Raw genomic sequence first — 134498 nt, 5'->3', positions numbered from 1 at the left:
GTGTTACACAGGTACAGCAGGACACACGGGAGGTACAATGTCACAGCAGTGTTACACAGGTACAGCAGGACACACGGGAGGTACAATGTCACAGCAGTGTTACACAGGAACAACAGGACACACGGAGGTACAATGTCACAGCAGTGTTACACAGGTACAGCAGGACACACGGAGGTACAATGTCACAGCAGTGTTACACAGGTACAGCAGGACACACGGGAGGTACATAACAGCAGTGTTACACAGGTACAGCAGGACACACGGGAGGTACAATGTCACAGCAGTGTTACACAGGTACAGCAGGACACACGGGAGGTACATCACAGCAGTGTTACACAGGTACAGCAGGACACACGGGAGGTACATCACAGCAGTGTTACACAGGTACAGCAGGACACACGGAGGTACAATGTCACAGCAGTGTTACACAGGTACAGCAGGACACACGGGAGGTACATCACAGCAGTGTTACACAGGTACAGCAGGACACACGGGAGGTACATCACAGCAGTGTTACACAGGTACAGCAGGACACACGGGAGGTACATCACAGCAGTGTTACACAGGTACAGCAGGACACACGGGAGGTACAATGTCACAGCAGTGTTACACAGGTACAGCAGGACACACGGGAGGTACATCACAGCAGTGTTACACAGGTACAGTAGGACACACGGGAGGTACAATGTCACAGCAGTGTTACACAGGTACAGCAGGACACACGGAGGTACATCACAGCAGTGTTACACAGGTACAGCAGGACACACGGGAGGTACATCACAGCAGTGTTACACAGGTACAGCAGGACACACGGGAGGTACATCACAGCAGTGTTACTTAGTGTACAACAGGACACACGGGAGGTACAATGTCACAGCAGTGTTACACAGGTACAGCAGGACACACGGGAGGTACATCACAGCAGTGTTACACAGGTACAGCAGGACACACGGGAGGTACATCACAGCAGTGTTACACAGGTACAGCAGGACACACGGGAGGTACATCACAGCAGTGTTACACTGGTACAGCAGGACACACGGGAGGTACATCACAGCAGTGTTACACAGGTACAGCAGGACACACGGAGGTACAATGTCACAGCAGTGTTACACAGGTACAGCAGGACACACGGAGGTACAATGTCACAGCAGTGTTACACAGGTACAGCAGGACACACGGAGGTACATCACAGCAGTGTTACTTAGTGTACAACAGGACACACGGGAGGTACAATGTCACAGCAGTGTTACACAGGTACAGCAGGACACACGGGAGGTACATCACAGCAGTGTTACACAGGTACAGCAGGACACACGGGAGGTATAATGTCACAGCAGTGTTACACAGGTACAGCAGGACACACAGGAGGTACAATGTCACAGCAGTGTTACACAGGTACAGCAGGACACACGGGAGGTACAATGTCACAGCAGTGTTACACAGGTACAACAGGACACACGGAGGTACATCACAGCAGTGTTACACAGGTACAGCAGGACACACGGAGGTACAATGTCACAGCAGTGTTACACAGGTACAACAGGACACACGGAGGTACATCACAGCAGTGTTACACAGGTACAGCAGGACACACGGGAGGTACAATGTCACAGCAGTGTTACACAGGTACAGCAGGACACACGGGAGGTACATCACAGCAGTGTTACACAGGTACAGCAGGACACACGGGAGGTACAATGTCACAGCAGTGTTACACAGGTACAGCAGGACACACGGAGGTACATCACAGCAGTGTTACACAGGTACAGCAGGACACACGGGAGGTACATCACAGCAGTGTTACACAGGTACAGCAGGACACACGGGAGGTACATCACAGCAGTGTTACTTAGTGTACAACAGGACACACGGGAGGTACAATGTCACAGCAGTGTTACACAGGTACAGCAGGACACACGGGAGGTACATCACAGCAGTGTTACACAGGTACAGCAGGACACACGGAGGTACAATGTCACAGCAGTGTTACACAGGTACAGCAGGACACACGGGAGGTACATCACAGCAGTGTTACACAGGTACAGCAGGACACACGGGAGGTACATCACAGCAGTGTTACTTAGTGTACAACAGGACACACGGGAGGTACAATGTCACAGCAGTGTTACACAGGTACAGCAGGACACACGGGAGGTACATCACAGCAGTGTTACACAGGTACAGCAGGACACACGGGAGGTATAATGTCACAGCAGTGTTACACAGGTACAGCAGGACACACAGGAGGTACAATGTCACAGCAGTGTTACACAGGTACAGCAGGACACACAGGAGGTACAATGTCACAGCAGTGTTACACAGGTACAGCAGGACACACGGGAGGTACAATGTCACAGCAGTGTTACACAGGTACAACAGGACACACGGAGGTACATCACAGCAGTGTTACACAGGTACAGCAGGACACACGGAGGTACAATGTCACAGCAGTGTTACACAGGTACAACAGGACACACGGAGGTACATCACAGCAGTGTTACACAGGTACAGCAGGACACACGGAGGTACAATGTCACAGCAGTGTTACACAGGTACAGCAGGACACACGGAGGTACAATGTCACAGCAGTGTTACACAGGTACAGCAGGACACACGGGAGGTACATCACAGCAGTGTTACACAGGTACAGCAGGACACACGGGAGGTACATCACAGCAGTGTTACACAGGTACAGCAGGACACACGGGAGGTACAATGTCACAGCAGTGTTACACAGGTACAGCAGGACACACGGGAGGTACATCACAGCAGTGTTACACAGGTACAGCAGGACACACGGGAGGTACATCACAGCAGTGTTACACAGGTACAGCAGGACACACGGGAGGTACATCACAGCAGTGTTACACAGGTACAGCAGGACACACGGGAGGTACAATGTCACAGCAGTGTTACACAGGTACAGCAGGACACACGGGAGGTACATCACAGCAGTGTTACACAGGTACAGCAGGATACACGGGAGGTACAATGTCACAGCAGTGTTACACAGGTACAGCAGGACACACGGGAGGTACATCACAGCAGTGTTACACAGGTACAGCAGGACACACGGGAGGTACAATGTCACAGCAGTGTTACACAGGTACAGCAGGACACACGGGAGGTACATCACAGCAGTGTTACACAGGTACAGCAGGACACACGGGAGGTACAATGTCACAGCAGTGTTACACAGGTACAGCAGGACACACGGGAGGTACATCACAGCAGTGTTACTTAGTGTACAACAGGACACACGGGAGGTACATCACAGCAGTGTTACACAGGTACAGCAGGACACACGGGAGGTACAATGTCACAGCAGTGTTACACAGGTACAGCAGGACAAACGGGAGGTACATCACAGCAGTGTTACACAGCTACAGCAGGACACACGGGAGGTACAATGTCACAGCAGTGTTACACAGGTACAGCAGGACACATGGGAGGTACATCACAGCAGTGTTACACAGGTACAGCAGGACACACGGGAGGTACAATGTCACAGCAGTGTTACACAGGTACAGCAGGACACACGGGAGGTACAATGTCACAGCAGTGTTACACAGGTACAGCAGGACACACGGGAGGTACAATGTCACAGCAGTGTTACACAGGTATAGCAGGACACACGGGAGGTACAATGTCACAGCAGTGTTACACAGGTACAACAGGACACACGGAGGTACAATGTCACAGCAGTGTTACACAGGTACAGCAGGACACACAGGAGGTACAATGTCACAGCAGTGTTACACAGGTACAGCAGGACACACGGGAGGTACAATGTCACAGCAGTGTTACACAGGTACAGCAGGACACACGGGAGGTACATCACAGCAGTGTTACACAGGTACAGCAGGACACACGGGAGGTACAATGTCACAGCAGTGTTACACAGGTACAGCAGGACACATGGGAGGTACAATGTCACAGCAGTGTTACACAGGTACAGCAGGACACACGGGAGGTACAATGTCACAGCAGTGTTACACAGGTACAGCAGGACACACGGGAGGTACAATGTCACAGCAGTGTTACACAGGTACAGCAGGACACACGGGAGGTACAATGTCACAGCAGTGTTACACAGGTATAGCAGGACACACGGGAGGTACAATGTCACAGCAGTGTTACACAGGTACAACAGGACACACGGAGGTACAATGTCACAGCAGTGTTACACAGGTACAGCAGGACACACGGAGGTACAATGTCACAGCAGTGTTACACAGGTACAGCAGGACACACGGGAGGTACATAACAGCAGTGTTACACAGGTACAGCAGGACACACGGGAGGTACAATGTCACAGCAGTGTTACACAGGTACAGCAGGACACACGGGAGGTACATCACAGCAGTGTTACACAGGTACAGCAGGACACACGGGAGGTACATCACAGCAGTGTTACTTAGTGTACAACAGGACACACGGGAGGTACAATGTCACAGCAGTGTTACACAGGTACAGCAGGACACACGGGAGGTACATCACAGCAGTGTTACACAGGTACAGCAGGACACACGGGAGGTACATCACAGCAGTGTTACACAGGTACAGCAGGACACACGGGAGGTACATCACAGCAGTGTTACACTGGTACAGCAGGACACACGGGAGGTACATCACAGCAGTGTTACACAGGTACAGCAGGACACACGGGAGGTACATCACAGCAGTGTTACACAGGTACAGCAGGACACACGGGAGGTACAATGTCACAGCAGTGTTACACAGGTACAGCAGGACACACGGGAGGTACATCACAGCAGTGTTACACAGGTACAGCAGGACACACGGGAGGTACAATGTCACAGCAGTGTTACACAGGTACAGCAGGACACACGGAGGTACATCACAGCAGTGTTACACAGGTACAGCAGGACACACGGGAGGTACATCACAGCAGTGTTACACAGGTACAGCAGGACACACGGGAGGTACATCACAGCAGTGTTACTTAGTGTACAACAGGACACACGGGAGGTACAATGTCACAGCAGTGTTACACAGGTACAGCAGGACACACGGGAGGTACATCACAGCAGTGTTACACAGGTACAGCAGGACACACGGAGGTACAATGTCACAGCAGTGTTACACAGGTACAGCAGGACACACGGGAGGTACATCACAGCAGTGTTACTTAGTGTACAACAGGACACACGGGAGGTACAATGTCACAGCAGTGTTACACAGGTACAGCAGGACACACGGGAGGTACATCACAGCAGTGTTACACAGGTACAGCAGGACACACGGGAGGTATAATGTCACAGCAGTGTTACACAGGTACAGCAGGACACACGGGAGGTACAATGTCACAGCAGTGTTACACAGGTACAGCAGGACACACGGGAGGTACAATGTCACAGCAGTGTTACACAGGTACAGCAGGACACACGGGAGGTACAATGTCACAGCAGTGTTACACAGGTATAGCAGGACACACGGGAGGTACAATGTCACAGCAGTGTTACACAGGTACAACAGGACACACGGAGGTACAATGTCACAGCAGTGTTACACAGGTACAGCAGGACACACGGAGGTACAATGTCACAGCAGTGTTACACAGGTACAGCAGGACACACGGGAGGTACATAACAGCAGTGTTACACAGGTACAGCAGGACACACGGGAGGTACAATGTCACAGCAGTGTTACACAGGTACAGCAGGACACACGGGAGGTACATCACAGCAGTGTTACACAGGTACAGCAGGACACACGGGAGGTACATCACAGCAGTGTTACTTAGTGTACAACAGGACACACGGGAGGTACAATGTCACAGCAGTGTTACACAGGTACAGCAGGACACACGGGAGGTACATCACAGCAGTGTTACACAGGTACAGCAGGACACACGGGAGGTACATCACAGCAGTGTTACACAGGTACAGCAGGACACACGGGAGGTACATCACAGCAGTGTTACACTGGTACAGCAGGACACACGGGAGGTACATCACAGCAGTGTTACACAGGTACAGCAGGACACACGGGAGGTACATCACAGCAGTGTTACACAGGTACAGCAGGACACACGGGAGGTACAATGTCACAGCAGTGTTACACAGGTACAGCAGGACACACGGGAGGTACATCACAGCAGTGTTACACAGGTACAGCAGGACACACGGGAGGTACAATGTCACAGCAGTGTTACACAGGTACAGCAGGACACACGGAGGTACATCACAGCAGTGTTACACAGGTACAGCAGGACACACGGGAGGTACATCACAGCAGTGTTACACAGGTACAGCAGGACACACGGGAGGTACAATGTCACAGCAGTGTTACACAGGTACAGCAGGACACACGGGAGGTACATCACAGCAGTGTTACACAGGTACAGCAGGACACACGGGAGGTACAATGTCACAGCAGTGTTACACAGGTACAGCAGGACACACGGAGGTACATCACAGCAGTGTTACACAGGTACAGCAGGACACACGGGAGGTACATCACAGCAGTGTTACACAGGTACAGCAGGACACACGGGAGGTACATCACAGCAGTGTTACTTAGTGTACAACAGGACACACGGGAGGTACAATGTCACAGCAGTGTTACACAGGTACAGCAGGACACACGGGAGGTACATCACAGCAGTGTTACACAGGTACAGCAGGACACACGGAGGTACAATGTCACAGCAGTGTTACACAGGTACAGCAGGACACACGGGAGGTACATCACAGCAGTGTTACTTAGTGTACAACAGGACACACGGGAGGTACAATGTCACAGCAGTGTTACACAGGTACAGCAGGACACACGGGAGGTACATCACAGCAGTGTTACACAGGTACAGCAGGACACACGGGAGGTATAATGTCACAGCAGTGTTACACAGGTACAGCAGGACACACAGGAGGTACAATGTCACAGCAGTGTTACACAGGTACAGCAGGACACACGGGAGGTATATCACAGCAGTGTTACACAGGTACAGCAGGACACACGGGAGGTACATCACAGCAGTGTTACACAGGTACAGCAGGACACACGGAGGTACATCACAGCAGTGTTACACAGGTACAGCAGGACACACGGGAGGTACATCACAGCAGTGTTACACAGGTACAGCAGGACACACGGGAGGTACATCACAGCAGTGTTACACAGGTACAGCAGGACACACGGAGGTACAATGTCACAGCAGTGTTACACAGGTACAGCAGGACACACGGAGGTACATCACAGCAGTGTTACACAGGTACAGCAGGACACACGGGAGGTACATCACAGCAGTGTTACACAGGTACAGCAGGACACACGGAGGTACATCACAGCAGTGTTACACAGGTACAGCAGGACACACGGGAGGTACATCACAGCAGTGTTACACAGGTACAGCAGGACACACGGGAGGTACATCACAGCAGTGTTACACAGGTACAGCAGGACACACGGGAGGTACAATGTCACAGCAGTGTTACACAGGTACAGCAGGACACACGGGAGGTACAATGTCACAGCAGTGTTACACAGGTACAGCAGGACACACGGGAGGTACATCACAGCAGTGTTACACAGGTACAGCAGGACACACGGGAGGTACAATGTCACAGCAGTGTTACACAGGTACAGCAGGACACACGGGAGATACATCACAGCAGTGTTACACAGGTACAGCAGGACACACGGGAGGTACATCACAGCAGTGTTACACAGGTACAGCAGGACACACGGAGGTACATCACAGCAGTGTTACACAGGTACAGCAGGACACACGGGAGGTACATCACAGCAGTGTTACACAGGTACAGCAGGACACACGGGAGGTACATCACAGCAGTGTTACACAGGTACAGCAGGACACACGGAGGTACATCACAGCAGTGTTACACAGGTACAGCAGGACACACGGAGGTACATCACAGCAGTGTTACACAGGTACAGCAGGACACACGGGAGGTACATCACAGCAGTGTTACACAGGTACAGCAGGACACACGGAGGTACATCACAGCAGTGTTACACAGGTACAGCAGGACACACGGGAGGTACATCACAGCAGTGTTACACAGGTACAGCAGGACACACGGGAGGTACATCACAGCAGTGTTACACAGGTACAGCAGGACACACGGGAGGTACAATGTCACAGCAGTGTTACACAGGTACAGCAGGACACACGGGAGGTACAATGTCACAGCAGTGTTACACAGGTACAGCAGGACACACGGGAGGTACATCACAGCAGTGTTACACAGGTACAGCAGGACACACGGGAGGTACATCACAGCAGTGTTACACAGGTACAGCAGGACACACGGGAGGTACAATGTCACAGCAGTGTTACGTGGTGTACAGCAGGACACAGGGGAGGTACAACGTGCCAGCACCGTTACACAATACACACCGAGACGCTTGCGCACAGGTCAGGTGTGGGAAGCGTGCATGGGAGGAGGCCTCCAGCCCCTGAAGGCGTCAGCTCCTGGGGACCGGGGGAGAGCGGTGCTTGGCAGCGTGGACAAGGAGCAGCCTGTGCGTCTCCCGCCGCGGATCTCTGAAGCAATGCCCGGTGTGGGGGACCCCCGTGGGGGGGTGTACGTGCAACCTGGACAGTTCCTTCTCTGTGTGGCTAACGGCAGCGGTAACGGCAGTGCCCCGTGGGCCGGAGAGAGGGAAGCTCCCTGTGTGTGGAGTTTTAAACTCTCAGGAGCTCCAGTAATCCGTGTAAAGCCCAGGCCCCAAGCTCCGCCTCCCTGGGCCTGCGCCAGAGGAGAGCCCTGGCTGGAAAGCAGAGGTGCGAGGCCCTGTCAGCAACCCACAGAACCTTCGACTGAAGTCGACAACCTGCCCCCAGCCCTGTGAGCTTCCTGCTCAGGGCCCCCGGAGACACAGCCGGCACCGCCCCTCCGCTTCCATTTTACTTCTCATTCACAAACAAGGTTTTGAAATCCCGAGTGGGTCTCTGGCTCCATGAGCATTCACACTATTGTATAGCTATTACACTTTTCCTGGCTTTCCCCGTGCCTCAGTGTCTCCCTGCGCGGACTCAGTTTCCCCAAGAATACAGCTACCGCCTGGCCCCGGCCTGTCCCAGCACCGGCCCAAACACCAGGCCCTGAGCCACCTGCGGAAGCTCCCCTGCCACGCTGCTCCTCCCCTTCAGCAGTCCCAGGTTCAAGGCCACAGGGGGCAGGGGTCACACCTGCGCCCTATGCCCTATGCCCCGCACGACAATGGCTCAGGTCCTCCTGTGTCACCTGTGCTGGCTTTGCTGACTCCTCTGAAGGAAAAGTCCTGTTTAGCAACTGGGGGGGGGGGGGGGAGGAGGGGGAGAGGGGGGAGGGGGAGAGGGAGGGGAGGGGGAGGGGAGACTGAGCCAGCTCACAAGGCTCCTCCTCTGGTAGTGCTCACTCCTCCCTCAGGGCCTGGATGGTTTCGTTCCCAGGGCTGGAAGTAAGCCCGGCTGTGGAATCGGGATGCCCTGGAACACAGTGCAGGAGCAGAAGGGAGCCGTGTCCTTCTGCAGGGCACAACCCAGCGTCCGCGGCGTGTGCCTCATTCCTCGACCCCTCTCCAACGCCTGTCCTGGTCTCCCATGTCAGTGAGCAGCAGAAAGGCCCACCCCTGACCTGGCCTGGGCCGCGGCACCTGCTTCCCAGTGCCCCAGCCAGGCTGCACCCGGCCACACCACTGTCCAGTGACGGGCATCCTCCACGTGACCCCAGCTCTCCCACCACCAGGTGGGGCCATGGATGGTCCAGCTTCCATCCTCCCGGGCAGTGTGCTCCTCCCTCCCTGGCCCTCAGGCCCCACCATCAGAGGGAGGGCGTGGCACGGTACATTCCACCGAAGTCACTTTCCGAGAAGCAGTGCGAGCCGGGGGACTCCGGGACCTGCAGCCTCTCTCCCCCTTCTCCCCCTGTTTATGTGGCTGGCATTCCCAGCCCCTCGGGGCCCGCCCCACCCCCAGGCCGTGGATGGAGCGCGTGGCTGTCACTGTGGCTTCACACTAACTCCTGGCGTGGGCCACTGCCGCAGGACCTCCGATCCCACAAGGGCCTGGCCCAGGAGGCTCCTGCGCAAGTCCAGTCCGGGCAGCCGTGTGGAGTGACGGCCTTCCTTCTCAGGCCTGCCAGGGTTTCCCTCGCAGGGTGCCGTGGCTGGTCCTCCCCTGGTTCCACGCCCGTCTCTTGTCTCATTCTGCCCACGCCACGGCCGCATTCCGCTCTGGGTGAGGCACCTGCTTGGGGATCGCCGTGGAGAACTTCTGCCGTGCACTGTGGCCGACCTCTGCACACGTTCGTCCCCAGGCTCCCCTGGCGGAGTGGACATCGGCGGGCTCGGGCTCGGCCACGCGCCAGGCCCAAGCCCCCGCTGGGAGGCCAGAGAAAGAAGGAGCAGGAGCCGCATCTTGGAGGGAGCGGAGACGGCCCTCGGCTGTGGGTTTGACAGATATTTGTCGGGTGCCCGTTCTGTGTGCGGCACTGCACAGCCGTGGCTGAATCTGCAAGCTGCCAGCCTGGCAGCCGGGGTTACTTCCAGCCCTGGTCACAGACGGCCTGGAGGCCCTGAGGGAGGAGTGAGCGCCACCAGAGGAGGAGCCTTGTGAGCTGGCTCAGTCTCCCCTCCCCCTCCCCTCCCCCTCCCTCCTCTCCCCTCCTCCCCTCCCCCCCCCCCCCATTGCTAAACAGGACTTTTCCTTCAGAGGAGTCAGCAAAGCCAGCACAGGTGACACAGGAGGACCTGAGCCATTGTCGTGCGGGGCATAGGGCATAGGGCGCAGGTGTGACCCCTGCCCCCTGTGGCCTTGAACCTGGGACTGCTGAAGGGGAGGAGCAGCGTGGCAGGGGAGCTTCCGCAGGTGGCTCAGGGCCTGGTGTTTGGGCCGGTGCTGGGACAGGCCGGGGCCAGGCGGTAGCTGCATTCTTGGGGAAACTGAGTCCGCGCAGGGAGACACTGAGGCACGGGGAAAGCCAGGAAAAGTGTAATAGCTATACAATAGTGTGAATGCTCATGGAGCCAGAGACCCACTCGGGATTTCACAAGCTTGTTTGTGAATGAGAAGTAAAATGGAAGGGGAGGGGCGGTGCCGGCTGTGTCTCCGGGGGGGAGGGGAGAGGCACAGCTCCCCCGGGCAGCGCTGTGAGTGGTCACTTGAGCACCCAGGAAAGTGGCCAGAACGAAAGAACTGAATGCATAATCGGGGAGGGCATTTTGATCCCTAAATACATTCCCTTTCTCCACCCAAATCCTTGTCCTTCCTGTGCTGCGATAATCCGGCTGTAATTGTCGGTTACGGGAGCCGGGACCCAGCTCAGAAGGGGAAGTACATCTCCCTGCCCTGAACCTGTCCGTCCAGTCCTGCGGCTCTCACACCCCGGGGTGTCCAAAGGCTCCTGGCTCTGCCGAGTGCCTGGCTGTGGTCCCGGCAGGTTTGTGCTCAGGGGTCTCCGTGTGGACGCGACGGCCTCCGTCCCTTCACACCCCTCACGGCGCCTTGCTGCCACGCAGTGCAGTGCCACAACCAACTCTTTGCCAGCTTGGGCCCTGTGCTCTGGGGTCCTGAGGCGGCCGGGTGGGGCTGGAGAGGTCCAGGTCCCCCTCTTCTGGCTCCCCGGAGCTTAAGGACACTCTGCTGATTTCACAGGGGAACAAACAAACTCCCGTTCCACCGCTGGGACGGGCGTGCTCCTGCGTCCTCCCAGCCAGTTCCAGTGGGCGGAGAGGAGCAGCTAAGGGCCAGGCGCAAGGCCACTTGGGGCCTGTGCCTGGGCCCAGGGACCCCCGGGAGCACTCCCAAGACACGCAGGCAGGGTTCCTCCCGGAGGCGCGCACTCTCCTTGTCCGAGTTGGGGGAGTGGCGCCCGGGGCCAGGCCAGGGTCTGCGGGGTGGCAGGTGGGCAGCACCCGGCTCTTGCCTTACATGGATTTGTGCAATGGCTACGAAGCGCCCTGGGGCTGCCTGTCCCTGCCCATTGCTGTTCTCCAGCTGCTTCCAGCCCAGCGTCTGCCACAGTGAGCCTGCACGCTGCTGACTCCTACTCCCCGCCGTCAGGCTCTGCTGAGCCTGGGGAAACTGAGGGCTCTCGGAGCCCCCCCCCCCCCAACCAGGCCATCAGCCTGTGCTCTGTCCCGCGGGCTCTCGGAGCCCCCCCCCGCCAGGCCATCAGCCTGTGCTCTGTCCCGCTGGCTCTCAGAGCCACGCACCCTTCCAGGTGGAGTCCAGCACACTGGACAGTCTCAGGGGTCAGCTCCCCGGGCTGGCACTGCCCCTCTGCTGTGGCGCCTGCTCACTCTCACAGAGGCTTCCTGGGCTATGGGAAAGTCTGACGGAGTGAGCGTTAGCCCGGGCGTCAGGCCAGGTGGGGGCTGGGTGCCGGTCAGTCTACCTATTGTGCCAGTGGTGGGCAGTCCTGCCTCCTCCTGGGGGGGTGGGCAAGCTCCAGACTCCAGCCTCTTTGGGGGCCAAGCAGGTGCACTCCTCCCAGAGCCAGGCTTCCTCCCAGGAACGGCCCTCAGGGCCTGGACTCCACAAACCTCCCCGGACTGGCGGCCATGAGGGATGGCCACAGGGCACCGGGCCCTGGCAAAGCACCAGGCCCACAGGTGCGCTTGGCTCCTCCCTCAGCCTGCAGGTACAGCCCAAGGTCAAGAACACTGCAGGGCGGCCTGGGAAAAGGCCCCGGGCGGGGAACTCAGCACTCGGTTCCAGGGCTTCTGCGTCTCCTGCAGACCCCAGCCCCTGGCTCAGAAGGGCAGAGCCCGGAGGGTGTTCAGGGAGGACCTGCCCTGAGGAAGCCCCGGCCCTCTGCCCTGAAGCTGGCAAGTGCCGAGGGACCCCACCAAGACGGCGCTGGGCGCGAGGCCGAGCCAAGACAGAGCGCGAGACACAGACACTGAGTTCCAGCAGAGGCTCCTAACCACGCCCTGCGCTGGAAGAACCCAAGACAGAGAGCCCATGCCACAGGGCCCACCTGTGCCACAACCCCCCGTGCACGCACGCCCGGCGCCCGCCTTCAGCACCTCGCACGCAGCTGGCGGGAGGGGAGCTAGGAAAACCGCGCACAATTCAGTGATTAAAAATAGAACTGGGGCCGGCACTGCGGCACACGGGTTAAAGCCCCGGCCTGCTGTACGGCGTCCCACATGGGCACGGGTCCGAGTCCCGACTGCTCCACTTCCGATCCAGCGTCCTACTATGGCGTGAGAAAGCAGAGTGGAAGACCCCTCTGTCTCTCCCTCTCTAACTCTGCCTGTCAAGTACATAAATGAATCTCTAACAGACACATACATAAGACCGATGCTTCGCTGGTGCGCCAGGCAGGAGTGGCTCTCAGGACCGGGTGTCTGCGGCCACACCTTAGCCCAGCAAGGGCAGCAGCCCAGGGAAGGAAGGAAACCCAGTGCCGCATTTCTCCACGATAAAGAGGAAGTGAGATCCTTCAGGCGAGGCTTTGCTGAACTTGGCATTTCTAAAAGATTTATTTATGGGGGCCGGCACTGCGGGCGTAGCGGGTAAAACTGCCACCTGCAGTGCCGGCATCCCATATGGTCACCGGTTCAAGTCCCGGCTGCTCCGCTTCCCATGTAGCTCTCTGCTATGGCCTGGGAAAGCAGTGGAAGATGGCCCAGGTGCTTGGACCCCTGCACCTGCGTGGGAAACCCAGAGGAAGCTCCTGGCTTTGGATCAGTGCAGCTCTGGCCATTGCAGCCATCTAGGAAGTGAAGCAGCAGATGGAAGGCCTCTCTCTCTCTCTCTCTCTGTAACTCTGCCTTTCAAATACATAAATAAATATTTATTTTTTACGTATTTGAAAGGCAGAGGGACAGACACAGAAAGACAGAGTGAGAGATCTTCCATCTGCTGGTTCACTCCCCAGATGGCCAAAGCCAGGAGCCAGGAGCCAGGAGCCAGGAGCTTCCTCCGGTCTCCCAGGTGGGTACAGGGGCCCAAGCACCGGGGCCATCCTCGGCTGCCTCCCCAGGAGCATCAGCAGGGAGCTGGAAGGGAAGTGGAGCAGCGGGGACTGGAGCCGTCCGTGTGGGATGCCGGTGCTGTAAGCAGAGGCCCAACCTGCTGCACCCACAGTGGCCCCTGAACGTGGCGTTCACAGCTCTGCCCGCAGTAGCAGCGCTGGCCGGAGCGGCAGGGTGGAGTCTGATTCCCAGTGTCTCAAACAAGCCTGACACGTGGGGGCCCAGCCCTTTGCTGAGGGCAGAAGCGAGTCCGTGCAGGTCCTGCTGGTCCGGGGTCACTGCTGGCACAAATCCTATAGAACCGACGACGGCGAGGGGCACAGCCTTCTGGGGCTGGGTGTCTGGACTGCAGACACATGCGCAAGTCCCCCGTCTGTCACTGGTCAAGCAACACCCACTGGACAGGGCGAAGGAGCGCACAGGCAGGCGGGGCGGGGGCGCTCTGGGCCCAGGGCTGCGGGAATGCAGCCCGCACACCTGGGAGTTGTGCAGTTCTAGGGTGTATGTGTGAGCACACCCGCTCCAGGGCGCTTTCCTAACTTTCTAAAAACTGCACTGGGTCCTTCTTCCAGTTTAAGAAAGGTGTCCATGTGGGCTGGCTGGGGCCAGGGATTCAGGCACCTCCTGCGTCCCACGCGGGGCCAGGTCTGAGTCCCAGGCGCTCCGCTTCCAACCCAGCTCCCTGCTAATGCGCCTGGGAGAGCAGCAGCAGGTGGCCCAAGTCCTCGGGTCCCCACTACCCCCACGGAGACCCAGATGGAGCTCCTGGTTCCTGGCTTTGGCCTGGCCCAGCCCTGGCCACTGAGACCATTTGGGGAGTGAACCACCGAATGGACGACCGCTCTCTCTAACTCTGCCCTTCAAATAAATAAACAAATCCTTAAAAAATAGTTGTCCATGGGTCAGGAAAATTGTCTAGGGAGGCGTCCAGCAGGGAGGTGGACTCGGGGGGGCACTGGCACCTGCTGCTGAGGCGCCTGGGTGTGAGCCCCGCCCACCACACCCTGCAAACCACAGCTCTCTGCCTCCTGCGGCTCCGCGGCGCCCTGTGTGCAAGCTGGCCTTATCAGCCCGAGAGGTTTACACAGGTTCAGAACCGGCCGCGAGCAAAGTCCAGTCCCTGGTCCCTGTGCGTCCCTCCTGCACGAGCCCCACCCCACGCCGGCTCCCTCCCCTGAAGCCGGCCCGGAGCAGCTCTGCACGAGGTGACCTTGCCGCTGGCGGGCTTGCAGGCCGCTCCCGGGGGCTGGGAGCTGGAGCTTCCCCCGCTTTCAGGGCGGTCTCTGGGGGGGGTCTGGATGGCAGCCCACTGTCCCCAGTCTCCTCGCAGCTCCCAGACAAGGCAGCAGGAGCGCCCAGTGGGCCAGGGCCCCCTCTCCTCGCTGGGCGTGGCTCATGCCCGAGCACTATTTCCCCACCGCACACAGCAGGGGCTGTGGTGAGGACGGGGAACACAGCGTGTGGAGCTGTAAGCTACCAGCAGGCAGCAGCCAGCAGCAGCGGTGTGCGTGAGTGCAGGCGTGTGTGCACGTGTGTGCGTGTTCACGTGCCCACAGACAGAGAGAGAGGCAGCCACAGGGCACCAGCAGGGTGGGTCGGCAGCCTGGAGACTCGGAGGAGCCCGGCTGCGGGCCAGGCGAGGTCCTGACCTGAGTCCCTTCCCGCGGCAGCGGGGAGGGCGGTGCCCTTCCCTTCCTGCAAGCTCCGGCCGATGGGTGAGGCCGAGCCCGTGCAGAGGTCGACCCACCTCACGCAGGGGCCACCAAGTGAAGTGCTGATGTCACGGAAACCCCCAGAACAAAGTACCTGGGGCCACGGCCCAGCCACGGCCACCCAGATGAACCGTCACGGTGAGCTGTGCACGTCCCATTTCACAGGAGAGAAGGCTGAGGCGGCCGGAGCTCAGCGCCCAGGCTTCACGGCCAGGGACAGCGGCGGCCGGCACAGAGCCCGCCCCCGGAGGCAGGCACGGCGTGGGCAGAAGCGCGGGGTTCCTTCCACGGGGCCGGGGCCGCAGGGGCCTGGGAGCCAGGAAGGACGCCACCTGCTCACCCACGAGCTGGAGCCGGGGCCGAGACCCTGCAGGCCCCATTGCTCCGCAGAGACCCTGGGGGCCAGGGGCTGCCTGGGATCCAGAATCAGGCCCTTCCCAAACGGTGGCCTAAACGGCTCTTAGAGCAAAACCCAGGGCAGCAGCAGGAAGCCCTGCCCCACAGCGAGAAGCCGCTAGGTGCCTGGCAGGGTGGCCCCGGGTCTGCCGAGTCCCTCCATCCCCTGCCAGGGACCGTGGGAGCACCGGCATGGGTGCAGGGATGGGGGAGGGGCCATGTCTGGGCAGGACTGCAGCTAGGCCCGTGACTGTCCACACCGCAAATCGCCTGCCACCGGCGTGTATGCCCTGGGGGGGGGGCACCCAAGACCAGCTTGTTGGAAGAGAAACAGGGGTGCCTGGGGGCTCGCTGGGTCGGCGCAGGGTCCTGCCTCTGTGAGGGGCTCCGGGACGCAGCCCCGCAAACCCAGGGCTGCTAAGGAGCAAGCACCCCGGTGCAAACCTAGAACCGCACTGAGACCAACGGCCAAGTTCTTCACAACCAGCCCGCGGCCACGGGCAGGGCGGGAGGGGCTCCTGCGCCCCGCTAAGGCCGACGGCCAGGTCACAGAGGGCAGGGAGGATGGTGGGGCTGGGTCGGAGCTGCCTCCCGTGGTGGTCTCGCGAGCACAGCCCCCGGAAGCCCCGAGGGCCGTCATGGGTGAGGCTTGCGAGTGGGGGCAGCCAAGCCACAGGGAGAGGGAGCCGCTTTCCCCTCCCGACCCTGACCCTGACCCTGACCTGACCTGGGAGAGGCCCTGAGCTGCCAGAGGGGCTGCTCTCGGGGACCTCAGCTCCTGAGGCTTGGCCAGGGTCAGGACCCCCACCAGCATCAGGTCTCCCTCTCTGGGAGGCCGAGTGGGAGGGCTTCCCTGGAAACTGCACCTCTGCTCTTTGCTCCGGGGGGGGGGGGGCGCCTGTCTCTAGGGACAGGGAGGGGCGTGCAGGACTAGCCCTGGGCTCCCTCACGGGGCTGCCCCTGCAGCCGCTGCCCCAGAGGCCATCTGACCTGACCTTCGCCATCAGGGAATGGCTTCTCGCTCCTCACCGTGCGGGAGGGAGCGGACAGGTCCAGAGGCGTCCCTCGACGCCCAGCTGAGCACGCCCAGTCCTGGGAGGTGGGGCCACCAGCGCGGCTGGGATCCTCACAGTCTGAGTCCTGGGCAGAGACAGCACTGCCTTGTCTCAGGGTTGCAAAGAACCAGCCAAATGAGGCAGGACAGGCGGCTGAGAAGGGGGCAGGAGGCCTCCTCCTGACAGGCGGCCCCGAGTCCTGCGGGGAGACTCGGCACCTGTCACTCAACCCAGAGCCCGGGAGGAAGTGCAGGGCGACCCGGCACCTGTCACTCACACCCAGAGCCCGGGAGGAAATGCAGGGGGACCCGGCACCTGTCACTCACACCCAGAGCCCGGGAGGAAATGCAGGGGGACCCGGCACCTGTCACTCACACCCAGAGCCCGGGAGGAAGTGCAGGGGGACCCGGCACCTGTCACTCACACCCAGAGGTGTGACAGCGGCGAGGGGTGACAGCAGGGAGGGGTGACAGCGGGAAGGGGTGACAGTGGGGAGGGGCGATAATGGGGAGGGGTGACAGCGGGGAGGGGTGACAGCAGGGAGGGGTGATAATGGGGAGGGGTGACAGCGGGGAGGGGTGACAGTGGGGGGTGGTGCCCTGCGGGCCAAGCCTTGGTGAGGGGCAGCAAACACGCCGAGCCCAACTTCCGTGTCCCGCGGAAGCTGGCGCAGAGAATGGCCAGACCAAGCACCGTAGCGCAGCCAGGGAAAGAGGCCACGCCGACTGCTGTGGGAGAAGCCCGGCTGGGGCCTGGGGGCGACCCCGGAGACAGCGTGTCACCCACGCCTGTGCCGAGGGTGGTGGGAAAGCAGCAGGGTCCCCGCGGGCTGGGGGCTGGCAGCAGGCAAGGAGCCGCTGGGACACTCCCACAGCCCCAGCAGCTCCTGGACCGCCTGGCGTGCTGGGGCTGGGGACCCCTCCTCCCTGTGTCCCTGCCACAAGACTCGCCTGCTGGCTATGTCCTGTCAGGCTCTCTGGACGCCCTGTGCCCTCCGACACTCAGCACTGGGGGAAACACTGAAAATGAGCTCATGCCTCGATTTCTAACTAAACATGATTCTCTGCCATTTACGGAAACTGGCTTCCATTTCCTGGCCAAAATGACTGCCGGGGCTCCTGCCCTCTCACACACATTCCAGGCAGCTGACAGTGACGCACGGTGACTTCTGTGCCAGAGGAGGCTGCCCTTTGTTGGCCTCTCCTGAAGCTGAGAGGAGACAGGGGCCTGGTGTCCCGGGATCGGGGCTGCCTTCCCGAGCCCAGAACCACCCGCCCCGGCCTCCTCGTCCACACTGCAGGCTCCCGGGACCAGGGCCTCGTGGGCTGCGCTGTGGTGGGTGAGTCGGGACCTGGCTGAGGAGGAAAAGGCAGGTCTGGCTGACCGCACCACTGACCACACCGTGGCAGGCCTGGGGTCCACGCTGCCCACACCCACGGGTGACGCTCCGTGTGTGCTTACACCACAGAGAGGGGCCTGCAGGGACACTGGACACCCCTGGGCGCTCCACGTCCTGGTGGGTGCAGCTGTGGCATCGTTCATGGGTCTATGATTTTCTCATGTTACTGGGTTATCCTGTCAGATTTTCAAAGAATTTTCTATTTGAGAGGGTGAAGGGAGGGCGGTGGGGAGAGAGAGAGAGAGAGAGATTAGCTCCATCTACTGTTCACACCCAAATTCCTGCCACAGCTGGGCTGGGGGCCTAGGACCTCCTGGGCTCCCACGCGGGCGCCTGGGACCCCGGACGCGCGCCACCACGGCTGCCTCCCCGCTGTGCCCGCGCGGGAAGCCGGAGCAGGCGACAGGCGCTGCAGGCCAGCAGTGGACCTGGGCGGCCGCACGCCCGCCTCTCGTCTTCTCTAACTGGAGGCCTCGCCACCCACCGAGCGCGGTCCCCTGCTGCTCCTGGGCCAGCGCTGCCCCCAGGGACCTGAGCTGTGTGTGAGGGGCTGGAGGGCAGGACCGGAGGAGGGAAGCCTGCGGGCAGCCCCAGGGCTCACACAGCAAAGCCCTGCCCTGCCCTGCCCCGGCCGCCGGGGCCATTCCCCAGGTGTGGGAGGAATGCCCCATTCTAGCCCTGAGAGCCCTCTGCCCCCACCCCCGCTTCTCAGAAGGGAGAGGGGGAGGGGAGACGGGGGTGCCTTCCCTAAGAAACCCCTCCACAGGCCAATCTGGGCAACTGATATGCAAATGAGATACCCGCCCACCCTCCCGGGATGAGCAGTGTCTGTCACAGCTGCTCCGTGTGCCCGTGTGACACCTGCCATGCAGGGGACGAGCAGTGTCTGATACAGAGGTGTCCCCGTGACTGCTGACAGGTGACAGAGACGTCCCCATGCACTGCTGACAGGTGACAGAGGCGTCCCCATGACTGCTAACAGGTGACAGAGACGTCCCCGTGCACTGCTGACAGGTGACAGAGGCGTCCCCGTGACTGTTGACAGGTGACAGAGGCATCCCCGTGACTGTTGACAGGTGACAGAGGCGTCCCCGTGACTGCTAACAGGTGACAGAGGTGTCCCCGTGCCCTGCTCTGACAGGTGACAGAGGTGTCCCCGTGACTGCTGACAGGTGACAGAGGCGTCCCCGTGACTGCTAACAGGTGACAGAGGTGTCCCTGTGCACTGCTCTGACAGGTGACAGAAAGGTCCCTGTGCACTGCTCTGACAGGTGACAGAGGTGTCCCCGTGCCCTGCTCTGACAGGTGACAGAGGGGTCCCCGTGACTGCTGACAGGTGACAGAGGCGTCCCCGTGACTGCTAACAGGTGACAGAGACGTCCCCGTGACTGCTGACAGGTGACAGAGGCGTCCCTGTGCACTGCTGACAGGTGACAGAGGCGTCCCCGTGACTGTTGACAGGTGACAGAGGCATCCCTGTGCACTGCTGACAGGTGACAGAGGCATCCCTGTGCACTGCTCTGACAGGTGACAGAGGCATCCCTGTGCACTGCTGACAGGTGACAGAGGTGTCCCCGTGCCCTGCTCTGACAGGTGACAGAGGCGTCCCCGTGCACTGCTGACAGGTGACAGACATGTCCCCGTGCCCTGCTGACAGGTGACAGAGGCATCCCCGTGCACTGCTCTGACAGGTGACAGAGGGGTCCCCATGCCCTGCTGACAGGTGACAGAGGTGTCCCCGTGACTGCTGACAGGTGACAGCGGTGGCCTTACGCAAGGGCTGCAGACCCAGCCTCACCAGGGAGCACCACCTGCCTCGTCCTGTTTGTTCCGGGGAATCACACTTCCAAGCTTTTTCCAAGTCATTTAGTTCCTCTAGGAATGAAATCCCACCACTCGCAGCATCATGGACACAACTGGAGAACATCGCATTGAGTGAAACAGCCAGACACCCAAAGACAGGTACTGCGTGTTCTCCCTTGTTTGTGGGAGCTAAAATTTAAGAACAAAGAAAAAAAGAAGCAAACGAAAGAAGTGCCAGTGTGGACCAGTAGCGCTGCACAGTTCCGTCAGACTGCGCTTCACACGCTGTCCTAGCAGGAAGAGCGTCCCACTGCGGGGCAGGCACGTGGCAGAGCAGGTAAAGCCACTGCCGGGGATGCCGGCACCCGCTGTGGGCGCCGGTTCAAGTCCTGGCTGCCCCACTTCCAGCTCAGCTCCTTGCTAATGGCCCTGGGAAAGAAGTTGGAGGACGGCTCAAGTGCTTGAGCCCCTGAACCCATATGGGAGACCGGAATGGAGTTCCTGGGTCCTGGCTTTGGTGTGGCCCAGCTCTGGCCATTGTGGCCATTTGGGGAGTGAACCAGCAGATGGAAGATCGCTCTCTCTCTGCCTTCTCGAACTCAGCCTTTGAAATAATTAATCTTTAGAAACCTGTTATCCTGCGACAGTTTCATGGGTCCGCGATGATCGCAAAGCCTCCTGTATGCGGGTGGGACGGGCATCTTCACGGCTGACTGCTGCCGGCAGCCCCAGCTACGTTCCGGCCACACTAGGGCCGTCTTACATTTACCTGTACAACTATGAATTTAATGGAGCGTTAAGCCCTTGGCTGTACTGTAAATTTAAAATGTCTCAAAGACTAAAAAAAAAAAAAAAAGAAAGAAAGAAAGAAATGAAGGGAAGAAGGAAGACGAGGAGAGGGAGGGAGCTGGCAGGCAGGAAGGGGCACCGTCATATTCTGAGAATTCTACCTGTGAACCACCCTGAGTCTCTTCTGGTTGTGTTAATCTCACCTTAACATGACAACGATAAAGGATGACAGTAAAAATGGTTTAAGTGATTAAGTCAGCAATGTGTCTTCTACTTATGGGAGAGGAAATGTGTGTGGGAAAGAGCAGGGCACCTCCCCCAGGGGCTGGTCCACTGCCTCCCTGAACCCGGCCAGGTCTGCACGTTGGGGTGCGGCCGAAGACTTGAGCTCTCACTGCTGCCCCCTGGTGTGCACTGGCAGAACCTGCGCCTGGGAGCAGAGCTGGGACCCAGCCCAGGCCTTGGATGGGGGGGGGGGGTCTCCAGTGGTGTCCCAGCCTCTGTGCAAAGCACCCCATTCTTCTCTGGCCATCTGGACAGAAATGTGCTTGTCTTGGGGGTCATCGCACTCACGGGGCACTTGCCACGTGCCGGCTCTGCGTGTCCGCGTCAACCCAGCAATGGGGGTGCAGACCCTCAGCCCACTCAGCCCTGACACGGGCAGGGGGCGCACCCGGCACCAAGGCCACAGGTCCATGCCCTTGACCATCACCCTGTGCTGTGCACAGGACCAGGGACACCGAGGCTCAGGTTTATCCCTTCTGGTTTCAGTGGTCACTCGTGGCCTCCGTGGGTGGGGACCCAGGGGCGGAGTTATTTAAAAGACTTGGAAGAAACCTGAACCCACACTATTAAGCGTTAGATGCTTGTCTGAAGCGCTGCACGCTAGGACCCCAACCCTAGGGCGCCCGGAAATGCAAAGCTGTAGGGGTGCACCACGGGGGTGGGGCGGGGCACATGTGGGGATCCCCGAACCTCCTGCTCAGCTGTGCTGTGAACCTAAAACTTCTCCAAAAACAACTCTTGCAAACCTGACAGGGCTGCATAAGGGACCAGGAGGCGGGCGCAGCGCCGAGTCCCTGCGGCCCGAGGCACTCCCAGCCTCCCGGAACTCTCTGACGGGCACAGCTGCCCCCTCCCCCACCGAGGCTGAGCCCTGTGGAAGCCCCACCCGCTGCCCCCTACAGCAATGGTCTGCGCTCCCACGGGGCCGTGGAGGTGGCGCCGCAGCCCAGCCCCAGCCCGGCTGCCCTCTGCCATGGCTCTCCCCAGGGTCGATCCAGACGGCAGCCACGCGAGCCGGGCCGGAGCGCTCCCCTCGGCGCATTTCTGGAAGCCTGGCCTTCGAGGCAGCAAGCGGGAGAGGCGGGCAGGAGCAAGGCCACACATGGGCCCAGTGACGGCCTCGGCTCGTGCCACGAGGGCTGCGTGCCCCCACGCGGAAGGCGTGCCCTGGGCAGGGAACGAGTACGCGTGCGTCTCTCGGGAGCCTGCTGCGAGGCGGAAACACAGTCACGTCAGTTCAGCGCTGGCCACGGCCGCGCAGCGGACACTAGGGACCTGCCAGGAGCTCACCCTCTCCGCTGGGTCTGCAGGGCTGGACCACTGGGTGTCTGGGACGGGCAGCTGCTAACCCAGGCGGGGTTCCGAGGCCCACGGCGGGCGCTGGGCAGTTGCGCGGGGCCGGCCGTGGGTGGGGCGGGAGGGCGCTGGACTGGGCGTGCGGAGCGCAAATCAGAGGCCCGGGAGAGCACGCGCCCTGCTCAGGGCTGTAAGCGAGGCGTCCGAGGCGCCCCCAGGCCCCGCCAGGCCCGCCTCCAAGTGCGGTAATCGGGTTGTTTCTGCCCTCGCTGCCGTCAACGTGGGACCCTGGGGTTTCTGTGCGTGCCTGGCTGGGGCGGGACTGCTCGGGAGCCGGGCGCAGGCAGGGCAGACGCAGAATCACGCTCTCGGCTCGCTGCGGCGCGGGGCAGGACGGCCGGCAATGCTGCGAGTCAGAGCAGCAGGGCCGCGCCAAGTCACAGCACAGACGCTTAGTGACATGAACTGCGCGAAGCCTCGGAGCGTGTCACCTCCTGTTTTGTCCTCGCACCCGCTGCCGTCTGCAGAGGAGACGCTGCCGCCTCGGCACCACTGGGCCCTTCCGCCCGGCTTCACCCTGGGGTGGGCCCGGCAGAGACGGACAGCAAGCGTGCAGGGGCAGCGCCTGCCGCCTCCCCGCGTGCCGCGTGCCCCCGAGGGTGAGGCGGGCGGGCGTGTGGACAGGGGTGCCGGTCCTGCCGCTTCCCGGGACCCCACTCGGGCGACTCACCCCTGCTTCATTCCCCTTGTGAGCACAGAGGCTCCAGGCGGGGCTGCGGGCAGGACACGGGGTGGGGTGGGGGGGCAGGTGTGTGGAAAATGCCGGAAGGCGGCCCCGGCACCCTTGAAGCCCTCCACCGCGTTTGGCCGACACCTGAGGAGGCCGAGGCTTCGCAGGTTCGCCGGCGGCCTCTAGTGGCTGCTCCCTCTCCAGGGCGCCTCTCGTGGCTGTGTGGTGCTCCCTCTCCAGGGCACCACCCACCTGGAGTCCTCCAGGGGAAGCTCGCGAGGGCAGGACCGGCTCTGCCCCCTGGGCTGACGTCGGCCCACCTGCTCTCACTGCCTCCCTGCTGAAGGGAGCCCCCTGGGCGGGGCCGTCCTGCTGGGGTCACTCCCGGGCTGTGGACGGCTGGGTCAGCCTCTAAGTCCCCCGAGCCAGCCCCTCACCTGTGCGAGGAGGCCGAGACTAGACCCCCGTGCTGCGAGTCAGCTGCAATGGATGATTTACCACCACTGATTCCAAGGCAAGCCGCCGGCACCTGAGAAGTTGTAACAGCTCACTTGTAATTAAGCAAGCTAAAGTACCTAAAACATAATTCGTTACAACACCATCAGCAGTCACAGAAACACCTCTGCAAAGCCCGGGTCCCATGGCCACTCGGCGGGCGGTCCCTCCGGCAGGCTGGCCTGGTGGGCCCGGGCTCCAGCCTACGGTGGAAGCGGCCCATCGCCCTGTGCCCGTGGGACCCCTCGCGCTCTCTGGCTGTTTCCTGTGTGGTCCTGCGGCTCGCATGAGGCCACGGTGACTGGGACTGTCTCTTTAACACTTGGGGATGTCTGCTGCTGGGGACGGCCCCGAGACTGAAGTCGCCATTCATGGGTTCCACCCAGGCTCCACATGCGCGGGCCTGCAGGTCACTTCAAGGAACACTGCTGACCACACTGGACACGGAGCTAAGTGCCACACCGTGAGCCTCCGTGCCGGCCCGAGCAGCCCGGTCCTCTGTGGCCGCTGTGTGCTCCACAGCGCCCCTTGTGGTGAACCCAGTGCAGCGTTTGCCTCTCCCCACGGTGTTCTTGGTGCTCCCGGGGAGTTCTGGACACACAGCAGTGGATTTCCAAACGTGAGATGCAAACCAAGCAAGCCCCCGGGCAAGGAGGCTGCTGGGACCCTGGGGGACAAAGGGTTATCTCCCGTGATCCAGAGTGAAACAGAAACGTTCATAACTTTGCTTCCATCGAGTCAGGGCCGCCGGCACATCGGAAGCCAGCACCCTTGTGTCTCTGGCGTCCGCCACACTGCACACGCAAACCTGCACAGCAGGGGAGCACGCTGGGCACAGGCCTCTCGTCCAGCTGAGCAATCTCAGGTTCGTGAACTCGCCCTGGGCCACGCAGCTCAGGTCTGGGGCTCCAGAGTGTGCCCCTGCACCTGGCGTGGTGCTGGCCGTGGCGCTCAGGAGCGCCTGTTTGTGCGTGGCCATGGCCCACCGCCACGTGCCACCCGCTGTGAGCTACTGGTGGCCCCCGCCACAGCTGTGTTCTCCGTCTGCTGGAACAGCCCCGCCAGCCTTTCTCTGCACGCCCAGGCAGCAGGACTCTGGCCACGCGCCATCCACCACGGCTGTGCCTGGGAAAACCTGAGGCCCTGGACTTTCCCCCTGGGGAGCGCCCCTGACCCGAGGGACACAGGCAACGCCTCCTGCAGCAGGGGCAGCAGCCCCCATGGGGCGGGGCTTCCACCTGGGCCCACACTGTGCACGCAGAACCCACGGCCGCCTGGGTCAGGCCCCGCTATGTGCAAGGTCCTGTCTCCCTCCACCCCTCCCCCTCTTCCTGGCCACCACAGGCCACTGTGGAGCTGGGCATCCGAGTGCTGGGGCAAGGCACGGAGCCGGCTGCTCCTGGGGTGTGGGGATGTGGGCAGGTGACTTGGCCGGGCTGCCAGGGTACCACAGGCACAGGCACCTGCCGACAGCTCCCACCCATGCCCCCACCATCCCCACATCCACTCCCATGCCCATCTGAGCACTGCAGGGGCAGGCTCTCAGCCTCCTGGTACTGCAAGGTACTGCAGGGAAGGAGCATTCCCGCGGCCACCGGTTCCCACTGGTTCCCACAGGTTCCGAGAGCTTGCGTGTGCAGCACTCACTAAGCTAAGACACTCTGTCCTCACAAGCCCCAGAGAAAGACCAACTGTCACCGCTTCCGGGCAGCCACCTCGGAAGCCAGCACGGGGAGGCCCAGTTCTCACTTCCTCAACACCCGCAGGGTAGCAGGTGTTAGGATTCTAACTGCGGGAGGGAGGTGCTTCCTCCCGCCCCCGCGGGGTCCCCTCTGAGGGCGGGGCACCCTCCAGCAGGTGCATGGGGAGGGCGTGTGCTTCTGAGAGGCTGGCACCACCAGACGGCAGCATCCACAGCTTGTTCCCTTCCTGACTCCCGAGGCTGGAGGAACTGGCCACCACGGGGAGGGACAGCCAGGCCACGCGCGGGGCACATGGCCGACCCCGCCCATGGGGCGTCTTCATGTGGCTCAAAACCACTGCTGAGGCTGCAGGAACGGCCTCCCCGAGCCGTCGGCCCTGCTGCAGTGTGTGACGCCATGCGGGAGACACACTCGAACGTTCATCTTTCTGCTCCTCCATCGGCAACGACACGAGCAGAGGTGGTGGGGGAGCAGCGCGGGGCGGTTGACCAGTAGGACGCACTGTGCCTCTTCCCTGGTTGCTGTTGTGATTCGTGGGCACCTGGGATCTCTGGGTCCGCGGCCCTCCCCTCTGCCGACACCTCTGCAGCTCTCTCCCAGAGGACCTCCCGGCCCCGCCACAGCCCACCAGTCCTGGGCCCCAGCAGCAGGTGTCTGGGAGGCTCTGAGGGGGTGGGGTGAGCCCCGCCTTCCCCAGGCCCAGCGAGGGGTGGAGCAGCTGACAGCTCTGCTCCCAAGTCAGAAGCCAGGTGCTGCCAGGACGCTGGGCTGCGGGGAGGGGAGACTGACCCGGGCAAGGCAGGCGGCAGGGGCAGCCTCTTGCTTGTGGCCGTCTGAGGGGCAGAGGGTGCACATCCCCCAAGAGGGGCGTGGGGATTCTGAGCACCGCTCCTTGAGTCTTTTTTTATTTTTTTTTATTTTTTATTTTGTGACAGGCAGAGTGGACAGTGAGAGAGAGAGACAGAGAGAAAGGTCTTCCTTTGCCGTTGGTTCACCCTCTAATGGCCGCCGCGGCCGGCGCGCTGATCCGATGGCAGGAGCCAGGAGCCAGGTGCTTTTCCTGGTCTCCCATGGGGTGCAGGGCCCAAGCACCTGGGCCATCCTCCACTGCACTCCCGGGCCACAGCAGAGAGCTGGCCTGGAAGAGGGGCAACCGGGACAGAATCCGGCGCCCCAACCGGGACTAGAACCGGGTGTGCCGGCGCCGCTAGGCAGAGGATTAGCCTAGTGAGCCGCGGCGCCGGCCCGCTCCTTGAGTCTTAAAGTCACCTTCACTACCCGAGAGGCAGAGCCACACGCACACACACAGACACCTCCCATCTGCTGGCTCACCCCCACACGCCCACGACAGCTGGGGCTGAGCCTGGCCGGACTCAGAAGCCCAGCCCTCCACCTGGGTCCAAGTCCTCGGGCCACAGTCTGCTGCCTCCAGGTGTGTCCTGGCAGGGAGCACGACTGGGGAGCGGGGCCAGGAACCCAGCCCAGGCACTCCCACCTGGGGTGTGGGCGTCCTAATCGGTGCCGTAGTCCCTGTGGCAAACCCCTGCTCCACCTCTGTGTGAACGTCACAAGGAAGGAACGGCGCCTTTCCTGGCCCCGATTTTGTGTGAAAATAGGAGTGGCAGTGGCCACCTGTGCCCCCCAGGGAACCACAGTGAGCAAAGGGGGCTGGGTCTCCGGCGCTCGGCCAGCCCCACCCGTGTTAGACGACACCTGGGTCTCGCGTGAAATGCAGGGACAGTGTTCTCGCGGGGACGAGGGCAGGGGTGGTGTGGCCCATGCCTCTGCCTTCAGCAGGGCAGCCACGGGACACGCCCACGCCCGCCTGCTCTCTCCAGACCCCCGCTCCAGGGCAGACACACAAGCGCCTATTCCGTCCCCCACCAGCACTGGAAAACGTGCGTGCAACCAGCCAGCGCAGCAGCCTGGCCCCGGCCCCCCCGCACCCAGGGACCCTGAAGGCTGGGCTGTGCTTGGAAGAGCAGCCACACAGTGATCTCCGTTGGAGTAGAATGGAGCTAAAACCGCTCATTTATTAATCTGACGTACATGGAACATCTCTGCAGCGGATACACGCATGTGTCACCTGGCACACGACTGGACACACTTCCACACGGGAGACACGCACTGCACAGTGGGCTCGGGTGTGCGGGAACTCGCGTGTGGACAGACACTGTGGCAATCGGGAATCAGACACGGAGGGCGTCCTGGGAAGATGAGCTCACAACAGGGCCGGCTGGACACAGGGAGAAAGCCCCAGACGCAGGATGTACTGGGGTTCACACATGCAGCACACGGACACGGGGCACCGGGACACACCAGACAGGAACACTCACAGAGCATCGGAAACGGGAAAACAGAGGAGGACACCCAAACACCAGGGCCAAGGACACGGCCTTCCAAGATCTCGACACCAGGGAGAGCGGCTGAGGTTAGCCTGGGCCCCACGGAAGCTTCCGGAGAAGAGAGGCTCTTCTGGGCCCCGAGTGGCAGCATGCAAACCCCAGCAGACGTGCACGGAGCCAGCGCCCAGTGAGCACCTTCATTCTGAGCTGAGGTCGGACGTGGACACGGGGCCAGCGGCAGCCAAGCTGCAGGGCGAGGAGAGTGGGCGCAAGAAGGGTTTCCCACCTGGGCGTGGGAGGGGAGCCGCTGTGTAGCTCCCAGCACGCCTGCGTGTTCTGCAGGAACGGCTCGCACACAGTGGGGCCCTCGGCCCTCAGGCCAGGCCGACCCCACGCCAGCGCCTGCCCTGCAGCCCGCGTGGACTCCTGGTGCCGGCACGTGCACAGACGCCGCGGCTGCCATGCCCACTGCCAGAGGACCTCAAAGGCTGCGTCACAGCAGAAGGCGGCAAAATCGGTAGCGAGCAGCGTGCTGCATATATATTAGCTTTTTCTCTCAGTACATAAATAAAATCTAAATATAAATTTATACTGAATTTTAACAATGGCTATGATTTTCAACTGGCTCTCAAAATTCCCATCATCACCAACTGATCTGAGGAGCCCCGTGGTGCCTGGTCCAGCCACCACTGGCCTCAGGGGACCCCTGCCCCCCCACCGTCACCGCCAGGCGGCCGGGGACTCGGCACACCTGCACCAGGCGTGCCGCTGGCCTGCTGGAGGCCCCACGTGTGAACAGAGGGCACATGCCACCTCCCTCTGGGTCCTGGGCACTCCCGCTCTGCAGGGAGCATGTGTGTGGCACACGGTTGTGCCTCCAGCACCGGGCAGGGCCCTCTGCAGACCCGGATGGTGGCGTCCTGAATTCTGAATTTGGCTGGGGACTCCTTGGCTACCAGCAGTCAGCTCTGGGCCCCTCAGCTCCCACCCTCACCGTGGGCACCATCTGCAGTTCTCTGGGGTCAAGGGCCCAGTGAGGCTCTGTCTCACTTGTCAGGGGGTGACAAGATCAGGAAGAGAAGGGAGAGCAGTGGCGGTGGACTGCCTGGAGGAGGTGTGTGTGTTGGAGGGGGCAGGAGTGCTCTGCCTTCCCATGGACCCAGAGCCCCATGGGTCCTGGGCTCCTTCCAGACACCCTGTCCGAACCACGCACAGCTCAGCCGAGAGCTGACGGCACCCCTGCCGTGCCCGCCAGGCCCTGTTTTCCAGCTCACTTCTCCTGCAGGGTGGAAGGCCAGCACGGAGCACGGGGCCCGCAAAGGCAGTTTCGCTCCGTCACAAACCCTCAGCGTCAGGAGGGAGCTGGCTGTGCTCCGGAGGGGGCCTCCTGGCTCCGCCTGCTCCCTGGCTCAGCCCCGAGGGGCACCGTGGGGACAGAACACTCCTCAGGACACCACTGCACACCCGCCAAACAGGAGGCACAGACCTGCTGCCTACATCCCACAGAGCACAGGGCAGCTCTGCTCCGAGCTCATCCTCACTGGGGGGCACGCGGCCCCCACCAGAACCCTGAGCGTGCACTCCCCCAGCTGCCTGGCATGTGGCCTCACTGTTCTCGGAGCCGCAGTGCCCGGCCAGGCAGGCACTGGACTAGGAGCAGGAACACTGCCTTCTGTTTTGGCGGCAGAGGGGATCACAAAGGGCCCCGCCCTGCACTCTGGGTGTGACGGCCGGGTTGGGGGGGGGGGCGCACGGCGCTGACCCCTCTCTGCGAACTTCCCAGGGCTTCTCTTCCCGCTCTCCACCGCCCCCATCTCTGCTGACCAGCCACGGAAACGCCCGTGCGAGCCCCAAGTCTGACTCGGTGAGATCTGTGAATGAAGGGATCCTGCCCAGGTGCACGGGGCCACCGAGGACTCGGTTCTGATGGCTGGGGCCTGGGTGATGCTGGATTCAGGAAGATGAGGCCTGAAGCGGTCTCTGTGCCAGGGCCGTGATCGGAACATGGGTGCCTTTCCTAGACAGGCAGGGGGAGCTGTGGAGCCGGTGCCAACATGAGACGGAGCTCAGGTTCCTGGGGAGCTGGCAGCAGACAACGTGGGGACCACCTCCCCAGGAAGTCCCGGGGCTTCTGAGCACTCCCCAGTGCTTTGGTTGCACACCAGCCCCGCGGGGGCTTGTCCGTGAGGGTCTAGCCCCAGTGCCATCAGCAGACACAGCTGCCATCATGGCACTCTGCGGGGGTCCCAGCCTCCCTGTACAGATGGGGAAGCCAAGGACCACAGCCATGCAGCCATTTCCTACTCCCAGTGCATGGGCTGCACCGGGCTCAGGGGTGGAGCTTGGCCCAGAACCCCTCCATCTCGTCTCCCCATCAGGACCCTGGGTGTGAGGTCACCCAGGAAGCAGCACCACAGATAAGCTGGGTGCTGCAGGACCCCGGCTGCCATCTCCCTACCCTGGGGACCTTCAGGGGTCTAGGGAGCACTCTGGTTCTCACCAGCAGCACAGACAAGTGCGTGCGGCTGCCCCCTAGTGGTGCATCTGTGCACAGCCTCTGGTTTCCTCCCATCGCAGGGGTGCTGGGGGGCCAGCCGCTGGCACACGTGGGAACACCTGCTGTCTGACCACACGGCCAAAGCACAATCTCCTGCTAAACCCACAGCGAGCCGGGCACCGTGCGCTCGGAAAACCCCGGGTGCTCGGACAGCCGAGGTGGAGAATGACGCGAGGAGGGCAGCGGAAAGGCGGCCTAGACAAGCTGTGTCGGACTGCCCGGAGCCCCTTCCTGGGCGCCCGGGGCTCGGGCTGGGCAGCAAGGCCAGCCTCGGGAAGCAGGCTTCCGCTGACACGGCCCATCACAAGGACGCAGCTCTGAGCAGCCGTGCCCTGTGGCTCGGGAGACCCCGTGGGAGAAGGCAGGGCTGAGCACCTCCGAAGACGGGGCAGGGGCCCAGGCGCCTATCTGGTTGTCTGCACTCAGCTCAGACGGCAGACCGGGGGCTGACTCTGTCGGCAGTCCTGGGCGGTGGGGGACGGCAACCTCGGCTTCCTGACCTGCCCTTCGCTCTTGGTAGCTCCGTCCCGGCCCGACGGGGGTTCCGGCTTCCTGTTGTCTTCCCTGTTCCTGGTTTCAGTTTCCTGATGCTCTGCCCAGGGAGCCTCCCCCTCCCCCCTCCCCTCCAGGCCTGCACTGGGTGGGGGGGGCTGGGGGAGGAGACTGGTGGCTTCTCAGGGGTCTGGGCACCTGCAGGCCTGGAGGGGGGGCGGGGCCTCTGGGACTGAGCGGAGGCAGAGGCCGGGGCTGTACCGGAGCCACACTACAGCAAGGGTCACCTCCAAAGGCCTGGAGAGGACTCAGGTGTAAACAGGCCCCCTGCCCCCCCCCCCCCCCAGCTGCTGCTCATCCTGGAAGTGGCAGAGGGAGCTTCAAACTCAAAGGTTGATGCAGACCGGCTCGGGCAGCAGCAGGTCACACGGTCCACGCAGACTCCAGAGGTAGGTGGAGCAGCTGGGGGCCGAGCAGATGCTGTCCCTGTCCCTGTGCGCCCCAGGAGGCAGGCCCTATGGCTGCAGAGGGATGGGGCACCAGCCCAGGGGAGCTGGAGGGACAGGATGTGCCTGGGAGGCCACCGGCGACTGTCACCAAAGCAGGGTGGGGCGGGGGCCAGGGCTGCCCCTCTTCCCACACGGCTCTGGTGGGAGCCTCGTCCATCTGCCGCAGCCCCCAGCCCAGAGCTGGCCTGGGGACCCAGGCTTCCGGGAGGGGCACACAGCTCGGTGAAGAGACGCCCTACCCTGACTGCCGTCTGTGGTGAGGGGAAATCGAGGCAGGGCTCTCCGGCTGACCTCATTCCCAGCTGTCTGTACCACAGGTCCCGGCCCTGGACGCCTCACACTTCTCAAACTTCCTGGGACAGGCCACACCCTCTGCGGATGCAGCTCCCGCAGATTCCAGCTGAGGGCACAGCCTGACCTTCCATCACTCGAACCAGCTCGCCCCAAAGAGCCCTGCCCAGCCGCAGCTGCGCCCACGTGCTGTCACAGCGAGAACTGCGGGCTGTCCCCTCAGAAAACAGGAAATGTCCCTCTGCTGGGGACGCCCTCTCAGCACAGACGCGCAGCAAGTGGCTGCCCCGGGCCAGCTCGACCGCGTCTGCAGCTGGACTGGCCAGGGCCCCTCAGCGAGCGGCCCTGGTGTTTGGGAGGAGAGGAGGGCGGGGACACCTGTGTGGTCACACGGAGGGGCAGCAGGAGATGCAGCGAGGCTTCCGGTCGCAGCGGCGTCGCGTCGGACTCCCTCACATCAGGACCTGGGTCCGTGTGTCCGGCAGGCGCAGCCCCACGAGCCCCCCGCACACCAGCACGGTGGAGGCCAGCAGGATGGGGAGGGCCTTGGTGATGCCCACCAGGGAGCCGAAGATCAGGTTCCCCAGCACGGCCGCCGCCTTGCAGAGCGCGTTCAGGAAGCCGAAGCCCGTCGCCCTGCAAGAGACACGGACAAGGCTTAGGGGGCATCGGCACGGCCGCGGCCACTGACCCATGCGTAGTCTTGCTGCACATGCACGGGCTTTCACGACAGCTGCCACTGATGGTTTGGGTCTCCAACATCTTCAGCACCCAGGAAAACCCGTCTTCTGGTTGCATTTTCCATGGCCTTCCTGCTCGGGTGTCAGCACGGCGAACAGCAACAGCTGCCAGGAAAGCCAGGCAGGAGGCCAGGCTGCCGCGCTGCCCTCAGCCTCTGCCCCCCCCCCCCCCGCCCCCGATTTAGGCTCCACGCAAAGCTTCCGGTTTATCACGGCCGGAAAAAGAACGAACTTTTAGGGAGCAAGATCTTGGGGCTGGCACCGTGGCCCAGCGGTTATCTGCCGTCTAGAACACCGGCACCCCAGCTTTGAGTGCCGGCTGCTCCACTGCTGATCCAGCTCCCTGCCAATGCTCCTGGAAGGCAGCAGCGGATGGCCCACGTGCTTGGGCCCCTGCCGTTCACACGGGAGACCCCGCTGTCCATGCACTTTCCGGAGGCCCCTTGTGTGACCGCGTTCTCGCCCTGTGGTGCTCCAGCCTGGCTGTGTCGGCAGCTGGGGGCTTTCCAAAGGGGGCGATGCGGGCAGATGCAGCCTAGGCCCCCGGCCCCAACAGGCTGTGGCTTTGGAGCTGGCCCAGAGGCCCAGAACTGGGGTTCTCAGGAGCTCCGAGGGAGTGCCGGGCCCTGGGACAGAGAAACTGCTGTCTGACCAGGCATCTGACTTCCGCTCTGGTGCTGGTTTGCTCCAGTTTGATTCGGATTTGTTCTGTTGCAAACTGTAGGAGACCAAAGTAGGAAATGCCGCTCCACCCTCTAACAAGGTTTAATTTCTGGATTCTTGGGGCCGTGCTGTGGTGTGGTAGGCTAAGCCCCTGCCTGTAGCTCTGGCATCCCATAGGGGCGCTGGTTCTAGTCCCGGCTGCTCCTCTTCGGATCCAGCTCTCTGCTATGGCCTGGGAAAGCAGTGGAAGATGGCCCTGCACCCACGTGGGAGCCCCAGAAGAAGCTCCTGGCTTCAGATCGGCCCAGCTCCAGCCATTGTGGCCATCTGGGGAGTGAACCAGTGGATGGAAGGCCTCTCTCTCTGTCTCTACCTCTCTTTCTCTGTAACTCCACCTCTCAAATAAATAAATAAATCTTTAAAAATTTTCTGGATTCTCTTTCGTGTTTTCCAATCATGCAAATGCTGATCAGTCAGGGGATATATGGGATTCTGGTTTCTGCTTGTCTTTTTTTTAAGATTTAACCTGCCCTAACCTGCCAAGGCAGCTAAACGCACAGATGGGCCCACTGCTGGGAGGGCCTGTGAGCAGATCGGAGGCCAACGAAGGAGCCATGGCACTGCAGGGTCTGAATCCTGCAGCAGGCAGCCCCTCACCCCGGGGCCCCTGACGCAAGGATGCGATGTGAGCAGGGGAGGAGAAACCCACCAAGAACCCTCAGAGCATCCTCAGACCAAGGGCCCGAGAGGAGCACCACGAGAGTGTGGTGGATGTGCCCAGCACCCCAGGCTGCAGGTGCTTGGCAGGGGATGGGTGCAGGAGCACCTGCAAGCTCTGAGCAACACAGCCAGGGCCTGCTCCCGCCTGCGAAGCACTGCTGTGTCAGCGAGCCAAGGGCGGGGTCTCACTGCCCTGGCCAGGCCCTGGGGTCGCTGCTTCCTCACCCAGCAATGAGGGGCTGCTCACAGTATGGTACGATGCATGTCTCCAGGCTCGGAGCAAGACAGGGCTTCTCTCTCTCTAAGTGACTGGCTCAGGGCTGGGCTCCTCCCCAAGGCCTGCGTCCAGCCTGGTCCTGACACACGGGGCGGTCTGCATCTCCACGTCTAGACCGCAGGGTGGTTTTCTTCCACGCAAGAAGGACGGCTGAGGTTCGTCCCAGAGACCTCCCTGTGCTTGCTTAAGGCAGGGCTCACGTGGGCCCTGCAAACTGGGAGGGAATTCCCCGGCAGCCGTGTGAGCACTAACCTGAGCCCAGAGGGGTTACAACACGTGAACTCCCATTGCACCTAATGTCATGCTCACCCAATCCGTTACACCCCAGACCTTCATTACACCCTAACCTCAGTCACACCCTAACCACAATACACCCCAACCCATTCACACCCTAACCCACATTACACCCCAACCCAGTCAAACCCTGACTCACATTACACCCAACCCATTCACACCCTAACCCACATTATACTCCAACCCAGTCAAACCCTGACCCACATTACACCCCAACCCCAGTCACACGCCAACCAACATTACACTCCAACCCCAGTCATACCTTGACCCCATATTACACTCCAATCCTAGTCACACCCTAACCCACATTACACTCCAACCCAGTCAAACCCTGACCCACATTACACCCCAACCCATTCACACCCTAACCCACATTATACTCCAACCAAGTCAAACCCTGACCCACATTACACCCCAACCCCAGTCACACACTAACCAACATTACACTCCAACCCCAGTCATACCTTGACCCCACATTACACTCCAATCCTAGTCACATCCTAACCCACATTACACTCTAACCTGTCATACCCTTATCCACTTTACACCTCAACCACAGTCACACCTTAATCTACATTATACCCTAACCCGTCATACCCTAACCCACATTACACCCCAACCCAGTCACACCCTGACTCACATTACACTCCAACCCCAGTCACACCCTAACCCATATTACAACCCAACCCCAGTCATACCCTAACTCACATTACACCCCAACCCATCACACCCTCACATTACACCCCAACCCCAGTCACATCCTGACTCACATTACACCCCAACCCCAGTCACATCCTAATCCCCACTAACCCCAATCACATGCTCACCTTCCCCACCTTGCTGTGGCTTCCCAGATTGTCAGCTCACAAACCAAGCCACGGATACAGTGAGCTCCTGAGCTGGTCTCAGTGCCGTGTTCACTCCTCTAGGAACTACGGTCCCCACCCACGTCTTCTCTGTAGACACACGGGTGGCGCTGCGAGTCTCGTGGCACAGAGAACTTTGGGTTTTGCACTCTCTTGGAAGTGGCCATCTGGCAGCAGTCCAGCTTATTTTTGTGATTTTTCAGCAGTCGCCTGGGGCCCTACAACATACCTGCGGTCTGTGGGGTACAGCTCCACAGTGACCACGTCCAGCGAGTTCCAGGCGGAGATGGTCAGCCCATTGTACAGACACAGCATGCCAATCATCATGGACTCGCTGGTGCCGAACCACAGGAAGAAGCAGCTGATGCCCGACAGCACCATGGAGCCACCTGCCAAGGACCAGACGAGGACTGCAGGGCCTGAGCCAGCCGGGCGAGGCAGGGAGGGTGAGGGTCGGGGGGCTTTGTGAAGTGGGCTCCAGAAAGCTCCAGCACAGGGCGGCCAGCTGCAGGGATGGCACGTACGAAACGCACATCACCTGTCGCTCAGCTACTTCAGTGGGAAAGTCACAAACAATCACTTCTGCGTCAGCCCATGGACACCGCTCAAGTGCGATGTGATCAGCCCCCACTCTCCCTGCAGCTCTGTGCTAACAGAGGTCTGAGCCACGTCCCTCCGGGCAGGGGGCAGAGCAGGCAGCAGCAGCTGCCCCGCCCAGGGAGCTGAGCGCTTACCCAGCATCGTCAAGCGCCCGATTCTGTCCATCAGCAGAGCGGAGACGATGTTCCCCGGCAGCACGGCCAGCGTCCCCAGGAAGTTGACAAAGTAGATCCAGTAGGCACTGTAGTCATCGTCGAAGGTGATCTGGCACCCCGTCTTGTTGTGGGAAAAGGAGCAGTTCTGAAACTCGCTGTTGATGAACTTGTATGGCTCAAAGTCTGCAGAAACAGCAGCAGGAACCATCAGCTCCCGAGGGCCGGCAGGCAAACGTCGGCACGAGCCCTCGGCAGGGATCGGGACTGCGAACCCTTGGGGGCTTCATGCCTGGGCTGGCTTCACTTCCCGTGCCTTCTCCTGGCCAAGGCAGAGTCCAGTCCAGGACCTCGCACTACAAGGCAGCCGCATGAAGGGAACTTACGTTGCACAAAGGAGTAAACTAAGCTATAATCAAGCTGGCTCTGATCGCTGTAGTTGGCCGTTGCTGACCATTCCCTTACAGGGTCACTGTCCTGATGACCATGCTATGTAAGGACCGTCACCAGAGAACTAACAGCTTCCACGCTACAGTCACAGACACACCTCGCTTCAAATGTGGGTGAGTCGGCCTCATCACTGCCCTCTGTTGTCTCAGGCTCAGGGAAGGGACAGGGCTTTCTCTGGGTCTCTAAGGGCCAGGGAGGCTGCAGCTGAGGGTCACCAGTGTCGCTCCCCCTCTTCGTGGAGGAGCAACACTGAACCCTGCGCTGTTCTTTTGTCTGCTCGGCCCTCCCCGGGTTTGCTGCTGGTTCTTCCCGGGTTGGCTACTATCCCTTCCACCTCCGTGGAAGGGCAGTTCCCCCTGGCCACATTCCCCACTTCCGCAGGGGAGCGGCACACCGCCGGCCGGCTTTCTCGGGGGCTGCACAGGTGTTCCTTCAGCTAGATGTTCCCCTTAGATGTTCCTGGTGCATGCCGTCTCTCTCCTCCTTTATAGTCCTCCTCCGCCAATCCCAACTCGGCTGCCCACACGCCGAGTACGCTGCTCTCCTCCAATCAGGAGCAAGTCCTACAGTTTATTAGTTGAACTGGAGGCAGCTGTGCGGAAGCTGTTTACTTCTCTCCCAGCGCCATATTGTGGGAGAGCAGATGCATAGAATAAGTCCTAATTCCAGTAACTCAGTCTAGTCCGGTTTGCTCCCCACACACCAGCACTGATGGCTGACTTGTCCTTGAACCTGGCGCTGTCCCAGCACGTCTGCAGGGGTGGCAGGCTCTGCTAGGAGAGATTCAGAGAGCCAGTCTGTGAGAGTGAGATGTCACCTTCCTTCCTGACAGGGTTCTTGCTGAAGCTGGGCAGGGCACCCTGCAGAGTGCTGGCAGCAGATGCTGGCCCTCTGGCCAGGCCAGGTTGCAACTCTGGACTCTTTCCCAGCACCGGGGGGTGGGCTGTGAAGGCCTGGCTCTAACGTCATGTCACCTGTCACCACGTCCACGAGTGTAGCCTCAGCCACCATGAAAACTGAGTGGAACAATGTATGTCTGATGAGCCCAGTAGGCAACAGCACACAGCAGGTGCTCAATGCTTGTCTCCTTTATTTCCTAGAGGAGTTTTCAGATCTAGTTAATGACCAGGCTACACACCAGCGTATGAAGTCAGGGTCACCACAGCAAACCAACCAGAGGCTCGCTCTGCTCCAGAAACAGCCAATAAAGGCCCTTCTTGCTTTGGCTAATTTTGAACTTCAGCAAGTTGTACTGCATTAAATCTGACAAGACAAACAACACAGCTTGTGTCTGTCCCAGCTGATTTAGGGAACTTGGGTCTGCTTCCCACATGCGCTGCCTGTGCTGCCATGTGGTTACCACATTCACCTACCTGTGTGGTCGAACACGGTGTCGATGAAGGTGCAGTTCTTGAAGTAGGTGTTGACAGAAGTCACATCCTCAAAGGTACAGGACTTAAAAACCGAATCTTTAAAGGTCACAGATTTGAACTTGACTCCTAGGAACCTGTTCAACACACACACACACAACCACGTCACGGCCTTTGTCCACCAGAGCTGAAAGCTAAGTCAGACAGATGTAGACTTAACTACAAAGGTCACAGGTCGCAGGTGTTCTAGGTGCTGTCCCTCGCCCCACAAAGCTGTCCTTTGTCATCCAGTAGCCATCGAAATGCTTTCCCACCCGGTGGAGAGATGGTGTGGACAGTAAGGTAGCTTTTGGCAGTATCAGCAGGTCTTGTGGGTGTGCAACAGAAGGTACAGGGTGTGGGGTTACCTGCGGTTACTACTTCCAATCCTACTCGCTTTATGTGAAAATTCTAAGCTTGGGGTTTATAGCTCTCCAGTGCCCCACAAAATTATAATGAAGCCAGTATCCTAAGCCAAGAACCCGAGGCTGCTGCCTGCTCAGACAAAATGTGCACCTACTCCGAGACAGGATCTCAGAACTCCACTGATTTATGCGAGAAGCAGCAGCCTTGCAGGTCATCCTTATTCCAGAAGTACGATCAAAAACGACCAACAGGAGTCCTTCAGCCCCAACACGCACTCAGTCCTCCCACAGTCAGCACTGCTCAGCCCTAACATGCACTCAGTCCTCACTCAGTCAGCACTGCCCTCAGACCTAACACGCACTCAGTCCTCCCTTGGTCAGCACTGCCCTCAGAGCTAACACGCACTCAGTCCTTCCGCAGTCAGCACTGCTCAGCCCTAACACACACTCAGTCCTCCCTCAGTCAGCACTGCCCTCAGACCTAACACACACTCAGTCCTCCCTCGGTCAGCACTGCCCTCAGACCTAACACACACTCAGTCCTCCCTCGGTCAGCACTGCCCTCAGACCTAACACGCACTCAGTCCTCCCTTGGTCAGCACTGCTCAGCCCTAACATGCACTCAGTCCTCCCTCAGTCAGCACTGCTCAGCCCTAACACACACTCAGCCCTCCCTCAGTCAGCACTGCCCTCAGACCTGACCTGCACTCAGTCCTCCCTCAGTCAGCACTGCCCTCAGACACAACACTCACTCAGTCCTCCCTCAGTCAGCACTGCCCTCAGAGCTAACACGCACTCAGTCCTCCCTTGGTCAGCACTGCCCTCAGACCTAACACGCACTCAGTCCTCCCGCAGTCAGCACTGCTCAGCCCTAACACACACTCAGCCCTCCCTCAGTCAGCACTGCCCTCAGACCTAACACACACTCAGTCCTCCCTCGGTCAGCACTGCCCTCAGACATAACACGCACTCAGTCCTCCCTTGGTCAGCACTGCCCTCAGCCCTAACATGCACTCAGTCCTCCCTCAGTCAGCACTGCCCTCAGAGCTAACACGCACTCAGTCCTCCCTCAGTCAGCACTGCCCTCAGAGCTAACACTCACTCAGTCCTCCCGCAGTCAGCACTGCCCTCAGACATAACACTCACTCAGTCCTCCCTCAGTCAGCACTGCCCTCAGAGCTAACACGCACTCAGTCCTCCCTTGGTCAGCACTGCCCTCAGAGCTAACACGCACTCAGTCCTCCTGCAGTCAGCACTGCCCTCAGACCTAACACACACTCAGTCCTCCTGCAGTCAGCACTGCCCTCAGACCTAACACACACTCAGTCCTCCCTTGGTCAGCACTGCCCTCAGCCCTAACATGCACTCAGTCCTCCCTCAGTCAGCACTGCCCTCAGACCTGACCCGCACTCAGTCCTCCCTTGGTCAGCACTGCCCTCAGCCCTAACATGCACTCAGTCCTCCCTCAGTCAGCACTGCCCTCAGAGCTAACACGCACTCAGTCCTCCCTCAGTCAGCACTGCCCTCAGACCTGACCTGCACTCAGTCCTCCCTCAGTCAGCACTGCCCTCAGACACAACACTCACTCAGTCCTCCCTCAGTCAGCACTGCCCTCAGACATAACACTCACTCAGTCCTCCCTCAGTCAGCACTGCCCTCAGACCTAACACGCACTCAGTCCTCCCTTGGTCAGCACTGCCCTCAGCCCTAACACACACTCAGTCCTCCCTCGGTCAGCACCGCCCTCAGACCTAACACGCACTCAGTCCTCCCACAGTCAGCACTGCCCTCAGACATAACACACACTCAGTCCTCCCTCAGTCAGCACTGCCCTCAGACCTAACACGCACTCAGTCCTCCCTTGGTCAGCACTGCCCTCAGACATAACACACACTCAGTCCTCCCTCGGTCAGCACCGCCCTCAGACCTAACACGCACTCAGTCCTCCCACAGTCAGCACTGCCCTCAGACATAACACTCACTCAGTCCTCCCTCAGTCAGCACTGCCCTCAGACCTAACACGCACTCAGTCCTCCCTTGGTCAGCACTGCCCTCAGACATAACACACACTCAGTCCTCCCTCAGTCAGCACTGCCCTCAGACCTAACACGCACTCAGTCCTCCCTCAGTCAGCACTGCCCTCAGACCTAACACACACTCAGTCCTCCCTTGGTCAGCACTGCCCTCAGACCTAACACTCACTCAGTCCTCCCTCGGTCAGCACTGCCCTCAGAGCTAACACTCACTCAGTCCTCCCGCAGTCAGCACTGCCCTCAGACCTGACACACACTCAGTCCTCCCGCAGTCAGCACTGTCCTCAGACCGATGGCAATACAGGAACTCGTGGCCGGCGCCGCAGCTCAGTAGGCTAATCCTCTGCCTTGCGGCACTGGCACACCGGGTTCTAGTCCCGGTCGGGGCGCCGGATTCTGTCCCGGTTGCCCCTCTTCCAGGCCAGCTCTCTGCTGTGGCCAGGGAGTGCAGTGGAGGATGGCCCAAGTGCTTGGGCCCTGCACCCCATGGGAGACCAGGATAAGTACCTGGCTCCTGCCATCAGATTGGCGCAGTGCGCCGGCCGCAGCGTGCTGGCCGCGGTGGCCACTGGAGGGTGAACCAACGGCAAAGGAAGACCTTTCTCTCTGTCTCTCTCTCTCACTGTCCACTCTGCCTGTCAAAAAATAAAAAAAATTAAAAAAAAAATTACAGGAACTCCTGAAGGTTTGGGTCCTGTGGACACATTTGGAAGGACTTCAGTACCTCTGAGGCACATCCCCAGGTGTTGTCATGGATTTACTTGAGGACAACAGTCATGGCCATGAGGACCATGCACAGTGGCCCCCACCTCGAGGGCTCCGTGACACAGTCAGGTGTTCACTGCTGTGTTCTGAGTCCCTAAGAGAAAGGGACGCACACGCAGGGTTACCGAGGAGAACGCCTGCTCCCGGAGTGGGGTGTTCACAACACACCCTCCTAGGGGCACGGAAGGACGCATCGTGCTGGGCGCTCTCAGAGCGCTCTCACCTCCATGCCTGAGTGCTGAGCTCAGCCTGCACGGTGGCCCACACATGAACAGCTCAGCCCCACTGCAGGTGCCCCGTGTGAAGCCACCGGAACCAGGAGGAGAGGCTGACCCGAGCGTGCTTCCCTCGCTCACGGGAAATGGAAATGGATGGTGCGCTTGGGTGGTGTGAAGTTTCTGAAATCCGCCTAGTTTTTTCATAATGTCTATTTCCCCTTCACAAACATGAATTTCAAAATATTTTTTGGCTACAAAACACACTTACCTTTTAATTCCAGTTTTCATAAACTTCCCAAACTACCCCTGTATTGCTAGTTCAAAAACTTTCTAAGTGATAGCTGGATATCCAGCTCAGGTCTCTAACAAGTATCACTAAACATACACTAGAGCTTTCTCACAGAGGAGCGGTACTTCTTTACACAAAGTAGCTGCTCACTCTAGACTCACAATGCGTTTGATGCAAGGTTTCGGTGAGACCGCGTGAGGACTTCATCAGGGAAGTGGCCCTCGTGGGCCTCCTGTTAGAGGGCTGCGCCTCCTCTCCATCCCGGACCACGCACCCATGGAACTCTCCCCTGTCTTTCCAAGTTGGTTTTGTCCTAGAAAACTTCAGTTTACATTTCAAATCGCCGTTGACACAGTATTTCCAAGCCCTCTCACGTTCTCGGACCCTAACTGCTCCTGTCAGCATCTCAGCGGGATTCCCAGTGCAGCCAGTGCAGTGCAGAAGGGACGACGTCTGGCAAGTGCCATCTCCTGCCAGAGGCGCACTGTGTCTCAGGTTTCCCCTCGGAACAAGCCCCTTGCCCGGCTCCTGGTCGCACACTCCTCGCTCTCCCCTTCCCTACCTTCCTTGCTCTTGGGGGACTCCACAATCTTTTCACGGGGTCAGCCCCACTACTTAACAAGCGGGAAGCAGCCCAGTTCTAGAAGCACCTTAAGTGCACTAACGGATGTACGTTCACCCTTCCCTGAAATCCTATTTGCAAGCATTCAAATGCAGCATGAAGTGACCACAACTAAAACTAAACAAAGCGAAGCCAGCTATGCAGCCCCAGTGTGGCAGAGATGACAGATGACCACAGAGCAGGCTCAGTGAGCAGTGACGAGTGAGGGCGCTTCAGGAGTGCAGACCTGCCGTTGTCATACTCCATCCCCGTGTGGACCTGGTTCTCCATGGTGAAGTTGATGCTGAAGTTGGCGTATCTGTCCCTCTGCACGTTCCTGGTGAGCAGTGCGTAGCCATCGGACTGCAGGTGCTTAATGACATCAGGGAACCACACAGACAGCCCGTAGTACCTGCAGAGACACACAGACAGCCCGTAGTACCTGTAGGGACACACAGACAGCCTGCAGTACCTGCAGAGACACACAGACAGCCTGTAGTACCTGTAGGGACACAGACAGCCTGCAGTACCTGTAGGGACACAAACAGCCCATAGTATCTGCAGGGACACATAGACAGAAAGCCTGCAGTACCTGCAGGGACACACAGACAGCCTGTAGTACCTGCAGAGACACACAGACAGCCTGTAGTACCTGCAGAGACACACAGACAGCCCGTAGTACCTGCAGAGACACACAGACAGCCTGTAGTACCTGCAGGGACACACAGACAGCCTGCAGTACCTGCAGAGACACACAGACAGCCTGTAGTACCTGCAGGGACACACAGACAGCCTGCAGTACCTGCAGAGACACAGAGACAGCCTGTAGTACCTGCAGAGACACACAGACAGCCTGCAGTACCTGCAGGGACACACAGACAGCCCGTAGTACCTGCAGAGACACACAGACAGCCTGCAGTACCTGCAGAGACACACAGACAGCCCGTAGTACCTGCAGACACACAGACAGCCCGTAGTACCTGCAGAGACACACAGACAGCCTGCAGTACCTGCAGAGACACACAGACAGCCCGTAGTACCTGCAGAGACACACAGACAGCCTGCAGTACCTGCAGAGACACACAGACAGCCTGCAGTACCTGCAGAGACACACAGACAGCCCGTAGTACCTGCAGAGACACACAGACAGCCTGTAGTACCTGCAGAGACACACAGACAGCCCGTAGTACCTGCAGAGACACACAGACAGCCTGTAGTACCTGCAGACACACAGAGACAGCGTATAGTACCTGCAGAGACACACAGACAGCCTGTAGTACCTGCAGGGACACACAGACAGCCTGCAGTACCTGCAGAGACACACAGACAGCCTGTAGTACCTGCAGGGACACACAGACAGCCTGCAGTACCTGCAGGGACACACAGACAGCCCGTAGTACCTGCAGAGACACACAGACAGCCTGCAGTACCTGCAGAGACACACAGACAGCCCGTAGTACCTGCAGACACACAGACAGCCCGTAGTACCTGCAGAGACACACAGACAGCCTGCAGTACCTGCAGAGACACACAGACAGCCCGTAGTACCTGCAGAGACACACAGACAGCCTGCAGTACCTGCAGAGACACACAGACAGCCTGCAGTACCTGCAGAGACACACAGACAGCCCGTAGTACCTGCAGAGACACACAGACAGCCTGCAGTACCTGCAGAGACACACAGACAGCCTGTAGTACCTGCAGAGACACACAGACAGCCTGCAGTACCTGCAGGGACACACAACCTGTAGTACCTGCAGACACACAGAGACAGCGTATAGTACCTGCAGGGAGACACAAACAGCCTGTAGTATCTGTAGGGACACACAGACAGCCTGTAGTACCTGCAGAGACCACACATACAGCCCGTAGTATCTGCAGGGACACATAGACAGGAAGCCTGTAGTACCTGCAGGCACACACACACACAGCCTGTAGTACCTGCAGGGACACACAGACAGCCTACAGTACCTGCAGGGACACACACACAGCCTGTAGTACCTGCAGGGACACACAGACAGCCTACAGTACCTGCAGGGACACACACAGAGTCTGTAGTACCTGCAGGGACACACACACAGCCTGTAGTACCTGCAGGGACCACACAGACAGCCCATAGTATCTGCAGGGACACATAGACAGGAAGCCTGTAGTACCTGCAGGCACACACACACACAGCCTGTAGTACCTGCAGGGACACACACAGAGCCTGCAGTACCTGCAGGGACACACACACAGCCTGTAGTACCTGCAGGGACCACACAGACAGCCCGTAGTACCTGCAGGGACACATAGACAGGAAGCCTGTAGTACCTGCAGGGACACACACACACAGCCTGTAGTACCTGCAGGGACACACACAGAGCCTGTAGTACCTGCAGGGACAAGGGCACGCTAAGGCCCTGCACACCAGCAGTCACGGTGCCTTTCACGTGTACAGGGCTGCAGCGGTTCCTGGAGCGGTCCCAGGTGCTACTAGCTCCCTACGGCACCAGGGGGTCACCACACCAGGGTCTGGTGCCTGCCCCACCCCAACTGATCTGGTGTGGATTTGGCTGGGGTTACCTGGATAACCCTAGCTGTGTAATTCCTGAGACTTCCGTGGGGAAGAGACAAGCGGAAGAATCCCATGATGAACCTACATGTAGCGCCATGGTTTGAATGCGCCTCCCAAATTCACACACAGGAACCTAAACATACTGTTAGGACTCCCTAAACGCTACTGGTATGCCCACCCTAGCTTTAAGACAAGATCGGGAACATAACTGCTTTATGGAAACCACAGTAGTGAGCAAATCCAAGCTGCACACAGCACCCAGCCAGCAGGTAACCAGCCAGGTAATCCAAGGCGGCCCAGAGGGTGCCGACCACTGCGGCTCTCCCAGAACTCAGGCAAGACTCACCCGAAGGACAGCGTGAACCAGACCACCGTGAGCTTGATGGTGTTCTCTCTGATGGGGTAGTTGAAACACCTCATGAATGTCAGCCAAATCTGAAACGTCAGGGAGTCAGCTTCCTATGCAGCTACCGCACCTGCCCCCGCCCCATTTTTTCTACCAAATTAGAAAAAAGCTGTGATTTTATCCAGATGGATTCATCTCAACACGGGAAAGCCAAGGCCACAGGAGGCAGACGCTGGCACTTGCACTTTTCAACCTCTCGGGCACACACCTGCCCTTGCCAGGTGGCGGCAGGAAGGGCTCACTGCCTATCCGGGGCGGTCTCAGCGTCGGGTGTCCTGTGCACAGGGGCAGAGCCCACACGTGGCAGAGGCCAGGCACCCCCCCATCCATCCTCAGAGCAACCGGCTCACAGGCAGGTTGGTGCGGGGCGCGCTACTTACTCCGTGGAGCTCTGTGCGGATGCGGACGAAACACCTGCGGTACCAGGTCCCCGTGTCGCTCTCGATCTCGATCAGCTCGTCGAGCTGCTTCGGGGTCTTGATTTTGTTCACCTGGAGCCAACAGAGCAGAAAGCGCCGAGTCCTCTCAAGCTGCCAAGATCGGGCTCACGCGAAGGGACCAAAACCTGACACCCGAGAGCAGTGGTGTCCAGCAGTCACTCCACAGAGAGGCCGTAGCTAACGGACCCTGACAGCAGATAGGCATAGAGGGCGAGAGGGAATCCTGTCGGGAACCGGGCTAAGATGGAGCCACACGTCCACCTCGAGCCATGACCACAGCGACACCGTGAGCAGAGAAAACACCCCGATGAGTGAGCTGGGGGTTAGGGACGACTCTGCTTGGGCCAGACGCCGGGAACGCTTCTCTCTGGGACCCGCTGATCGGATGAACTGGGTCCCCAGCCGTCCCCTTTACACCTTCCCACCCAACTCTTTCTCAGACCACCTCGCGGCCTTTCTTCTCCACGGCCCAGCCCCAGGGCTTGTCAGCCATGTCTGCTGGCCCCCAGGGAGGGTCCCGGCACTGTCTTCACGCCTCCATCACACTGCACGGCAAGCTGCAAGTTAACAACCGGAGACAACCAACATCTGTCCTCGCATCAGGAAATCTCCGCTTCCTAAAGGTCTCAGCAGGGCTTGCGTCACAAGTTTCAGAACCTAAACTGATGTTCTTTTCTTTTTAAGACCTGTTCATTTGAAAGGCAGGTTAGAGGGAGGGGGAGGGGGAGGGGGGAGAAGGGGGGAGGGAGGCGGAGGGAGGCAGAGAGAGGCAGAGAGAGAGAGAGGACAGAAAGAAATCTTCCATTCGCTGGTTCACTCTTCAAATGTCCACAATGACTAGGGCTGGCCCAGGCCAACACCAGGAGCCAGGAGCTCCATCCAGGTCTCCCACGAGGATGCAGGGGTCCAAGGACCTGGGTCGTCACCCACTGCCTTCCCAGGAGCATTAGCAGGGAGCAGCCAGGACTCTAACTGGATCTCAGATGGGACGCTGGTGCCACAGGCAGCAGATGCCCTGACACCAACCCCAACAGACGTTGCTTCCAAGCCAGCAAAAAGATCTAACCGAATTCCTTCGAATTGTTTTAGACAAACCATTTTCCATCTAATTGTATGACTGCACACATCCAAGATCTAAAAACATCATTGCTTCCCAAAATTCCACCCCCACTTTGTGAACTCAGACTGGCTCTCCCATCGACAGCCCATGGTGTATGCAGGTCGGGCAGAAGGGGCAGCCTGGGAGCTGAGGACAGAGGGCAGAGAGAGGCACCCAGACTGCTGAGCGACGCAAGCCCCGAGCGTGACCCTGAGCGTGTGCTGAGCGTGTGCCCACAGCGTGCACAGAACACAGCCTTTGCAGAAGCTAAGCTGCTTCCTCAGGCCCTGTGGCCAAGCGGAAGCCACGCCCTGGACGATGCCCCGGCTCCCACACGGCCATCTTCTAACTCTCAGCCTCGGAAACGGCCATGTGCAAAACACCTGTTCACAGGGCAGGGCTGTGCCAGCAGCCTCTGTGGTGCTGTCCAGGGCTCCCTGTGACGCGGCCACGGACTAGGTCCGCAGGAGCCAGAGTGGGACAAGCTGCTGCTGACCTCTGCCCAGGCGGCCAGGGAGCCCAGACGTGACGTCCTGCCCAGCTGCACCCTGGAGGCCTCAGATTAGAAAGGATTCCCTAGGCTGGGGAGGCTGGGGAGGCTGGGCGGCTGGGAGCCAGTCTCAGCCGGGGTGGGCGGGGCCCCAGAGTCGGTTCCTGGTTCCTGGCAGGCTGGAGGCCGCACGCTCGCTGCTGGGGCGGGTGGTGCCCCCTGTTGGTCTCACATGCAACAGGGTGGATTTCTTCCTCTGACACAATCTGGTCATTTCTGTCCTTTAACAGAGTGTTTATACCATTTTCATTTCTTAAAAAAAAAAAAAAAAAAACACAGCATTTCCTTTCTTATCCTAAGATTCCTGTTTAAAAAATCTCCCCTTTACTTTCTCTCTCCTTATAAATGAGCTATACTGTTTTCTGTAGAGTATATAAGGGTTTTTCAGAACGTTCAGGGAAAATTAAAGATCATGTTGAAGGATGAGCTTATTTCGGTGCGAAACGCCGGGCATCCGTGCAGGCTGTTCGTGACGCGTGCTCCCCAAGAACCTTCCGGAAATCCGCGCGCCAGTCCACCCCACCTTCACTGTGCTCTAACGCATGCTCCGGCCTACGTTTCTGTAAGACTCTGCCTGAATACTCTCTTTCCAAGTTTTGTGACTTCAGGTATAAAAAATCTGGAGAGTTGTAGAATGTAAAAAACTGGTAATTTTTAATTTTTTTCCAAAAATTTTTTTGATGCTTCTTTCATATCTGCTATTACCCTGAGAGCAGGTTGGTAGGAAGCCGCACGCTCACTCGGTTCGGTCTCATCTTGAGGTAGATGTGACGAGTTTCACTTTCCAGAAAGTCCCGTGGGGCTGCCTTCCTGGGCTGCTCCAAGAGAGATGAACGTCTGCTTCCTCCCTAGGGGACGGACTGCCCTGGGTTGGGAGCAAGGGCGCCCTCTTGAGGCCTGCCCGGCCCATGCACTCTCACAGCACAAGATGCCTAGGGCCCGGGTTCCTCTCCTACACGTCTCGGGGTAGGCAGGCACTTCTTGGTGAGGCTTGAGCCAGGGCTCCTGGAAGATGGTCCGGCAGCTCAGGGGCAGTGGATGGTCCCCAGGATGCCCCTGGAGTTCAGGAAGCTGGAGGCCGCAGGCCATCGGTCTAGCCTGGAGCACGGCTGCCCTCGGTACCGCACTCACCCCCTGTGCACCTGCACACACCTGTAGACACTCAGGGCTGGGCATGGAACGCTCGCTGTCTATGGAGAACTCAGAACGTACGTCAGGTAAGCTGGGTGTGTGATGTCACTGCCACACGTGACGCTGGTGTAAAGCCACTGTGCCCCGTGTCACCACCTCGCGTGTCGGTCAGCGGCATCCCTGAGGTGTTGCTGTAGCTATGTGCCGTGAGGACCTGGAGCTCAGAGTCCAGAAGTTACCTGCTCAGGTCGCTGAGCCAGTGGCAGAGCCGAGCCAGACACATGTGCTTCCCCTGGGAGACTCGGGGACGTGGACCCCAGGCTGAGTCCTGCGTGCAAAGAAGTTTGCGGGGAGTGGAGGGCAGAGAGGGCTCAACAGAGCCAGAAAGGGCCCCCTGCTGCGTCCTGAGCCCGCCTCAGCCGGTGCTGCCACTTCACAGGTCACAGCCTGGTTCCAGGGAGGCACGGGCGCCGGCAGCTGGGGCAGCTATGGGTACCATTCACTGGAACACAGGCCTCCTTTGCTTACGTGGTGGCTACAGAGGCAGGATGCCACGAGGGCAGAGCCGAGGGTGTGTCAGAGGCCACGGGGCCCACGTAGCCCACAGCATCACGGTCGTGGCAAACTCACCGTGAAGACCTTCTCGGGCTGGCCGCGTGCGCGCATGTTGGTGTCGTGAATTAACTTTAGGATCATCCAGGCCTCGTCATGCTTTCCAACCTAAGAGATGAGAGTGGAGAGTGAGACACTGGGGGTAAAACAGACCCTCTACCCTCCACAGCCCCCAGCCCCAGGCCAGACCTCTATCCCCATGCAGGTGTCTCTAGTGCACAGAGACCCCTGAGCTCACAGCCCCCAGCCTCAGGTCAGACAGCTGTCCCTGTGCAGGTATCTCTAGTGCACAGAGACCCTCACCCTCCACAGCCCCCAGCCTCAGGTCAGACAGCTGTCCCCGTGCAGGTATCTCTAGTGCACAGAGACCCTCACCCTCCACAGCCCCCAGCCTCAGGTCAGACAGCTGTCCCTGTGCAGGTATCTCTAGTGCACAGAGACCCCTGAGCTCACAGCCCCCAGCCTCAGGTCAGACAGCTGTCCCCATGCAGGTGTCTCTAGCGCACAGAGACCCCTGAGCTCACAGCCCCCAGCCTCAGGTCAGACAGCTGTCCCCGTGCAGGTGTCTCTAGCGCACAGAGACCCCTGAGCTCACAGCCCCCAGCCTCAGGCCAGACAGCTGTCCCCGTGCAGGTGTCTCTAGCGCACAGAGACCCTCACCCTCCACAGCCCCCAGCCTCAGGTCAGACAGCTGTCCCCGTGCAGGTATCTCTAGTGCACAGAGACCCCTGAGCTCACAGCCCCCAGCCTCAGGTCAGACAGCTGTCCCCGTGCAGGTATCTCTAGTGCACAGAGACCCCTGAGCTCACAGCCCCCAGCCTCAGGTCAGACAGCTGTCCCTGTGCAGGTGTCTCTAGGTGCAGGCCTCTGGGAATATGTGAGTCTTGACAACACTGAAAACAGCAGCAGTTCACAGCTGCTGGACCTCAAGAGGGGGCCTGTGGGTGCCTGAATCTGTGTAAATATCTGAGCCACACTCTGTTCAAGGAGCAGAGTCAGCCACCAGGCAGATTAGAACTTCTGCTGCGGCAGCTCCCATACACGGGCTGCAGAATGCGTGCGTCCAGGGCCCCCGCGCTCCACAGCGCCAGGATCAGAAGGGAGAATGCGCCAGCCCCACAGGCAGAAAGCAGGCAGCGGTGTGCGGGACCAGTGTTACCTCCAACAGGAAGCGCGGGCTTTCAGGCATGAAGGTGAGTGCCACCACGGAGCACACGCAGGGCAGGGCGCAGACGATGACAAACACGCGCCAGCTGTGGAACTGGTAGGCCGAGCCCATGCTGAAGCTCCACCCTGCAGAAGGGCAGAAAGCAGTGAGGGGAGGGGTCCTCCCGGGGAACGTGGGGGCAGGGAGGTCCTCCCAGGGCACAGGACAGTGAGGTCCTCCCAGAGCACAGGGCACTGAGTCCTCCCAGGGCACAGGACAGTGAGGTCCTCCCAGGGCACAGGGCAGGGAGGTCCTCCCAGGGCACAGGACACTGAGTCCTCCCAGGGCACAGGACAGTGAGGTCCTCCCAGGGCACAGGGCAGGGAGGTCCTCCCAGGGCACAGGACAGTGAGGTCCTCCCAGGGCACAGGGCACTGAGTCCTCCCAGGGCACAGGGCACTGAGGTCCTCCCAGGGCACAGGGCACTGAGTCCTCCCAGGGCACAGGGCAGGGAGGTCCTCCCAGGGCACAGGACAGTGAGTCCTCCCAGGGCACAGGGCACTGAGGCTCTGCTCCCTCCTGCCCTGCTGAGGGCTGAGAGGTGTCCCTTGGGTCAGGCCTCCAGGGGCTCTGTGTCGCTGGCCCCCAACTGGGAGGGAATCAAGGAAGCTGGCCAAGGGGGCAGAGCGGCAGACTGGTCAAGATGCCCCCTCCTTGCCTCCCCTCTCCCGGGGCCTCCTGCTGGCCCTGCTTCTCGCTGAGAGGCCCACAGCCCCTCCCCACACTCCACTCAGCTCCCGGCCAGCACAGCTCTCAGAAACTGTGGTTTGCTTGCTGTGCCCTACAAAGCCACATGCTTCACCACACCACAATAGAAACGAACGCCAGACGCAGGTGCAGCCCCCGCCAGGAGCTGGGAGGCAGCCATTGCTCGCATGAACATGAACTGGCAGAGAGCAAACCTAAACGGGAATTCTCTGGTGCATCAAACACCACCAACGACACAGAGATGCAGGGAGGCACGGAGGAGTGACGGGCGGCCACCCACAGCCCGGCGTCTGCGACTCTTCATGAGCAGTCAGGCCGGCTCCGCGACCCCAGGAGGGCTGGAGGAATTCGAGTCCACCGGGGACGAGCGCGACTGTGCGGGTGACGCGGTTTCCCCAGTGCCACGGCACCCAGGTCCACGCCAGGCCAGGAGACGCAGCCCCGCGTGTGCACACCCACCCTCCCCACCTGGGGCGTGCTGCCTTCGCCTCGGTTTCCTGGGAACTTCGTGTACGGAGCCCATGAGGACCGCCGGGGTGATCACCCACCCGCCTCAGGGCACGTGGCTGCTCCCGCGGTAAGGAAGAGGAAGCTGCAATCTCTCGGGAGTCAGGAACACAGGCGACAGCAGGCCAGGAGCAGGAAGTGCACCCGCAGGCCTCACGCCTGGTCTGCGGGATGCATACGCAGCAGGGCTTTTTAATGGGCCTGGCCCCTACCACTGCCCCACTCAGGAGAAGAGGGCGGAGGGGCTGAGGGGCAGCCGTGCTGACCTCCGCCCCCCACTCCTTCCGTTTATTTGCAAGACGCTTTCGCTCGGTCTCTGAGACCACTCTACCCCCTTTGTCCATTCTTCCCCAAATCGCAGCAGCCAAGCCAACTTCTTGCAATTGATCTTACTCTGCATTTTTAAAGATTTATTGTATTTATATGAAAGAGCTACAGAGACAGGTAGAGACAGAGACACAGACAGAGAGAGAGAGAGAGAGAGAGAGCGCGCGAGCGCGCTTCCATCTGCGTGTTCAGTTCCCAAATGGCCACAACAGCTGGAGCTGAGCTGATCCGAAGCCAGGAACCAGGAGCTTCTTCCACGTCTCCCACGTGGGTGCAGGGCCCAAGGACTTGGGTCATCTTCCACTGCTCTCCCAGGTGCATTAGCAGGGAGCTGGACCAGAAGTGCAGCAGCTGGGACTTGAACCGGCACTCAGGGATGCCGGTGCTGCAGGCAGCCGCTTAGCCCACTGCACCACAGTGCTGGTCTTCACTGCCTGCTACTTTGAACAGACAGAACAACAGGCATACCACTTCCTCAGCCTTGAACCTGTCCACCCTGACACCTGTCTGGTCTGCGTTCCCAGGGCTTAGAACAGACAAGCTGTCTGCGCTGCCCTCTGACCCCCTGCGCGTGGGCTGGCATCCACCCTACTTCTCTCCTGCCCCTGGCCAACCCTCCCAGTGGGTTCTCGCAGAGTGGCGGTGGCGGTGGGGTGGGGTGGGTCTCCTGCATGTGGACCCCCACAGCCCGATACACCTGCCTCTGCAGCCACACGGCCTCCTTCGCCCGCCTCCACACCACGGCGAGGCAGAGGAGCGTCCACAGCAGCCACTCCACACGGCCACCCAAGCAGGCTTCTGTCCCAGAATTCCACAGGAGTGGGGCTGGTCGAGGTCCCCATCGCCTCGCCACCCTCATCTTCCTCAAGCACCAAGCCATGCTGGTGGCTGCTCCTTCCCTGCTATGGAAAACATGCTTCTCTCTTGCCCCACTGGTTTCCCCCGGTTAACCCCAGCCAGCTCCCCTGTTTGTCCCCCAAAAGTGGGCAGACCTCACAGGCCATTAGTTTCCTCCTCTGGCTGCAGGTTCCCCCCAGGTGCCCTCCACGGCCCATGGAAGCAGCCCTTCTTTCCTTCCAGGGCTCTGCATACCTGCGCCAGCCCACGCACATCTCACAGAGGCCCGGTGGCATCCCAAAGCAACTGCCTACAGACATCCGATCCCACACACACTCGCGTCTCTCCTCCCTGTCTCAGCACCACCAACCCCCGGAGATCTGTGCTCCAACCCAACGCAGGACCTCCTGGCTCACAGCCACCATGGTCCCACCACCAGCAACTCCACGCCCACAGCCCTGTGGCAGTGGTACCAGCTGACGTGGGCCCCGAGGGACAGCGTCTCGGCTGCCCTACCCCTCTGGTCCCCGCACTGCACTCCCCAGTCCTCACAGCTCCACATGCACTGGGAAGACACGCGAACACCTGAAGTCCAAGCAAACAAACTCCAGCCACGCCTCCGAGCTTCCTCCCACACGCCCTTGCCCACGCGGCACAGTCCCACGGACCTGAGCTCGATGCTTAACGCGATCTTAGCGACGGAAGCTGCTCCTTGTTTGCTGTACTTGTCAACCCTCCTACAGATGCTGGAGCAAGAGGGGATCTGTCCTCAGTGCCAGCTCCCGAGGGTCTGGCAGGTGGGGCTCCCCCGTCTGCGCTCAGCCCCCTGGCAGGTGGGGCTCCCCCGTCTGAGCTCAGCCCCTGGCAGGTGGGGCTCTGGCAGGTGCGGCTCCCCCGTCTGAGCTCAGCCCCTGGCAGGTGGGGCTCCCCCGTCTGCGCTCAGCCCCCTGGCAGGTGCGGCTCCCCCGTCTGCGCTCAGCCCCCTGGCAGGTGCGGCTCCCCCGTCTGCGCTCAGCCCCCTGGCAGGTGCGGCTCCCCCGTCTGAGCACTCAGCCCCTGGCAGGTGGGGCTCCCCCGTCTGCGCTCAGCCCCCTGGCAGGTGCGGCTCCCCCGTCTGCGCTCAGCCCCCTGGCAGGTGCGGCTCCCCCGTCTGAGCACTCAGCCCCTGGCAGGTGCGGCTCCCCCGTCTGAGCTCAGCCCCCTGGCAGGTGGGGCTCCCCCGTCTGCGCTCAGCCCCCTGGCAGGTGCGGCTCCCCCGTCTGCGCTCAGCCCCCTGGCAGGTGGGGCTCCCCCGACTGAGCTCAGCCCCCTGGCAGGTGGGGCTCCCCCGTCTGCGCTCAGCCCCCTGGCAGGTGGGGCTCCCCCGTCTGAGCTCAGCCCCTGGCAGGTGCGGCTCCCCCGTCTGAGCTCAGCCCCCTGGCAGGTGGGGCTCCCCCGTCTGAGCTCAGCCCCCTGGCAGGTGGGGCTCCCCCGTCTGAGCTCAGCCCCCTGACACGCTGAAGCCCCCGCTTCTGCACCACGGACGCTGTTTTCCATCTCAGCACACCCGTCCTGATCTAACGCTATCATGTCGTATGCCTTCGCTTCTGCCTGTTTACACCCGTGCCGCTCCCTGCTCTCCAACATCTCCCTAGGGCCCGCGGCAAGTGCTGGCCCAGAGGAAGTGCCATTTCTCTCTCCCTCTCCCTCTCCCCCTCCCCCCCACCCTCTCTCTCACACAAACACACAATGAGCACATGCAGAATAAGCACAGGCTACCATGACCAGAGGGACCCACGTCTTCTCTGGAATCCCTTTTCTAAATCTAAACAGCAGAATAACCTTGATTTACTTTTTAAGTTAAACTTCTAACTTACATACTCATAAAAGATTTATTTATTTAACTGTGCAGACACAGAGATCAGCATGGAAAGTCGGCAGGGCTCTCCCTGCACGACCGGAGGCGGAAGTTAAACTCCAGTCTCAGTGCGGCTCTGGGCAGCAGGCTGGCCTTCCCTGCTACTTTCCACCCTGTCACCTGGAAGGCACAGAGCCAGCGACCGACGGCAGGAGGAAGGAAGGCACCTGATGCCCCTGGCTTCCCGAACTGTGACGGACCATGTCTGAATAAGCAAATTTCCTGGCAGCTTCTGAAAGTCATGAATTCACGGCTTTATTTCATGGGCTAGTTATTCTGATATCTCCAGATACGCAAAGTGCAAACGAGGGGACTCTTCCAGAAAGAGAACCTGGGCCAGCACACGAGACTGCCTCAGCTCCGCTAGAGAAACCACGCGCTCCAGGACCTCAAAAGAGCTGGCGTGAGAAACAAGTACGGTGTCACGTGGGCTCTCTCCTCTCCACAGAGGCCCTGTGTCCTCTCCTGTAGACATGGCTGCAGCAATAATGCTACAGTGACACGGGTCAGTCAGAACTTCGTCAAAAATGCTGATGCGAAGCAACCCCACAAGATCCTACAGGATGGCCACATTCTCCCCACGCCATGGCGCTGGCATCGTGGGTGCACGCAGAGCCAGTGTACGTGTGCAGATCCGTGCTATGTGAACTCCTACTTATCTTACAGTACACACGGGCAGTCACTAAGCTCCTTGCTCTACTTTACTCACACACCCACCTCTTTTAGAGGAAATGTAGATTGACATGTCCATATACACTTAGGCACTTCTATCTCAACTTAGATAAGCTGATGTCCATGCATAAATAACAACAAATAATTATCTTCATTTTGTGAATATAATTGTCTTTTTTTTTTGGCAGGCAGAGTTAGACAGTGAGAGAGAGGGTGAGAGGGAGAGAGGGAGAGAGGGAGAGGGGGGGAGAGAGAGAGGGAGGGAGGGAGGGAGGGAGGGAGAAAGGTCTTCCTTTTCTATTGGTTCACCTTCCAATGGCTGCCACGGCCAGCTCACTGCGGTCGGTGTGATGCACCAATCTGAAGCCAGGAGCCAGGTGCTTCCTCCTGGTCTCCCATGTGGGTGCAGGGCCCAAGCACTTGGGCCATCCTCCACTGCACTCCCGGGCCACAGCAGAGAGCTGGCCTGGAGGAGGAGCAACTGGGACAGAATCCAACACCCCAACTGGGACTAGAACCTGGTGTGCCGGTGCCACAGGTGAAGGATTAGCCAAGTGAGCCGCAGCGCCAGCCATATAATTCAGTCTTAAGAGACTGAGAAGCAAACAAAAGTAAATACTAGGAATTTTCACATGAGGTGGAAACTTGGCGAACAGACTTGAAAGCTCCTCTGGGGTTAAGGTTCTTTCTAGTTCTGACCTCAATCCCCAGAGTGGGTCCTAAGAAATCTCTTCTGATTATGGATCTATGACAGGAAACAGAACCATCCAAAAGAAAATACTGACCAGAACAACACCCCTGAAAACAGCAGTTAATTCAGACACAGGTGTACAACATTTGGGAGAGGACTTTGAGCAAATTAACAGCGATGATTCCACAGCTTAGCAACTCAGGCAATCTGCTTTCAAATGAAATACACACACACACACACACACACACACACACACACACACGTGTTCTGGACGGCTCTGCAGGCCTGTTTGCTTCCAGATCAACTTTTGTTTTCGCTGTGTCTATGTGTCCTCTACAAGCCCTCACTGGAGATCTGTCATTCCCAGAAGAGCTTTGTGATTCAGGACAAACACCCCAAACTGGAACCACTGTCAGGTGGGGTTTTCTCCTCTGGAGTGAGCAGCTAGGAGGCTGACACGACGTTCCCCACTGGGGCAGCAGAGGGCAGGAGGGAGCAGCTAGGGGGCTGACACGACATTTCCCACCTTCAGACAGCAGAGGGCAGGAGGGAGCAGCTAGGGGGCTGACACATTTCCCACCTTCAGACAGCAGAGGGCAGGAGCACAGCTAGGGGGCTGACACGACATTTCCCACCTTCAGACAGCAGAGGGCGGCCCAGAGTTACCTCTGCTAACTGTGACCTCTCCAACTTGCTTCTCTTCTGGCCCCACTTCCTGTCCTGCGGTCTCTGACCCAGAACAAATCACTGACCCCTGACCCCTTGACAACTCAAACAGCGGCTCTGCTCATAACTCAGGCCCCAAATGGCCCTTGCAGTTTTGTCACGGATGTCAGAGAAATTCCACAATAACGAGTGGAACACTCATGAGCCATGATGACCTGGGGCTCTCGTCTCTGGTCTCTGCCTCACACAAGGGCATGAGTGCATGGACGGAGAGGGCTGGCCATAGGCCCCAGCAGACCCGGCTCATCCCACCAAGAGAACGTCGCCCAGGCTACCTCAGGTTCCTCAGTTTGGTGCCATTGGTTGTGTCCCCAACACCTGGGCTCCCGCAGTGACCTGACCAGCCCCAGAGCCGTCCAACCAGAGATGTGGAGCCAGCCTCTGCTCTCCCAACCCCACAGCGAGCGTCCAGCCCGCCCCTGTGGACTCAAGTCTCCTTCCTGTACTGCTCCTACACCAGCTCTCTTCGCGCCCTCCGACGGTCACCTGTCAGGGCCGACACACAGTGGGTGTGACCTGTCCGCTGTCCGCTGAAATACTGGAGCATTCACACTGTGCTCACCGCCTGTGTCCTGCGGCCTTGACTGTGCACAGCACAACCCAAGGGCTGACAGCTGGCCCACTGCGGCTTTCCCCTCCGCCGACTGGCGAGCCCTGCTGGTCAAAGACCCTAACACTCCTCACCAGGCGACTCTCGGCTTGCACTCAGCCGGCTCTGTCTTCCGGCGCCTTCAGCTCATCCCACCACGAAAGCCAGCTCAGTGCACTCATGGCTTGAAGCCTTGCAGGGGTCTGCGCTCGTCCTGAGAGCAGAGCCCACGTTTCTTGTGCGGCCACAGGCCCCAGAAGACCAACTTCCTGTCCCCCAACCCATCCCCTGCCTCACCTCTGAAGTCCATCGCTACACCCCTCACTGAATTCCTTTGCAAAGACACTCTGGAGTCTCCCATGGCCAGCAGAGCTCACTATCAACGGCCCCCAAGGAACACTCTGCGTGTCTGTAAATTCCTTGACGAAGTGAAAGAAATTCCCCAGACTGAGCTGTCTTGTTGTCCTGCATTTCCACGGCCCTCACGAGGGCCCAGACACAGAGGAAGCCCACGCCAGAGAGGGACGGATGACTAGTGCGCAAGCTGGTTCTTCAGGCAGGAGCCGTTCTTACTTATCTGCAGGGTACCGTCAGCCAGAGGAGGCCCTCAATAAATGCTGATGGAACCAAGAGCCCACTCGCAGGTGCCCGTAAAATGAGTTTGTCCAGGACACTCGAAGTGCTTAGGAAGGTATCTCTTGTGTCTAATTTTCAAATGCAGGGAGGGTATCGCTAGGGGTGAACCTGATGTACAGCTCTCACTGTGGTAAGACCACGCCCTGGTCTCATCATCTGGCAGGAGAAAAGCTCGCTCACATCCAAACACACACCCGGTCAGTGTGGCCAAGAGAAACGAGTGGCTAGTGCTGTCCTCAGGGTACGAGAGGTGGTCAGGACCAGAGCAGCACACACAGAACAGAGCACGCGGGTGTGGGGGGCCCATGGAGTCACGGCCACCCCGGGGTCCACGTGCACCTGCCTGGAGTCCTCTCAGCCAATTCCCTTTACTCTCAAACAGCAGCGTGGCTGCTTCCCGGCTACGCAAACAGCACACGAGCTCGTGGCACACACAAGCAGAACGAGAGAACTGCAGAGACAGTAAAGCAGCCCAGCGTCAACACGAGAAGACAGCTGGCACTGGACCTTGCACAGTCCCCACAGGAAGCGGTCAGGAGGAAATGCAGCAGGTCCTGGGGTGGGGGGGACAGGAGCTCCGTTCACCAGGAGTCTGGGATCTGAACCCTGGCTCACCGCAAGCTGCCAGCACGCCGCGTCCTTCACCTTGGGCGTCTGCGCACGGCTGCATCTGACTTGCCGCCCCACAGGGAGACCACGGCCCCACAGGGAGACCGCAGCGGAAGCAGGCAGCTAATTCCTGGAAGAGCAGGGTCACCGCAGGCGGTGCAGCCCTGAGGACAAACGTGGCGGTGGAGCAAGGCCTGGGCCAGGGCTCGCTCTGTCCGGCCGCTGGGACAGCTCTCACGGGCATCCCCGAGGCCTGGAGGGGAGGGGGCATGGCAGGCACTGACCAGGAGACCCAAAGACACAGCACACCTCCACCTCCCACCAAGTCTGGTGACAGTGGTGGTTCACGGGACGATCCCACAGCAGTTTCCCTCTTACAGTACGAAGAGGGTGTTTTTCTTGTGATACGTGAGGATAACAGTCTGTAAATTAATTATTAATTACGCCCATAGGCACAGCTGAAAGGACTAACTGGATGATGTTACGAAACTCGGAAACATTTTGTTTCACAAAGAAGCCGGCCTGGAGCAAACGCTGAGCTTTCTGGGATGGGAGATGTGGTGGGGAGGGCACAAGAGTGGCGTCAGGAAGTCTGTGGAAGATGGAACTGAAGATTATTTTTGTGCAAAGAATATTCTGAATCCATGCATTTTTTCATACTACTCATTTTCTGTAAGCTTTCAAAAATATGTGTTTCGTATTTGAAAGACACAGAGACCGATCTTCTACGTGCTGGGCCACTTCCCAAGCGGCTGCTGCCAAGATCCAGGGGCTTCCTCCAGGTCTCCCACACGGGTGCAGGCGCCCACGAACATGGCCATCCCCCGCTGCTTTCCCAGACACTGTACCAGGGAGCTGGACTGCAAGTGCAGCAGCGAGACCCAAACTGCTCCTCAGTGTTTTCCCTCATACTATTTGTGGAACTCTTTCCCCAGTCAACTGTACGGTCATTAAGTAAACTGAAGGCAGATCTTTGTAAAAATTAGGAGTGGGAATGGGAGAGGGAGGAGGAAGAAGGGTTGGAGCATGAGTGGGAGGGAGGGCCGGGTGGGGAGTACCACTACGTTCCTAAATACATATATATGAAATCTGTGAGACTTGTATACCTTAAATACAATTAAAAAGCAAAACTGGTCCGCGTGTGGGACGCCGGCACCACCCTGGAGAACAGCCCTGCCACTCTCCCGGTTCAGGGACAGTGAGTCTCGCACAGACTTCTGGGAAGTCACGCCCCTCTACTACCCCCAAACTGATACTTCCCTCGTGGCTCTGGAAACAGCCATCGCAAAGGCAGACTCCAGCATCCTGTACAACACGCCGTCTTTAAACAACACCACTTCGCACTCCTTAAAACCCTTAAAATGGGGCCACCGAGATTCCCAGCCGGCCGCCCGCCCCTGAAACCACAGCCAAGTACTGGACCCAAGGAGACATCTCACAGCCCCTTTCTCTCCTTGAATCTGAGCTTCCTCTCCCTTTCTCACAGAATTCCGTCTCATGCAGTGTAGACACGAATCACACTTTTGTGATTTTATTATTCTCTCATCTGCAACAAACCCAAGTTCTAAAGTAGGTAAAACAACACGCTGCAACCACAAGCTTTCTAAGCGATGGAGTTATACTGAGCTGCTCATCACTGTCATCACACACTTGAACACCCACAAAACGCACTGTACAGTCAGACATAATTAATTATCACTAATGCGCAATTACTAAACCAAAATAGAGTTTGATGGGTAGCACAGTGCTAAATGACATGCAGGGAGACTCCCCTATTGCCCTGTAGCGCATTTATGCACAGGCCGACGTTAGGTCTGGGATCCACCACCAGACACACTGGTTCCTGCGTCTCCTGGGATCCACCACCAAATGCGCTGGTTCCTACTCCTGGGATCCACCACCAGATGCACTGGTTCCTGCGTCTCCTGGGATCCACCACCAGATGCACTGGTTCCTACTCCTGGGATCCACCACCAGACGCACTGGTTCCTACTCCTGGGATCCACCACCAGACGCACTGGTTCCTGTGTCTCCTGGGATCCACCACCAGACACACTGGTTCCTACTCCTGGGATCTACCACCAGACACACTGGTTCCTACTCCTAGGATCTACCACCAGACGTACTGGTTCCTACTCCTGGGATCCACCACCAGACGCACTGGTTCCTGCGTCTCCTGGGATCCACCACCAGACGCACTGGTTCCTACTCCTGGGATCCACCACCAGATGCACTGGTTCCTGCGTCTCCTGGGATCCACCACCAGACGCACTGGTTCCTACATCTCCTGTGATCCACCACCAGATGCGCTGGTTCCTACTCCTGGGATCCACCACCAGATGCACTGGTTCCTGCGTCTCCTGGGATCCACCACCAGACGCACTGGTTCCTGCGTCTCCTGGTTCCTACGTCTCCTGGGATCCACCACCAGATGCACTGGTTCCTACTCCTGGGATCTACCATCAGATGCACTGGTTCCTACTCCTGGGATCTACCACCAGACGCACTGGTTCCTGTGTCTCCTGGGATCCACCACCAGACGCACTGGTTCCTACTCCTGGGATCCACCACCAGACGCACTGGTTCCTGTGTCTCCTGGGATCCACCACCAGACTCACTGGTTCCTGTGTCTCCTGGGATCCACCACCAGACTCACTGGTTCCTGTGTCTCCTGGGATCCACCACCAGACGCACTGGTTCCTGTGTCTCCTGGGATCCACCACCAGATGCACTGGTTCCTGTGTCTCCTGGGATCCACCACCAGATGCACTGGTTCCTACATCTCCGGGGATCCACCACGAGACTCACTGGTTCCTGTGTCTCCTGGGATCCACCACCAGACGCACTGGTTCCTACTCCTGGGATCCACCACCAGATGCACTGGTTCCTGTGTCTCCTGGGATCCACCACCAGATGCACTGGTTCCTACTCCTGGACACGAACAGGAAAGGAAGGAGCCACACTGAAGCCACACCACTGATTCCGTGAGTGCCGGCTCTCAGCTATCCATCACGGCCTTGGTTAATGGGGTGTGGCCTACATGACCGCAGCCCCCTTCAATATTTTTAGCAGCAGTGCACAGAAGCCATGACACTGCAGGAGGTACCCCCTGCTTGCCAGAGCCCTTCCTTGCTTCTCGCCATGGCATTACAAGAGCTCACCGTGCCTTATCTGAGAGCCTCCCCAGGCAAGTGAGGACCACGGGTGTGCTCAGCACCAGTCTCAGGAGAAGCTGTGGGGCCGCAGCCTCTACAGACAGACGCTGCTGAAACTCAGATGCGAACGTCTCCCCGCATGGTGACTGCATGCCTGTCTCCGGGCTGCAGAGTCGGTGTGGGGCGCGCCCGATGCCACCGCCTCACAGACAGAACGCAGGGGCTCCCTCGGTCTGACCCTCGCTCTCCTCATCCGCAAGGCGGGAGCAAGCGTGACGGCCGTGGTGCTCAACGTGGCTACCTGGACCAGCAGCACGGGTGCCCCAGGAACAATCGGGACCTGCAGTGGCCCACCCCTGCGTCTTCACCACCCCGCAGCTGCACAAGGAGCTGAGACCTAGGCATCAGGTGCTGTTTCCCAGGACGCAGGCATGAGGGCGAGAGGCAGCCTTTACAGTGGTCCATGCCCCGCCCACCTGCCTCGGGACGCCCCGAGGTGGACAGCAGGCCTCGCGTCTGTAGGTGACACGCCTGTCGCCAACAACCACAACAGGCCAGGCAACAGCAGGACCTCAGGGACAGCAGTGGGGTCACCCAAGTGTTTCCAGGGTACCGGAGGGGCACGCCTGGCCCACAGGCCAGTGGCTGCTCTTCTCGAGAGCAAGGCAGGAAGTCTCTTTATACAAAGAGAAACCGAAGAGAGGAAACACCCAGTGAGACTTCAGGGGGCGTAAGCTGTGCCCCCTGCCCACAAGGTCTGGGTCACCCTGGGAGATGGGTGTCCTGCTTCAGTGCTGCACGGAACAGCCATGCAGCCGCCTACACGCCAGGCCTCTCGGACGGCTGCAGTCCAACGAAGGAATCGACTACAGTGCCCAGGACTCTCAGACCCCCTCAACCCAACACAGAGGTCAGTCCAGTGTCTGGGTCTCTCAGACCCCCTCAATCCAACACAGAGGTCAGTCCAGTGCCTGGGTCTCTCAGACCCCCTCAATCCAACACAGAGGTCAGTCCAGTGCCTGGGTCTCTCAGACCCCCTCAATCCAACACAGAGGTCAGTCCAGTGCCTGGGCCTCTAGAACCCCTCAATCCAACACAGAGGTCAGTCCAGTGCTTGGGACTCTCAGACCCTCTCAATCCAACACAGAGGTCAGTCCAGTGCCTGGGTCTCTCAGACCCCCTCAATCCAACACAGAGGTCAGTCCCAGTGTCTGGGTCTCTCAGACCCTCTCAATCCAACACAGAGGTCAGTCCAGTGCCCAGGTCGCTCAGACCCTCTCAATCCAACACAGAGGTCAGTCCAGTGCCTGGGTCTCTCAGACCCTCTCAATCCAACACAGAGGTCAGTCCAGTGCCCGAGACTCTCAGACCCCCTCAATCCAACACAGAGGTCAGTCCAGTGCCCGGGTCTCTCAGACCCCCTCAATCCAACACAGAGGTCAGTCCCAGTGCCTGGGTCTCACAGACCCTCTCAATCCAACACAGAGGTCAGTCCAGTGCTCAGGTCGCTCAGACCCCCTCAATCCAACACAGAGGTCAGTCCAGCGCCTGGGTCTCTCAGACCCCCTCAATCCAACACAGAGGTCAGTCCAGTGCCCAAGACTCTCAGACCCCCTCAATCCAACACAGAGGTCAGTCCAGTGCCCGGGACTCTCAGACCCCCTCAATCCAACACAGAGGTCAGTCCAGTGCCCGGGACTCTCAGACCCCCTCAATCCAACACAGAGGTCAGTCCAGTGCCCAAGACTCTCAGACCCCCTCAATCCAACACAGAGGTCAGTCCAGTGCCCGGGTCTCTCAGACCCTCTCAATCCAACACAGAGGTCAGTCCAGTGCCCGGGTCTCTCAGTCTGAATCAGTGCAGAACGGGCTGCCTGAGGCGGGGCAGGGGAGCCGCCTTCCACAAGGGCTCACAGGGAAGACTGTTGCTGCCTCTCCCCGTGGACACACGGCTCCTCAGTTCCTCTCTTGCAGTGTGACCTCTGCAACACACCTAAAAAGCAGGCAGAAGGGTGGGGCCGGCACTCGGTGCGGCGGGCGCCCACACCCCACCCTGGGGTCCCTGGGTTCCAGTCCTGGCTCTGTCTCCCTTCGCAGCTTCCACGATGTCAGCTGTGCGAGGCAGTGGGTCCCTGTCACCCTCGTGGACGACCTGGAAGATGGGATTCCTGGTCCGCCTGCCCTGACCCACCCAGGGCTGTCGCAGACCTCTGGGGGCTGGATCGGCAGAGGGGAGATTTCTGTCCCTCTGCCTTTCACGTAAATTAAATAAAGAAATTTAAACAGGAATAGTAGATCCTGGTGAGCCTGGAGGCCGTTTCTGCAGGATGCTTACTCAGCACAAATGAGTAATGAGGCAACTCTAGGAACACAGATCGACTGCAACTTCCAGACGGCCCCTCAGCGGCAGATCTCAGCACGGAGACTTAAAGCGCAACGTGTGCTTGTGGAAAACACAAGGAACGGAATCCAGCTAAATGATAGCCTGGGGGCATTTCATTCGCTGTTAGCCTTGGAGTTTCTAGGATTATGCTAAAGGAATACAGATCCCGAATCAAAAGGATGGTGCGTGGCCCCGGGCCGCAGGGCGGGCATCCGCGGACGGTTAGGCCGGGGCCAGCACGGCCGGCATCTGCCGACGTCCTCCATCGCCAGGACGCATGAAGCCAGCAGCTGCTGGATCTTCACAGCTGGTGAACAGGCTCGGGAGAAGTGACTTTGGAAGAGAACGGGGACCATTCAGAGTAACACGTGGCGGGCAGGCAGGCAGGCAGGCAGGCACACGCCCCAGGAGCACGCTGAGCGCTGAGAGCAAAGCTCTCATCACGGGGCCCCGGCACAGGACTGAGCTGCGGCACAGCTAGGGCCGGGACTCTGAGGAGTCACCCAGCTGGGGCTCTGCGCTCCACTGGGCCCTCAAATCACACCATGCACACGGGCTAGCTCAGCGCTCCACTGGGCCCTCAAATCACACCATGCACACGGGCTAGCTCAGCGCTCCACTGGGCCCTCAAATCACACCATGCACACGGGCTAGCTCAGCGCTCCACTGGGCCCTCAAATCACACCATGCACACGGCGCAGGCCCATGAGCACCCGCACACCACAGCAAGGCAGTGCCAGACGGTGTTGGCACATCCCCGCACAGAGTGGTATGAACAGACACCTTAACAAGACAAACACATGCTCACCATAGTTTCATTAAAGATGCTAATAATACAATTAGTCGTCTTACTAACCAAACAAAAGCAGCCGTTGGTATTAACACAGCTACTCAAAAGCCCTAAATATTAAAGTGCTACCCAAGCCAGCTCAAAGCTCAGTGCCAGCCACAACAGTTTTCAAAGCCAAAGCAGAATACTGAACGGATAATGAGACCGCATCGTACATCTTCCAGTTTATTCCCTGTGCTCTTTTTCTTTAACTTTGTAGGCGTGGAGGATGTAAAATCGGCTGTGTCTTCTGGCACACAGCCCTTGTCCGTGTGGGGGCACTAAAATAACAGCCTGCTCTCGGAGTAAACTAAATGTACGGAGGGGCTTCCAGCCTGACCCCCCCAGACACACAGCAGCTCTGACCGCCCGCTGGGAGCTGAGTCACAGGCGATGGAGAAGCGGCCTCGGGGAGTGACGTGGGGGTGCTGTCCTCTTGCCCCGGTTCCCGGCCCTTTACAAGTGCGCAGTTTTACCTTCTTAGCAGTGTAACAACAAGGTGACTAATTTTAGAAAATCAACCAAAATTAGATTTGGGCCTGGCGTTGTGGCATAGCAGGCTGACCTGCCACCGGCAGCACCCACATCACATAGAGGCACTGGTTTGAGCCCCAGTTACTCCACTTCTGATCCAGCTCCCTGCTCGTGCACCTGGGAAGGCAGCAGAAGATGGCCCAAGTACTTGGGCCCCTGCCACCCACACGGAGACCCCAACGGAGTTCCAGGCTCTAGACTTCTGCCTGGCCCAGCACTGGCCCTGTGGCTGTCTGAGGAGTGAACCAGCAGGTGGAAGATCTTTCTCTCTCTCTCTCTCTCCCTCTAACTCTGCCTTTCAATAAATAAATCAATAAAATTTTTAAAAAATGATAATTAAGTTAAGATGGGGCTGCTGGGTGTGCCCTGGCATTACAGGAGGAGGGGTTTAGGACACCAGCTGGGGACCCAGCTACGATCAAGCCAGGGAGCACTCAGCACAAGCCAGCCCACCAAGCAACCAACCTCTGGTTCCAGGGGCCAGAACTGCGGAAACAACGCGTGTGATCTGAGCCCCTGGACTGTGGGGTTCTGTGATGTCAACCCAGCAGACTGACAAAGCTGCCGAACAGCCGGCTATTCGGTACATGCGAGACGCAGCAGACGGCCCCACGGCTGACACGAGTTGTCACAGGTGCAGGACTCAGGGGCGCCCTAAGGAGCTGTGCAGTCTGCAGTGTCACAGCCCGAGCTCTGGCGGCCCATGTCAGGAGCCCGCCATGGATCTCCCTGCTGCGAGGCCGCCTCCTCTCCTCCCCTCCCCAGCACCCACACCCTCGGTCACCAGTCAGCTTCCGCTGCACTCAGCATGAGTTTCCCGCCTGATCCGTTACCTACTCGGAAAACCTCAGCCACCTGCAGTCTCCTGTTTCACACTGACCCCAGAGGCTCACACTGATGGCGCCGGGCTTTGGGTGGTTCCACTGTTAGCACACATAACATCTGCTTTTGCCCCACAACGTTTAAAAATTCTGACTTAAATTCAAAGCTCAGGCCGGCGCCGCGGCTCACTAGGCTAATCCTCCGCCTAGCGGCGCCGGCACACCGGGTTCTAGTCCCGGTAGGGGCGCCGGATTCTGTCCCGGTTGCCCCTCTTCCAGGCCAGCCCTCTGCTGTGGCCAGGGAGTGCAGTGGAGGATGGCCCAGGTGCTTGGGCCCTGCACCCTATGGGAGACCAGGAAAAGCACCTGGCTCCTGGCTCCTGCCATCGGATCAGCGCGGTGCGCCGGCCGCAGCGCGCCAACCGCGGCGGCCATTGGAGGGTGAACCAACGGCAAAGGAAGACCTTTCTCTCTGTCTCTCTCTCTCACTGTCCACTCTGCCTGTCAAAAAAAAAAAAAAAATTCAAAGCTCAAGATGGACCTCTTCCCTCCCAGCAGATGGCGCTGCAGCCTCCCCTGGCGAGCCAGATGTGATGGTGAGCGCGGCTGACACAGGCCGGCTGCCCCACAGCCTGCTCGGCAAACAGCCACCTGCAGGAGGGCGTGCGTGTGCAACCACGCCCTGCCTTCCGTGTCTCCTTCACTCCTGTGTCCGCTTCTCTCCTGGGGCAGGGAGTGGGAGCTGTGCTCGGGTGCCACACGGATTGAGGGCAAATCAACAGAAGTGCACCAATGATCACAACCACGTCTACAGGAAAATACCGGTGAACACACGCCCAGCTCAGTCACGGGCCCAGAAGCCTCGCCGCAGATCCCAGCCAGCGCCCCCACAGCCCCCTCGTGGTCAGACTCCCGTGCCTGCCCCACAGCCCCCTCGTGGTCAGACACCGCGCCCGCCCCGCAGCCCCCTCGTGGTCAGACTCCTGCGCCCGCCCCACAGCCCCCTCGTGGTCAGACTCCTGCGCCCGCCCCACAGCCCTCTCGCAGTCAGACTCCCGCGCCCGCCCCACAGCCCCTTCGTGGTCAGACACCCACGCCTGCCCCACAGCCCCCTCGTGGTCAGACTCCCGTGCCCACCCCACAGCCCCCTCGTGGTCAGACACCCGCGCCTGCCCCACAGCCGCCTCATGGTCAGACTCCCGCGCCCGCCCCACAGCCCCCTCGTGGTCAGACACCTGCCTCTGTCCCCACAGCCCCCTCGTGGTCAGACACCCGCGCCTGCCCCACAGCCCCCTTGTGGTCAGACTCCTGTGCCCACCCCACAGCCCTCGAGGGCTGCGGAGCCCTCCCTCAGGGTGCGTCAGCAGCACCAGCCCCTGTGGCACTGAGGGGCAAGCTCTGGTTCTTCCATTCCCATGCTGTGACGTTTGTCAAGAGCCATCCATAGCCGTCTAGACAAGTCACCACTTCCACTCACTCAGAGCAGGGCAAGGGCTGCGCTCAGCTCTGCAGCTTCCACCTGCACCACCCATCCTCCGTCTCACCCCCATGGTCCCCACTAACGATGGCCCCACTTTCTCACCAGGGAGTGGCGTCAGGGCGTGTGTGTGTGCGTGAGCATGCGTGTGCTGGGAGGGGGCCCCGAGTCTCATCCCGTGTCTTGCTCGCTGGCTGCACACGGAGTGCAGAGTCCGCGGCAGCTTCCCGTCCCTCCCGCCAGCATCTTTGCTGGGCGCAGTCCGCAGCTGCAGGGCCCTGCAGCCGAGGACACCGTCTACAGTGACAAACAGGCCTCCTTCCCCGGCTGCTCTGAAGATCTGGGGCTGCTGGGAAAATGTGCGGATGCTGTCATCGTGAGGGCTGCAACAATAAATCAGACAGCGCCGAGCCCAGGCCCACACGCCCGCTCTGAGGCCGCAACTCCATGATCGTTCCAGCAGCCATACGCTGCCGATGCTCACTTTTCTACCGAGATAAACATGAGGGCATTCTGCGTTGTATTCTGGTTTCCTTGTACAGCACAGGGGAAGAGGCAGTCAGGAAAAAGGCACCCACAATGGCCCTCAAGATGTGGGCCCAAGGAGCTGACCCCTGCAAGCTCCCAGCTATCCCTCAACACGCAGGGGCTGTCAGGACACCAGCACCGAGTCGGAAACCCCGCATCCTGTGTTGGTGATGGGCACCGTGCAGCACACTGAAGAGATAAACCTGCCCTCGGAATCCTGCAACCAGTCTCCGTGCGCTTTTACACTGTGAGTGCTGTGCCCCTGACAAAACCCTCGCCACACGGAGGAACCGGAGCCCCTGTTCAGAGTGCGCTGCAGGCTTCCGCGGGCTGAGTGAGCTGTGCTCTGGGATCGACCACCTGCGCTGGCTCCAACAATCCCATCCCGAAGCATCTTCGGACCCAAGGCCCACAAGCCACGCCCAGCCCCTAGCCAGCACCCAGTGCTCATGGCTTCCTTCCCCTTTCAGACCCCGCCCCATCATGAGCAGGGAATGTGGTGACCAGGTCAAGCCTTGGAACCCAGTCCACTCAGCACCAGGGGACAGAGAACTGGGGAGCGAGTGCAAACAGCACTGCGCTTGGGTTTGTGCAGGGTCTCTGTGGACACCCACGCCAGCCAGGTGGAGACGCACGGTGAGAGCTCCGTGCTGGAAATGAGGCCTCGTCCGCACAAAAGGTGACGTGTGCCACCTGTGCACTCGACGGCGTGCTGCAGTGCTACTCTGGACACAGACGGGCTACAGATTGGAAGCATCACTGTACATGCTCATTTTTACTGGTTGTGGCTACTAGAGAACTGAGATGATTTGCGTGTGGCTGCCACTGGATTTCTCTCAGACAGCACTGGGCTAGGCCTCGACTGAATCCTGGCACACTGCACGGTGCATCAGTGTTTCCCAAGTGAGCAAAACAACCCACGGGCGGGCACGTCCTCCACCACGAGTAACCCACCCACCGTCCACTCCAGGTACTGATGGGGGAGCCTGTGTGTCAGGCATATGCCGTTGACTCCTGCCCACCTGCAGTTTCATTCTAACTGGAGAAGCCACAGAGAGCACCCACGGTTCATCTGCACAGGGGTGGCTCTGCCGCTGCAGGGAGTGGCCAGGGACGGCCGCTCCAAGGAACAGAAGTCAGTGTGGTGGGGTCTGAGGGAAGAACACTGCAGACGCAGGTGACTGCGAACACAACACAGAGGGGAAGGCACAGCACAGCCTCCGCGCAGCGCACAACGCGAGGGAAGCCAGGACGCCGCCCAGGCAGGACCCTGGCCGCTAGCAAGGCCTGGAGGGCCACGGCTCAGCAGCATAAGCAGAGCACGCACACGGGGCAGGGTGGGCTGACATCTGAAGGGTCCCTCTGGCGGCCTCAGGGGGATGAACCTGGAACCCTAGGGACAGCCTGGACAGGATCCTAGGACAGGATCAGGGTGAACTCGCGAAGCAACCAAGGACTCGTGGGGCAGGAGGATGTGATCAGGGGAGGCTCTGGGTCCCTGACGGCACGTGAGGCAGGACGAAACCTTGTGCTAAGTCTGACATCTGGCGTGTATTGGACAGCAGACTGAAGACCACCCCAGGAAATCTGCTCCAAAGGTCACTCGTCCCCAGCAAATGCCTGTAGCAGGCCCACAGCAGGCTCACTCACAGCTGAACTCTCCCAGGCTTGTGGGGCCCCACGAGGAGCCTCTGAGCTGTGCCAGGAAATGAAACTCCAGTTCGTGTTGACTGAGAAGGGACCTGAGAGAGCCCAACGGGCCCTTCACAGAGGTTGGCAGGTGCCTGAAGGCTGATGATGTTCCTTCATTAAGCACCTGTCCACAGGGCAGGCATGTTTGCCAGGATGGCTGGAGTGCCATTTGGCTCCACAGTCACACAGGACTTTACAGCCCAAAGTCCTACGGGAGGACACCAAGAAGGTGGACACCGTGGACACCATGTCCTGGTGCTGGTGGCCTCGTGCAGAGGGCACAGCAGCCACATGAGCGGCAGCGTGTGGCTGCCCAGGTGAGGCCAGTAAACTCCCAGCAGCTTCTGCCTGGGCCCTCTGTGACTGTGAGTGCTGGGCAGGCAGGGCAGTCCGGGCTGTGAAGGGCCCCTCATGCGGAGTGGCCTGGGCCAGCCTGTGAAGCAGCCGCCTGCCCACGAGGCTGACCCTCCAGGCTCAGACAAGTGTCCAGGTGAGCCCAGGCTCCTGCGAGTCCAGGTATCGAGGTCCAGAGCTCTGCAGGTCCCCCACGTCCTGACTTGGAGCTGCCAAGTTCGGTACTTACCTCCTGCGTGTGCCGGCCCCACACGGGGCACTAACGTGTGACTTCTCCACAGTGGTCAACTGAGCAACATTCTGCCTTCTCCCTCCCCTGAGCAGGAGCGAGGGGAACAAAGAAACTAGGGCAGGGCAGCGGGAAGGGAACCTACGAGATCCTGGGGGACCCCAGGCAGACACAGGACAGGAGGTGCCTCACTGGAACTGAGGGAGCGGAGGCTGGGGGTCCTGCAGGTGGAGACGCGACGCTGAAAGCCAGAGAGCCGTTCACCACAACCTTCTCAGAGCAGCAGGGCACGCAGAGCAACGTCTCCATCTGCGTGAACAGCGGGGGCCCCGGGGTCAGGCCTCTTCCTCCATCAGGACATGGACAGCGGGGGCCCAGGGGTCAGGCCTCTTCCTCCATCAGGACATGGACAGCGGGGGCCCAGGGATCAGGCCTCTTACTCCAATCAGGACATGGACAGCGGGGGCCCAGGGGTCAGGCCTCTTCCTCCATCAGGACATGGACAGCGGGGTCCCAAGGGTCAGGCCTCTTCCTCCATCAGGACATGGACAGCGGGGGCCCAGGGGTCAGGCCTCTTCCTCCAATCAGGACATGGACAGCGGGGGCCCCAGGGTCAGGCCTCTTCCTCCATCAGGACATGGACAGCGGGGGCCCCGGGGTCAGGCCTCTTCCTCCAGTCAGGAGAAGGATGGCTCTGCGCCGCAGAAAGCACCGTCTACCTGGTGCCAGGCGGCCTGGACCAGCGGCCACCGGTCACTGCCTGGCAGCAGCAGCGAGCCTTGCCTGCTCAGCTTCCAGAGCGTCCAACGCCCAGAAGGAACACGTCATGGGCAAGACCAAAGCAGGCAGCAGACCCAGGGGAGCACGTCCAGGGGCAAGACCAAAGCAGGCAGCAGACCCAGGGGAGCACGTCCAGGGGCAAGACCAAAGCAGGCAGCAGACCCAGGGGAGCACATCCAGGGGCAAGACCAAAGCAGGCAGCAGACCCAGGGGAATGAACGACACAGGGGAAACCCCCCATTCCACTCTTCTCAGGGAACGGCCTGAGACTGGGCTGTACCACAGGGTGGGTCCAGAAGCAGTCGAGCAGCGTCGGGTGCACAGACCTCAGAGGAGGCCGGGCTTGTGGCAGAAATACATGTGAAAGCTTAAGTAGACACATGGCGGGGCCATGGATGTGGGAAGACCGGGAGACGCACACGGACACCAAGAAGTGAGGACACACTCGATTACCAATGGCACAGGACAACGTGTTCTCACACCACGCCCGACTCAGCGGGAGCCGGACAGCGCAGATTCTGACCACCGACCTCTCCCAGTGCCACGCAGGGCCGTGTGAGATGGGACAAGGACTCTGGGGTGGGTCTGTGTCAGCGCCACAGCTCGGCTTAATACCAGTCACCAGATCACGTGCAGTGCAGACCTGCCCTACTGACGGAGGCACCACTGCTACCTCATCTTGACACCAAGCACTGGGGGTGCCAACTGGGACTGCGCTTTCTCCTCCTGTCTTCAGGGCACTTCATCTTTAGGGCTATGGATGTATGCGGGAACTTCAAAAAGCTCAATAAAATGGCATTAAAAGAAATTTTGGTGCAAAACGCCCTGAAATCTGTATCTATGAAATCTGTATTCATTTATGGGGGAGTCTCCAAAAAGTTCAAGGAAAATATGTATCAGGAAAAAACATGGATCTATAAATTTTTCACATCTAAATAAATTTATCTTCAAAAAATTTTATTATTTATTTGAAAAGCAGAGAGACAGACAGAGCTCTCACCCGCTAGTGTCCAACCCACATTCCCACCATAGCCCGGCTGTGGTTAGGAACTCAATCCCGTCTCCCACACGGGCGGCTGGGATCCAAGTGCTGGAGCCAGCAGGGCTGCTCCCAGGGTCTGCACTTGCAGGAAGTGGCAGGAAGGAGCCAGGGCCAGGAACTGAATCCAATGTGGGACTGGCGGCACCTCAGGTGCTAAGCTAAATGCTTATTCCCAAATTGATCTCTTCATCCCAATTCCACGAACACTCTGAAGGGCCCTCATGTGTTATGCTGACCCAGAAAAATCAGCAAAGAAAGATAAACTGTTTTGAAGCTGTGAAGGGCTGCTGTCCACTGTGCAGGGCCCCCGGGTGCTGGATCACAAACAGCTGAGCTGAAGTCGGTGGGCTGCTGACCTGCACACGGTGCACCTGCTGCCAGGGCCCACGGTTCACTCTCGAGAGAAAGAGGCCCAGCTACGGCACGGCACGGCACGGCACGGCACGGCACGGGATTTGCTACAGGCCCCTCCTGGACCTCTGCGGCCACGATTCCTGGGTCAGGACTGAGATACTTCCCTCCACCTCCTCTCCAGCGGGGGGTGGGCGGTGGGGGGCTCGTCCTCCAGCCGCTCCTGCTGCTCTTCCATCAGCTGGATGCAGAAAGGGCGCTGCTCGGCCGCAGGAGACACAGTTCACGAGACGCGCTGACCCTGCCTGCGAGCTACGGAGGAGCAGAACGCGGGCTCCTCTTCTGATCTGAAACTCGGTCAACAGACGTCCTACTGTGCTTTTCCTACATCTTCATTCCCTTTTTGCACCAAGTTGATAGCCTGAGATTTGCAGAGAAGCAAGCCCCGAACATGTCAGCCCAAGGCTGGGACAGCCAGCACCACTGGCACGGCAGTACTGCGCGTACTCAATTCTGCCTCAACGAGACCCGCACTCTTCTGTATTTTTTTTTTTTTTTGACAGGCAGAGTTAGACAGTGAGAGAGACACAGAGAAAGGTCTTCCTTTTTTCCGTTGGTTCATCCCCAAGTTGGCCGCTATAGCCGGTGCACCGCGCTGATCTGAAGCCAGGAGCCAGGTGCTTCCTCCTGGTCTCCCATGTGGGTACAGGACCCAAGCACTTGGGCCATCCTCCACTGCCTTCCGGGGCCACAGCAGAGAGCTGGACTGGAAGAGGAGCAACCGGGACAGAATCAGGTGCCTCGACTGGGACTAGAACCTGGGGTGCCGGCGCTGCAGGCAGAGGATTAGCCTAGTGAGCCGCGGCGCCGGACTCTGTTATTTCTCATTAACTACATTCAACACATTTCCGGGTCTCAGCCTTAGAGACGCTCGCTGTGGGCCCCTCGCTCCAGGGGAGTGCATCTCGCTGTAGAAAAGCCCAGAACAGGAGACAAAACCCAACACAGCCCTGAGAAGGGGAAAACAGAACCCTGCCCTACTCGTCTTGCTGCCAAGACATTTCGTGGCATCGCCTCGTTTCACTAAAGATATTAATTTATTCCTCAGCGTTGCGCCTCTCAGGGCATCAGTAAATGTCTCATCACCATGTCCTGACTCCGTTTTCTGTTTGCCCTTTTCTTCATGGATGAATCTCCATTTGTCTTGTCTCAGCCCCTGTTGTGGAAAACTATCACTTACGTCCAAGCACGCCTAGGGTCTATTCCGAAAGGCCAAGCTGAGAACGGCTGGAAACCCTGAACGCCCGCTGGCTTTGAAAGCAACTCGGCTTCAGCCGCGATCAATGTCTCCGTGAGTGACTGCAACGCGGCCCGGCTGGTGTTTATCTCTCCACTGCAGGCACCCACCGCAGCCGCATGGCAGCATCCGTCAGGCGCCCCCCCCCCCCCGCCCCGGGGCGGTGATGCACTGCGCCCACAGCCGGCGCTCCACCGACATCTGTGCCAGAGCAGGGCGAGGAAATGAGCCCATCCGTAACTGCCCTGAGAGGAAGAACTGACTCAGGCTTGCCCTCCGTGCTGCCAGCTGCTCTCCGTGGATGGGGCCTTGAGGCCGGCGGCAGCGGTGGCGGCAGCGAGGCTGTCATGGCCGCGGCAGCGGTGTTGGGACTGATGTGCATGAAAACCCGTGCAAGCCACCAAGAAGCCTTGTCGTGGGGGGGCCGTCCCTGCCGCACAGCTAGTCCCTCTGGACAGGCTGAGGGCCTGGCTGCCTGCTGGGTGTCCTCCGACCAGCACCCATGGAGGGAACCAGGGCCCAGTGGTCCCCAGCGTTTAGGAAGAAGTGCAAGCCGACTGGCAGCCGTGGAGCCAGCAGCCCCGTCCCTGTTTGCGGTTCCCTCGGATGCGGTACACTGTGGAATCTAACCAAAACAATCTTCCTTACAGCCCCACTCGGTGCACTTTCTGTGTTGTAAGACCATTCCGGGAAGAGGGCTGCGGGCTTCAGGGGCTGCCTGGGAGTGGAAGGCACCTTGGTCACGCACGCAGCCCTGTGTTGCCTCTCCTGCCCTCTCCACAGCTGAGCAGCGTGGGCACAAGCAGCTCGGCAAACTCAGCCCAGTTTCAACTCTTCTCCCGTATGCGGTCTCCCCCACCCCGCCCAGACCCGTCAGCCTGCCTGTCCCTCACTTAGCACCAACAGGCTCTCCCCCACGCGCTCTCCCCCACCCCGCCCAGACCCGTCAGCCTGCCTGTCCCTCACTTACCACAAACAGGCTCTCCCGCACGCGGTCTCCCCCACCCCGCCCGGACCCGTCAGCCTGCCTGTCCCTCACTTAGCACCAACAGGCTCTCCCCCACGCGGTCTCCCCTACCCCGCCTGGACCCATCAGCCTGCCTGTCCCTCACTTAGCACCAACAGGCCCCCTGAAGGGTCAGCAGCTTCTCTAAGAGCGAGAGCAAGACAAGGATGCCCTCTACCACCTCCGTCCAGCATGGTCCTGCAGGCCCTGGCTAGACCAGGCCTTGACAACAGACAGGAAGCTGCTGGCTCTCTGCAGGTGACAGGAACTTACACAGAGAACATTCTAGGCTCCCCCAAAAGCTATGAAGCAAATGAACTCAGGAAGGTTTCAGGATATAAGGTCAACACAGAAAAACTCATTTTGTTTCTATTTATGAACAATGATCCAACTGAAAGAGAGCAGCAGAATCAATTCCATTTACAATAGCATCAAAAAAAGAACAAAGGACTTGGAGTAAATTCAGCCAAGGAGAGGCAAGATCTGTATGCTGAAGATGACATAGACCTGCAAAGAAACTGAAAGAAACTGAAGAAGACACAAATCAATGTGGCAGTGTCTCGTGTTTATGGATTAGAAGAATTACGGTTCTCAAAATGTTGATCTGCCCAAAGTGATCTACAGATTCAATGCAATCCTGAGCAAAATCAAGATACTTTTTCACAGAAGAAAGCAACTGTGAAATCCCCATGGGAACACAGAGGACGGGGACAGACACACACACACACACACACACACACACCCCATTCAGCCTTTACAAAGAATGCAAGCCTGCTCTTTGCAGCAACACAGATACATGGAGGGGGTGTCTGGCCTGGCTGCTGGCACCCAGAGCTGGGCCGGTCTTGTGGGACCTGACCACAGACGCAGGCAGATGGTGTCACTAGGGGGTTAAACTGTGTGACACTGACCTGGGAGACCAGCTAGGGAACAGGTATGCCCGTGTCTGGTGACACAGTCCCACTCTATACAGATCTCCGCACTAGGGGCGGGGGGGGGGGGGGGGCTCGCAGACACCTCGAAAGCAAGAAGCACTCGATGGCAGAGCTGCTGTGAGACCAGCACTGAAAGAGAGGAACACAACGCTGCCGTGAGGCCGGCCTCTTACCGTAGTGCGGGATGATGGCCCACGCCATGGCGGAGGCGTAGATGCCGCCGATCATCCAGAACATGCACAGCCAGCTCAGGTGCTCCCCCCGCTTCTCCCGGGCCAGCACCTCCGCAAAGTAGGAGAACACGGTGGGGATGGCCCCTCCGATCCTGCAAAAGGCATAGGGAACACATGAGAGGCCAGGGAAGAGCCAGCGCAAACCTAACACCCGCCCCCCTCCCCCCCGCCCCCCCCGGCATGCCAGGAGCATGCACCTCCTCCCGCTGTGTTACACGGTGAGTCTGCAGGGTTTGTGCAGGCTCTCTATCCCTCCAGAATCTGCAGTTAGGCTCTGGGGCCCAGGGGAGGCAGTGGTACCCACCCGTGTCACGTAGAGCGTGGCCTCAGGTTTCCAGGGCTGGGGAGGGGGTCCACAGGATATTTAATAGCAGTTGCAATGATTTAGTTTGATCTAGCTAGCATTCCCATTAACTCACTTTTTTGAGCAGAGATGCTATGATAGGTGGGAACAATTTCAAACACTCCCAGAGCCGTCTGCAGCCTGCCCCACTGTCTTCCCGACGGCTGTGCCTGCCTGCGACCCAGCCAGGCTGACAACAGACCTGTGGGTCACTTCTGAGATCGGTCCTCGTCCCGAGCTACCAGACATCACTGCAAACCAAGCACCCACAAAAGGGACACAGACAGAACAAAACACGGAGGTACGGGTTCACACAGCAACCAAGTGGGGCCGGCTCAGCTGTGCAGGCCGGGTGTGAACAGGACATGGCCTGTACTCAGGTTCACAGTTTGTTCATTCTAGGGGGATGGGCCATGGGGTCCTTACTTTAAATAAACCTCAACCCCAAGTTTGGTACTACTACCTGACGTAAGCGTAAGGTAGTGTGGAAAACGGTCACTGTTAATGTCCTGGCAACGTGTGCATTCTGGAACCATTTTACAAGATGTGGAACAACAGGAACAGACTGTGCACAATGCCCTGTGCAACCTTTACGCCGTGCTGTGACAGTGGTCAAGGCGTGCAGTGAGCTAGATGCACCCCGTGACCCACGCGCTTTGTGACGTTAATTTTAGGTTCTTGCAACTTTATAGAAATGTAAATAGAAGTAAAACACTCCATATGAAGACACATTCTGAGAGTCAGCGGGGACCTCCCCCCGAGGCACACACTAAGCTTACACACACACAATCACACACGCACAGACACACAAGTGATGCACCTGCCAGTACACATGCAAACGACGCCTCACACGTCTGCGTGTGACTCAATGCCAGGCATCTGGAAAAGGCCATGAAGCATTCATTTCCCTGCCGGCCTGAGGCAGGGACTGGCACTGCGGTGAAGTGGATTAAGCCGTTCGCAATACCAACATCTGGTATTACAGTGCCATTTTGAGTCCTGGCTACCCCGCTTCCAATCCAGCTGTCTGCGGATGCATCTGGGAAGGCAGTGGAGGATGGCTCAAGTACTTGGGTCCCTGCCACCCATGTGGGGGACCCAGCGGAGTTCCTGGCTCCTGGCTTTGGCCTTGCCACCACTTGGGGAGTGAACCAGCAGATAGAAGAGAGCTAGCTCTCTCTCTCTCTCTCCTTTTCTGTCACTTTCTCCCTCCCTCCCTCTCTGATGTTCTTCCAAACAGATAAATCTGTAGGGATAACCAAAGGCAAATTCATCGGTTGGGTTCCTGTGTAAGGGAAGAACGCAGTGGCTTCGCAGGTAATATCCCTCCTGTGTCAGGAGCAGCAGATGTGTCTGCTCCATCTGTTCAGCCCTGCAGGGTGAGGGGTGTGCACGGGTTCACGGGGAGACTGAGGTCCAATGTCCTAAACCTGCAAAGCCATAGCCAGGCCGCATCTCAGCCCAGAGCAGACGGTGGGTCAGTGGGTCAGATTCATCCCCGACTGCAGGGAATGGTCAGGGAGGTTAAGGTGAAACAGCAGGTGCACTGAGAACGGTCTGAAGGGAAACCACAGAGGCCGGACACTGCATTCCCTGTGCCAGGGAAGGCGGCTGCTCGGATTCCATTTCCCACATCCACTGCAAACAGACCTGGGAGGAACGTGCGTAGGAGAGCTGCATGATGCTCTGGGGTCCTGTGTTCTGCAGGAGGGCTGACAGCGGCACAGCCGGGGGAGCAGACACCGGCAGCTCAGGACCCGGCGAGCACTCAGGTTCGTAAAGACTGGCGGACAGTCTGGGAGGGGTTGGGTTCACAGATAGCTCGCAGAACAACGTCTCGCTGACCCCCAGTCACAACCAGCAGAGACAGAGGAAGGCACTGACTCGGCAGAGGGCGTTCCTCGTCTGTGCGCTGGGTCCAGAGACGCTCTTCCAGCATCTCCCACGTCATTAAAGGAAGCGGAACATCCCAGCCCTGGGGTGTGCCACAAAGCACAGGCCTGACACCCCCTAACAGGCTGGGTGCAGGCTGCGAGGGAGGCCTGAGCTGTCACACGTGATCAGGAGAGACAGGAAGGAGGGAGGGGGAGAGGGGGAGGCATGGGGAGGAGGAGGGGGAGGACAATGACCAACACTCACTGGTGGCCAAACCCAGGGTCAAACTGATTTGGGATAAGTCAGGGAGCTGGAGTAGGGTCACAGCTGGAAGCCACACCTCCCCTGCCCCATGTAATCTCATCCACCCAGCTGTCAATCAGATGACCCCTCCCTGGGACCTGGGGTGGTACATGCAAACACTTCCCTTTCTAAGATCATAAGAAGCCCGGCGAAGCAGACGGGAATCCCTGTCTCTCCACGTGGACCTAAGCGAGCAGCATATAAAAACCTCTCTTTCCCTTCCCTGGCCCACTCTCCCTGAACAACGCCCACATGTGTGTATGAGCGCTTTCCTCACTTTGTAAATAAGCTTTATCACTTTGCACGTTGTGTTTGTGCCTGTATTTAGAACGCTTCTCTAAGTAAGAGGCAAGAGCCTGGATTAGGAAGCCCAACCTAGCCCACAATAAAACGAGAAGCAGGCTCTGCTCTGCCCACATCGGCACATGGGCATGCGTGGTCAGCTCTAGGCCTCCATGTTCCAAGTCACAGGAGCAAGACCAGTATTCTGTGACATGGGAAGTTATTGGTTTCTTGGTATTATGTAAACTATAAAGAGAAGAAACTGGTAGAAAACTTAGGTTATCTGGGGCTGGCACTGCAGCCTAATGATTTAAGTTGCTGCCCGCATGCCGGTATCCCATATGGGCACCAGTTCAAGGCCCAGTTGCTCCACTTCTGACCCAGCTCCTTGCTAATGCACCTGGGAAAGCAGCAGTAGATGGCCCAAGAGGAGACCTGAATAAAGTTCCAGGTCCCCGGCTTTGGTCTGGCCCAGCCTTGGCTACTGCAGCCATTTGGAGAGTGAACCAGCAGATAAAGACCTTTCTCCGTATCTCCCTCTCTAACTCTGCCTTGCAAATAAACAAAACCTACAAAGAAGAAAGCAAACTTGGTTATTTTAGAAGTATTCATTTGTGAACATAGAGTTTGGGTAAAACCAGTGCTCTGCTAAGGAAACGCAGCACCAGTTCAGGCCCCACCCACGGCCCCTGTCACAAGCCCCGCACCTGCGGAGCTCCAGGCACCACAGCAACCGAGCTGTGACACCGGGGAGAACAGCATGGCTGTGGCCCAGGACCCAGCGCTGCCTTGAGAAACAGAATTCAGCCACTGACTCAGGGGGAGGGAGCATTCTCACTGCACCACACGGGGAACGGGATGGCAGCAGGCGTGGTGAGGATCCAAGGGAGGAACACAGACACGGCCGCTGGCATACACACCTCACCCTCCCACGACACGGGGGAGTCCCTCTGTGACAGCGAGGGCGGGCGCCTGCCAGGGCGGGCGTGGCGGGTGCCCTGTGACAGACAGGGTGAGTCCCTCTGTGATAGCAAGGGCGGGCACCTGCCAGGGCGGGAATGGCGGGGTGCCCTGAGGCAGACAGGGTGCCATTTAAAACCTGAGATGCTTCCAGCTGAGTCCGAGCATAGCACATCCTGGCGGTTCTGAGCTCAGCTCTGGACCCAGACTGCCCAGCTCTGAAACCCGACAACCTCACTTACTGTGTGACCTTCCTTACCTAGGGTGCACGGGCAAAGCTATGCCAGATAGAACCGTCCTCACAGGGTCCCTGAGGTTTACATGTGTCCTCAGGTACAGAGTGTGAACTCAGATCTGTCCAGGACAAGCACTGGGGGACTGATGGGACACATTTTCAAAGTTGTAAGAATTTTTACATGAGCCTGCACTTTTCTAATACATTAGGGGAACAAGACATCTTAACAGAAAAACTACCTTTGAAGGGAAAATCTTGTAGCCCAGAACTGGGTTTTGAAAAGTAGACCTGGGGGCTGCTGACCGTTTGGAAGTAACCTGATAGGTCCTCAAGTTTCTCCTTTCATAAAACAGGTCCAGAGGCTGGCGTGTGGCACAGCAGGTTAAGCCATGGCTCGTAACACCAGCGTCGGCATCACAGCACCAGTTAAGGGTCCTGGCTGCTCCAAGTCCAACCCAGCTCCCTGCTGCCAGCTAATGGCTTGTGAAGGCAGTGGAAGATGGCCCTAGGGTTTGGGTCCCTCCCACCCACATGGGAGTCTCAGGTGGAGTTCCTGGCTTCTGACTTCGGCTTGGCCCAGCCCCAGCTGATGTGAAATTTGGGGAGTGAGCCAGCAGAGAGATCTCTCTTCCTCTCCCTCTCTGTCACTCTGCCGTTCAGCCAAATAAATAAAACTTTAAAGAAAGAACAAGGCACTGCTTTTGCATGCCCAGCTGCTAAGAACCATTGTGAGCGAGCGAGGTCACATCTGAAGACTTCTCACTGGTGGTGGTCATGTCCACAATGCCCAGGTGTCCTCCAGATTCTAACCCCGGGAAGCGTGGACACGGACCACAGCTCTGACGTGGGCATTGTGACGCCGCCGCTTCCACCTCCGCTGCAGACGCAGGAAGCCTCCCGGCTGTCGGCCCCACCCTCCCGCTCTGCTCAGCACGCCAGGCCTCCGAGCAGCTCCCTCCTCAGACGCTGGCTGGCGCCCCATGCGCGATCGTCCCCATAATTGACAGTGACTAGACACAAATAATTCAATTCTGAGCAAAGGAAAGTGAGCCCTCAATGCCAACTCCATTCCCATCTTTCTAATTACCCGGAACAGAGGGGAGGGAGCGTCTGTGCCTGTGCGAGAGACAGGGGAGTGGCTGTGGAGGCCACAGGGCAATCACTGCACTGAACACACACTGGAAGTCGCGTGGAAGACGGCAGCCAGGCACGTGCCTGCTCCCAGGAGACAGGCTCGAGAGCTGATGGAGGGCATTCAAAGGGGAGACGCTGGGAGAAAATGAAATCACAAACCAGGGAGCCGGGCAGACCCACAGTGACCTTCGACCGCAGGGGGAGGAGCCTAACAGCTGGCCCAGGACTTCAGGAGTGAAGTCACACAGAGCACAGGTGTGCCCAGACCCAGGGTTCAGAGTTGCAAGCTGGACTGCTGCTCTGCGGCCAGGCCCCCCTGGTGCTCCTCTGTCCCAGCACAGGAGCTAGGACAGGCCCTGAGCTGTGGGAGGTGGGGGCTCCCCTGACCACTGAGCGGCTCGGAGCCATCGTGTGTTCCAGAACAAGGCACCGGGCACAGGGCGGTCTCGGTGACACCTGGGCCCACCACTCGCCCTACCTCCAAAGCCTTGCTCTGCCTGGTGGACCCCGGGGACGTCTGAGTCTCCTGGGATTGGTCTCAGCTCAGAGGCTGGGTTAGCTCAGCACCAAGAAATTGAACAATTTCCTGACTGCAGCTACCCTGGTGAGAGGCCACAGGCCCTGCTGGGAAGGCCGGGAGGAAGTCCGCCTTGGCTTGAAGCAGCGTCTTCCTCGGGGGCCTGGCCTCCCTCCACTCGGGGGGCTTTGAGACTAGGAATTCATCGAGGGGTCGTGACTCCAACCGGAGCTTTTGTTACTCGAATCAGACTTAGGCCCAGGCAAGGTGACCTCTTCTGCTGAGATCAGGTGAGCACTGCCGAGCTTGTCTCCTCCAGGAGCGCAGGGCCACCCGCCACGGCCCTGGACCTGCCCACAGCGACTGTCGCTGTGACCTGCCATCTGTCACCGCCGCCCGCCTGCCTGCCCTCCCCCCACATCTGCAGACTCATCAACCAACTGCACATCGAAAATACCCCCAACCCCGGGTGCTGCACCTGCACACACAGGGCAACAGCCACGTACAACGCCCTCATCTAGAGCTCCACGGCACACTGCACTCCTCCGTGTGGGACTCGGGCAGCTGCGGGCTGGGGTCCTGGGACCTCCCCTCACAGACAGAGGCCCAGTCCGGAATCCCCCAACACAACCTCCAGCCATGGAGAGGAGGCACCACCAAGAAGGCAAAGCTCTGTGGGCCCGGGACAGGAGCGCAAGGGCTCCAAGGTGCCCTTGGTGGGAGGGGGCGGGAGTCCCGGCAAGGGGCAGGCACTGCTGCCAGGGCTGCACGGCTGGCAGGGACCAGGTATCCAACGCCAGCGGCTCCCGATCCTGACACCCCAGGACCCCGTGTCCTTGGTCTCCCAGGTGTGGGTCAGCTGTGGGGATTGGCACTCTCACTTCAGGGCTGCTCGGGGTGCTGCTTCTCTGGCCCAAGTTTTAACAGAGGGAGGAGTGGGAACCCACACAGCACATCCACCACCGGGCTCAGGAGCGGGAACCCACACAGCGCGTCCACCACCGGGCTCAGGAGCGGGAACCCATACAGCGCGTCCACCACCGGGCTCAGGAGTGGGAACCCACACAGCACGTCCACCACCGGGCTCAGGAGTGGGAAGCCACACAGCGCGTCCACCACTGGGCTCAGGAGCACCGGCACAGAGCAACACGACCTCGCGTGGAAAGCAGGCTCCTCTAGCTTCCTCCGCTGTCACCCTCAGCTCCTGTGACCTCCCCCAGGCCCTGGCTGACACGTGGGGGCAGTGCCTCCTTCCACTTCTGCCCTGGCCAGGGCCCAGCTCCAGCTGAGACAGGCCCAGCGCTGTCTCAGGGGGTGGGGTGGGTGCCAGGGGCTTGCTGAGTTGCACTGGAGTGGACCTGGGAAACACAGGTGGGGTGAGGGACTCCCAAGACCCAGGGCAGGAGTCAGGGCACAGATGGACAGAATCACCATGAAGGATGCCCTGGGCCACGGCACAGGGCAGGCAGGCAGCCCTGACTCCGGTGAGAGGTGATCAGGTGTGAACCTGCCTGGATTCATATCTCCTGCACAGGGGGAGGGCGGTCCATGTGGTATGTCTGTGAGGAGCGTACAGGGACTGCTCAGGGTGTTTCCAAAGTCACCACCACTTTCTCCCCAACAAGGGACCTTCAATACCTGCCCTTGGGGCCAGCACTGTGGCTGAGCCACCGCCTGCAGTGCCAGCATCCCATATGGGCACCAATTTGAGTCCCGGCTGCTCCATTTCCAATCCACTCCCTAATAATGCTCCTGGGGAAGCAGCAGAGGATGGCCCAAGCCCTTGGGTCCCTGCACCCATGTGAGAGACAAGGAAGAAGCTCCTGGCTCCTGGCATCAGATCGGCCCAGCTCCGGATGTTGCCGCCTTTTGGGGAGTGAACCAGCAGATGGAAGATTCTCTCTCTCTCCCCCTCCCTCCTTCCTTCCTCCCTCCCTCCCTCTCTCTCTCTCTCTCTCTCTCTCTCTCTCTCTCTATCTCTATCTCATATCTCTGCCTTTCAAATATAAATAAATAACTCTGCCCTCATCAGACCCTCACACCGGAGGCAGGAGCACCTGGAGCTGTGACCTCCCTTCCCGCTTCCACTCTGCCTCCAGCCTGCTCCATATATGCTACCGGACACTCTGCAGGTGTGGGGTATGCCGTGGCCATGACACCAGCCCTTCCCTGTCAGGGCAGCAGGCTGAGGTCCCCACCCATGCTGGCAAGGAATTCATGTGGTGATGTGACCACAGTCGAGCACCTCTGAGTCTCTGGGTCTCAGTGGCGCCTCTCAGAGAAGCCTGCGGTCAGCCGCTCCCAGATACTGCTGCTGGGGTGAAGGTGGCACACGGAAGCCATGGCCTCTTCAGTGACAAGATGGATGCCACTCCCTGGAGGGCCCCTAGCAAACAGTCCCAGTGACACCACGCGCATTCAGCAGTGCTGTCCACACCCCAGTGACACCACGTGCATTCAGCAGTGCTGTCCACACCCCACTGGCCCCATCACCCCCAGCTGTTCCAGAGTCCACTGTGTCCTCAGCCAGCGGCACACAAATCGAACCCCGGCACTGGAGGAAAAGCCCCTCTCTCTCTGTCATCACAAAGCAGGTAACTGACTCTGACCTTCTGTCCCAAGAGAAGACATTTCCACACGGTCCCTAATCTCCAGCAGACGAGAGCTCCCGACACCCGCACCACTCACACCGCCCCCAGCACACCGGGAAGGGGAGCCCAGAGGCGCCAAGGGCACAGTGCAGCGGGGGCAACACGCAGCCACTCCACCCCCTGCACAAAACCACATCCCGCCCCGCAGGCTGTGATGCTGACTCACTCACACCACCGCCGCCGGCTTCCCAAGCCCGTCACCAGCCCTGACGCCCTCACACTCCCTGTTTACTTGCTATATTTTCTGAGATTCATTTTACACCAGACACCTTGAGAAGGAGGTCTCTATATCCTCAAGAATGAATCAGAGGGAGGCCATCGCGATGGCACAGCGGGCTAACACCCTGGCCTGAGGCATTGGCATCCCATATGGGCACCAGTTCAAGACCTGGCTGCTCCACTTCCGATCCAGCTCTCTGCTTTGGCCTGGGAAAGCAGTAGAAGATGGCCCAAGTCCTTTGGCCCCTGCACCCACAGGGGAAACCCGGAAGAAGCTCCTGACTCCTGGCTTCAGATCGGCGCAGCTCCAGCCATTGCAGCCAACTGGGGAGTGAACCAGTGGATGGAAGACCTCTCTCTCTCTCTGCCTCTTTTCTGTCTCTGTAACTCTGACTTTCAAATAAATAAATAAATCTTTTTTTAAAAAAAAAAAGAAGAATCAGAAACTACACATCTTCAGTACTTTACTAAGAAAAACTATTTTTTTAAGATTTATTTATTTATTTGAAAGTCAGAGTTAGGGAGGGAAAGACACAGACAGAGAGAGGTTTTCTATCCACCAATTCACTCCCCAAATGGCCACAACAGCCAAAGCTGGGCCAGGCTCCAGCCAGGAGCCAGGAGCTTCGACCAGGTCTCCCACATGAGAGGCCCTCACACTTGGGCCATCTTCTGCTGCTTTCCCAGGCCATTAGCAGGAAACTGGATCAAAAGTGTAGCGGCCAGGACGTGAATCAGCCCCCACATGGGATACCAGCGCTGCGGGAGGCAGCTTTACCTGCTACTGCACAACGCTGGCCCCTGATGAAGGCAGGATTCTCTCATCACTCCTGATTAAGGGCACTGCTAAGTCTGGGGATTCAGTTAGTAGTGATAAAGCTTCGAGTTGAAGAAAATGATGACATCATCGCCACACCATGCACTCCATGCACTGTGCTTGGCTAACAGCATTTCTTCGTTAACTGAACAGAAGTCAGGAGCTCACTAAAGAACCCACTGTGTCTGAGGATGGAGGCTTCCTATCGGTAGATAGGCGAAGCCCACAGACCGGGCAACACGTCAGTGTGACGCTCTAGTTATGGGTCTAAGAGTATGACTAATGGGTGTGGGTCTTTCATTCATTCATTCATGGCAGGCAGGACCAGAGCCAGCTCCTGCTTAGGTCCAGGGTTTAGGATAAACATTTGTGTGGGGCACTGGTATTGTGGCACAATGTGAACCTCCACCCGCAGTGCCAGCATCCCACGTGGGTGCTGGTTCAAGTCCTGGCTGCTCCACTTTCAATACAGCTGCTTCCTGATGTACCTGGGAAGGCAGCCACAGACGGCCCAAATCCCTGGGCCCCGCACTCACGTGGGAGACCCGAATGAAGCTCTTGGCTGCTGGCTTTGGCCTGGCCCAGCTCTTACAGCCATCTGGGGAGCAAATCAGCAGGTGGAAGCTCTCTCTAATCTCTCTCCCTTTCTCTCTAAAACTCTGCTGTTCAAACAAGTACAATAAATATTTAAAACAACGCACTGCAGGAATGGCTGTGGCCAGGCAAGCGTCGAAACAGCGGCAGTTTCCCAGAAGGGAGCGAGACAGGAGCAGCGGCGAGCCGGAGCTTCCTCTCGCGGTGTCTGGCCACTGCCTTCTGGGAACCAGCAAGGGGGCCCAAGGCCACGCGAGGCAGGGCAGGGCCATGCAAGGGGACAGTTTCTTGGCAATAAGGTTCTGCGGCATGGAGAACCAGAACCACCACGAGGAACAAACACACCCAGACGCGGAGCACCCTTACCCGAATCCTGAGAGCAGGCGGCAGAAGAGGAAGAAGCCATAGCCTTGGACAAACGACGAGAGGAAGGCGAAGAGGGCGTTGATGGACATGCAGACCAGCAGGGCTTGCTTTCTCCCCACCTTGTCCGCCAGGCCACCCCAGAAGAAGGCCCCAACCATCATCCCGAGGTACACGATGCTGCCTGCAAGACACGGAACACAGATGCATCAGAGATAGGCAGGACACTCAGAACAGTAATGAACAAACAAAACACGCCCAGCACCCTCCGTGGGGAGGCTCCATGAAACACACCCTTCGGGACACAGCAGTCAGTATTCAGGTGGCAACTGAGGTGCGGGGGCCACCTTGGCCCCCCTGGCCCATGCGAGGGCTGGTGGGATGATACGGGGTCTGCTGTCCCACACACAGGAGACAGACAGGCAGCCTCTAAGCCCTGCAGACAGGTGCACAGTGGGCTGGCCCGAGTGTCCTTCACAGGCATCCTGGACTTGGACCCACTGCAGCTCTATCTCTGCCAAGATGAGGACCACGTCCAGGGCTTCCAGGTCAGGGTGGAGCCTGCCCTGCTCCAAGTCTCTGCCTCACCCATGGTGCGGGCCACACCCCAACCCTCCAGACTCCATCCTGCTCTGGAACTGGCCTTGGAGAGCTGGGGCCCAGTGGGAGATGGGGTCACTGGGAGCATGGAGGGAAGAAGCTCTTCCTTGGAGAACCTGTGGGCTGAGCGAGCACAGGGTTAATCCTAACCCCACTAGCTCTGCTCCTAAGAGACTGATTCAGGAGCCTGGACAAGGGGTACCAAGCTGTGTGTGCTGAGAAGCACTGAACTTGGCCTGCTTGGCTTCCCCTCTCAGGGAAGCAGGGGGAATCGAGTCCTCACTGTAGGTCTCCATCACTGGGAGTCTCCACCCACTGCTTTCCAGAGAAACAGCCCCACAGCCCGTCCAGATCTCTGTCCACAGGACATTACGGCAGCTATGACCAGGTTAGGTGAGGGATGTCTCCAAAGGGCGAAAACATCTGGGTAAATGGTGCTATCAGTAACGGAAGTCACATCCAGGCGTGGCTCTGAGGAGGGAACCACATTATCAGTGATGGACGTGGAGCTGGGCGTGGCTCTGAGGAGGGAACCACATTATCAGTGATGGACGTGGAGCTGGGTGTGGCTCTGAGGAGGGAACCGTGTGATCAGTGATGGACGTGGACTGGGCGTGGCTCTGAGGAGGGAACTGTGTGATCAGTGATGGACGTGGACTGGGCGTGGCTCTGAGGAGGGAACTGTGATCAGTGATGGACGTGGACTGGGCGTGGCTCTGACGAGGGAACCGTGTGAGCAGTGAGGGACGTGGACTGGGCGTGGCTCTGAGGAGGGAACCGTGTGATCAGTGATGGACGCGGAGCTGGGCGTGGCTCTGAGGAGGGAACCGTGTGATCAGTGATGGACGTGGACTGGGCGTGGCTCTGAGGAGGGAACTGTGTGATCAGTGAGGGACGTGGACTGGGCGTGGCACCCGAGGAGGGAACCATGTGATCAGTGAGGGACGTGGAGCTCGGCGTGGCACCCGAGGAGGGGGTCCTAGGAGTATTGCTGGAGATCCCATCTGGCCAAGGCTCTGCAGGAGTCCTGACCTCGTCCTTCCCCGCATCTGCTGCTTCACTCAAGCTGTTCTCAGTCAGGTCCCAGCGACGGCAGCGCAAGGCGAGAAGCCTGTTCTAGAAGCACAATGCCGCTTGCTGCTTAGGGTCACCCCCAGTTAGTCTAACCACAGGGCTCACGGATCAACATGAGTCCCGGGGCAAAGCCCCTGGCCAAGTATGGTGGCCATCACACCAATTAGCACAGGGCTGAGCTCAGCTGGCGCAGAGGTCTGGGAGTAGCTACAGTCCAAGACAACAGCTATCTTTAGAGACAAGGTTCTTGTACAGCTGGTGGCTGTCCTGGGCCTCCGTGTGTAGGCAGACTTGTCGCAGGGCTGACCAGACGCAAATGACCCCTCCCAACAGACCACAGCACAAGACCTCACACGCCCAGCAGCCAACTCCAAGGATGCATGAGCAGTGCCAGGGTTCCAGAGCAGGAGGACCTGTCAGGAGACGCACAGCCCAGGGAACCCAAGAGCAGACACGTTTGCCCAGAACACACACATGCACACACGCATGCATGCACACACACACACACACACGGGGTTCCAGAGCAGGAGGACCTGTCAGGAGACGCACAGCCCAGGGAACCCAAGAGCAGACACGTTTGCTCAGAACACACACACGCACACACGCATGCATGCACACACACACACACACATGGGGTTCCAGAGCAGGAGGACCTATCAGGAGACGCACAGCCCAGGGAACCCAAGAGCAGACACGTTTGCCCAGAACACACACACACACACACACACACACACACACGGGGTTCCAGAGCAGGAGGACCTGTCAGGAGACGCACAGCCCAGGGAACCCAAGAGCAGACACATTTGCCCAGAACACACACACGCACGCACACACACACACATGGGGTTCCAGAGCAGGAGGACCTGTCAGGAGATGCACAGTCCAGGGAACCCAAGAGCAGACACGTTTGCCCAGAACACACACACACACACATGCACGCACACACGGGGTTCCAGAGCAGGAGGACCTGTCAGGAGATGCACAGTCCAGGGAACCCAAGAGCAGACACGTTTGCCCAGAACACACACACGCACACACGCACGCACACACACACACACACACGGGGTTCCAGAGCAGGAGGACCTGTCAGGAGACGCACAGCCCAGGGAACCCAAGAGCAGACACATCTGCCCAGAACACACACACACACACACACACACACACACACGGGGTTCCAGAGCAGGAGGACCTGTCAGGAGACGCACAGCCCAGGGAACCCAAGAGCAGACACATTTGCCCAGAACACACACACGCACGCACACACACACACACATGGGGTTCCAGAGCAGGAGGACCTGTCAGGAGATGCACAGTCCAGGGAACCCAAGAGCAGACACGTTTGCCCAGAACACACACACACACACATGCACGCACACACGGGGTTCCAGAGCAGGAGGACCTGTCAGGAGATGCACAGTCCAGGGAACCCAAGAGCAGACACGTTTGCCCAGAACACACACACGCACACACGCACGCACACACACACACACACACGGGGTTCCAGAGCAGGAGGACCTGTCAGGAGACGCACAGCCCAGGGAACCCAAGAGCAGACACATCTGCCCAGAACACACACGCGCGCACACACACACACACACACACGGGGTTCCAGAGCAGGAGGACCTGTCAGGAGATGCACAGCCCAGGGAACCCAAGAGCAGACACATCTGCCCAGAACACACACGCGCGCACACACACACACACACACACACACGGGGTTCCAGAGCAGGAGGACCTGTCAGGAGACACACAGCCCAGGGAACCCAAGAGCAGACATGTTTGCCCAGAACACACACGCACACACACACACACACACGGATTCCAAAGCAGATGGGTTTGCCTGGGAAAAGCACAGTGCAGGGAACTCCAGAGCAGATGGACGTGCCCAGGAAATGCGCAGTGCAGAGAATTCCAAAGCAGATGGATGACACACACAGGGAATCCCCAAGGCAGGCAATCGGCCCAGAAGCACACACACTGCCCCCCTCTTGTCCACAGGCTGGGAGGCTTCAGTTTGTCATCCCTGCCTCCCAGAGTAATAGCAGCCACGCTTCTTCGTAACAATGTCCATCTTTAAAACCCCTACAGACCAGGGTGATGCCCACAGGTCACAGTGCCCACGTCTGCTCCAGCCCAGCACTGGGGGCACAGCCACCTGCTCCCTGAGGGCAGGCGCCAGGATGGCACCACTGAGCTGTGGTGATTCCTCTGGCACAAAAGCTGCCATCTGCACCCCAACGTCTTATCTCCCAGCAACGGCGCCAACAGTCCTGCTACCGAGGTCACTGACCCGGCATCTGTCTGTGCAGGCTCTCTTCCAGAACACTCCAAACACTGGTTCACTTCACTTCACCACCACCTGCACAGGGGCCCACTCTGCCTGGGGAGAGTGCACCTGCGTTTTCCGGGGAAACCCTGCCGTTGGCCGTTCCCCGCTCTCCCACTTGTCCTTGGGCTCTTTTGAGGCAGTCAAGATTCAGGGTACATCGTGAGCACTCGTGGGCCAGCGCCAGGTTCACCCTGGGAGATCCTTGCTACCCTGGTGGAGACAGCAGGACTAGGTAGTCTTCCACTGACTAGTAACTAGCTGTGAGCCCTAGGCCAGGCCTCCAGCTTCCCCTGTGCCAAACACTGGGGCTGGGACAGGCGCTGGGAGGGCCCTGCAAAGCCAGCCAGGCTGTCCTCTCTGCTCCCAGGGAGGGGTGGCCAGGGTGGTCTCTCTCCATGCCTCTTAGGGATCTTCCCTCCCCCACTCACCCAGGAGCCTTGACTGCTACTCCCCTGCAGTTGATGCTCCTCCAAACATGCAGTCACACGTGGCCTTGCCCCAGCCAGACCCCACCACTGTCCACAATGGCTCAGTCCAGTGGGCACAGACCCTCCCCAGCTGCCCTGCCCCTCCCAATGCTAAGGCCACAGCATCTCTCTGCCTACAGTTTGCTGCTGCTTATCATCACTGACCTCACGTCATCAGACATCACCTAGAGCTAAGCCCAGCTCTCCTGCTGCTGCATTCCCCGACGGTGCTGGCGGCGGTGAGCCCATTGTTGTAGTAAACACACACACAGCTTCCTCCTCCACACCCACCACCACGTACTCGCTGAGCTCCAGTCGGGCAGGCGAGAGCTAAGATCCCAGACTGCGGCACAGTGGACTAAGCTGCCACCTAGGACACCCACATGCAACACAGGAGCACCAGCAGCTGGAACCCCGGCTGCTCCACTTCCGATCCAGCTCCCCGCTAATGTGCCTGGGAGGCAGCAAATGGCCAAGTGCTTGGGCCCCTGCACCCACGTGGGAGCCCGGGATGAAGCTCCTGGCCTCAGCACAGCCTAGCCCTGGTTGTTGAGGCCACTGGGGAGTGAGGCCATTGGTGAGATTTCTCTCTCTCTCTCGTTCTTTTAAATAAATAAATCTTAGAGTTAACCAGGTTTCTTTAACAACAAACAAAAAGCTCAGATCTGAATTCTTGGCTGCTACTTCCCTGCTTCATGATCCTGGGGCCATGGCTTAGTTTCCTTGCACCCCAGTTTTTACCTGGGCACACAGGGGCTAACAGGGCCTACACTGAAGGTGTTTGAGGTTTAGTGGGAGAAGGGCCCCCCAGAAGCAGCAAACACATCACCAGGTGTGAGGAGGAGACAGGGAAGGCCGGGAGGGGAAGGACCCAGACCAGCAGATGCCTGGGGCAGCTCTGGGCATCCTCTGCTTTTTTATCCCAAGGACATGCTCCTGAAACTGAAGTTCTTTACACAGTTACCAGGCTTCTCCTAAAACCAAGCCCCACACTTTGCTCAGTGGCCCTGCACTGTGTGCCCAAAAGTATTTGTGAACTGCCACAAAATGAAACAGAACCAAAGAGGAACAGCATCAAAGGCGGGTGTGCAGGGGCCGGCCTGTGGCGTGGCCACCACCAGTGATGCTGGCAACCTCATGGGCACAGTGTCCTGGCTGCCACACTTCTGATCCAGCTCACTGCTAATGGCCTGGGAAATCAGCAGATGATGGTGCAAGTACCAGACTCCATCCACCGCAGTGGGAGACCCGGAAGAAATCTCTGGCTCCTGGCTTCGGCTGGGCCCAGCACAGGTCATTGCTGCCACCTGGGGTGTGGACCAGCAGATGGAGACCTGACTTTCAAACATAAATCAATAAACCTTTAAAGAAAAAGCAAGTGTCCAGAGGGAAAACTGTGCTTATCTGTGCTGCACAGCACTGCACCGCGAGCTGATGCTAGATGAAGCAGCAGCGTGTCTGGGCTGCAGGTGCGGAAAGCCCCACGCGGGCAGGGGTCCGGCAGGGACAAGTGCTGCCATCACAGGCAGGGGATGCTGTGTCAGCTGGCCTCAGCCCACCTGGGCCCTCCACAGCACACGGGAGCCAAAGACACCATCCGATCCAGAGAGGTGCTGACCTGCAGTGGTCAGGAGATAGCACGCCTGGGTGGCTCTGCGGCCACCACCCCACCATCAAAAAGCAGCTGGCAGTTACAACCCACTTGGTACTCAGTGCTGCAGCAGCACAGGTGTCAGGCATCAGGGGCACGAAAGCAGTGGCTGTGACACACCCTGGAGGCCGTGTTGGCTCCATGCCTGTGGGATTAGTTCCCACGACTCCTCTTCCCCCAGTCCTGTGCTGCAGGTGCGATGGTAACGGACAGGGCCTGCTCCCAAAGTGCCAGCCGTGGACCCGACAGGTGCAGCAGCAGCCCCTAACCCCACAGTTCCCCAGGGTTCCAGGGACGGGGGCGGGAGAGACCCCAGTTAACGATGTGTGCCTTCCCCTCCTGCAGCTCTTGCCATGCAGTTGGTACGTGCATCACCCAGGGAGTTTCAAATCTCCATGAAGCACTGGCACCCAGGTCACACTGGAGACACTGGGTCCACATAGCAGGTGGCTAGGCCACACGTTGGGAGAGTGGGTCCACATAGCAGGTGGCCAGGCCACACGCAGGGACACTGAGTACACACACAGCACAGGCGCCCAGGCCACACAGGGCATTCCTGGGACATTAAACCTGCCAAAAACTAATTCCCACACACAGGACACATGCTATGCTGAAGGCGAGCACATTACGCTCCCAAGGGAAAGGAGGGGCTACTTAATCACTGCCAGGGAATTTTGAGGGGCTGCACAGAGGAGGTGCGCGTGCTGGGTTCAGATGCTGGACAGGACGGCCCCTGGAAAGTTTCTGGGAGACAGGAGGACCATGTCCCCTGCTGAGTGCTGAGTTTGGCTGATGGCAGCTGAGGCCCTGGGAAGCAGGGAGCGTGGCTCAGTCCATGTCCAGGGCCTGGGAGCCGGAGCAGCTGAGGCAGTGACCGAGAAAGGCCGGAAGCCCGGGCGCCAGCAGGTCTGAGACACACAGGCATGGACGCCGGTTACCAATGTCACACGGACTCGGCATTCTGCTCCCACAGCAGCTGCAGCTGCTGGGCCACACCAACACGTCACACTGTGTGTAACCCCAGGTGTGCCACACGCTTGCCTGGAACAGCCATGTCACCACGTACAGACACAGCAGGTGCAGCTACTCCAGCCACACCAACACGTCACACTGTGTGTAACCCCAGGCGTGCCACATGCTTGCCTGGAACAGCCATGTCACCACATACAGACATAGCAGGTGTAGATGCTCGGGACACACCAACACGTCACACTGTGTGTAACCCCAGGTGTGCCACACGCTTGTCTGGAACAGCCATGTCACCACGTACAGACACAGCAGGTGTAGATGCTCGGGCCACACCAACACGTCACACTGTGTGTAACCCCAGGCGTGCCACACGCTTGCCTGGAATGGCCGTGTCACCACGTAGACACAGCAGGTAGAGTCTCCAGGAGTTGGGTCCCTGCCACCCATGTGACAACCAGGATTTAATTCCTGATTCCTAGCTTTGGCTTGACCCACCCCTAACTGCTGTGGGCATTTGGGGAATGAAACTGGGTGGAAGATCTCTCTGCATCTGTGTGTGGCCTGTCTCTCTGCCTTTCAGATGAACAAAAATTAAACACAAAACATTTTTAAAAGAAGAAAAGACCTTCAGGTTCGTCCAAGAACCACTGGTGGCTTGCAAGGGCCTCAGGCCTGTGTGGACGATAGTGGTGAGAGCAACGACCAGGCGCTCGCTACACTGTGCACACGGCCTGGCTCCCGAGCTCACACAGGATGGTCAACCCCAGCGCTGTAAGCCGGTGGTACCAGAGGGTGGACGCAGGTGATGGTGGGCTGGCATGTGCCCTCACCGTGTCCTGCCTTGCCATGGGGACCCTCCTCTGCATGAGCTCCACCACTACCACCCTCTGTCTTTGTCAGAGGCAAAATCCAACTGTGAATCAAAACAAACTTCCTTTGTCCATGGTAGCCATTCTGCTGTAATAACCAAAGCTGCCCGTCGAGACTGGAGCAGCATGGGTAGGGAGGACGGGGGTGGGGCTCACAACAGCTGCTGTCCAGAGCCGCCCGAGGCACAGCATGGCTGGAGGGACTGGAACAGACAGGGACCAGCAGGGACGGGGCCGACCCAGAGCGTCATGGGGGGGGGGGGGCGCAGGGGACAAAGTGTCCTGAAACACAGCAGTGAACAGCGGCACAGCAACGCAGGCGAGGGGCTGCCTTGGAGGGCGGCACCGTCACGGGTCTGGCTTCCAGAAAACGCGTGGGGAACAAGTCCAGGGGCAGCTGCTGCTCTCTCCGAGTTTAACTGCAGACAGGGAAAGGGATTTCCGCTGAGACTCCATCACACCGCGCAATCCGGGAAGGGAAGTGGAATTCAGAGGAAGGGAAGAAGACACTGATCTGCGTCCACATTGAACCTGATAGACACAGCCGCAGCAAGGCCTGGAGGGCCGGGTGCTCACTGCAGACATGGCTGCGCCCGAACCTGAGCTCAGAGGTCACATGATGCCTGGCCAACAGTGATCGGAAAACAACACACAAGTCCTCCAAGACCCCGCCACCAAAAAATTACCTGTATGTTCTTTTGCTACTGTGGTGGTTTTTATATCTGGGTCAAAGATGGCAAAACAACGCCTAGACCAGCCCAGGACAAACTCTGGCCATGTCTGCAGGAAGCTCAGTGCCCACGTTCTGCTGCCCGGTGTGACCTTGGGTTTACAGAAGGGCACACACCTCAGCTGTTGGCCAGAAGAGGAATAAATACTGGGATCTGCCCTAAAGGCTGTTGTGGCTCTGTGCTGAGACAGATTGTCGCTCCCCCTCTTCGTGGAGGAACGACACAGGACCCTGCACTGTTCTTTCGTCTGCTCGGCCCTCCCCGAGTTTGCTGCTGGTTCTTCCCGGGTTGGCTACTGTCCCTTCCACCTCCGTGGAAGGGCAATTCCCCCTGGCCACATTCCCCACTTCTGCAGGGGAGCGGCACACCGCCGGCCGGCTCTCTCAGGGGCTGCACAGGTGTTCCTTCAGCTAGATGTTCCCCTTAGATGTTCCTGGTGCATGCCGTCTCTCTCCTCCTTTATAGTCCTCTTCCACCAATCCCAACTCGGCTGCCCACACGCCGAGTACGCTGCTCTCCTCCAATCAGGAGCAAGTCCTACAGTTTATTGGCTGAACTGGAGGCAGCTGTGTAGAAGCTGTTTTCTTCTCTCCCAGCGCCATATTGTGGGAGAGCAGATGCATAGAATAAGTCTTAATTCCAGTAACTTAGTCTAGTCCGAGTTGCTCCCCACAGATCCCCCTTTCTTTTTATTTTTTGGCGTTGATACGCGCCTGTCTTCGGTGTCCCGCGGCACACACTCTGCTCTACTTGCTAGAGTTGCCACAGGTTCTTACAAGTCCTATCAATCAGGCAAACCGAATCCGGGTCCTCTCTTCGCCATGTTGTGAGGAGGTTTTTAGGCGCTGATGCGTGCCTGTGTTCGGTGCCCTGCAGCGCATGCTCTGCTCTGCCTGCAGGGGCTTACAAGCCCTAACAATCAGGCAAACCGAATCCAAGCCTTCTCAGCGCCATATTGTGGGGAGGCTTATTGGTGTTGATTCGTGCCTATCTTCGGTGACCTGCAGCTCACACTCTGTTCGAGCTGCCCGCTGGTGCTTACCGCCTTACTAATCAGGCAGACCGAATCCAAGCTCTCTCATTGCCATGTTGTGGGGTGACTTATTGGTGTTGATAATGTGCCTGTCTTCGGTGACCTGCGGCGCATAAGCTGCTAGCCGCCCGCAGGTGCTCATCGCCTCACTGATCAGGCAGACCGAATCCAAGCCTTCTCATTGCAGTATTGTGGGGAGGCCTTTCTATTTCTCTATTTCTCTATCTCCGGGCATTCCTATTTCTCCCATTTTACTTCTGTCTGCCAACATTCCTATTTCTCTCATTTTACTTCTAAACTTCTGTTTCTCTTATCCCCGCGGCTTCCTGGCGCCCGCCCCGAGGCTGCTTCTCGGTGGCTTCCCAGCTGAGCCGCTTCAGCCCGCTTCTCTTATCTGCACGGCTTCGCGGCTCTGCGCGGCTCGGCTTCGCGCGCACACTCCGCGGTCTCGCACTAGCCCAGCGTTCCCTATCTACTTGTGCCCCGCACGCTCTCTCTGCGCACGGCAGCCTCCGAGAGTCACACAGCGTAGCTTACGTCTCCGCCACTAGCATTCAATCTAAGTTCCCCGGGCTAACCTGGCGAATTCAACCCAGCTCACGTTTCCACCCCACGATCTGGCTTCCCGTCCTTTGCTCCCCGGGCTAATCAGACGGATCCCAACCTGGCTTACGTTTCTGCTTCTGGTTTCAACTCTTCGCCCCCCATTCCCGGGCTAACTTGAGAATCCCAAAGTGGCTTTCGTCTCCGCCTCGGCCTGCCCCCGCAGCTTCAATTTCCCTAACATTTTTCTCTACCCGGTATGCTTCCCCAAGCTTTCCTCCAACAATACTCCTCCCTCATTTCTCCTGGCTTCTCCCCACAGTCCGTATCTGAGTCTGTTTGTTCTAGCTTTCACTTTCGCTTTCGACCTTAGAGATTTCTCCCAGCTTCCCCCCGTAGTCCGTATCTGAGTCTATGCCTAGACTTTCAATAGCTTCTTCCGGCACCTTTTTCGTCCGGCCTTTCCCTAGGCTGTTTGCTAGTCTCTCTCTCTGAAATTTTCCACTTCTTCCCAGTTTTTCCCTCCTAGGTTTCCTATCCGTCCTAGGTTTCCTATCCGAGTCACGGCACCATTATGTCGCTCCCCCTCTTCGTGGAGGAACGACACAGGACCCTGCACTGTTCTTTCGTCTGCTCGGCCCTCCCTGGGTTTGCTGCTGGTTCTTCCCGGGTTGGCTACTGTCCCTTCCACCTCCGTGGAAGGGCAGTTCCCCCTGGCCACATTCCCCACTTCCGCAGGGGAGCGGCACACCGCCGGCCGGCTCTTCTCGGGGGCTGCACAGGTGTTCCCCTTAGATGTTTCCTTTAGATGTTCCTGGTGCATGCCGTCTCTCTCCTCCTTTATAGTCCTCCTCTGCCAATCCCAACTCGGCTGCCCACACGCCAAGTACGCTGCTCTCCTCCAATCAGGAGCAAGTCCCACAGTTTATTGGCTGAACTGGAGGCAGCTGTGTAGAAGCTGTTTTCTTCTCTCTCAGCGCCATATTGTGGGAGAGCAGATGCATAGAATAAGTCTTAATTCCAGTAACTCAGTCTAGTCCGAGTTGCTCCCCACACAGGTGACCAGGACAGCAGTCAGTCAACCCAAGCGCCCCCTGAACTCACGGAGCTGCCCCCTCCTGGCCCCGCGGCCCCTTCTCTAGCCCTGCCCGGGGCACTCCGTGCTCTCTCCCCGGCCGCTCTCAAGCCTGTTACCTGATGACTTTCCCCAGGGCCCTGTGGCATCAGCCCTGTGTGCCCTGGGGGCCTCCACCCACACTCCCCCAGACCCCTGCAATGGGCCATCTCCACAGCTATGTCCCCACTAAGCCCTGCACCTCCTCCCACGGCCTTCCTGGGCAGACCTCCCGTGCAGCCTGTTGCCATCTCGTGCCCCACAAATCCAGGGGCAGCAGGCACCACACAGGCTCTGCAGTATTCTCAGAGAACAGGCCCAGCACTTGCCATCAGCCTCCCGCCCACACAGGACCCCACTCGCCTCCCACCAGCCCCAGCTCCAAGCCCTAACGCACAACACCAGGTTTGAGCCTCCAGGCCAGATGGCCAGCCACACCTTGCTCCACAGCCCCTCAGCTGAGAGGGTCTGGGCAGCCCCACAGGCCCCTCTGTAGCCCCTCCACAGCCAGGCCCACCTCACCCATGGGCCAGCCAACACGGGTCTGGAGCTTCCTGCTCTCCTGTGAAGCCACCCACAGCCACGCACAGAACAAGAGCCCCGCTTAGCAGCCCTCTCACACAGCAACTACCTCCACCCGAGGCCTCCATGAACAGGCAGGTCCCACCACACGTCCCCGGTGTGCTCCCCACCCACAGAGCAGAGCCGCCGTCTGCACCCAGCGCACCATCCCCTCACTGCAGGACCCCTGCCTCTCCAGGGACCCCTGGTTCCAGCCCATCCCTGCAAGCGCAGGTTCCCTGGGAAAGTCAGAGCCCGGCCCAAACGCCGGCCGGCCTCGGCGTCTTCTGTGAGAGCCAGCGCTCCGCCAAAGACAACAGCACGGGGCCACGCGACGCAGAGAGGTGTGGAACGTGGGCCCGCAGGCTCTTCCTGTGGGAGAACTGCCAACCGTTTAAACCTTTTATGTATGTGAGAGGGGGAGAGCGCAAGAGACTGACAGATAGCTCCCATCTGCTGTTCACGCCTCAAATGCCCACAGAAGCCAAGCCTGGCTCAGGCCAAAGCCAGGGGCCAAGATCCCACATGGGCGGCAGAGACCCAAGTACTTGAGCCACCACCTGCTGCCTCCCAGGGTGGAGGCAGGGAGTGGAGTCAGGGGTCGGGGGTGAAACCTAACCCAGGTGTCAACCCCAGGCCACTCCATCACTGAGAAAATGAAGCGGGTAATTGGAGAGCCGACCACCTCGGAGGATGCCACCCCACTAGCTGAGGCTGACGTGAGGCCCTGGCTCCCGGCCGGCTTCCAGCCATCTTGGAGCAGGCTAGCTGTCAGTTCTGAGTCGGCTCCCACCCTGCTGTGCGGCCAGTGCTTCTGACCCGGCTGGACCCTGCTGAGAACACAGCCACTCACAGCTCTGAAATCCACCCAGGAGGGAGGGCGAGAAGGGAAGTGCGCTCCACACGGACACACTGTCTACACAGCAGCCGCACTGTGCCAGTGTCTCTGAAGCCCACGCTGGGACAGGAAGCTGGACGTGGCCGGGGCCTGCGGTGCCCCCCCCCCCCATGCAGGAAAAGACAGTGCCAGCCACGTGGCCGAGAGGAAAGCAGCTCCCCACTGCGGGGAAAGCGTTCACTTCACCGAGGCCCCGGCGCTCGGGCGCGCTGTGCTTCCGTGAACAGCGAAGTTCTGCAGCTTTTGCTGACGGCCCGCCCAGTGCACCTGCCACTCAGAGCACCCGCGGCAGCACAGCCCTGCAGCCCTCACGGCACTACCGCTGCCCACGGGCTGCACTGGCCCAGGGGCCTGCAGTGCTGCTCCCAGAACTGCAGCAAGTGCGTCGCCGGGCAGCTCAGGTCCACAGCCGGGGCACCACCACCTTCAGACACCACTGCCGGAAGTCCCAGCACACGGCACACAGGTGACTGGGATCACGAACGGGGGTGCGGTTCACTCCCAAATCCCTCAGATGTGTCCCCACCCGCCTGTCCTGACCCTGTCATGGCCCCTGACCCCAACCTGGACCGCGCTGCCTCCTAGGAGCAGGGTCTCGGGGGTAGGTCTGGTTGTATTTAGTCTCTGGGTACCTCTCACTCCTATAACTGTTTCTGGGGTGACCAACTGAACTCGCACTGGTGTGGGGTGTCCTGCACCTGCCCACTGTTCTTGGGAGGGGCTGACCTTGGTTCTCATCTCCTTCCTCCCTGGCACAGCCTGGGGTCCCTACCACCCAGTGCCGAGCCTGCAGGCACACAGGCAGCAGTGTAAGAACCGGGGTAGGCGTTCAATGGGGAGGTAAGTCACGGAGCCTGATCTCTCAGGGAGGGAGCTTTAGCAAAAGTGACCCCTCCTCTAGGTGCGTGTAAACAGCCCCAGCCGGGACGAAGGGCTTGGGACGAGGGCTGGACCCCAGGCCCTCCCCGCTCATCAGCCTGGCGTCTGCAGGTTCCGCACAACCGTACTTGGCTGTCAATCCAACACTTCCCAGCTCTGTGCAGGTGGTGAAACGTGCTACCCCAGCATGCACGGGAGGGCGGCCCAGCTTCCATGCACAGCTCAGGGCCAGCTCACAGCAAGGCGCGGCGTGCACGCCCAGGCAGCGCCCCAACAGGCGCCTGGGCCCCCTGCTGCCTGCTCCCCAACACTCATCAGTCACACAACGGCCAGACACAGACCCCGGATGTCCACAAAGCTGCCACCAGTAGGGCCCCTCTGCCTCACCGGCCTGGGCACGCGGCCACGGCGTTGGGAGGGGCTCCGGGGGCCACGAGGCTGCAGCGGGCGGCCAGGGCCGCAGAGCCCGGCCGGGAGACAGCCTGCAGCGCTCGGCGTCGCGGCAGTGCCCGCTTCACGGCCCGTGGGCCAGCCCGGGCGCCCCTGCTGCTGCGAGAAGGGGGGCGGGAGCGGGACACGAGGGACGCCCCAAGGCTGGCCGCGGGCTCCCCCGGAACCTGCGGGGTCACCGGCTGGCCCGCCTGGCCGCGGCGCAGCGCTGCGGGAAGGGGAACCCACGGCTCCGCCGCCCACACACTCTGCTCAACTCACACACCTTCAGTTGTTCTAGGACTCTCGCCAGCGCCTGAGTGTGAAGGAGAAACAACGGGAAACTGCAGCCTGGGTACGGACGCTCTGACGTCGCTCCAGCGCCGCCGCCCGCCCGGCACGACCCCTCAGTGCTGCTGGGCAAGCGCCCGGCACGCGGCCCCTCCGGCCTCACAGGAAGACGCCCGGCACGCGGCCCCTCCGGCCTCACAGGAAGACGCCCGGCACCCGGCTACCTCCGGCCTCACAGGAAGACGCCCGGCACGCGGCCCCTCCGGCGTCTCAGGAAGACGCCCGGCACGCGGCCCCTCCGGCGTCTCAGGAAGACGCCCGGCACGCGGCACCTCCGGTGTCTCACAGGAAGACGCCCGGCACGCGGCCCCTCCGGCCTCACAGGAAGACGCCCGGCACCCGGCACCTCCGGCCTCACAGGAAGACGCCCGGCACCCGGCACCTCCGGCCTCACAGGAAGACGCCCGGCACCCGGCACCTCCGGCCTCACAGGAAGACGCCCGGCACCCGGCACCTCCGGCCTCACAGGAAGACGCCCGGCACCCGGCACCTCCGGCCTCACAGGAAGACGCCCGGCACCCGGCACCTCCGGCCTCACAGGAAGACGCCCGGCACGCGGCACCTCCAGCCTCACGGGAAGACGCCCGGCACTTCCGGCCTCACAGGAAGACGCCCGGCACGCGGCACCTGCGGCCTCACAGGAAGACGCCCGGCACGCGGCCCCTCCGGCCTCACAGGAAGACGCCCGGCACGCGGCACCTCCGCCCTCACAGGAAGACGCCCGGCACCCGGCACCTCCGGCCTCACAGGAAGACGCCCGGCACCCGGCACCTCCGGCCTCACAGGAAGACGCCCGGCACTTCCGGCGTCTCAGGAAGACGCCCGGCACGCGGCACCTCCGGTGTCTCACAGGAAGACGCCCGGCACGCGGCACCTCCGACCTCACAGGAAGACGCCCGGCACGCGGCCCCTCCGGCCTCACAGGAAGACGCCCGGCACGCGGCACCTCCGGCCTCACAGGAAGACGCCCGGCACGCGGCACCTCCGGCCTCACAGGAAGACGCCCGGCACGCGGCACTTCCGGCCTCACAGGAAGACGCCCGGCACGCAGCACCTCCGCCCTCACAGGAAGACGCCCGGCACGCGGCACCTCCGGCCTCACAGGAAGACTCCTGGCACCCGGCACCTCTGGCCTCACAGGAAGATGCCCGGCACGTGGCACTTCCGGCGTCTCTCAGGAAGACGCCCGGCACGCGGCACCTCCGGTGTCTCACAGGAAGACGCCCGGCACGCGGCTACCTCTGGCCTCACAGGAAGACGCCCGGCACGCGGCACCTCCGACCTCACAGGAAGACGCCCGGCACGCGGCACCTCCGGCCTCACAGGAAGACGCCCGGCACGCGGCACCTCCGGTGTCTCACAGGAAGACGCCCGGCACGCGGCTACCTCTGGCCTCACAGGAAGACGCCCGGCTACTTCCGAGACCTCACAAGTAGGCACCTGGCACTTGGCTACTTCCGGAACTTCACAGGGAGCCGGGAAAGCCCGTGAGATGCCCACACAGGCCTTGTGGCACCCGGCTACTTCCTGTCAATCCAGCATGGGCTGCAGCCCACCATGGTTCTTGGTCCAGTCTGGCCTCAGCTGCTCCACTTCCTCAAACCCAAACACGGAATTCAGCAGGAAGCCACCTTCTCCCGGGCTACAGCGACCCCACCACCATGAGACAGCCCCAAACCTCAGCACCTCAACCCGACGGGGCGCTCCCCAGTGACTCCTCTCAGACCTTCCCCAAAGACTCAAGACGAGAGTTCCAGAACCTTCCACCTTTCCTCTCATCTCCCAGGGCTGAGACCCTCTGCCCTCCCCTCAGCGGCCCCTCCCTGCCTCCCAAACTAATCAAGGAGCCGGCTCTGCCTCCAGGGTCACATGCCAACCTCCCCGCTGTGCCTCGGCCAGGGCCTGGCCATCACAGGCTCCCGGGGACACATGGAGGCTGGCTTTGTGTCCTGGAAACCTGCACACACCAGGCCACAGCTTCCTCGGACAGACGGTTGTCCTGTTGCAGTACACAGATATGCACAGCACACCTTAGCCACCTGTACCTCAATCTTGTAGCAAACACAAAGAAAGGATCAGCTAGGCCACGTTTGTGCTCCTGGCCTTCCTCCAGCAAAACCACACAATGCTTAGCAGCAAATGAAATTATTTTGCAAATCCTGATCCTCAGAAGGCCACCCCCGACACAGGTCCTGTCCTCCCTTCATGGGTGTGCATGGCACTGCTGTGACTCGGTGTGGTAACTGTATTACAAAGCTATTACTGGATGAAATGAAAATGGAAAACAATTTAAATGCTTGTCTAAAAAGACTCCATTAGAATGCAATTATGAGAAATGACAGCGGCAAGATCATTGAAATGCGAGTCTGGAAGGCACAGCTAGGAAACCATTGAAGGCTTGTGGGGGGACGCACGAGGCTGAAGAAGCTGCAGTCCTGGGGACACGCTTGCGACCCACGCAGCAGGCAGCAGCCACGGCCAGATGACGAGCCCTGTACTCCAGGTGCTGGGAGCCTCACGCGGGCCGGAGCTCCCCCGGGAGCTGCATCATCAGGGCTCTAGCAGGAGGGCGTGGGGAGGCTCTGCACCCATCAGCGCTGGAAATGAAAAGCAGGACCGCAGCACCGGAGATTTTACTGTGGGGATGCCTGCAGCTGTGCAGTATCCGCGTGGGTGGAGCTGCGGCAAATCCTAACAGACTCCGGGGCCTTCACAAAGTGTATGGACAATGGAATTGAAAGATCAGGTTAGTACGCGGGCATCTGGTGACTCCTAGGATGCCTGCATTCCGTATGAAAGGGCCCGGGCGTGGGTCCCCTCTCTGGTTCCCGCTTCCTGCTGTGCACACCCTGGAAGACAGCAGGAGACAGCTCAGGTAGCTGAGTTCCTGCTCAGGCTGGACAACTGCACGGAGTTCCTGGTTCCTGGCTTTGGCCTGGCCCAGCCCCAGGCATTGCCAATACTTGGGGAGTGAACCAGAGGATGTGACTCTAATAATTTTCTTAAAGATATGTTTATTTGGACACCAAAGATGTTTGAAATCCATGCGTGTGTTTTTCATAATATGCATTCCCACAACCTTTCTGAGGCCCCCTCATACACATGGATTTCGGATTTTTAAAGTTATCATATTATCAGCATATCAGTTTATGTTTATTTTATTTCTTCTCATCTACTTGAAAGGCAAACAAGAGAGAGAGATCTCCCACGTGCTGGGTCACTCCTCAAATGCATTCAATAGCCAGCGCAGAAGCCGGGAGCCCAGAACTCCACTTTGGTCTCCCAAGTGGGTGCAGGGGCCCACGTGTTTGAGCCATCTCCCCCGCCTTCCCAGGCACACCAGCAGGGAGCTGGACAGAGGGGAGCAGCCAGGCCTCTCACAGGAGCTCCCGCAGAGGATGCCTGTGTCCCACCCTGCAGCTTAATATGCGGCTCTGCAACACCCACCCTAACTTCAATCATTTTTGCACCCAAATAAATTTATCTTTTCACTCCACTTTCCCACAGACATTTGAAACACCCTGGTCTGTTGAGCCCATACTTTTAATGGGTGGGGACAATCGCCCACCAAAAGAAAACAAATAAAAGATAGTGCTGGACAGACACGGTGGACCAGATCAGTGATCGCATGTTCTCTGGGACTCAGTGACGTCTGCATTTTGGTAGCCAAAAACTCACCAATCCACCAGCAAAAATATGCAAAATGCATTCCTTTACCCTCCTTAACTTGCTTCCACAAATCTATTTTTTTTTTTCACAAATCTCTTTTCTTTGGTTAGCATTAAGATAAGCAATATGAAGTAACAACACAGGGTTAAAGAAATAAAGGACGTGCGTCCTCTTCCATGAACAGCTCTCTCTGTCACACGGCAAGGCAGGAAACAAGACATCTGATTTTACTCAGAGATGATTTCCCAGCATCCATGACTGTGACATTCGTTTATAAAGCCATTAGGTTTCCACAAACATAATCAGGTCCTTGTTGTTCTTGAGCCTTGGTTTACACAGCCCCGGTCAATGCAGGTATGAATACCTGGCTGCTTCTACAGGTTCCTTTCACATGAAGGTTCAGCAGGCACACAAGTGTGTTCCTTGTGGCAGAATCTGCAAGGGGGTTCAGAGTCCCCCGACTCGGACAGTGGGACACCCCTGCTATGGTGTGCCTGCCTCCCAGCCCATCACGTTCCTCCCACAGAAAACAGGAGCCCTGACCCCAGCTCTGTGAGACGGTGAGCCTTAAGGGCCAGGCAACCCGAAACGAAAGATAGGCTGTGAGGAGGCCATGCTAACCTTGAGCAGGTGTAATTTAAATACTGTAATGATCTGAAATCACTTTTAAAGTATTTCAGAAAATGAAGTTTGTTTAGGTACAAACCTTGGAAAATATTTTTTAAAAAGCCACTCAGAGAAAATTCTGCGAACGGGGCTCACTGGAAAAATAAGCAAACAGCTACCCACAGATCACAGGAAACCTAAAATCACCAGATCCAAAGGCTGTAAACACAGCATCTCCCAGTGCCCTGACCTCACACGTGTCAGCACCGTGTAGTCGCGGGCTCTGCGTCCAGATGAGGACCAACCAGTGTCCCACAGCAGCTCTGTTCATCGTCCAGGGCAGATCCACAAAGACCTTTCACGGTGCGGGTCAGAGCACACGCACTCACCCATCCCCCAGGGCCCCCGGCACCACTGACAGCTGGGTAACAGGTGGCCACACACACGTGGTCACTGCACCACTGGTTGGGTTCTGAGCGTGTCTACGATTTCTCCTCATTAAAAATTCTGTTGGAAAAAATGCAGTTGGTGCTGTGGATGAAGACTAGCGATTCTGTACGCCAACATCCACGCTCGACAAATACACCAGTTCCAGACCCACCCGCCCTGTGCCCGCGACACTCACCGAGCCATCCCGACCCCGAGTTTGGAATGCACAGGTCTGTCTCGGCGCTGGGCAGCACGAAGCCCACCACAAACACCTCCACGCCGTCGGCCATCACAGCCATACCCAGGACGAAGAAGAGCAGCCACTGGAAGCGGCCGTGGCCACACTCCTGCATGATGAGCTCATACTGCTGGGCCAGCTCCTCCTCGTCCGCCCGCCGCTCTGACTCCAGCTCCCGCCGGTCCTTGTACTGGGGGCCGGGGGGCTGTCCCACGACCACGACACCGTCCTTGGCCTGGGGCCCGCTGGGGATGCCCTGGTACTCCCCCTCATAGATCTCGTCGTCCTCATCGTGGCCCTCCGTGGCCTCGCTGGAGCCCTCATCCTCCTGGGTGTCCCCGGGGTAGGTCTCCCCGGGGAGGTCGTCCTCGTCGGCATCCTCATCCTGGAAGCGGTGGTAAGACCTCTGCGTGTAGCCATCTTGGGCCTGGTCCACCGCCTGGTGCACATGCTTCCTCACCTCCCTGGCGACGGCCTTGGCGCCCTGCACCAGTGACGTCCTGTCCTTGGGAGCCTCGTCCATCTCACCGACGGGCAGCAGGCGGCAAGATGGGCACGCTTAGCCTGTCCGGGGCTTTCCGCTCTGGGCTCGAGACAGACCTGCAGAAGGAGAGAAGCGGGGTCACTGTGGTCCCTCTCTGCATCCCTCCCCAGCGGCTGGGTGGTCCTGTCCGCTGACCACGCTTCCCTCTTGGGTCCCAGGGCCATGGCCACGCAGGACTGGCACCCACAGCCCCCAGCACTGTTTACGGAAGTCTGTCCCCACTGAACACTGAACAGCTGTTCCCGAGAATAAAACAGGGCAGGTGCACCTTTAAAGAACACCCAAGGCAGCTCAGACGTGCGAGGAGGCGTCACCGTGACCCGGAACACGGTCACACTGCCCACTCTCACCCAGGCACGCTTCGAGGGAGAGCCATGCACGGCCTGGCTCCTCACACTGAGCCAGCAAGCAGCTGGCACACAGCACCATGGCTGCACCCGGGAGGCTGCACCATGCTCCCTTCCAGCACAGGTGACAAAGACAACGAGTGCTCGGCCAGGACGGCAGCCCCACCTGCAAGAAACAGGCACCGCCCATCCAACCACTCGGATGCATCCGGGGCCGCAGAGTCGAGCCCACGGTGGTGGTGGGACCCGCCCTTCACTTGCCACCCAGGCAGCCACACAGCTGAGTCCTAGGTGTCGCACCTTCACCCCCACAGCCAGCAGGCGCCGCAGGCCCTCCCCTGTCTTCCCCTTGCCCCCTACCACTCCTCCCACTGCCACTCCGGGCGCCTGCTGTCTCGGGTGCCACAGCTGACATCATGGGGTTTCCTTTTTACTGAGAGGCCTATGCTTTAGCTCCTTGAACCTGGGCTGACCACACGGTCACCTGCAGCTCACCTGTGCACTGCACTCTCTCCTGGTGGCTGCCCTACCCGGCCACAGACGGCAGAACAGTGGACAGGTCACTTCCCCACCATTAATTCCCAGTCCCACGCTGTGAGGCCACCTGGACATCCTCCTCTTTACAGCCCTTGGCCAGCAGCTACTACAGAGAAACCGGCAACCAAGACAGGACAACGTCACGCGTGATGGGCCATGAGTCGTCTGCCCACACCGTTGGCGCCAGTGGCAGGACAGACGCGCAGCTGCACAGCCACGCATTTGGAGACGACAATGCAGCTAAGCAAATGACTACAAGACTTCTCAACACATGCCTGCAGGGTGGGCTTCCCTCCTGTTTCTTTCTTTTTAGAGGCCCGTGCTTTGAACACCGACAGAACGCACGCATTGAGCATGGCTGACGGTGCCAGTCTTCCCGCCCTTGAGGCGCTGCTCTTGGCTCCTCCCAGGCCACTGGCAATGAGATGCCGCCAAGGGAGGCCAGAGATAGGGCCGAGGCACGGCTGACCCTGCCCCCACACCAGTGCCTCGTTGCAGCAGGAAGCCCCTGGCCACACCCAGGTGCCTGGATCCACGTCCTGTCTGCACTGCTGGTCCAGCTCCCTGGTCACAGCCCAGCTACCTGAACCTCCGCCACTCGGCAGGAGATCTGGATCAAGTCTTTGATCTTGGCTTTGGCCCGGCCCATCCCTGGCTGCTGCTGGCACTTGGGAAGTGAACCTAAGGATAGCGGTTCTCTCTCGCTGGCTTTTAAATAAAGAAAACAAAATAATGTTCTACAAGAACGGCAGTCACAAAGCTGGCTGCATCCGACTCTCTCTGCTTCCTACCACATGCAGCAGCTTCGCGGCGGCCACAGACAGGGTCTCACCTGCCACAGCTGTCGTGGGAGAGGCATAGCGCTAGTCCCAAGGATTCTAACCACTGAGTGACAAAAATAAGTCAAAAGAACGTAACAAGCATTCATGTTTCCAAAGCACACTTCTCGCAGATTCCTTAAACTCTGGGGCAGACCCTGGCAGGTGCCAGGCAGGAGGAGGGACCCGGTCTCGCAGCTCAGGTTCACAAACACTGCTGGCGTCTTGCACAAACGAGGGCAGTGTGGACACCGAGTCAGCGTCCCGCATAGAATCAGAGGCCGGTGGGGGCTGCTGTGAGGGCCATGGGCGAGAAGCACGGGTCCTGAATTGTGTGTGACTCAACAGGATCCCGAGGTGCAAACCCAGACAGAAGCGAGAGCAGCCTGGCTGGGCGTGCAGGGCAGCCCAGCAGGGTCAGAGTTCACGGCACGGCTAGGGTCAGAGTTCACGGCACGGCTAGGGTCAGAGTTCACGGCACGGCTACAGCTGCCCGGCAGACAGGAAGCTGTGGAAAGGTCACTCTCTCCAGAAGTCAGAGCGGTGCCTGCCCCGGAGCCACACCGGGACCTGGGGTGCGGTTCCCCAGGTCGGGGGGGTTGCCTACAGGGATGCCCCGGGCAGCAGCACTAAGTGCACAGACGGCAGACGGCTGTGCCTGGAATGAGCAGCCCGGCTCCACCACTGCGCCACGCGGGCACCGCTTCACTGGCCAGGGACGCCGCGTGCCGCCTTCTCCCGTGCTGTGTCCTGACCTCAGTCCCACAGGACAGACAGTGCAGCGTCCAGCTGAGGCGAGGAAGGCTGGGACGGAAGAGCCTGCCCTCCGCTGCCCGGCCTGTCCCTCAGGAACAGGCCTCACCTGCCTGGGCAGCGCTCCTGCCTGGGCTCCTCCCACCCCCAACCCGGCCTGCAGCAGCCTCTTCTGTAAACCTCGCCACAGACTGCGGCAAGGACGACCACGGCCGCGGCATCGCCAGCACCGAGCTTTGCCAACGCCGATTCCCAGAGGGGTCAGGCAGCTGCGCTCCAGCAAACACTTCCCAGAGCACACACCCCGGCCCCTGCCCCCTGAGCCGTGTGCACACACCCCGGCCCCTGCCCCCTGAGCTGCCTGGAGACAAACACCCCAGCCCCTGCCCCCTGAGCTGTGTGCACACCCCCGGACCCTGCCCCCAGAGCCGTGTGCACACCCCGGCCTCTGCCCCCTGAGCCGTGTGCACCCTGGCCCCTGCCCCCTGAGCCGTGTGCACACACCCCAGCCCCTGCCCCCTGAGCCGTGTGCACACACCCGGCCCCTGCCCCCTGAGCCGTGTGCACACCCCGGCCTCTGCCCCCTGAGCCGTGTGCACACCCCGGCCCCTGCCCCCTGAGCTGTGTGCACACACCCCGGCCCCTGCCCCCTGAGCCGTGTGCACACACCCCGGCCCCTGCCCCCTGAGCCGTCTACACACACACCCCGGACCCTGCCCCCTGAGCTGTGTGCACACCCCCGGACCCTTCCCCCTGAGCCGTGTGCACACCCCGGCCCCTGCCCCCTGAGCCGTGTGCACACACCCCAGACCCTGCCCCCTGAACCGTGTGCACAGACCCCAGACCCTGCCCCCTGAGCCGTGTGCACACCCCCGGACCCTGCCCCCTGAGCCGTGTGCACACCCCCGGACCCTGCCCCCTGATCTGTGCACACCCCGGCCCCTGCCCCTGAGCCGTGTGCATACACCTCGGCCCCTGCCCCCTGAGCCGTGTACACACACACCCCGGCCCCTGCCCCCTGAGCCGTGTGTGCACAGACCCCAGACCCTGCCCCCTGAGCTGCCTGGAGCCAAACACCCCGGTCTCCTGAAACACAGCTTCCACGTTCGCCCCCTGTGCTGTGCAGACCGACTGAGTGACCTTTTGGTGAAATGCAATCTTTGCATATTTACGTGCAATGTAAAGTTTAAGAGGATCTGCAGATATTTTAGTGATCTCCAGAATTAAACATCATTTTTAAATGACTGATCGTCAGCAAACACCGAGAATCGATTCCCTTGAGAAAACATCTCCCTCTGTGGTCTCCCGATGCTCCTTATTGATCTGCCGTAATCAATTCCTCACCGCCAAGCGTGGGGTCTGACGCAGCTGGGCAGAAGCTGGGACAAAGGGGCCATGCTCGCTGCTGCGTCAAAGCTGTGGGTGGACAAGTCCAGGCGCTGAGCCGGGCAGCCCTTCAGAGGCGGCGAACCCCAACACTCAGGGTCCCTGGGGCGAGGGACACCAAACATCTAGAATTCACACAAGCGGCTGGGTCGCAGCGCCTCACCTGGCTGGAGTCGAGCACAGCTTTATGGCCCTCAGGTTTTGCAAGGTTCTGCTGTCCTCGGTAAGAACAGCTCCACACCGCCAGTGACTTCACTTTTAATTGTGTGCCAATTTCCTTAAGAAGTTCAATGCTAGAATTCCTTATCTCCCCAGTGGCCTCGTCACTTCCTGCAGGGTTTAGTTCCTCTGTGTGTTCAGTTTGTGTTTCACTGCCAGCAGCAGCCTGAGCAGCAGCCGTGGGCTCTGAGCCCCTTGTTCTCTGGGCTGCCACAGCCATCGCTGGGGAGTACAAGGGTGGGCAAGGTCCCCACCTGCAGAGACAGAGGGCAGGGAGCTCTGTGTCCGGGCCCACAGGGGATAAGAGCGCAACCCCCAGGAGGCCTGGGGAGTGCCCCGTGGCAGGGGAAGGCCACACAGCGTGGCTCCTGGGAAATCAGACACAGGGGTTGGCGGTGCGTAGGGTCAAGGTCGAGCCAGGGGTCTGAGAGCAGAGACTTCAGTGCAGAGCACTAAGTGTGGGGCGGCGGAAAGAGGACTCTAGGTACCACGGTGATGGCGGCCGCAAGGGGAATGACCCCCTCCAGGGCCGGCCAGCAAAGTGCGAGCCTTTAGCATTAAACAAGCAGAGACAGAGGCCAGCGGGTGAAGGCCAGACACGTCTCAGAAGCAGGAGGCAGTCGGCGGCTCAGGGACCCTCTTCCAGCTCGAGGGTGTGTGTTCTGTGCTCACGTCTGTGCATGGCTACAGTACGGCAGTGCCTTTGTTTACCAGGACTGGCACATCAGGTGCCACGAACCATGTGATTCTGACAGCAGAGACACTGCAGCCTGGGACCACAGCGCGTGCGGGGCCAGCGCCTCTGGAGGCCCCAACCAACCTCTGGTTCCATCATAATCCCCGTCCTCACCTCCATGTCCACCGCAGTCCCCTGCTAGCCTCCATGTCCACCGCAGTCCCCTGCTCACCTCCATGTCCACCACAGTCCCCCGCTAGCCTCCATGTCCACCACAGTCCCCCGCTAGCCTCCATGTCCACCACAGTCCCCTGCTAGCCTCCATGTCCACCACAGTCCCCTGCTAGCCTCCATGTCCACCACAGTCCCCTGCTCGCCTCCATGTCCACCACAGTCCCCTGCTAGCCTCCATGTCCACCACAGTCCCCTGCAAGCCTCCATGTCCACCACAGTCCCCTGCTAGCCTCCATGTCCACCACAGTCCCCCGCTAGCCTCCATGTCCACCACAGTCCCCCGCTAACCTCCATGTCCACCACAGTCCCCCGCTAGCCTCCATGTCCACCACAGCCCCCCGCTAACCTCCATGTCCACCACAGTCCCCCGCTAACCTCCATGTCCACCACAGTCCCCCGCTAGCCTCCATGTCCACCACAGTCCCCTGCTAGCCTCCATGTCCACCACAGTCCCCCGCTAGCCTCCATGTCCACCACAGCCCCCCGCTAACCTCCATGTCCACCACAGTCCCTCGCTAGCCTCCATGTCCACCACAGTCCCCTGCTAGCCTCCATGTCCACCACAGCCCCCCGCTAACCTCCATGTCCACCACAGTCCCCCGCTAACCTCCATGTCCACCACAGTCCCCCGCTAGCCTCCATGTCCACCACAGTCCCCTGCTAGCCTCCATGTCCACCACAGTCCCCTGCTAGCCTCCATGTCCACCACAGCCCCCCGCTAACCTCCATGTCCACCACAGTCCCCCGCTAGCCTCCATGTCCACCACAGTCCCCTGCTAGCCTCCATGTCCACCACAGTTCCCTGCTAGCCTCCATGTCCACCGCAGTCCCCTGCTAGCCTCCATGTCCACCTCAGTCCCCTGCTCACCTCCATGTCCACCGCAGTCCCCTGCTAACTTCCATGTCCACCACAGTCCCCTGTACTTCCTGGCTGACAGACGCACCTCTGTGGGATGTCCCTGCCTGTCCTCATGGGGCCTGTATGCCAGGACAGCATCACTGAAATAGAGCCCACAGCATCCAGGACAACCCCATCTTTAGCAATTTCTTCCCAAAAACCCTATTTCCAAATAAAGTCACTACTTAGGTTCTAGGGGGAACATGAATTTGGGGGTCCCTGTTCAATCCATACAGGCAGGCTGTGCACCTGCTGGGCCATGCACCCGTTCCTTGGGTGAACCTATGTGCAGACAGGAAGTCCACGGGGCAATTGGAAAGAGCAGCCTCTCACATCCCCGTACCAGCATGGTGCCATCTCCAAAATAGGATTTTCGGGGTCTCACCCCCAGCACACAGAGAACACAGAGGGAAGTTTGGAGGCGAGAGACGGCGTCCTGATACTTAGCACAAGGAACGGGTGATCCGCGTGGCAAACAGTTCAGGGGACTGAGCGGCAGCTGTCCCGCCATCCTGGGAGGGCCCTGTGCTGGACGGCTGGCACTTCAGCACCCTGGCCAGCTCCCCTCTGAGGCGCTGTACACACAGTCATATGCAAAATGCCTGCAGCAGGACCCACAGCCGCACCGGTCCTGCCTGCGGCCTGCCGACCTGATGCTTTCAAATGAGTCACAGCAGCCTCGGGAAACAGAGCCCGGGGTCTTCCACCGGCACCCAGGGGCCCGTCAGGAGAAAGCAGCTACAGTCCTACACTTCACTCCGCTTCTGTGACGTCAGGACGTCCAGGCGGCTGAACTGGGGTGGCCGTGTCCCCTAGTCTGTTTCCTGTGGGCAACAGGGGCCAGGGCGAGCAGAAGGATGTTCCGGCGAGCCTGGAGCAAACGCATCGCCAGTTTCCGACACCGGGGTGCGTCCTTGACAGCTCTGTCGGAGGGGGATTTTCCTGCTCCATGGCGGGCTGAGGTCCTGGACGTTTCAGGACAGGGCACAGAGTGGAACCAGCCGGGCGGTGTCAACAGACCCGTGGGCTGCGACGGGAGGGGCTCGTGTGCAACACCTCCCCTGTCGCAGGGCCGTCACTCAGCGCCAGGCCAGCGTCCCAGCGGCTTTGGGTCTGTTTCCTTCTCTCGTGATTAACAAGGCTGGCGTGAGAAGCTCAGAAACACCACCGCTTCTGCCTTCTATCACCGAACTGGCAGAGCCGGGAGCCATCTGGATTTCAGTGTTACTAGGGAACTGCACTGACCTCTGATGCCAGAAATTATGGGAGGATTCCGTTCAACACCAGATCGCTACTTCTGCGCTTTATAAAACAGTTAGCATTTTCCACATAAACATGACAGCATTCGACAAATTACAAGCTAATAGGAAACAAACACGGAAGTCAAATTTGAAAGAAAATGCTTAGCTGCCGCATCCACACAGGGCCTGGCCCAGGACAAGCTGTCACTCAGCCCATCACTGCCTCATCCACACAGGGCCTGGCCCAGAACAAGCTGTCACTCAGCCCATCACAGCCACACCCACACAGGGCCTGGCCCAGGACAAGCTGTCACTCAGCCCATCACTGCCACATCCACACAGGGCCTGGCCCAGGACAAGCTGTCACTCAGCCCATCACTGCCACACCCACACAGGGCCTGGCCCAGGACAAGCTGTCACTCAGCGCATCACCGCCTCATCCACACAGGGCCTGGCCCAGGACAAGCTGTCACTCAGCCCATCACTGCCACATCCACACAGGGCCTGGCCCAGGACAAGCTGTCACTCAGCCCATCACTGCCACACCCACACAGGGCCTGACCCAGGACAAGCTGTCACTCAGCCCATCACTGCCACACCCACACAGGGCCTGGCCCAGGACAAGCTGTCACTCAGCGCATCACCGCCTCATCCACACAGGGCCTGGCCCAGGACAAGCTGTCACTCAGCCCATCACTGCCACACCCACACAGGGCCTGGCCCAGGACAAGCTGTCACTCAGCCCATCACTGCCACACCCACACAGGGCCTGGCCCAGGACAAGCTGTCACTCAGCCCATCACTGCCACATCCACACAGGGCCTGGCCCAGGACAAGCTGTCACTCAGCCCATCACTGCCACACCCACACAGGGCCTGACCCAGGACAAGCTGTCACTCAGCCCATCACTGCCACACCCACACAGGGCCTGGCCCAGGACAAGCTGTCACTCAGCGCATCACCGCCTCATCCACACAGGGCCTGGCCCAGGACAAGCTGTCACTCAGCCCATCACTGCCACACCCACACAGGGCCTGGCCCAGGACAAGCTGTCACTCAGCCCAACACTGCCACACCCACACAGGGCCTGGCCCAGGACAAGCTGTCACTCAGCCCATCACTGCCACACCCACACAGGGCCTGGCCCAGGACAAGCTGTCACTCAGCCCATCACTGCCACATCCACACAGGGCCTGGCCCAGGACAAGCTGTCACTCAGCGCATCACCGCCTCATCCACACAGGGCCTGGCCCAGGACAAGCTGTCACTCAGCCCATCACCGCCTCATCCACACAGGGCCTGACACAGGACAAGCTGTCACTCAGCCCATCACTGACACACCCACACAGGGCCTGGCCCAGGACAAGCTGTCACTCAGCCCATCACTGCCTCATCCACACAGGGCCTGGCCCAGGACAAGCTGTCACTCAGCCCCTGGATCCGTGCAGAGAGCCACAGCTCTGGCCTCCGTAAGTGAAAGCAGTACCAGTCCATCTGCCCACTCTGTGTTAAACAGACACCACTGACCTAGGAGAGCAGAAACTCGCACAGCTGACCCCGGCAGCTGAGGCACGGGGAGGGTGGTCGGCAGCTGGCCCCTCTGGAAAGGCCGGCCAGGGGGAGCAGCCGTGGTTCACCAGCCATGGGCAGAGAACACCAGCGTCCAGAACATCAGGGCGAAGTGCCCTGGGGGAGGATGGGGCTGGGAGCCCAGGACCACAGGCAGGCACTGGACGCTGTCCAGGGACCATGGGGCGCCGAGGGCAGTGCCAGGGCTCATGGCAAAGGCCAGGAGGCTCCATGAGGGCAATGGGCTCGCTGCCTCGGTCCCTGGGGGAGGCTGGGATCTGTGGGTGGCTTTGAGCCCCTCCCTTCCTGTGGCTGTTCTGGGTGCTGACAGCAAGAGCACCGCTGAACTACAGGACAGGCTGCCCCTGGGCAGCACCCGGTCGTCTGTCTCAGTCCACAACTTGTCTTTTATTTCTGTCAGTGCTGTCTGAGGCTCTTAATTCTGATGAAACCAAGTTACCAATTTTTAAAAAAAATGTTTCAGTACTGTGTTTAAGACATGTTTTCCTAGTTCAAAGCACAAGAACTCTCTCCTACGTCCCTCTCCAGACACGCTGTAGCTTCCGCATCACCACAGGGCCAGTGACCCACCTGGGGTTAGTGTCTGCAGAGTGTTTGTTCGTTTGTCTGTTTTGCCCTTGGAAATCAAGAATGCAGGGCCAGCTGTTAAAAGACTTTTCTTTTCCCACTGAACTGCCTCTGTGCCTTTTACAGACACAAATCGATGGGCTCTCCGCGTGCAGGTCTATTTCTAGAATCTCCATCGCTTTCTGTCCTCTGCGTCTGCTCTGTCACACGCGGACGGCGTCTTGGTTCCTGTAGCTGCAGACCTGATACCTGGCGGCGTGACAGGAGCGCTCTTCCCAAACCGTCCTGAGGTCCCAGTCCCCCTCTCCACACACAGCTTAGAGACCGTCTGCTGATTCATCGTCTCATAAAGCAAACTCCAGCTGGGACTCGGGCTGGATGGCGCCGAGCCCAGAGGGCAGCGGGGCACCCAATGCCCTGGTACTCTGGGTGTCCCAGCCCTCACCTACGTCAACCCTGAGTCCCCTGTCAGCGCTGGGCAGCTCTGCTGCGTTTAGTCTGCCGTGCGCCACTGCCAATGGGACTCTTCCGAAAGCTGAATCTGCGGCTGGTGCATGGCAGGGTGCAGGGACACCCCGGCTTCTGAGGGCTGGCTCACAGCTTCCCCACTGGTGCCCCCCCCACAAGCTGCTGTGGTCAGGCATGGTGTGGGCATGGCCCCAAGGACCCTGGGCAGGAGGCTGGGTACCTAGGTGCGTGGCAGGGTGCAGGGACACCCCGGCTTCTGAGGGCTGGCTCACAGCTTCCCCACCGGTGCCCCCCAAACATGCACACAAGCTGCCGTGGTCGGGCGTGGTGTGGGCACGGCCCCAAGGACCCTGGGCAGGAGGCTGGGTCCCCCAGGTGCTACTGAGAGGCCGGGAGGTCACTGGGGCGCTACCCTTGAAGGGGCCAATGTGGAGAGTGCCCTGGACAGCAGGCTGTCATGGCAGTCCCCGCCCTGACGCACCCAGGCTGCCCACCTGGGAGTGATGTGCTCGTGCCCCCAGAACTGGGAGCCACTCCGACCTCTCTTCCCGGCCCGCAGCTGTCGGGAACGGCCGCAGCTGTAACTCACCGCTGTCTACAGCCAACAGCACCCTTGCGCTTTGCCAGGGTGCGCTCGGTGCTCCTCCAGCTGCTTCTGCCGTGGCCCTGAAGACGGGTGCTCAGAGCAGAGGAAGCTCAGGGCCTTGCGCCACCACCTCCTGAGCTGCAGGGCCCGCAGACGCCCGGTGTGGCCTCCCTTTGTGGAGGTCACGGAGTTTCCAGAAATCATACCTGGGTGCTACGTTCTGTCGGATGCTTTTTCCACCTGAGACAGTGCTGATGTGAATCAGGGCAGAAGCGTCTCACTCCCAGGATGAGCGCTGGCCTCACGCACCAACTTTTCTTGTATTTCTGAACTCTACCTGCCACTGTTTTTAAAATTGAGAGGCAGAGAGAGAGAACGAGAGGAAGAGAGAGAGAGAGCGAGATCCCATTCACTGGCCCACTCCTCAAATGACGGCAAAGGCCAGGGCTGAAGGCAGGGCCGGGACCCGGCTTCCTGTGTGGGTGGCACAAAGCCCATGGCTTGCGTCACCAGCACCGCCCCCAGGTCTACAGCACCAGGGAGCTGGAGCCAGGAACCGAGGTGAGGCCCTCCAGTGCAGCACGTGTGTCGTCACCGCAGGCCCAACGCCCACCCCCTTGCTGGGGTGTCCCCCAGGGCTCCGTGTCTAAGACCTTTCTCCCCGATTCTAGAGTCGGTAACGACCATCTCAGAAAGGGAGCCGGGGACGCATCCCCCTCCGATATTCCGCAAGAGCTCTGTAAACCAGGTAAGATTTCATCCTCAGAATCTAACAGGATTCCCAGAATCGAATCACATCCGCCTCCCGGGCTGCAGGATTCATGTGATGCCCACGGGAGCAGGCTGGGCTCCCGGCCAGGAGCGTCCAGGCGTCCCAGGAGTGGGTCCTGCTGCTCAGCGCCCACGGTCAGCCTGACACCGGCACCGCACGCACCTGCTTGGGCGGCCCCGGTGGACTTCCCGAGCCCCTGGCTGCCAGGGGACCACCACAGAAGGAAGCGGCTGTAGGCACCATGTGCCCACCTGACTCCCAGGCCAGGGGCACCCACTCCCTAAGAGAAGGTCCGAGAACATGGGCATCACACCGCGCTATTGTCCTGCTTCCAGACTGTTCTTTAAATCTCTCTCTGCTCAAGAGAAACACGATGCCACCTCCCCGAGTGACAGTCAGGGACAAACTCAGCAGGAGACCACCTCCAGGACCCCGCCCTGTGCCCTGCGTGCCAGCACCCGTGAGGCAGAACACGGGAGCCATGCGCTCAGCCCTGCACCGTTGGCACGGCACTGAGCGGCCAACGCAGCACCGAGCACCGCCCACCCTGCCCACTCCCCACCCACCCGTGCCAGCCAGTACTGATCTGCAGACTCACGGCTGGGAGCATGGGAGGCACAGTGGGCACCCCGCAGCTGTCGACCAGAACAGGAACAAACCAGACAACCAAAACCCAGCCACGACAGAGGGGCACAGGGGGCTACAGCCCGGGCATGACCAGATCAGTGACACCGGCGTCACGTTCCTGTGTGACGAGCAGGGACTTGTACTGACCAGCTCATAGCACGGCCACAGATCAACCACCCAGCCACACGGGGGACCACCACCCCTACAAGGGCCACAGATGCCCTGGGGAACCCACAGGGTCCACTGTCAGAGCCCTGGGACACCACTTTCTCTCCTCACCTCCCGCCATGCCTCTCCTCACCTCCCTCCTTCCCCCTCCTCACCTCCCTCCCTCCCCCCTCCTCACCTCCTTCCCTCCCCCTCCTCACCTCCCTCCCTCCCCCCTCTCCTCACCTCCCTCCCTCCCCCCTCCTCACCTCCTTCCCTCCCCCTCCTCACCTCCCTCCCTCCCCCCTCTCCTCACCTCCCTCCCCTCTCCTCACCTCCCACCCTGCCCCCCCACCTCCCTCCCTCCCCTCTCCTCACCTCCTTCCCTCCCCCCTCTCCTCACCTCCCTCCCCTCTTTTCTCCTGCCCTCCCCTCCTCACCTCCCACCCTGCCCCCCACCTCCCTCCCCCTCCTCACCTCCCAACCTTCTCATCTCCTTCCCTCCACCTCTCATCTCCCTCTTCCCCCCTCCCCTCCCCTCTTCTCCCTCCCCCTCTCACCTCCCACCCGTCCCCCATCTCCCTCCCTCTGCCTCTCCTCATCTCCCTCTTCCCGCTCCCCTCTCCTCACCTCCCTTCCCCTCCCCTCACCTCCCTCCGCCTCTCCTCACCCCCCTCCCATTACCTCCCCTCCCTCCCTCCCCCTCCCACGCTGCCCCAGGGTCTCACAGGAGCTGCTGGTATCCCTCCCCTCTCCTCCCCTCCCTCCCCCTCCTCCCTCTCTCCCCCTCCCCTCTCCCCCCTCCCCCTCCCCTCCCACGCTGCCCCAGGGTCTCACAGGAGCTGCTGGTGTCCCAGGGCCCCAGGAGGCTGTGCCGGATGAAGTCCTGAGAGAACACTCCTGGCGGAGCGCGCCTGTTACCAGGGAGGACGCGGGGACTTGGCGACGTCTGCAGAGAAGCGGAAGGCAAGTGCGCTGACTGCAGGCTCCTCAGCCACCTGTGACTCTGGCTCTGGCTCTGGCAGGGCGGGAGTCCCAGCTGCGCCACCTGTGCCACTGCGCCCGCTAGTGCACCTGGGAGGGCGGCGGAGGACGGCCCACGTGCTGGGGGCCTGCCCCCATCTGCGAGACCAGATGGAGCTCCTGGCTTCCGCCTGGCACAGCCCTGGTTGTGGCAGTGGTCTGGGGAGTGAACCAGTGATGGAAGATTCTCTCTCTCAATATATATCACTTTGTGCCTTTCAAAGTAAGTAAACAAATCCTTTATTTAAAGAAAAAAAGAACTTTAACAAAACAGAACACGGCTTCTCCTGACTCACCAGCGGGCTCTGCGAGTCTGTGTAAACCCAAGGAGGTTTTTTGTATATTTTTTAAAAGGTCAGCCAGGCAGAGAAAGGCTGGACAGCAGGAGGGGGAGACGGACGTCAGCCCCTGGGGACCTCACCCTCCCGACAATCACCCTGGGGGCAGAGCAGACCACGCCTCCTGCTCCCAGTCCACAAGGGTAACACGCAAAGTGGAAGCACCAGTTTTCAGGAGACAGAACTTCTGTTACAAGCACGGAAGTCACAACTTACTTTCCCATCTGATTATCAACAGACAGCATTAAATCGCCAGGAGACCCCAAGCGAGCCGTGAGTAACTTATTTTTACCAATATTTCTGCTCTTACAGGAGCTGGCATCTTCTACAAACTTGGCTTCTATCACTTAGCTATTTTAAAAATTAAATGATTATTTTGACAGAGTTAGACAGAGAGAGAGAGAGACAGAGAGAAAGGTCTTGCTTCCGTTGGTTCACTCCCCAAATTGCCGCTACAGCCGGAGCTACACCAATCTGAAGCCAGGAGCCAGGTGCTTCTCCTGGTCTCCTATGCCGGTGTACAGGCCCAAGCACCTGGGCCATCCTCCACTGCCCTCCCGGGCCACAGCAGAGAGCTGGACTGGAAGAGGAGCAACCAGGACTAGAACCCGGCGCCCATATGGGATGCCGGAGCCGCAGGTGGAGGATTAACCTTGTGTGCCACGGCGCCTGCCCCTAAATAATCTTTTATATTCTACTTATTAACATTCTGACATTTTTAGACCTCTTATTTAAAGACGAAAAAAGAAGTGATGAATTTTTAAAAATGTGTATGCAATCACAGACAAGTGGTCTTCCATTTTCTAATTAAATACAAATGATTCTTTAAAAATAAGGTTTTATCTATGGATTTATTTGGAAGAGAAACACATAGAGAGAGAGCTTCCATTGGCCGCTTCACTGCCCAGGGTTGGGCCAGGCGGAAGCCAGGAACCAGGAGCTCCATCTGGGTCGCCCATGTGGGCGGCCAGGGCCCAGCACCCGGCCCATCATCTGACGTGTTCCAGGCCCAGGTACTGTGGAGCTGGATCAGAAGTGGAGCAGCAGGACTCAGAGCAATGCTCCAGGGACTTGCGTCGCAGGCAGCAGCTTCCACTCCATGTGCCATAATTCTTGCCCCACTGAAATGATTCTTAAATGCAAGTAATACACAGATTTGTAAAAGTCTCAGGGCCAGCACCGTGGTGTAGTCTGTAAGCCACCATCTGCCGGCATCCCATATGGCTGCCGGTTTGAGTCTCAGCTGCTCCACTTCCAATCCAGCTCTCTTCCAAAATCAGTGGAAGATGGCCCAAGAGTTTGGGCCCCTGCACCCCCATGGAAGACCTGGATGAAGCTCCTGGATCCTGGCTTTGGCCCGGCCCAGCAGTGGTCACTGTGGCCATCTAGGAAGTGAACCAGCTGGAGACCTCTGTCTCTGTCTCTCCCTCTCTCTCTGTTACCCTTTCAAAAAATAAATAAATCTTTCTGGAAAAAAGTCTTTGTATAATGCACATGACTTTGTAAAGTTTCTGGAATCCATGTGAAAGCTTGGCTGAACTTCCGAGTGGTCAGAGCAATGAGGAACACAGTTTTCCCAAGAATCACAGAACCACAGCTGGCAACAAGCCTGTGATTACCAGCAGTTCGGAAGGTAAGGCTGACAACCCAGAAAAAGTCAATAAATTTCTTTAAAAAACACAGCACACCAAAACTGACATAAGAAGAAATCGAAATCTCAATAGTCTTTATCTGTTAAAGCAACATATTGACGTATAATCAGAGGCTGAGGGCTGGTGTTGTGACACAGCAGGTAAACCCACCACCTACAGCACTGGCAGCCCACATGGGCACCTGTTCAAGTCCCGGCTGCTCCGCTTCTGATCCAGCTCCCTGCTAATGCTGCTGGCAAGGCAGGGGACAATGGCCCAAGTGCTTGGGCCCTGCACCCACATGTGAGACCCAGAAGCACCTCCTGGCTGGTGGCTTTTAATCGGCCCAGCTATAGCCATTGCAGCCATTTGGGGAGTGAACCACTGGATGGAAGAGATCTCTCCCTCTCCCTCTCTTTCTCGCTCTCATTCTGTAAGTCTGCTTCTAAAACAAATAAAAAAAATCTTTTAAAAAATCAGAAGCTGAAAAGAACTAAATGAAATTCAATACAAATTCCCCCAAAAATTTAGAGACTTAGAAACAGAAGATAACTTATACACGCTGATTTTTAAAAACTCAACAGCTGACATCATATTCCAGGAGAAATACCTAACGTTTTCCTCCTAAGATCAACAACAAAACAAGGATGTGGTCTCGTCGTTTCTCGACAGTGCACTCTAGATCCTCACCTATAAAACAGCAAGAAAAGAAAGAAAAACCTGCAGACTAAAAGAGGAGAGGAGGCCGGCGCCGCGGCTCACTAGGCTAATCCTCCGCCTAGCGGCGCCGGCACACCGGGTTCTAGTCCCGCTCGGGGCGCCGGATTCTGTCCCGGTTGCCCCTCTTCCAGGCCAGCTCTCTGCTGTGGCCAGGGAGTGCAGTGGAGGATGGCCCAGGTGCTTGGGCCCTGCACCCCATGGGAGACCAGGAAAAGCACCTGGCTCCTGGCTCCTGCCATCGGATCAGCGCGGTGCGCCGGCCGCAGCGCGCCAGCCGCGGCGGCCATTGGAGGGTGAACCAACGGCAAAGGAAGACCTTTCTCTCTGTCTCTCTCTCTCACTGTCCACTCTGCCTGTCAAAAAAAAAATAAAAAAAAAATAAAAATAAAAATAAAAGAGGAGAGGAAGCGTCAGTTACTGCCAACAGCGCTGTGCACACGGACGACCCAGGGAACTCGGCGGTGCCATGGGAGGGCAGGACCAGCAGAGCCAACAAAGGATGCAGGGAAAAGCTCAGTATGATCAAGCCTACTCAAAAATAAAACCAACAACTCAAAAAAGAATTTTTAAAGAACCAGCAAAGTCAACATTGTTAAGGTATCAATTCTCCCCAAGCTCATCTCTCAATCAAATGTAATGGATCAATATGCCAGCAGGACGGCTGGAAGATTTCACTGCCTGATTCTAACAACCTGTGGGCAACACAGAGCCAAACAGCACAGTCAGGGAGCCCCTCCCCCGACTCCACACTCACCATGGGGTCTCCCACAGCACAGCCAGGGAGCCCCTCCCCCCTCCACACTCACCATGGGGTCTCCCACAGCACAGTGGCACACAGGGAGCCCCTCCCCCCTCCACTCTCACCATGGGGTCTCCCACATGGCACGGTGGCACAGAGGGAGCCCCTCCCCCCTCCACACTCAGCACAGTGGCACAGAGGGAGCCCCTCCCCCCTCAGCACGGTGGCACACAGGGAGCCCCTCCCCCCTGCACACTCACCATGGGTCTCCCACACGGCACGGTGGCACACAGGGAGCCCCTCCCCCCTCAGCACGGTGGCACACAGGGAGCCCCTCCCCCCTGCACACTCAGCACAGTGGCACACAGGGAGCCCCTCCCCACTTCCACGCTTACTGTGAAGTCTCAATACAAGGGCACAGCAGGGGAAGCAGAACTGATCCCCCACCACCAGGACAGAGAGCCCGGACAGAACCACACAGACACACCCAGCCTGCTGGAGAGGCCTCCTGCCTTCAGGGAGTAGGACTGAGAGAGTGGACACCCACACACAACGTGACCCAGACAGAGCAGGCCTACGCGTTCAAGAAACAAACCACTGCGGGGATCAGAGGCATAAACCCACCCTCAGAGCTGCCGGGCTCCTGCAGCACAGCACAGGGGAAACCCGGCAACTGAGTTCTGGCAATGACTTTCTGGACATAGCGCCAGAACCGCAATTCACTCGAGGCAGCCGGGGTGGGCTGGACTTCACACAGGTTAGCACGCTGTGTTCTTGCAAAGCAGGTGAAGACAGCAAAAAGACAAACACCAGCTGGAGAGAATACGCCCAAAATGTACAAAAGCATTGAAATTCAGTAAGAGCAAGTTACCAGGGCCGGTGCTGTGGCTCAGTGGTTAAAGCTGCCACAGCCCGTGGCGCCGCCAGACCCTGTGGGCACCAGTTCAAGTCCTGGCTGCTCCACTTCCAATCCAGCTCCCTGCTAAAGTGCCTGGTAAGGCAGCAGAGGATGGCCCAGGTCCTTGGATCCCTGCACCCACGGGAGAGCCTGTGGCCTGGCCCAGCCTCAGTCATTGCAGCCATTTGGGGAGTGAACCAGCAGACGGAAGATCTCTAGTTCTGTCTCTCAAATGAATAAATAAATCTTTAAAAAAAAAATCCCCCAACTGGACAAGCTCACAAAGAGGACATCGGGGAGCAAGTGAGCGTGAGAGATGTTCAACCTTGGATTCCCTGTGTGTGTGTGGGGGGGGGGGGCATCCAGAACTGTGATGTGGGAAGTAAGTGTGGGAGAGTCTCCACCTCTCGTGCCCTGGGGAGAGAACAGAGTGAGACACTCAACCGTGTGTATCCTAGGCAAGAGAGCACGCTAGACAGCCAACCTCTCGTGCCCCGGGAGTGTGGGAGACGCTCAACCTTGGCACTCCGTGGGAGTCAGCGTGGAAAGAGGCTCAGCCTTGAGTATCCTGGAGACGTGGGCGGGTGTCCTCAGAGAGGGAGCGTGTGGGAAGACGTTCATGTCTTCTGGATAACTGAGTGTGGCAATGTCCACCTTTTGTGCCCTGAGAAGTGGGAACAGGAAAGATTAATTTCACACCAAGAGCTGACCGGTAACGCAGGGTCGTGCCAGCCCTGAGGAAGACCACAGTAACCAGGCAGCACACGCCCGGTCACCGCGCTCCTTGTTTATCCAACCGGCTCCAACCGATGTCCACACAAAACCACGCTCGCGGGACGACAGCAGGTTCATTCACGGTTCCCACGTGCAGTCAACACATCCTTCAGTAAGGGTCTGGGCGACGTGTGGTACACTCACACAAGGCAGGATTATTCAGCAATAAAAAATGATGCATCGAGCCATGAAAAGATGTGAGGTTCCCGAATGAATAGAGAAGCCATCGTGTAGAAGCTGCCACACTCCAACCTGCCCACGTGCCCCTCGGGACACAGGGAGGACCGCGGCTGACGCCCACGGAAGCCTGCAGCGATGCCGAGGACGTGGGGCCAGAGTCAGGGCTCCCAGCCCACTGAACACAGCTGGGGCCTGCGGCGGCGGAAGAACGGGGCCTGACGAGCTGTTTAAGGCAACTTCCTGCCTTTTGGGACAAGGCAGAGGCCAGAGGAACAGAGGAACAGCTGCTCGGACCAACTCAGAGCACGGCCCAGGCAAAGCTGTCTGTAACCCAGACGGCCACGTGCAGAATCGCTGAGGGAGGACCTTCTCTGCCTCCACACGACAGCCTGTGAGAGGAAGTGTGCACACCTCAGCTCAGCCCTGTGGTCCCCACTCCCGTCACCACGGTACGCGCCTGCGGATCTGCCGTTTCCAGCACGGACACAGAGAAAGCGGATTCAGGGCCAGAGAGCCACTGTCAGCACGTCCAGGAGACTCAGCCGGCCAGGGCGGGGGGCGGGGAAGGCAGGGACACAGTCCAGGGAGGGACAGGGCTGCAGGGACACAGCCCAGAGAGGGACAGGGCTGCAGGGACACAGCCCAGGGAGGGGACAGGACTGCAGGGACACAGCCCAGGGAGGGACAGGACTGCAGGGACACAGCCCAGGGAGGGGCCAGGGCTGCAGGGACACAGCCCACAGTGGGGACAGGGTTGTAGGGACACAGCCCAGGGAGGGACAGGACTGCAGGGACACAGCCCAGAGAGGGACAGGGCTGCAGGGACACAGCACAGGGAGGGGTCATGGCTGCAGGGACACAGCCCACAGTGGGGACAGGGCTGTAGGGACACAGCCAGAGAGGGGACAGGACTGAAGGGACACAGCCCAGGGAGGGGTCAGGGCTGCAGGGACACAGCAGGGTGGGGGGCGGTCAGGGCTGGGCTGCAGGGACACCGCCTGGGGTAGCCGACCACCAGGAATACTGCCCCATGGACAGGTGCTCTCTAAAGAGGGGTTCAGCTTGTGACCACTTGGGTGAGGTGCACTTTTCTTTCTCTACATCACACTTCAACAAAAAGGCTTCATTTATAACACTCATCCCAGAAGAGTCCAGGGCCAGAAGCGCCCCTGACCTCCATGATGTGGCCTCTGCTCTCAAGGCCCGGGGTCCGGCAGCACAGGAACAGCACCTCGGGCAGCTGGGCCAGGGCTGAGACTGGCAGGTACGGGACGCCCTGCACAGACGGCCGAGAGCCAGGACGAGATAAAGCAGCACCCAACTCCAGTCGCAGATGCAGAGCAGAATGGAACACGGAGCAGCAAGAGCACCTACATGGGCACCGCATGGCTCCTGGCAGGGGTGTCCAGGACGGGGGACATCCTCCAGCGCTGGTGGCCACAGGCGGCAGTGGGCAGACCTGCTCTTCACCCCCTGGGCTTGCAGGCAGGTCCCTTCGCTCAAAGGAAACACAGCCATGCAAGGTCAGGACAGGTGCAGTGCACACCGTGTGCTGTGCCCTCAGTACTCACGCAGCCCTGAGCGCATCCACAGGGAGAGACAAGAGTCCCCCAGGAAAGCTCACCGCAGGCCAAAGCCAACGTGAGGTGCACTGTGTGCGGCCGGCATCGGGCCAGCTGGCTGGGAGGATGGGCGCTGTGCTGCCTGCGTGGTCCTCCAGGGCGCCCACGCTCTCCCACGTCCTCTATCCACTCCGAGCACCTCCGAGCCCGTGGCAGCCTTGGCTGGGCGGCAGACGGCAGGCAGGCAGCCCTGCAGTGGTGATGCAGCCGGAATCAGGCAGCGGGAGCAATCCCAGGGTACAGGGGCAGGTGGGACGGCCGCACCTGGGGTGGGGACAGAACCAAGGAGTGGCCATGCGCATGCCTGGGTCCGTGAGTGGAGTCTTTCGCTTCCAAGCCTCTTCGCACCAAAGGCATCTTCCTCTTCACTCCCGTGCCCCACCAACTCCGTGGAGGTCCCCCACCTTCGTACCTGCGCCCTGACGTGGCCAGCAGGAGCCCCAGGCGCTCTCATCGGCTACTTTCGACACAGCCATCGTCAGCGCAGTAACCGCAGCCCCAGTCCTGGGTTGGGAATGGCGTGAAGGCCCCCAGGAGACCGGTGCCATGCACATGGCACACACGAGCACACCAGAAAGGAAGCCCCACGTGCTCGCACCAACGAGTGACCTGAGCCGGGTCCCTTTAAACGAGGCCGCCAGCCAGGGTGGAAGCAGCACAGCGGTCACCTCCACCCAGCGCCAGCACACACCACGTTCCTGGCCATACCCGCCATGGCACGCGGCACAGCGGCTTCTGGCCCTCCTAAGGCCCTCATGGGCAGTGGACATCACGTGAGGACCACTGGCTGCCAGCCCTCCCAGGGTGCTCTGGGGCAGTGCACGTGAGAACGCCCCACAACGCCCTGCGTCCCTCTCCTAGGAAAAGCTCAACCCCGAGGCCCCCGTTTTGTGTGTGAACTTTCAGATCTGAACACCTGAATGTTGGAGGGTAGGTGTCTGAGGCAGAGGCCACTGCTGCCGGTGCCACGTGGGCAGGGAGCACCACGCACTGCCACGCATCCACGAACTCACCCTGGAGCCTGAGGTCCACGCGCAGTGCTCCAGGCATCCCCGCTGGTGGCAAGCAGGTGCGGGATGATGCATCTGGGAAAGTCACAGGTCCTCTGAGTACCACAGTCTTTGTGCACTGCTGTGTGTACAGGGGCTGTCCCCAGGCACCTGAGGCTCCACACCCCTGCACAGCTCTGGGCCCCTGGGATGCCCGTGGCTCCACGGGCCTCAGGACCCCCAGAGCAAGGGCAGGACTCAGCGCCTACCTAACAGACCCCACAGGGCCCTGTGCATTTGGTAGAAAATCCAGAAACACCAAGTGCTGGTTGGGGATAGCATCATCACACTTAGGCCACAGGATTCCTCTCGTTTTACGAGACGGGAAATGACAGCTTTGAACACACTGTGCTTCTGCCGCACGCCAGCAGCTCAGGAATCACCCCAGTCCAAGAGAGGGGGCCCCAAAATCTCCTCCGAAAGTTCTCTGGGGGCTCCGAGCAGAGAGCAGCTCACAGAGTCTAAGGCTCCAAGCCCCCACCATGCTGTCCAGTTCTAGGTCAGGCACCACGGCCGAGCGTGGTCCCCAGGGGTGACATCCAGCCCGCCTCAGCCTGCACACACCCCGGGCTCCACACCCACCCAGGAGCCTCTAACTCAGAATGTCCAGGAGCAGCTCAGAACCGCGGAGAGCAGCCACCTCCTGGGGAGGGAGAGGGTGCCCCCTGCACGTGAGAACCGCCGGCTTCTGGCCCTCCAAAGGCCCTCATGGGCAGTGGACATCGCGTGAGGACCTCTGGCTGCCAGCCCTCCCAGGGTGCTCTGGGGCAGTGGACATGAGAACCTCCAGCACTGGCCCTCCCAGGGTGCTCTGGGGCAGTGGACATGAGAACCTCCAGCACTGGCCCTCCCAGGGTGCTCTGGGGCAGTACACGTGAGAACCACTGGCCAGCGTCCCTCCCGGGCACCCGCAGGCAGTGGTGAGTGCAGAGGAAAGCACCTGAGCCTGTGCGTCATCAGTCTGCACTCTGTGCTCAGAGAGCCCACGGCTGCCAAGAGGCTGCAGCCATCACGCGGCCGTCCGCTCTCCGTCCCCGGGAACACGGCCTGTCGGGGAACCTGCAGCGGCCCACATCTGAAACACCACGCCGCACGGACCAGAATACTCGCTTCACGTCAAGCCGGAATTTCTGACTTGCAGAGTCAGTCTTCGGAACGCTTCCCTTCACACAAACCCAGTGACTGCTTACAGAGCAGAGCCCACCGCTCCGCACAGAACGTCAGCAGCAGAGTACGGAACTTCTTACATATCCCACGTAGCAGCAAAGCCTGAACGTGAAACACCACCCATGTCTGCCACTGCGTCTCCCGGGGCGGGGGCGGGGGCGGGGGCAGGGCAGTGCTGAGGGCTGGCCACCCAGTCCACCCTTGGCCATCTGTTGCATTTGCTCCCTCTCTGCCAGAGGACGGGGAGGCTGCGATGATGAGACCATAAGCGTCTTCGCAGCCCAGGAGGCGCCTTCAGGCCAGAATTAAAATAATGATTCATCACCAGGGCGAACCCCGAGGCCTGAAACAAGCAAACTCCAGAGTCCCTGCTGCTCAGACTGCAACATCACAGCAGACACAGCGCCAGGGGGCGGCCCTCACAGCCTCAGTCAGACCACCCGTGGGAGCTCAAGTGGGTGATGACGGCAGGCTGTGCGCCAGGGCCAGGGGACCTCCCGGGAGCCGCTGCCTTTCCCGGCCCGAGCCAAGGGGACGCTTCCACCTTCACGGCTCAGGGACATCAATGCACCACCGTCACGGGGCGGGCTCAGAAGGCTCTGACGCATCAGCTGTTTGGAGTCACAATCGCGTCAAGGTTTACGTAAGAACAGGGCCGGAGCCCTTCGTTCCTGGCCCTGGGACACGCGGTGACATCTCCCAGCTCCTCTGCAGCTCCTCCCACGCGCAGGGAGCCCCAGGGTGGACATGGATCCCCCCCCCCCGCGTCACTGAGCTACCCCGCTGTGGGGGACTCAGGACCCCTCACTCGCCCTGGCACGCGCCAGCGGCTCAGGGAAGGGTTGTGGTCTGCAGCGCTGGTCCTGATGGCCAAGTTTCATTACAGGAGCAAAGCTGGGGAATCCCCAGAATCTCTAAGAAGAGAACACTGTTTTGTTTTCCCTGGAAGGGGCTGTTTCCTAACATCTTCCATGCATAGAAAATGTGTGTCTCCAGGTCCCAAACCACCCTGGGCGCCCCCGAGCTATCTTCGCGTTTCTGGAGGACTGAAGCGAGGCGGGACGGCACGCTGGGCACAGGGGCATCGGGCCTGACCACCGCCGACCCCTTCCCCTCTTCGTTCCGTGTGGCCGGAACACTGCGCATCTGGGGCACGTTCGCAGAAAAATCTGTCACCGGGTCTGCGGACGGCCGTCCTTAAAATCACCACCACCACACCAGGATGGAGGGGACTGGGTCCACTCCACCCGCAGTGCGCTTCAGTACCGCTTTACAAAAGAGGCGGCGGCGCCTCCGGCCACAACACGAGCAAGGCGCGGGCCCGGCCCGGGCGTTGGCACCTGGGGGCCTCCACACCTCGCGCGGCCGTGGCCCGGCAGGTTACCGCCAAAGCCTGCAAGACACCGCTTCCCCGCACTGAGGGTCTGCCGCGCGCGCAGGGAGGGCGCCCGCAGGCATCCCCGGCTGCGCCCCGCCCTCGGCTCTGCGGCACTGCGGCGCCGCCCGCCCCCGGCCCACGGGCTTCCCTCGCAGCACCCGCCCCGGAGCCGCTGTCCGCGCAGCGGCGCGCCCGGCGTGCGTCTCCGGAGAGCCCCCGGCGCGCGCTCCCGGACAGACTCCGCCAACGGCGCGGGTCCGCAGCGCTTCGCTCGCGCCCGAGGCGGGTGACGCGCCTTGCTCCGCCGCCCCCGCGGCGCCCCCGCCCCGTGACTCAGCTCCTCCCCCTCCACCCCTGCTCGTGGCGCCCGAGGTCCCGCGCGCCCGCGGAAACGCTCCCGACTGCGCGTCTGCGGCCAGGGCGGCGGCTCCCGGCCACGCTCACCCGGGTCTTCCGCAGTCGCTCGGGCTCAGCCGGCGGGCGCTCCCCGCGGCGCCCCGGAGGAGTGTCCCCGGGCCCCCAGACCAGGCGCAGCCACAGGCCACCCGCGGGAGCCGTCGCTTTCCCCGCGGAGCTGAATATCCAGCTGCCGCCCGCCGCGCAGGAGCCCGAGGTTCCCCTCTGGGCGGGCGCGAAGCGAAGCAGCGCCCACCGAGAGCCGCCGCCCGGGATCCCCACGCGCCATCCCACGCGAGCCCTCGGGGACTTACGCGGGAGAATGCAAACCCACGGGGCTTGTTCGGGGTTCCTCCAGCGCCACTCGCACGTCTGCGCAGGGGACCCGCCGTAAACTTGCCCGGGGCTGCGGGAGGGTCCTGGCTGCGCGTTTTAAATCCGCCGCCTGTGGGTGCAGCCAGTCAGGCAGAACGCGGCGCTCGCTGGATGCGGATCCGCACCCCGCTGCCCGGGAACCCACTTCGGCGAACCAGGGTCACTCCCTCCGCCTTGCGCCGACTCTCCCAGTCCCGCCCCTGCCCAGCCGACCGCCGGGCAGCCCCGGACACCTGCAGCCGCAGCCCTGGGGCGGGTGGGGCGGAGTTGTGTGTCCGCCCCGCGGCAAAAAGTTCCCCAAGCCGCTGCGCCCAGCGCCGGGCTTCGGACGGCAAGTCTCGCCGCGGCCCGGGGGCTCCTCACTCACCTGCAGCTGCCGGGCCCCTGCCCCGAGCGGCGTCTGCGCCGTAGCCCCGGCCGCCTCCGTCTGCCACTGGCCCCAGCGCTCGCAGAGCGGCTACTCCCGCGAGCGCGTGGGAGGCGAAGGAGGCGGGGAGGTGGCTCCCGGCCTGCACGCTGCGGGCTCCCCGCGCTCCTCCCCCTGCTGCAGTGCCGGGCGGCGGGCGGGCGCGCAGCTTCGCGCGGGGGCGGGCGCACGACTCGCCCGGGAGGCGGCGGCGGCAGCGCGGGGCGGAGGCGGGGACGCCAGGCCCCTCCCCGCGGCAGGTGCTCAGGGAGGAATCGGGGCGCGGGTTTGCGGTCCAGGGATTCGGTCCTGCGCTTGGCACGCAGCGTGGCGCCATGGCAGGGCTGGCGTGCCGGGCAGCGGGGCCTGGCTGCTGGGCCCGGCCGGTGCTGGGGGCAGCGGAGTTGCGATGCCGCGGGGGCTGGGGAGCCTGGGCCCGCTGGACTCGCCTTGGTTTCCCCCAGGCCGGACCTCCCCTCACTGCGCCCAGGCAGAGGGACCAAGCGCTACACAGGAGAAGAGAGAGGGGAACTTCGCTGGTGTCAGGGGCTGAACAGGAGGACTCTGGGCTGAAGAGGCGGCCCCTTGGGCGCCGCTACCGAGTGTTTATCAGCCACGAGAAATGTGTATTCTCCGGGCCGCTCCTGCCCTCGGCCTGCGGCGCCTCGACTCACGCTCGGGCAGCGCGCCGCACCGCCACCCGGCTCGCCCAGAAGCGCCAGGGACAGGAGCCGGCGAGCCTGGGGCTGCGCCGTGGAGTGGGCTGGGCCTGGGGGCGCTAAGCAGGCCTAGGCATCAGGATGGTCCACGCGCCCCCCTGCCTGGCCAGCTCCGCACTCCGTGCTTCCGCGCTCCGCCCCCTCCGCACCTGCCTGGGTGGTGCAGATCTGAATACAAAACTGGGGGTGCAGAGAGGCCCGAGGAGGCGCCCGGGGTCGCCCGGGACGCGTTGTGGCCCGCGCTGCGCTTTGTTCTCATTGGCGCCGCTGTGGGCGGCTCCATGAAGAGTCAGAGGACCCGCCGAGGCCGACCCTGGAATCCCCGGCCTGGGCCGGCAGCGTGCATTGAAGTAACAGCCTCCTGCGGGGGAACCCCGGGCAGGTTGGCACAAGTGTCTAAGCCCCAGCTGTGTCAGAAGGGTGTCGTAGCGCCCTGCCTGCCCGTCAACACCCCCAGCACACACGAGAGCGCCCCGGGAGAGCCTGCACCCCATAGCCCTCACCTGGTGGCTCCAGCTCTGGCACCACAGGATCTGGAGGTGGGAGGGGGGGTCCTCCTTGTTCTCACTGAGCTTCCCTCTCCTGGGGAGGAGCCACTCAGGAACCCCCGAGTCCTGCCCATTGTTCTGCGTGCTGCAGCCACGCTCAGCCTCCCAGGTCATTCCACGCCTGTCCCGAGACCTCACTCAGTCACTGCCGGGACACGAAACTTCCTGGAGGTTTAGCAGTTTCATATACATGCAGAAGCATGACCCACCCACTCAGGGTGATACACTCAGCCCACCGGGCACCACCCTTTGTCCTGGGTGTGGCTTTTTAGAAAATCTACAAAGCTGTGTAGCTGTGACCTGCTGGTAGGGGGCGCACTACTCGGCGCTCTGTGACGGCAGCACCTGCTGAGGCTGCCTGCTATGGACACACTGTGGATCTAGGCTGCGTCCCAAGGGACATCCGCGTGATCACTTAAACACCCATCCGCAGGACCCTGAAGAGACGCATGCTGGGCTTACGGTGGCCTCTCATGAAGTGACAGGGAGAGGCGACAAAACCCAAGACCTGCACAAGGTGTCAGGGTCCACAGGGGGGCGCTGCCCGTCGGGACGGCTGCACGGAAGCCTTCACTGGCGCACAAGTGCAGGTGGGCGTGGGGTCGCCGAGCGGTTTTCAGTGAACACACACGGCACAGGCTGCAGCCCTAGGCGCTCCTGAAGCGAGGAGCCGTTCCGGGCTGGTCATTCCCAGGACAGGAGAACAAAGCCTTCCTGGAGGAGCCTCTGCACCCCAGAGCCCAAGATCCCCACGGGAAACCCAGGAATGACGAGGATGACATGCAGAGACAACACAGGGGGGCAGGACCCGTGTCGAGAAACAAAAGACCAGCTGAAAAGTAGCTGCGGGCAGAGTAACTCAGCCGCCGGACTGGACGGCCCCCCCGGCCTGCTGTGCGGCTCTGCCCGCTGCCGGCACCCGCCACTGGCACCCACAGGCATCTCTGTCCTTACATCCCGCTTAGACTCAGGCACACCTGCCCCTCCTGAAAGAGCCCTGGTTCATCTGGGGACCCCACTCGCTGCACCCACAGAATGCCCCCAGCACCATCCTCCACAGGGCTTATAGCAGCGTGGGCCCACTCCCTGTCATCCCGCCGCACAGCCACGTGCGACTTCCCAGCAGGCGGACTGCGGCTTGTCCGGAGACTCAACAGAGGGAAAGAAAACGAAACTTACCCAAGACGAGCGGCAGGGCCAGCGCTGTGGCACAGCAGGTAAAGCCGCCACCTGCGATGCCGGCATCCCACATGGACACTGCTTCATGTCCCGGCTGCTCCACTTCTGATCCAGCTCCCTGCTATGGCCTGGGAAAGCAGCCAGGATGGCCCATGTCCCTGGGCCCCTGCACTCCTGGGGGGAACCCGGGGGAAGCCCCCTGTATCCTGGCTTCGGCCTGGCCCAGCCCCGGCCATTGCGGCCCATCTGGGGAGTGACCCAGTGAGTGGAAGACCTCTCTCTTTCTCTGTCTCTCCCTCTCTGTAACTTCAAACCGATCAATCTGTAGAAAAAGTACAAGACAAATGGAAGAAATCGTGAACAACAGCTCCACACAGGCTTGTGCACCTGCAGGTGGGATGGTTTCCACGTCCAGGTGAGCTCCTGTCTGGGTCTTCTGACCACAAGGTCACTAGGCCCCGCCCCCTCTCCCAGGTGTCCTTGGGCTGACAGCGAGGTCTCTGCCAGGCTGTGCATGGGTGGGGGGGGGTGAGGCGGGGGGTGAGGCGTGGGAGACGTTGCCTGGCCAAGACGGGCAGCTGTGAGGTCTGGAAGTTTCTTGTGAGGAAGACAGGGCTGAGTGGCGTGGCATCCCCCTGGCCCCTGTGGACTCCCAGCTGTGCCCCTCCTGGAGCCGGTGTCCCTGTGATCTGCAGGTCTGTACCAAGGCAGCTTCTGTCACACAGAAGAGCCAGTGAGGAACCGGAGCATTCCAAAGGCTCCCAGCGCGTGGAAACAGCTTCAACATTTCAGGTTAGAATAGTTTTTAAAAAGCATCCGGCGTCGTGCGCACTGCTGCTTGGGGATGGTTGGGGGGCACTGGGTGTTCCTGAAGTCTGGGTCCCAGAGAGAAGCCCGAGGCGCCACACCTTCACCCCCAGCCTGGAGACCCCCGAGAGAATTGCGGCTGTGGAAGTGATGCGCCTGCTGCCGACCTCTTGGGAACACCCAGCCCTGGGGACCCGGTGCCACCCAGGGCCCATCAGAGGCCATGCCACAGGAAAAGGCCCGGTGGCCACCACACCAGGGCGCGCACACAGCGCCCGAGCCCACAACCACAGCGGGAGGG

The 134498-nt window shown here is 59.7% G+C and overlaps 1 protein-coding gene across 3 annotated transcripts; it reads right to left on the bottom strand.

Annotated features, from left to right (window-relative positions):
• Positions 1-27624: 27624 nt before the first annotated feature.
• On the bottom strand, positions 27625-131110 carry SV2C (synaptic vesicle glycoprotein 2C). Of its 3 annotated transcripts, none has more exons than XM_070056298.2 (13): positions 130906-131110; positions 105797-106438; positions 86402-86582; positions 76046-76197; positions 50213-50346; positions 49072-49161; positions 45602-45712; positions 45162-45250; positions 42506-42670; positions 37952-38085; positions 36111-36314; positions 35606-35765; positions 27625-32452 (listed from the first exon to the last, which is right to left on the bottom strand). In XM_070056298.2, the coding sequence occupies exons 2-13, from the start codon at positions 106359-106361 to the stop codon at positions 32269-32271; spliced, it is 2169 nt and encodes a 722-aa protein (XP_069912399.1). In that variant the 5' UTR covers positions 106362-106438; positions 130906-131110; the 3' UTR covers positions 27625-32268. The 3 variants fall into 3 exon arrangements, with proteins under 3 accessions (XP_069912399.1, XP_089169004.1, XP_069912400.1); XM_089312878.1 differs by lacking the exon at positions 130906-131110 and adding an exon at positions 130478-130715; XM_070056299.2 differs by lacking the exons at positions 105797-106438; positions 130906-131110 and adding an exon at positions 100832-100967.
• Positions 131111-134498: the final 3388 nt, after the last annotated feature.

This window comes from Oryctolagus cuniculus, chromosome 14 (genome assembly GCF_051225735.1).
Source record: "Oryctolagus cuniculus isolate XC-2025 breed Fujian yellow rabbit chromosome 14, ASM5122573v1, whole genome shotgun sequence".
Lineage (NCBI taxonomy): Eukaryota > Metazoa > Chordata > Mammalia > Lagomorpha > Leporidae > Oryctolagus > Oryctolagus cuniculus.
The sequence above is the reverse complement of the archived record's forward strand: the minus strand, read 5'-3'. Positions and strand labels throughout refer to the sequence as shown.

Bases quoted from the DNA above. Each gene is read 5' to 3' on its own strand.
- SV2C (XM_070056298.2), bottom strand. From the start codon at position 106,361: ATGGACGAGGCTCCCAAGGACAGGACGTCACTGGTGCAGGGCGCCAAG. The intron at 86,583-105,796 runs GTGAGTGTCGCG...CGTGTCTTGCAG, and splicing joins CTCGGGGTCGGGATGGCTCG to GCAGCATCGTGTACCTCGGG. The intron at 32,453-35,605 runs GTATGTTGTAGG...TGTCTCTTGCAG, and splicing joins CTGTACCCCACAGACCGCAG to GGCGACGGGCTTCGGCTTCC.